The sequence below is a fragment of the Bombus vancouverensis genome, unplaced genomic scaffold (assembly GCF_051014615.1).
Source record: "Bombus vancouverensis nearcticus unplaced genomic scaffold, iyBomVanc1_principal scaffold0026, whole genome shotgun sequence".
Lineage (NCBI taxonomy): Eukaryota > Metazoa > Arthropoda > Insecta > Hymenoptera > Apidae > Bombus > Bombus vancouverensis.
Genome location: NW_027468917.1, coordinates 304,153 through 448,331, shown reverse-complemented (window position 1 = coordinate 448,331; position 144,179 = coordinate 304,153). Strand labels below are relative to the sequence as shown.

Below are 144,179 nucleotides of genomic sequence, written 5' to 3'. Positions count from 1 at the left end.
CTCAGCAGATCATCCCCGCTGAATTTCTCTAATGAGTCTTCCACGTCTTTAAGACTCAACATCGAACCGACGCATACCTTCTGGTGATACTCATCGCGGTCCTGATACACCGCTCGCGTGCCTCTCCTGTATTCTCGCGCGCCTTGTTTATCGTCCTCCCCTTCACTTTCGTCGGAGCTCTCTTCTTCCGACGATACATCGTCTCCTTCTAGGGCCGCCTGTAGCCGCGCGCGTAGTTCGGATTTTCTTCCCGTTACCTTCAACCCCAAGCTAACGAGACGCGCTCTCAGCTCTTTCGTCCTCAGCTTCTCAAGGTCTTCCTCTCCCTCTTGACTGCGTTCGGCTCTCTGCTTGCTTCTTAGATCTCGCTGGTTTGTTGGTTCTTCGCCACGCTTCGAATCCTTAGGAGTAGATCGACCAGGTTTGCACGCTCTGTTCAACCTGGCAACCAGCACTGATCTCGCACCGGATATAGGCAGATTCATCTGTGCGAGCTTACTCCTCAGCTCCTCCAGCGTCAAATTCTCTTCACCCGACAATCGTTCGTCTTCAACGTTTGCCATTTTATTCTATTCTTTTCTACTCCCGCACAAATAGCTCCGTTCAATCGTATCGTTTCTCTGTCTTATTCAATCCCGGACGAGCCCCCACTTGTAATATCGGAATATATTAATAATGGATTGAAAATACAGATATTAGTTAGACAGAGAAACGATGTTTGATTAACAGGAAAACTAAATGCAACGCTCGTATTTACAACAAATAACTTGACAACTATTTGGTAACTCTCTCTCTCTCTCTCTCTCTCTCTCTCTCACTAGCAACTCTAACACTCGACAACACTCGCAACTCAATTCTAACGACTCTATGCTTCGACGTCTCGATCAACTCTGATTCTCGCAACACGCACACTTTTCGATTCGCCTTGGATAGCGAAACCGTCCTTCTTCTAACGCGTTTTTAAAACGCGATGGCGCTATCACTTTCTAAAAGCGTCGTCTTTACATTTCCGATGGCCACGGGCACATCCGACTGCCAGATATACAATGTATTATAAGAGTATCATTACCATACTTTTCATGAAAAGAGCAATTTTTCTTGATAACTATACTCTGTAACATAGATTGAAGTCGCTGATTTGATCCCTCTGATATCGTTGTCTTATGAGAGTCTCGCCTGGTCTTGATTGGTTCTGTTGACTCTTATCGTTGTGAAAAATCGATTCGTTGTGTACCTTTTTTGTATAGAGAATTATTTTGTGGTAGAATATAATGTTGTAATATTTGTGGTCTTTACTTTACTAATTTTGTCACTGAGCCGCTCTTTGGTTCGTTGAGCGATTCATATTCCGCATATATTCCGTACTTGCTTCGCTTGGTACTTTTATAATTTTCGCACTTACAATAAAAAATTTAATTCTTAACAGATTAAAGATTTAACTTCTTGCTTTATAGTGTACCATAATTTTTTTTTTTCTTTTTTTTTGTATAGGTTATGTGATCCATAGTTTGAGTAAGTAGTACATATATATATATATATATATATATATATATATATATATATATATTTACGTGACAAGCTTTCATTTCAATCTATATTTAAGATTAATATTTTATCAGTTTCTGTTCGTAACAACATCGAAGTAGTCAATAAGTTTGAAGAGTATAATTAAGGAAGTTATGAAGCAAGAGGTTAAGAACAAATTCTTAAAGAGGTTATGTACAACTCAGTAGTACTGCTTTACATTACTTTGCGAATTACTTTTCAAGCATAAAAATAGTTTAACAGCCACTTATAGTTACTTCCTTACCATTACATTCATTAAATTCGTTTGATTTTGTAAACAAAATAACCACGCTGACCAGTCTCTTATTTAAAATAGAATTATTTTGTCATATATCCAACAGTTTACTTTCTCTTCGCTTTGTCTCGTATTACGACTTTATAACGGTGTTTCTTTAAACTTTAAACGATCGTAATAAATGTATTTACGGACGATGACTGATATCTGATCTGTGTTAAAGTTTCAACTAATTAGTGCCCCGTTACTTTGGACGTTATGAAATGTTGTATAACCAAAGACTTATCTTCTCTTTTGGTAGTTGCATAAGAGAAGACTGAGCCATTGAAACGCTCGAATAGATTAGCTGATTCGCTTAACGTATTTTTACTTCCGACGAGCTAAACACAAGCGCAGAAAGCACATAAGGAATAATACAGAAACGTCAAACGTATACAGAAATATATTTCGTAAAAGCATTAGTACGTAACATGTCTTTATAATTCTATTTATGTATAGTAAAATGGCTTGTGTCCATTTTCATGAATTATAACTGACATTTCAAAGCATTCATGTAGATATGTAATTCTCGTTAATTAATAATTTAACAATGCGTCATGAAACGTATCATTTTCGTTTCTTCCTTTGTTTCGTTATACACAGGAACGAATTTGTAAATAAAGATGTATAATCAACGATAACATATGACAGCGAGTATAATAACTGTCAGCAAAGGAAGAGGTCGGTAAAATGATTGTGGTTGATTTTAGTGTATCGGTAAATAAGCTTTGACAGACGTTGCCGGGGGACTCGGTGTCGGTGAAACCGCGTCGATGAAATGATTGTCAGTAATTTAAAGATAACCCAATTTATTGATCTGTCTCCCCTTCATGGCGTTGTACGTCTCTCTATAAAACATATTCTACCTCGGAGGGCTGAAAAATTTAACTTGGTCTCACTGGACTGTAAGTAAGAAAATTGAAATGCAAAATCCACGTGTGAGCGCAACGGTTTAGATGGAAAGTTCGATAGGACAATTATGTATATTAGCCTGAAAGAAAGCTCGTGGCTTCGCACGCAACACGTAATTTCCCTCGCTGAAATAATCCTATTACAACGATACGATTTAAAATTTTCCTTAACAGACCTCGCAATGCAATTCTTCATCTACAATTTTTTATTCGGCCTGAAACAAGAGACTTTCGAAGCCTTATAGAGTCTCGCGAATCTAAAAGTCAGGTTTCAACGTATTTTCGCGTCTTATTCTATAATACTGAAGACATTAAAGGTGTTAACGATTACTGTCTCGCTATGTACGTACATCAAACGAGTACTTACGTAAGAGACGAATGGAAATGGAAACAGCCGAGAATAATTGAAGATAATTTGAATACGTTCCAGGCTATAATACAATTTCTCGTGAACCGTAATTGATTCGCAGAAGGGAATTGCTGCTTCTCACGACTAGCAAAGTGTTTCGCGAAAAAAAAAAAAAAGAAAAATGGTATCGGAAGGATAGGAAAAAAGCGGTGGCCTACATCAAGCAATCTTCATGCCGATAATGCATTTATTATTCAGTTCGTTCATTTTCTATCGCGTAACAGACACTGGGATAACTGACAGAACGAGCGTATAAATCTTGCATCTCTCAACCTGACTTCTCCCAATTCGTATACTTCCATCCTTCGTATAAGTGACAATGAATCAGAAGAGTTTCATAGCAATATTGAACAACATACAGTCAACTACAACACCATTAGATACATCCACCATACAGTCAACTACAACACCATTAGATAACAGCAATACAATAGATTATAATTTTCTACGTGTCATTGATTCATCGTCATCATTTTCCATTTTTTTAGCATATGTAAAAACGTATCTGACGTAATCTTACCTCGCTCTTTGAGTACAAAAATCCATTCAAATGAAACAAAGGGAAAATAAATAAGAAAACAAACACTCACATACGAATCTTCATTACATAACTGTATGTACTCCTCGAGGTATAATTACTCAGACACGTTACAGCGTACCTTCTTCGTTCCCTGATGGCTGATGTTGATCGTTGACGTTTATAATGAAAGAATTTCGTCAACGGCGCCATCTGGATCCTTGTTGAAAAATTAAAATAGCCGCAACAGCACCATTAAGCTCATCACCCAGAGTAGCGTTTGTTCGTGAGTCGTGGAGGAATTATTATCATCAACGACATAAATTTTACCAGTTCCGGTAATGTTCTTTATATGGTCCAGGCACTCGAACTCGCAACATCGCTCTCCAACACGGAATTTCTTGCATGTCTGTAGTAAAAAGAAATCGATCAATTGTACAGATCAATCGTCACTCGACTGCTCGAGAATTCAGATCATCCAGAGAATAGAATAGAGACGTGGAAAAATGTAGTGCGATCATCGCAGTGGGAGGAAATAGGGGGATAGGGACCAAATGAATGAACGAGATGTTAAGGACAACTGACGATAAGTTCTTCTTTTGTCGAGAATTGCATGTTTGTGAATGGTTTGTGGGTGGTTAGGTGGAGAGAATTGAAGAGTTTGGAGGTGACTGGAAGAGTGTTTTGGGCAAGGTAGATTGCAGAATGGTTGCGGTAGCATTGTGTTAATTATGGGTTTGTACATGTAATCTTTGTATGTATCACTACATACAACCTAACGTATATTTTTAATAATACATCAGAGTTTTAGTTATTTCATAGCTATGAATTTTATACTCTATAATCTTGACGTTTTATTTCACAGAAGCGTTTGAATATCCATAAAAATTAAATGAACCAATGTATTCATTATCTTATAGAGAAGATATATTATTTTTAATTATGTTCCAATTATTTATCATGATCCTGATTTCCTTATTCTGAAAATTTGAAAGGAAGTTTTGTAGTTTGATACTTTCAGCGACAAAGGGTCAATATTGCTTTAGTATATTTCGTCACATATACATGTATATCTATATGTCGGAGATGAAAGGACACCGAAACCTTTGGATAGCCCCGCAACATTGCAATCTAAAGTCTACTATAACTGTAACTAAACTATTGTAGTTATTCAATCCGATTGTAATTGTTCGAGATTAGTGACGGTGAGCTTTGGCTCGAGGTGACAGTCTGTCGCCCAACGTAGCCGCGGTCAAGGGATGAACGCTTTGCCTAACAAAGGTATGGAGTAATTCTATAGCTCTCCTTAAAAGAAGTATTCGTGGCGACACGCGACAGTAAACATTCCAACGGTTTCTGTCCCGTGGCTCGCCACACGCAGACCCTATTCTTCGAGTAAGATGATTGCCAGATGTCGATGCGTCTCCGCAGTACATGTTCGGCTAGCCCGAGGGCCCGTTATAAATCTTAAGGTTTAGTTAACTAAAGTCCTTCAAACAGACAAACAGTCTTTGTCCCAACTACGGGAAGATAGGGGAGACATATTTTTCAACGAGCGGCGTCTCCCACTAGCAACTTTCCCTCGAGGGCGGCTAGCATCTTTTTCTAACCACCGATATGGAGATTGACCAATTAGCAGCAACGTCAATTTCCCTTACTTCCTAAACGAAGGCTTTCCTCGACGAATCCGATGATCTCGTGTCCTTAGACACACCCCATTATAGTTTTCCTCTGTGGCATCATCGGGACGGGACGGGCATTCTTTTACGCGCTCCCGTCGACCAAAGAGTAACGTCTTTGCGCTCAGCAATTATTTTTACGAGTCAGACTTAGATTCAGCGAGAACGCCCATCTGTCATCCCGTTGGCCGCGGATTCGTTATTGAACCGGAGACCACTGTCACTAGTGTCGCGGACGTCTCACCGCCGTGGTAGATTGTCAAACCTGTGTTATTCATACCTGTGTCAATAAATCGTATCTTCGTTACACCGCAACGATGGCTACCTTCAATGAAGACTCCTCAAACACCGACAACCCTATCCCCAATGTCATTCCGACATATATATCCACCGAAAATGCGCTCTTGTAGACAAACGCTCGATTCGCGTCATAGCTTTTAAAGCTTGTCGCATCTCAATCCGTTGGAAAAAGTTTTTCCTGTAGCATATTTTATTTTTACGAACCAACAAGGTCTTTGTTTATTTCCTTCTTTTTTTTGCTCCAATTCCCCCATTGTTTTTTCAAGGATAGTATTTCAGAGCCATTAGTCAAGTTCATTGTAACAATAAACGTACGTTTCGGAAACATTTTGTGCTGTGAAACAGAATACACTAAAGTTTGAAGGTCACATCGATTTTCGAAAGTTTATAAATGGAGGTGTATGACAGTATCACCAGCTGTTGCTGTCCAAGTAACTCCAACATCGAAATACTACAACGATTCCAATCGAAAACGCTAAGAGCCTTAATAGACGCACCTTGGTATGTTACCAACGAAACCATCCATCGCGACCTCAAGATATCTACAGTCAAAGAGGAAATAGCAAAATATAGCGACAGATATAGCAAAAGAGTCAAGAAACACCGAAACCCCCTAATCACTGGACTACTCGATACGACGGACCAGATTCGATTTCTTTTTACTACAGACATGCAAGAAATTCCGTCTTGGAAAGCGATGTTGCGATTTCGAATGCCTGGACCATATAAAGAACATTACCGGAACTGGTAAAATTTATGTCGTTGATGATAATAATTCCTCCACGACTCATGAACAAACGCTACTCTGGGCGATGAGCTTAATGGTGCTGTTGCGGCTATTTTAATTTTTCAACAGGGATCCAGATGGCGCCGTTGACGAAATTCTTTCATTATAAACGTCAACGATCAACATCAGCCATCAGGGAACGAAGAAGGTACGCTGTAACGTGTCTGAGTAATTATACCTCGAGGAGTACATACAGTTATGTAATGAAGATTCGTATGTGAGTGTTTGTTTTCTTATTTATTTTCCCTTTGTTTCATTTGAATGGATTTTTGTACTCAAAGAGCGAGGTAAGATTACGTCAGATACGTTTTTACATATGCTAAAAAAATGGAAAATGATGACGATGAATCAATGACACGTAGAAAATTATAATCTATTGTATTGCTGTTATCTAATGGTGTTGTAGTTGACTGTATGGTGGATGTATCTAATGGTGTTGTAGTTGACTGTATGTTGTTCAATATTGCTATGAAACTCTTGTGATTCATTGTCACTTATACGAAGGATGGAAGTATACGAAATTGATAAAATTATTAATAATATTTACGAAGAGAAAGTAAACTGTTGGATATATGACAAAATAATTCTATTTTAAATAAGAGACTGGTCAGCGTGGTTATTTTGTTTACAAAATCAAACGAATTTAATGAATATAATGGTAAGGAAGTAACTATAAGTGGCTGTTAAACTATTTTTATGCTTGAAAAGTAATTCGCAAAGTAATGTAAAGCAGTACTACTGAGTTGTACATAACCTCTTTAAGAATTTGTTCTTAACCTCTTGCTTCATAACTTCCTTAATTATACTCTTCAAACTTATTGACTACTTCGATGTTGTTACGAACAGAAACTGATAAAATATTAATCTTAAATATAGATTGAAATGAAAGCTTGTCACGTAATATATATATATATATATATATATATATATATATATATATATATATATATATATATGTACTACTTACTCAAACTATGGATCACATAACCTATACAAAAGAAAGAAAAAAAAAAATTATTGTACACTATAAAGCAAGAGGTTAAATCTTTAATCTGTTAAGAATTAAATTTTTTATTGTAATTGCGAAAATTATAAAAGTACCAAGCGAAGCAAGTACGGAATATAGGGATATAGGAAGCGATGGGGAACAGCAAGTAACTCCAACATCGAAATACTACAACGATTCCAATCGAAAACGCTAAGAGCCTTAATAGACGCACCTTGGTATGTTACCAACGAAACCATCCATCGCGACCTCAAGATACCTACAGTCAAAGAGGAAATAGCAAAATATAGCGGCAGATATAGCAAAAGAGTCAAGAAACACCGAAACCCCCTAATCACTGGACTACTCGATACGACGGACCAGATTCGCAGGCTGAAGAGGCACTACCCGCTAGACCTAAACGTTAGATTCATTTAATTATCCAAATTAAGTATATCCACTTACTTATAATACTTATAAATTATACCTATCTATAATAAGTATTAACTTATTGTAAATAAACAGCCATGTCACTGCGCCACGCCAGAAAAATTACTGAAAATTCTCAACGCGAGAATTGATTGTATTCCAACAAATAAATAAAAAAAAAAAGCTGTTGCTGTCCCCAAGCGCCAAAATACGTTCTGACTACTATTTTATGCATCTCACAGAAGTATGTCTTCATTCATCATCTCCCATGTCATCCACCAACGTGTTCTTAACATGTTATCTCCTAGTAAAATATTGATGTTGAGTCAGATATCCAATTGAATAATCTTTTCGGTGTCTACTATAAGACATTTAAAACCAAGGCTCGTACACACGTGTGCTTATACGTCAGATGTAATACTTAACACGAAACCTGCTTATATTAATATTAAATTTATGCATAGTAGGATGTTCGACCTTTGTAAAAATGAAATTATAATACATACAGTTTCACCGTGGAAAAGTGAATCTTTCTAGCATGTCCACGCAAATGCAGGGGAGGGGAGGACTGTGCATGCACCAAACAACTTTACGTTCGTAATTTTTCACACAAATGTACAACTGTAGGGAAATAATTATCTCTGATTTTTCGGATGTTAGGAATCGACAATATCGCATAACGGAATGCTGTGTTCTACGTATTCTATTTTTGTTACGAAAGTGGTACAAACGAAGTCCACATAAGAATAGTACAACAAAATCGGTTGAGGTTAGGTTATCGTGCAGATATCGCGGCTTTTGCATTGGAAATCACGCAACTGCCAGTCTCGTCGTTCCTTGTAAACGAAAGAAAGGTATTGTAATCGGTCGGAATTAACATAAAACTCGTCGCATGCGACCATATGGCCTGAATGTTGAATAAACGAGAGTAGAGCGCGAGCTATGTGATTCTAACCGTTTAGGCGGAAACTAATGATTGTAACCAGAACCGAGATATATGCCAATATTACTTTGCTCGACAAAGCGTATAAGATGAGGAGAGAATCGCGATAAGGTAGAACAAGAGACAGATATTCTCTACGTAAAGCAAGTCTGTCAACTAGATTGAAATCCTATAGCTATAACTACAGTGAATCCATATTCTGGTCAATTGTCTTTTCACAAATGAAGCTTCTGAAGAACGGAATTGATACAATAACTACTGTTCATTCATAACTACTGTTGTAAAAATCTATATATTTGTCTATCTATATCTATATATATCGATCTATATATATTTGTCAGAATGTCATTTTATCAAAAAACCCATCCTCTGTGTTACGCCGGGCCTCTCTGCCTGGCCCAGGTCACACACCGCGGGCCAGACGGACACCAGATGTCCGCCTTTCCGTACGGCGTACCCTCAATATCCTTAAGCACCCGTCATAAACCCGAGTCACTTGCCTGCTAAGGTCCTTCAAAACAAACAAACATCTGTGTCCGAAGAATTTCTAAAGACTATTGTCTACTACGGCGGGACAAGGGAAAGTTAGTTTTCTCACGTGCGCTGCAACTTTCCTCCCACTAACCACTTTCTCTCGAGGGCGGTTAAGACCCTTCGGTTAACCAATTAACAGCGAAACCTGTTTCCCTCACTCTCTTAACTAACATCGGCACCAACAAATCCGATGGTCCCGTGCGCTAGACACACCCATCCTTAGCTTTCCTCCGACACAGCATCGTCACTCAACTTCACTTCTTCTACATCGTTCAAAAGTCAACTACTAAGTATACGCTAATGCCCAGCGGGGCAGTCTAAGCATAACGCGAGAGTCGGTCTCGGTATTGTCGAGCATACATTTCCTCTCCTAAATATCTCATAGTGCTACGTCCACTAATACACTGAATCCACTTATAAGAGCCCTGCTCTAACGCACATATCTATCTTAGCTTCGTGCGACAAGTTGTTAATTACTTATTTCTCTCCGTCAGTGTAATCTAAGTGCTGGAAACATATAATTTATAATTCTGTGAATCACAGGGTTATACAACCTCAATCACCCTTATTATCTCAACGGAAATCAGGGGATCGATCAACTCGTGGTGTCGATTGTTATAATCGTAACGGGGATTTACGACCCCCGTTGACGTCTCTCCTTGCGATTACGTCTCCCCGCGATTGGTCGAAGAAACACTCTGTAATCATAGTTTAACGAAGCATAATTAATAGAAGAGGTAGAGCGTTAAGTGGAGATGATTTAATCACAGTTAAGTAGATAAATCTCTATATTAGTCTCTTTAATTAAAATGTCCTACGTTTTATTTGCGTCATTTTTTTTCTTCATCCAATTTAAAATGTTTAAATAACAATAGCCTATACAATATAATTTTATGTAAAAAAATTGATTATACCATGTTTATTACAGATATTTAACATTTTTGTGTACATACAAAATTTAAATTATACCTCGCTTGAGAACAAAAATTGTATTTGTTTTCCTAACATGTACTAATAATTATTGATCAAACTAGAAAAAGCTGGAGGAGATTACTTAGGAAGATTACTTAGCATCTTATATTCCTGGCAAGAGAAAATGAAAAATTCGTTTCTTCTCTTTGCTTCCCTGTTCCTTCTTTCCTCCTTTTTCCATTTTTACATCGCTTTGTTTTACATCGCAATTTACATTTATTTGTAAAGTTTGAATCTCCTCGATATTGAAGATGTTGAAGCTGCAAGTATGTATTTCATTTTAATCCATTCGAGACCGAGATTTAATTGTAAGACGATACCTAGGTGTCGGTACGATCTGAATGTTTAGTTGGAATGATTCTGTGTTTTACTCTCTCCAGGGTATCCTTTTCATACTTTGATTTTAAATCGATGACAATCTTAAATAGTATGCCTCATATTTTTAAAATATAAAATTATATACTATGTTATTCTATAATGTATTATGTACAGTTATATATATATATATATAATATATTGAAATATTCAATATTCTATATTGAAAAAAATATGAAATTAACATGATATATACATTACTACATAAGTTATATATAAAATATGTATATTATACCCTTGCCTACTGACTGATATGAATTTCTTTCGGTCTCGAATACGTTAAAAGAGAGCGCAAAGAAGTCGAAATTACTTATTGTAATTAGTAAAACGACCTGAGAGGCAGACAGATACAAGAAAGAAGGAATATTATATTAGCGGCATTATCATGTTTTTGCTCTCTTTAAGTCTTTCATCGAGACAGACAATCTACAGGTATTAATCGACCAATTTCTCCAAGCTGATAACTTCGAATTGATGTTTATATATAAGAAGTGTTATGTGTTAATCTGTCTAAATGTTTAAAAGGTGTTATAAATTAAATGTTGTTAAACGATACGTAATTGCCTTCTGATCGTAAATTTTACTATCAAGGGGTGTTTTATGTATGCGTAATCATTGTGAATTATAACAATTTATGTGATCGATATTAAAGGTGTTTAAAAGCATGTATTTTTTTCTATATTATTATTCTCCTATATTATTATCCTATATTATTATAGCATTCCTATATTATTATAATATCCAATTACATGTTGATACACAAGATATACAGATTATTATTTATAACGTTTTGGTTTTCTTAATTGAGTCATTCATTTAGTACAAATGATAAGAAATTAGTAATAATTCACAAAAAAAGGATATGGTAGTAGAAATATTATAAAAAAACATTTTCTCTTTTAGTGTAGAGTTACTCCTTCTTACAGACAGTGTCGTACAAATCTGTACGTCTCTGAGAAAATGTAGGTATCTGAGCCCTTACTTCCTCAACAACTTTTACATCTGATAGAAAAAAGAAACATACGAAGTAATAAGTAATGCTTACTAATAAATTCAACAAATACAGAGGAAGATGGCTAAATCGATAAATTAACGAGACTAAAAATTAATTACATCATGGATCTCTCGCTTTTAATTTTAAGCTGTAAATTACCGATATCGGTGACTGCCATATTCTCTTGAGTTTCCAAATCGTAAAGAATCTTTCCCCAGGGATTGGTCAACTGTGTATGTCCCCATGCGACGTAACTTGCTTAAGGAACACGAGCCGGTGATATGCAGGCAACGTATAATTGATTATCATTCGCTCTGGAACGCTGAAGTAAAGACCAGTGTAATGGTCCAGTGGTCATATTGAATGCCGCTGGATATATCAGCATTTGGCAACCTAACCCAGAGAAGCAGGAAATATGAAGCCACCGAATACCAATTAACTTCGTAGTTGCACGGTTCACATTCCATCATTTCTGAATATGCGAGGACAGTCCTCTTATTGTGCTTTTAATTCTTTTATTTGTTTCATTTTCAGCAAATATACTGGTTTTTTAAATTAAGCTTCTTTTTATACAGAGTTACAGATTATATTAATTTTATATAGAATATATTTAAGAAAGATATTTAATTTTTTGCTAGTTAAGTATTGATCGGTTAAGTTACTGTACCTTTGTTCCGATAAATGCGTGCCATTTCCTCGAATCTAATATCATAGCAAATGCCAATACCTATTTTGCAGCCCTTCACATCGAACGTCGTTAGGGAGTTACCAGGACTGAGTGAATCACTCTCTCGAAAAGTAATCTTATTAGGAATGTCGATGTCGAATAGATGTACCTAATAACATAAAAATGTGGTAGCTAATTCTATTGCTGCAACTTTTGTAATTTAATATCAAAGTTACCAACTCCTAAACTTTAATTATTTTTTATTTAATAACTGACAGCGTTTTTATCACTTTCTTTTATTAAAAAATCTTATCATTTAATAATGTTTAAAAAGGAGAAAAAATAAGTATTTTCGTATGTGAAAAATTTATACAACAACAAACACATTACAACAAAAATGGGCGTTTCCCGTATCATAACGTATTTTATAAACCGTAAATTATAGAATTGGTTATAGTATACGTATGTACATATGTATATTCCTAAATTATTCCTAGATAGAGTCACTTTCTTCACCCCAATATTTTCAACTTCAAAGCCATAAAGGAATATATTACTTACCTTTCGGTGTCTTGCTATCAAAGTTCCATCGGGACCCCAAATAGTACAGGTATTGTACAATTTATCGCCCTCTATTTCAGGCATCGTACCACCAACTACATAGATGTTGTTTTCTTTAGCTGCGTTCGATGAAGCAACGCTCGTTTCACCATCAGGAATACTCTCGGCGTATTTTGGAAAGTACTCTGCATTGCAATATTTCAATTAATGAAAAATAACTGTCTTTTGTTCCAACCATAAATTAAATTGAAATGTTTGTCAGTTTTTTATTTTCTAAATTATCAAAATAACTAAGTTTTATATTTCGACTTAATTAAATATGCAATTACTTAGCTAATAGTATATATAATAAATTGTTTCTACAGGTTCAAAATGAAAAATGAATATTTAGAAATACTTAATTACGACAATGCTATTTGTGTTAGCATCAGTGGCTTGTTACTCAACGACTTTGCTAGTACTTTTTGAAACATAAAGTTAGTTTTCAATTAACACTTATACTAGAGGCGGAATTATAAATGCAAAATAATTGATAATACTAATTTATAAGTACCTAATTATTAGTATCTTAAAAAATATATTTATACAAAAATCACGATAATCATGAAAATGGGGAAATCCTATATTCTCGACTCAATTCACAATTTATTTTGTATATTAATTAGATTCCGCGCTCATCAGTACGTACTCACTGGCGACATCGAGAAAATGTATCGGCAATTCCTCGTACGACCAGAGGATCGGAAATATCAAAGGATATTATGGCGCAGCGCGAGTGGAGAAACAGAAACATATGAGCTTAACACCGTAATACTCTTATCATAGAAATAGAAGCAGTCCTCAATTCCCGCCCGCTAACTTCTATCTCCACCGATCCAAATGATCTCCTAGCCCTCACTCCCGGACATTTCCTCATTGGCGATTCATTAATGTGCTTACGTGATCGAGATTTCAGGGACATTCCATCGAACCGACTCTCCAAATGGCAGCATATCCAACAGCTTAAACAACATTTTTGGAACCGCTGGCATAAGGAGTATTTGAACGAGCTAACCAACCGCAATAAATGGAGCAAGGGTGGACACAGCATCCAAAAGGGCACAATCGTCATCCTCAGAGAGGACAACGTTCCCTCCATGCATTGGCCTCTGGGCCGAGTTATCAAGGTTCATCCAGGCGCCGATGGTGTCATCCGGACAGCTACAGTTCAGACGGCAAAGAGCATTTTGGATCGGGGCGTCAAAAGGCTTGTCCCACTGCCAATTCAACCCGATCTCGAGAAACCCGAACAACTAGCCACCGAGACGAAATAAGATGGGAACTTCAACCACACCTCGCTAGTTTGATCGGTACCCTCTCAACGGGGGGAGAATGTTACGCCATGCGGCTTACCATAGGTCATATTCTTAACTATCGATCGCGGCACTATAATGTCGCAGACGGATCGTCGCGTCTGCCCGGCAAACAAACATTATAGTGGCAAGCGCATGGTTCATTAAGCAGGGCGACTTCCAGAAACGTCGACTCGTGGCCCGTATTTTACCTCGCGTAAAAGAATGTGGCGTGATCCGAACGTAGCGGGGGTCGCCTTCCAGAAAAAACGAAAAAAATCGAAAGGCGTTCAGAACTTTTCGAGAAGTCGAACCGTCAACACATGTGGTATGTCGCGCATTACTTATCAACCAAAACGCAGTTACATTTTTTTTGTTCCATTTATATCTTTCTAGTTAATAAGTTGTTGAAATAAACATTAATTTATTTGTGTTAATTCTGTGGAATTTCATTGAACTACCCTTATTATCATAATCGAAATAAGGGGATCGATCAGTTCGTGGTGTCGATTATTTAATCGTAACGGGAACTTACAACTCTCGTTGACGTGCTATCCCGCGATCGCGTCTCTCCGCGAACGGTCGAAACAAAATGATTCACTAAAAACTGTCCTGAATTCCTAAGAAGTTATTTACCGCAAAACTGACAAAGTGTTTATTTAAAAAATGAGGTTGAAGGTAGTCCTTTTCTTTCATTTCATTCATTTTCATTTTCTTTCTTAAGTATGGCTAACACAATATCTAATCAATTAAAATTTTATATTTTCACGTGAAAAGTTTCTTTAGATAATTATTATCAACATGATGACTAACTCTTACGGATTAATACGTGTCTGTAGGGCAATCCGGTGGACTTGATCGGCTTTTTACTTCGAAAGTTGAGTAATCGGTGTCGCTTTCTTACGCATCTTTGAACTGTATAAATGTTTTAAAATTGTTTGATCCAGAATGTACCACACCGAACAATCAAGAAGGCAGGTGCCTTGACTACAGAAAATGTAAACCTCTGCAAGAAATATGGCAGATACAGTACCGTACAGCCACCGATTTTTATAGACGATCAGTGTGCAGATACCAGGGCAATGTTACGATCGTTTGCTGTCCGGACGATCCAAACAAAGAGAAGAGAGAAATTTTAATAAAAACTGTGTATAAGTATAAGGCTTGGCGACCACCATACTGTAGTTTTAGCAACGTCTCTCATACCAGGGTGGTCGATGGTAAACCAGCTGAACTTGGTACGTTTTATGTCTTTCTTTCCGATTAATAATAAGCCATTTACTGCAAAGAATGAACTTTAAAGGCATTAAACAGCACATCAATGTACATTTCAATTAGACTAAATAATAATGCTATGATTTTATCGGTAGTAACTTTACTTATTAACTTGAATTATTTCTTTCTTCTACTCCATGTTAGGAAGAGTATCTTTTTGCTTGAAATAAAAAATTGATATAGGAGTAATAATATGGATAGAGATCAAAAACTGTTAGGGCAGAAATTACACGTTTGAACTTTATAGTTCAGTATAGTTCAAATAGAAATTATATAGAATTATTTAATAATTTCTATTCCAGTGGAATAAAAATTTAATTTCTGTCTTTATCAAATCTCTATTTCAGAGTATTTGTACGTATGTACTTATCGTCTGCTGTATGATCGAATATCGAATAGATAATAATCGTTGTTACTCATTATGTGAGAAAAAATTATGTATATTCACAACTATGACTATTGCATTTTAGGCGCTTGGCCATGGATCGCTGCATTAGGTTTTCGTAATCCCCGAAACCCAGACAAACCACTATGGAAGTGCGGAGGTTCCCTGATAACGGCTAGGCATGTTTTGACCGCAGCACATTGTGCACATATGGATGGAATAGAAAGCATACACAATCATAATATTGCCATTCTTAGATTGGTGGAGGAGGTGCCATTTTCGAGTAAGTCCTCAAATATATATATATATGCTATTGAGTATTACTGAAGTATCATATCCTGAAATTTCTTACTGTACACATATATTGTGTCATAAAGCGTGTACAATTCTTTCTCATACTTTTGGTCATTCGTTTCCTGCATTTTCATTTATTTTTTTATTTTTCAGGGTACGTATATCCCATTTGTACGAAAGAGCCCCTACGAAAGAGCAACTTTGTCAATATCAATTTTATAATAAAATTAAACAGTTCCAGTCTTAAATATCTTTCTTATTTTCTTCGTAGGACGACCACGACGTAATGCATTAATGGAAGTACAAATGCCAGTGATTAAGAACGCCGAATGCAAAATAGCTTATTCCAAATTTCCTAATGCACCTGATATCACTGATGGTATAATATGCGCCGAACATGCTCAGGGTGGAGAGGATTCTTGTACGGTAATTAAGTTACAGAGTTACTACAAACTATACGGTATCTGAAGACACGTCAATTCGAATTAACATCAAATCGACGTCTTAAACATTAGAAATAATAGATAAACACAATTCAATAGTTTTGCCCACTTCTCACACCTCATTATGGTATTTAATCTAATTTCCTTCTAATCTTAGTTTTGCTCAAAATACATATAACATGTACATTATAAATTGGAGCATTTCAATACACAAGTCAATAGAAGATTATTACTGTATATAAGTATAATTTCAATACAATTCGATCGATATATTTCAGTATCTTTGATTAAAAATTTAACGATCCTTTCAGGCTGACCGCGGCGGACCACTGCTGATACAACATGAATTAACCTCGTATTTAATAGGTATTGTGTCTTATGCTTATAAGTGCGGCACAGCTGGGTATCCCAGCGTTTACACTAGGGTCACATCGTACCTTGACTTCATTCTCCAAGCGATGCAATAATATGATATTACTGTTCCATAAATATCATTGTGTAAAAAACGTAAAGTTGGATTTTCTTATTGTGGAGATAAGAAACAGCTCAAATTTACATTGTTTTGTACGTTACAAATTATAGGCTTAAAATGTACGAAATGTAACTTTGAAACGACACTAATTTTTTACGCACGATAAACCTCCACAACTTAGGTATGTAAAGATGATAAACGTATATTAATTCTATTAATTTGGTAATAATAAACCAACTTTCTGAGAAGTTCTGTAAATTTCGTTTCTGTTGTATCAAGAGAATAATGGAATATTCCACTTAGATCGTATACTTCTTGTATGTACATACAAAATTTTCCGGCTAATCTAAAACACTTCATAAGATAGAGAGCTTCTGGAAATTCGGACACAGAGAGTGCATAAAATACAAGATAAGTCTCGTGTCTTTCAAAATTATTTTTTATTCGCTAAAAACGTCCTGTGTACTCATGCAATCACATGCAACCTCGAAACTTCACTTATTTTTTTATCACTTTCCAATTCAATACACTGTTTCTGCATTTTTGACTATATGTAAGAGAAATTTCCATTCAGCCAAAGGTGTACTTACAGATTATAGATTCCTATACGACTCTCGGTAAAAATTTATCCGCACTCCAGATAGTTAAAACTTCTGTCGACCGTATTGATCCATCTGCACTCTTCGTATGACGTCAATATCTGTTCAGTGCTGCTGCGTAGGTTACATTGTGTTACGTCAATTCGTTTGTGACCGTTGCGCGAGTAATGGCGCTTTGCAATGGTGATTTGCAGGAAAACAGTGCAGGATGCTGTGATTCGTTTCTTGTGGTCGGAGGTTATGTTTGATGCCTATATTTATCAAAGATTTAATGCACATTATGGAGAAAGTGTTTTGTCACGAAGTGTGTTTGAATGGGCACAAAAGTTCAAAGAAGATCGCACAAGTGTTATGAAAAAACAGCTGGACGCCCGTCCACATCCACGATGACAACATTGAACGTGCTCATGAACTTATGCTCTATGGAATAGACGAGTGACGCTGGATAATGTGGCAAATCATTTGCAAATCAGCCACGGCTCTGCTTATGCAATAGTGCACGACAGATTTGGGTGTTAAAAAGTTTGTGCGAGATGGATGCCGAAAAAGCTGATGAAAAGGTGAAGACGACGATGCATTCGTGGTTCGCAGCTCAGCCCAAAACATTTTTTAATGAGAAAATACGAAGGTCGTTCAGCAAATGGACAAAGTGTATACAGAAATTGAGTGATTATGTCAAAAAATGATGTATGTCTTTTTTGACAATTGCTTAAAATAAATTCTACACCGACAGAGCGGGTAACTTTTTACTCACCCTCGTAAGACACTTAAATTTCCAATCTATTATGATGAATAAAAGAGCTTATACTATTAAATCTAATTGTATTTTGTTGCATGAGAGTACACGTGTATGTGATGTACATTACCTTCATATCCCCTTGAACGCTTCAATATTGCGCATATATACTATATTTTGTACAGCTTCTATAAAATTTTGTATGTTTGTTTAGGCTGTTAATCTAGAGGCTGGAGTACAAAGAAGTGGCACAATGATGTGGGCTGATGACATTTATAATTATCAAGGAATCACCCCTACATTCGCTCAGGTATATATCGTTGACTATAATGTATTTAACATATATGATTGTTAGAATATTAATAATTAATTTTTAATTCTATCAGAATTTTAATGAAACTGTCCCTTGGGAAGGAAGAACTGATACCTTGATATCACGGTTTGTACATCCTATATGTACGACAAATTTTAGAACATTATATAACGAAGAACCAGATCGTCGTGGCCATGTGATGTGAATAAAAGGACTTGAATTTGATGATATTTTTATAATGTCAGATAACATAACTAAGTATCTTCACAGTAAGATAGGATGACATGGTTTACATGATCTTAATGTTGTTCACTTGAGTGATGATATTATAAGGAAAAGTGTAATATCACAGGTAGGATGATTCATAATTTAGAACTACTAACTTATGTATGTATTAAAAATTAAAGAAATATATTAAATTTTATAGGATATTTATGTTTAGTAACCAGTAATTCAGAGATTGGTATTCATGGTTACTATAACGAGGCTGTAGAAACGCACCCTTTCTTCTTTGCAAATGGTCCTGTATTTATGTCTAAGCCGAAACTGGAACCTCTGAATAATTTAGATTTATTCTTGTCATTTTCTAAAATACTTATCTACAGTATACCATAAGGAATGATACCGTATCACACCTAATCAAGTGCCTTAAGAAACATCAACAGGATATCACAGTAATCCCTTATCGACTGATATGTAAGTAAAAGTTATGTGTCATTGTTATACACAGTTATGTGTTAGTGTTATACACAGTTATTTATCATTTTCTATTAATTCAGTTGTAGCCACTACAATATCTATGACACCGGTAGTAATTATAAGAACAATAATGATGTTCTATAAGAGGAAATGATGATTAGGAACAAAAACTTACAGGTAAGTCAAAGTATATGTTATTTGCCATTTGAAAAGAAAGTTACTAACTTAGAATTTTTTGATAAATAATAATTGTGCAAAATATATTGGATTTCAAATTTGTCAAAAATTGAAATTTAAGAAGCATTGTAATAATATAACATTAATATTTTGATTTTTCAGGAGATATCATGCGGTGGATGGATAATATGTAAAAAATATTAAGCAGTATATGAATTTTCATATTGCGTAGAGATAACAAAATGAATTTTAAAAAATGTCGACATGGTAATAAGAAATAGCATCATGACAAAGAATATATAACCACAGTTTCATTTTTTATAAATAAAAATTTGTTGTTCCAGATTTTGAAATATAGTGAAACGTTTAATTAGTATCTTAATATCTTTAAATAATTATTATTTTAGAATCAATTGTAATTGTATCATACGTACTTTTGAATTCGTGCAAGAACATATGTAATTTTGAAGTAGTTATTATTAGGAAATTGTTAGACGCGAACAGTATGCGAAAAGTTAGTATGCAGCGTAATAATTATCAATCAAAACACAAGAATTAAATTCTTGAGGAAAAAATTTCCGGAATTTCTTATTTACACGATTATAAAGAAATCCATAATAAAAAGGAGCTGCTTTCTAATACTTCTCTTCCTTGTAATGCCTATGTTAATGATAACGAGGTTCGACTTTTTGTTTTTAGAGGGATACTGGAAAATTTGAAAGTACAGTACCATTGGGAAGAAAATCACGATATTGAAAACGATATTTGCAAGTAAATTTCCAAAACATCTGTTTTCAAATTTTCGCTTTCTATTTCACATTAAAAGAAAGGGCTGCCTTCTTTCTCTGCAAGACAAAACAAACATTCTGAATCTCGTATCAATGAATGATGTCAATAAGTTATTTTTCTTTTCAGATTGAACAATATTCCAGATTTATTCATAATTTCATACTACGCGAAGAATAGACTTTCATAGGTATATAAAGGAAATATTAAGTATAGGAAAACTCTTTTTCGTTGTAGGTGACATATGCTTCACGGTTGAACACGTGTATTTTTGAACACATATAAATGAAAAAGTACTCTTATGGAGAAAAAGAATTGATACCTTCGATTGACATTAGATAATGTATATAAACTTATGAACAATCACTATCAGTTTGTATTTTAGGTGCACACGCAGATTTGTTGGAGTTCTTATAAAATGTACATCCTGTACGAACGTTTTATTCTTCCAAATTTTACGATACTATGTCTCATATAATAACTATATGGATTAAACGTAATATAAATGATCCGAAAATAGACTCGAACGACATTAATTGTCTTTCTATTTATACCAATATCGAAAATACAAGTAAAGCTGGAGCAATAGTATGCAAGAATGGACTATTTATTATTTTAAAGCAAATCATAGCATATTCAGAATGCACAGTATTATCATGAAATGTAAATGAATCAGTTATAAACGAACGATTTTACTGTAAAATCATTGCCTCCTTTTTTTCATCTGAAATATAGCAGCAATGAGTACATTCTTTTAATATATAATAAAACGAGATATCTTTATAAAGTTACATATGTCATCACTGGTAACTGTTATCTCGTATGACACCAAATATACCGTTAGTATGGAATGATATTTTTATGAAGATATACTTTAATGATAGATTTTATGAATGAAACGTTATATAAGAAAAATTATCTCTTGTTATTCTATGAAGTGTAGTAGCTAATGAAGATTAATTTTACGAAGTATTAGAGCAAAAGAGAATTAAAAAATTAAAAAGATCTAAATAAGATTGTTCGTGTGGCTTAATTATCTCAATTCTGGTACACCACTTGTTACATTCTAACTAATTAGCGCTAAACAATAACTTGCAAATATTAAAGATATTAACACCTTAATATTAACACCTAAAGGTTTTCAGGAAATTTTATAATATTTGATTATTGTATATCTAGTCATTGATTGATAAAATTTCTTGTATAAGCATAGATCGAGGTTGACGTCATACGCAGATTGCATTACAGGTATCGTTTTAATTTATTTTATGGCTAGAATCATTTGAATATTATACGAATAATTATTTCCATTCGAACGATTAATAAATCACGTACCTATAAAAGATATATTATGAAAAAGACGTGACGAAACAAAAAAATATTGGAAATTCCGTTGTCATTAGATCAATTATTTTTGCAATGATTTTTATTTCCATGTAATTACATATGAAATGGGTAATTCATTAACATCTCCTCGAATCGAATATAATTCGTTACACTTCACAACGATTCAAATAATGGACGGGAAATATATAATAACTTTCCTGTCCTTGCGTTAAAATAGTACTGTACAAATCAGATGATACAGGAAATACCCAAAAAACCCAATTACATCCACATTGCATGACAGCACACTTGCAATGGATTTTTGTGATTTCAATGTCACAGACAATGACACAACTAATCAGAACACGTTCGAGGCTATAGACATTGAAATTACCGCGTGTTTAATACGTTTAAAGCATAAATCTAAATTTCACGCGATTATTTCTTTGTACATTGTGAAACTCTTAAATTATCTTAATCGAATAAATAATCCTAATGTAATAAAACATCTTGAAATAGACCTAGATATCTGAAACAGAAACTCGAAGGATAAGAAATCCTAAAAGGTACTAATCCTAAAATAACAAACTCCTAAATAATAAACAAGTGATAAAACCTGTTATAAATAATAAAGCTTACCTGGAATAATCAAATCCTAACTAATCGAAAATAAAATAAGGCAAGCAATTCTTAATCTTTCAAGTAATTTTTCCGAAAACACAGAAAGATAGAGAAATTAAAAAGACGCAGCACAAATTGCAGCACAATGAAAGTTTCAGAGCGATGAATACGATCGTATTAAACTAAATAATTTTCAAAAGTGAAATTACACTGAAACGTATATCGATGATATTTGTCATTTCTACGATCTGTTTCGCTTGATCGTGCTTCTTTTCTGATGTAAATTCAATTTATAATACGAACTAAGTTTCCTTTATTATTATTAGTCCTGCGTCTTTTTAATTCGTCACTTCTTTTATTTCAGAACAATGACGGGCTCCAAGATGCTGTTCGGATGTTTGGCGTTAATTGCTTTTCTGCATCCATTAGTTCACGTTTGTACTTCGAGTAGTACAGCTCAAGGTTTGTACTTCGAGTTGTCTTTTTCCATGCACTTCAAATTCCAATACGATCTGGTCACGTGGCCTTCGTACAATTTCGAAATTTTACCTGTTTGGTAATCGTCAATGAAAAAAGAAGTTATGCGTGACCTCAACACATTGAAACAATTTTTATGATTTTTTATTTGCCGGTTGGTCAGCAAGTTAATGGAAAAATTTCACTTAACTATTCGCGTTAATTTCTTCGGTTTAACTTTTGGGAAATGCTTCGTTAGCTTCGGGAATATTCCAACGATTCGTTTTACGTACAAAATAAGCATGATAAGTATTACATAACGGTAATGTAATATCGGAATATATTAAAGGTGTAATTTTGTCCGATTAATTATAATTTATTAATAATGGATTGAAAATACAGATATTAGTTAGACAGAGAAACGATGTTTGATTAACAGGAAAACTAAATGCAACGCTCGTATTTACAACAAATAACTTGACAACTATTTGGTAACTCTCTCTCTCTCTCTCTCTCTCTCTCACACTAGCAACTCTAACACTCGACAACGCTCGCAACTCAATTCTAACGACTCTATGCTTCGACGTCTCGATCAACTCTGATTCTCGCAACACGCACACTTTTCGATTCGCCTTGAATAGCGAAACCGTCCTTCTTCTAACGTTGTCTATTGTTTCCCTCATACCTATGTAAGAACTACCAACTACGTGCCTTTAGTCACGTAGGCACTTTTAAATGTAAACGAACCACAGAAACACGACGTACACGGTTTTTCTATTTTCAGCCGATCTCCAATCAAAGCTATTCTACGATATTACAATCGGCCTTTCCTGACAATCACATCTGCCCTCAGATGTGCTCATCATCGCCGCTCGCACTTACATCACTATCGTCAGCATTCCACCATTTCATGTGATCGAATGCCGTGGAAGTTGTACGTGGCCCTTCGTGCTCCCCCTCTCGCTGCACTATGTATCGGTCATTTCGCAGGACTTTTATCACCCGATACGGTCCAAGAAACTTCGGATGCAGCTTTAGCCCGGGACCCCTCTGCATCCTCTCGATTGCCACTAGATCTCCCGTCCTGTATGCTGTCGCCTTCTTGCGTCTCCTGTTATACGCCCGCTTGTTTCGGATTTGGATCTCCTCAATCCGTATCTTTGCGTCCGCACGCAGCTGATCTCGTTCCTCTTGAAACACCGCGGCCTATTCGTCCTCGATGCTACTGCTCCTCTTTCGCTCTTCCTCTATCTTCCTCTCCGTTCTTTGTTTACCCATTTCACTCTTGTCAGGGGCTTTGATCGTCGTGGCAGCATCGTGACATTTTCGTAGGCTCGGTTCGTACATGGAAGACGTTAACAACTTACCATCTACCGAGACTATGATCTCTTCTTTTTCGAAGGTCTTCACGTTCATCGTGTCCTCGACAATCCCATCGTCGTCCTCGTCATCCACATCCTCTGTATATCGAATCTTCGTATCGATATTATTGGAGGGATTCCGCACGTGCGACTTCCCTTGTCTTTTCGTTCGCCTTGCATTCACTCTCTTCGAGTCTATCCGAAAACTTGAAACAACCCTCACACCCGCAACGCTATCCTTCTCAGTAAATTCGCAAATATCATCAACAACATCCTGCTGCTGTTGAGCCAGATTCTTCCTCCTCGTGATGTTCGCTAAGTCCTCCTGCTGGCCGCAAGAATCCGACGAGGACACCATCTCGTGGTCCACTTTACCAATCACCACGTGTCTTGCCACTATTCTCCGTTCCTCCGACACTTGCTGCACAGCTGCCCGATACTTCTTCAAAACTTCTGCTAACTCTTCTTTATTTTCTTCCAATTGCGACAGTAGCTCAGTTCGTTCGCGACTAGCTACATTAACACGATCTTCTGCTTCGGAACGTTGCCGCAGTACTTCCTGCAACGAAGCCTGCGTCTCATTCGGTTCTTGCTCCAGTGCCTGTTTCGCTTTAACTGCAACTGCTCTAGCGCATTCTGCATCTTCTAACTGGTTCTTCAGCTGTCGTAAAGCTGCTTTACCCGTCGAGTCACCTTTCGATCTCTCCAGCATCGTTTGAGCGTCTCTTAGCAATGCTTTGGTTCTCTTCAAATCTCTTTTTAGCCTATGTTGCATGTCCTTAACGTGTGACAAATCTATCTCACTCGCCTGTGTCTCTACATCTATCTTGAGGACTTCCGGACACTCATCGGGATTTTCGTCCTTTATTCTACTAATAAAAGATTCTCCCCCTTTTATACTTATTTCAACAGTGTCCAAAAAGTCTGCGCCAATAATAAGCGAATGTTGCATCACTGTGTCTCGAACTACGTGTATGGTTATACAGTACGACTCATTGTCTATAATAATGTTCGTCGAAAATTTCCCGAGCGTAAAATTCCTTCCGGAACCGACACCGCCAAATCCAACGATTTCCCGACTTAATCTGGACGCTCCGATTTTCACATGCTGATCTGCTCGCATTAGAGTCAGCTCACTACCGGTGTCTATCAACGCGCTCAATTCGAAATTTTCCATCTTAACATCCTTACCACGCCTTGTTTGTAACGACCGAAACACGCTGTAAACTTTTTTTGAGGGCTCACCCAAATTGTCGCAACTTGATGCGATGTGTCCGTACTCCCTACATTTGAAGCATTTAGGTCCTCTCGACTTGCTCGGACACTCCGCACACACGTGCTCCGCATCACCGCAATTGTAGCATCGCGCCTTCCTCGCATCTCCAGATCGACCGGGTTCCTTGTTCCTCTCGGTTTCGGACAGCTTCGCCACCGGCTTTACCCTGCTACTCTTCGGCTCCTCAAATTTCGTCCTCATCTCCATATCTCTTTTTATCGCTTCGTAGCGCCTGAAACGCTCTTTTAATTGCTCGATATTCCTGGCTCCGTATAGCACAGTCTTGTTCGCGACCTCGTCGGGAATGCCTTGAATAATGTAGTCTATCAAGGATTGCGTATCAACCCTTCCTTGTTTTGCAATCCCGCACATGTGATACATATATTGTTGCAGACTCTCATCTGCTTTCTTCTTTCTATGGGATAACTCGCCATGTATCTGTTGGTCGCTTACTACATTTTCAAACTCATTCCTCAACGCCTCTTTTAGCTTTGCCCAGAACTTCGCGCATCGCTCTTGTCGTACGAAGGCCTGAGCGGAGCCTGCGAGTAATTTCTTAGCATAGGCCACCATGTGGGCGTCTGACCAACCCCACACTTCTACCATTTCCTCGAAGTCTTCCACCCACTGATTTACACTCAGCAGATCATCCCCGCTGAATTTCTCTAATGAGTCTTCCACGTCTTTAAGACTCAACATCGAACCGACGCATACCTTCTGGTGATACTCATCGCGGTCCTGATACACCGCTCGCGTGCCTCTCCTGTATTCTCGCGCGCCTTGTTTATCGTCCTCCCCTTCACTTTCGTCGGAGCTCTCTTCTTCCGACGATACATCGTCTCCTTCTAGGGCCGCCTGTAGCCGCGCGCGTAGTTCGGATTTTCTTCCCGTTACCTTCAACCCCAAGCTAACGAGACGCGCTCTCAGCTCTTTCGTCCTCAGCTTCTCAAGGTCTTCCTCTCCCTCTTGACTGCGTTCGGCTCTCTGCTTGCTTCTTAGATCTCGCTGGTTTGTTGGTTCTTCGCCACGCTTCGAATCCTTAGGAGTAGATCGACCAGGTTTGCACGCTCTGTTCAACCTGGCAACCAGCACTGATCTCGCACCGGATATAGGCAGATTCATCTGTGCGAGCTTACTCCTCAGCTCCTCCAGCGTCAAATTCTCTTCACCCGACAATCGTTCGTCTTCAACGTTTGCCATTTTATTCTATTCTTTTCTACTCCCGCACAAATAGCTCCGTTCAATCGTATCGTTTCTCTGTCTTATTCAATCCCGGACGAGCCCCCACTTGTAATATCGGAATATATTAATAATGGATTGAAAATACAGATATTAGTTAGACAGAGAAACGATGTTTGATTAACAGGAAAACTAAATGCAACGCTCGTATTTACAACAAATAACTTGACAACTATTTGGTAACTCTCTCTCTCTCTCTCTCTCTCTCTCTCTCACTAGCAACTCTAACACTCGACAACACTCGCAACTCAATTCTAACGACTCTATGCTTCGACGTCTCGATCAACTCTGATTCTCGCAACACGCACACTTTTCGATTCGCCTTGGATAGCGAAACCGTCCTTCTTCTAACGCGTTTTTAAAACGCGATGGCGCTATCACTTTCTAAAAGCGTCGTCTTTACATTTCCGATGGCCACGGGCACATCCGACTGCCAGATATACAATGTATTATAAGAGTATCATTACCATACTTTTCATGAAAAGAGCAATTTTTCTTGATAACTATACTCTGTAACATAGATTGAAGTCGCTGATTTGATCCCTCTGATATCGTTGTCTTATGAGAGTCTCGCCTGGTCTTGATTGGTTCTGTTGACTCTTATCGTTGTGAAAAATCGATTCGTTGTGTACCTTTTTTGTATAGAGAATTATTTTGTGGTAGAATATAATGTTGTAATATTTGTGGTCTTTACTTTACTAATTTTGTCACTGAGCCGCTCTTTGGTTCGTTGAGCGATTCATATTCCGCATATATTCCGTACTTGCTTCGCTTGGTACTTTTATAATTTTCGCACTTACAATAAAAAATTTAATTCTTAACAGATTAAAGATTTAACTTCTTGCTTTATAGTGTACCATAATTTTTTTTTTTCTTTTTTTTTGTATAGGTTATGTGATCCATAGTTTGAGTAAGTAGTACATATATATATATATATATATATATATATATATATATATATATATTCGTGACAAGCTTTCATTTCAATCTATATTTAAGATTAATATTTTATCAGTTTCTGTTCGTAACAACATCGAAGTAGTCAATAAGTTTGAAGAGTATAATTAAGGAAGTTATGAAGCAAGAGGTTAAGAACAAATTCTTAAAGAGGTTATGTACAACTCAGTAGTACTGCTTTACATTACTTTGCGAATTACTTTTCAAGCATAAAAATAGTTTAACAGCCACTTATAGTTACTTCCTTACCATTACATTCATTAAATTCGTTTGATTTTGTAAACAAAATAACCACGCTGACCAGTCTCTTATTTAAAATAGAATTATTTTGTCATATATCCAACAGTTTACTTTCTCTTCGCTTTGTCTCGTATTACGACTTTATAACGGTGTTTCTTTAAACTTTAAACGATCGTAATAAATGTATTTACGGACGATGACTGATATCTGATCTGTGTTAAAGTTTCAACTAATTAGTGCCCCGTTACTTTGGACGTTATGAAATGTTGTATAACCAAAGACTTATCTTCTCTTTTGGTAGTTGCATAAGAGAAGACTGAGCCATTGAAACGCTCGAATAGATTAGCTGATTCGCTTAACGTATTTTTACTTCCGACGAGCTAAACACAAGCGCAGAAAGCACATAAGGAATAATACAGAAACGTCAAACGTATACAGAAATATATTTCGTAAAAGCATTAGTACGTAACATGTCTTTATAATTCTATTTATGTATAGTAAAATGGCTTGTGTCCATTTTCATGAATTATAACTGACATTTCAAAGCATTCATGTAGATATGTAATTCTCGTTAATTAATAATTTAACAATGCGTCATGAAACGTATCATTTTCGTTTCTTCCTTTGTTTCGTTATACACAGGAACGAATTTGTAAATAAAGATGTATAATCAACGATAACATATGACAGCGAGTATAATAACTGTCAGCAAAGGAAGAGGTCGGTAAAATGATTGTGGTTGATTTTAGTGTATCGGTAAATAAGCTTTGACAGACGTTGCCGGGGGACTCGGTGTCGGTGAAACCGCGTCGATGAAATGATTGTCAGTAATTTAAAGATAACCCAATTTATTGATCTGTCTCCCCTTCATGGCGTTGTACGTCTCTCTATAAAACATATTCTACCTCGGAGGGCTGAAAAATTTAACTTGGTCTCACTGGACTGTAAGTAAGAAAATTGAAATGCAAAATCCACGTGTGAGCGCAACGGTTTAGATGGAAAGTTCGATAGGACAATTATGTATATTAGCCTGAAAGAAAGCTCGTGGCTTCGCACGCAACACGTAATTTCCCTCGCTGAAATAATCCTATTACAACGATACGATTTAAAATTTTCCTTAACAGACCTCGCAATGCAATTCTTCATCTACAATTTTTTATTCGGCCTGAAACAAGAGACTTTCGAAGCCTTATAGAGTCTCGCGAATCTAAAAGTCAGGTTTCAACGTATTTTCGCGTCTTATTCTATAATACTGAAGACATTAAAGGTGTTAACGATTACTGTCTCGCTATGTACGTACATCAAACGAGTACTTACGTAAGAGACGAATGGAAATGGAAACAGCCGAGAATAATTGAAGATAATTTGAATACGTTCCAGGCTATAATACAATTTCTCGTGAACCGTAATTGATTCGCAGAAGGGAATTGCTGCTTCTCACGACTAGCAAAGTGTTTCGCGAAAAAAAAAAAAAGAAAAATGGTATCGGAAGGATAGGAAAAAAGCGGTGGCCTACATCAAGCAATCTTCATGCCGATAATGCATTTATTATTCAGTTCGTTCATTTTCTATCGCGTAACAGACACTGGGATAACTGACAGAACGAGCGTATAAATCTTGCATCTCTCAACCTGACTTCTCCCAATTCGTATACTTCCATCCTTCGTATAAGTGACAATGAATCAGAAGAGTTTCATAGCAATATTGAACAACATACAGTCAACTACAACACCATTAGATACATCCACCATACAGTCAACTACAACACCATTAGATAACAGCAATACAATAGATTATAATTTTCTACGTGTCATTGATTCATCGTCATCATTTTCCATTTTTTTAGCATATGTAAAAACGTATCTGACGTAATCTTACCTCGCTCTTTGAGTACAAAAATCCATTCAAATGAAACAAAGGGAAAATAAATAAGAAAACAAACACTCACATACGAATCTTCATTACATAACTGTATGTACTCCTCGAGGTATAATTACTCAGACACGTTACAGCGTACCTTCTTCGTTCCCTGATGGCTGATGTTGATCGTTGACGTTTATAATGAAAGAATTTCGTCAACGGCGCCATCTGGATCCTTGTTGAAAAATTAAAATAGCCGCAACAGCACCATTAAGCTCATCACTCAGAGTAGCGTTTGTTCGTGAGTCGTGGAGGAATTATTATCATCAACGACATAAATTTTACCAGTTCCGGTAATGTTCTTTATATGGTCCAGGCACTCGAACTCGCAACATCGCTCTCCAACACGGAATTTCTTGCATGTCTGTAGTAAAAAGAAATCGATCAATTGTACAGATCAATCGTCACTCGACTGCTCGAGAATTCAGATCATCCAGAGAATAGAATAGAGACGTGGAAAAATGTAGTGCGATCATCGCAGTGGGAGGAAATAGGGGGATAGGGACCAAATGAATGAACGAGATGTTAAGGACAACTGACGATAAGTTCTTCTTTTGTCGAGAATTGCATGTTTGTGAATGGTTTGTGGGTGGTTAGGTGGAGAGAATTGAAGAGTTTGGAGGTGACTGGAAGAGTGTTTTGGGCAAGGTAGATTGCAGAATGGTTGCGGTAGCATTGTGTTAATTATGGGTTTGTACATGTAATCTTTGTATGTATCACTACATACAACCTAACGTATATTTTTAATAATACATCAGAGTTTTAGTTATTTCATAGCTATGAATTTTATACTCTATAATCTTGACGTTTTATTTCACAGAAGCGTTTGAATATCCATAAAAATTAAATGAACCAATGTATTCATTATCTTATAGAGAAGATAATGAGAATATATTATTTTTAATTATGTTCCAATTATTTATCATGATCCTGATTTCCTTATTCTGAAAATTTGAAAGGAAGTTTTGTAGTTTGATACTTTCAGCGACAAAGGGTCAATATTGCTTTAGTATATTTCGTCACATATACATGTATATCTATATGTCGGAGATGAAAGGACACCGAAACCTTTGGATAGCCCCGCAACATTGCAATCTAAAGTCTACTATAACTGTAACTAAACTATTGTAGTTATTCAATCCGATTGTAATTGTTCGAGATTAGTGACGGTGAGCTTTGGCTCGAGGTGACAGTCTGTCGCAACGTAGCCGCGGTCAAGGGATGAACGCTTTGCCTAACAAAGGTATGGAGTAATTCTATAGCTCTCCTTAAAAGAAGTATTCGTGGCGACACGCGACAGTAAACATTCCAACGGTTTCTGTCCCGTGGCTCGCCACACGCAGACCCTATTCTTCGAGTAAGATGATTGCCAGATGTCGATGCGTCTCCGCAGTACATGTTCGGCTAGCCCGAGGGCCCGTTATAAATCTTAAGGTTTAGTTAACTAAAGTCCTTCAAACAGACAAACAGTCTTTGTCCCAACTACGGGAAGATAGGGGAGACATATTTTTCAACGAGCGGCGTCTCCCACTAGCAACTTTCCCTCGAGGGCGGCTAGCATCTTTTTCTAACCACCGATATGGAGATTGACCAATTAGCAGCAACGTCAATTTCCCTTACTTCCTAAACGAAGGCTTTCCTCGACGAATCCGATGATCTCGTGTCCTTAGACACACCCCATTATAGTTTTCCTCTGTGGCATCATCGGGACGGGACGGGCATTCTTTTACGCGCTCCCGTCGACCAAAGAGTAACGTCTTTACGCTCAGCAATTATTTTTACGAGTCAGACTTAGATTCAGCGAGAACGCCCATCTGTCATCCCGTTGGCCGCGGATTCGTTATTGAACCGGAGACCACTGTCACTAGTGTCGCGGACGTCTCACCGCCGTGGTAGATTGTCAAACCTGTGTTATTCATACCTGTGTCAATAAATCGTATCTTCGTTACACCGCAACGATGGCTACCTTCAATGAAGACTCCTCAAACACCGACAACCCTATCCCCAATGTCATTCCGACATATATATCCACCGAAAATGCGCTCTTGTAGACAAACGCTCGATTCGCGTCATAGCTTTTAAAGCTTGTCGCATCTCAATCCGTTGGAAAAAGTTTTTCCTGTAGCATATTTTATTTTTACGAACCAACAAGGTCTTTGTTTATTTCCTTCTTTTTTTTGCTCCAATTCCCCCATTGTTTTTTCAAGGATAGTATTTCAGAGCCATTAGTCAAGTTCATTGTAACAATAAACGTACGTTTCGGAAACATTTTGTGCTGTGAAACAGAATACACTAAAGTTTGAAGGTCACATCGATTTTCGAAAGTTTATAAATGGAGGTGTATGACAGTATCACCAGCTGTTGCTGTCCAAGTAACTCCAACATCGAAATACTACAACGATTCCAATCGAAAACGCTAAGAGCCTTAATAGACGCACCTTGGTATGTTACCAACGAAACCATCCATCGCGACCTCAAGATATCTACAGTCAAAGAGGAAATAGCAAAATATAGCGACAGATATAGCAAAAGAGTCAAGAAACACCGAAACCCGCTAATCACTGGACTACTCGATACGACGGACCAGATTCGATTTCTTTTTACTACAGACATGCAAGAAATTCCGTCTTGGAAAGCGATGTTGCGATTTCGAATGCCTGGACCATATAAAGAACATTACCGGAACTGGTAAAATTTATGTCGTTGATGATAATAATTCCTCCACGACTCATGAACAAACGCTACTCTGGGCGATGAGCTTAATGGTGCTGTTGCGGCTATTTTAATTTTTCAACAGGGATCCAGATGGCGCCGTTGACGAAATTCTTTCATTATAAACGTCAACGATCAACATCAGCCATCAGGGAACGAAGAAGGTACGCTGTAACGTGTCTGAGTAATTATACCTCGAGGAGTACATACAGTTATGTAATGAAGATTCGTATGTGAGTGTTTGTTTTCTTATTTATTTTCCCTTTGTTTCATTTGAATGGATTTTTGTACTCAAAGAGCGAGGTAAGATTACGTCAGATACGTTTTTACATATGCTAAAAAAATGGAAAATGATGACGATGAATCAATGACACGTAGAAAATTATAATCTATTGTATTGCTGTTATCTAATGGTGTTGTAGTTGACTGTATGGTGGATGTATCTAATGGTGTTGTAGTTGACTGTATGTTGTTCAATATTGCTATGAAACTCTTCTGATTCATTGTCACTTATACGAAGGATGGAAGTATACGAAATTGATAAAATTATTAATAATATTTACGAAGAGAAAGTAAACTGTTGGATATATGACAAAATAATTCTATTTTAAATAAGAGACTGGTCAGCGTGGTTATTTTGTTTACAAAATCAAACGAATTTAATGAATGTAATGGTAAGGAAGTAACTATAAGTGGCTGTTAAACTATTTTTATGCTTGAAAAGTAATTCGCAAAGTAATGTAAAGCAGTACTACTGAGTTGTACATAACCTCTTTAAGAATTTGTTCTTAACCTCTTGCTTCATAACTTCCTTAATTATACTCTTCAAACTTATTGACTACTTCGATGTTGTTACGAACAGAAACTGATAAAATATTAATCTTAAATATAGATTGAAATGAAAGCTTGTCACGTATATATATATATATATATATATATATATATATATATATATATATATATATATATATATATGTACTACTTACTCAAACTATGGATCACATAACCTATACAAAAGAAAGAAAAAAAAAATTATTGTACACTATAAAGCAAGAGGTTAAATCTTTAATCTGTTAAGAATTAAATTTTTTATTGTAAGTGCGAAAATTATAAAAGTACCAAGCGAAGCAAGTACGGAATATAGGGATATAGGAAGCGATGGGGAACAGCAAGTAACTCCAACATCGAAATACTACAACGATTCCAATCGAAAACGCTAAGAGCCTTAATAGACGCACCTTGGTATGTTACCAACGAAACCATCCATCGCGACCTCAAGATACCTACAGTCAAAGAGGAAATAGCAAAATATAGCGGCAGATATAGCAAAAGATTCAAGAAACACCGAAACCCCCTAATCACTGGACTACTCGATACGACGGACCAGATTCGCAGGCTGAAGAGGCACTACCCGCTAGACCTAAACGTTAGATTCATTTAATTATCCAAATTAAGTATATCCACTTACTTATAATACTTATAAATTATACCTATCTATAATAAGTATTAACTTATTGTAAATAAACAGCCATGTCACTGCGCCACGCCAGAAAAATTACTGAAAATTCTCAACGCGAGAATTGATTGTATTCCAACAAATGAATAAAAAAAAAAAGCTGTTGCTGTCCCCAAGCGCCAAAATACGTTCTGACTACTATTTTATGCATCTCACAGAAGTATGTCTTCATTCATCATCTCCCATGTCATCCACCAACGTGTTCTTAACATGTTATCTCCTAGTAAAATATTGATGTTGAGTCAGATATCCAATTGAATAATCTTTTCGGTGTCTACTATAAGACATTTAAAACCAAGGCTCGTACACACGTGTGCTTATACGTCAGATGTAATACTTAACACGAAACCTGCTTATATTAATATTAAATTTATGCATAGTAGGATGTTCGACCTTTGTAAAAATGAAATTATAATACATACAGTTTCACCGTGGAAAAGTGAATCTTTCTAGCATGTCCACGCAAATGCAGGGGAGGGGAGGACTGTGCATGCACCAAACAACTTTACGTTCGTAATTTTTCACACAAATGTACAACTGTAGGGAAATAATTATCTCTGATTTTTCGGATGTTAGGAATCGACAATATCGCATAACGGAATGCTGTGTTCTACGTATTCTATTTTTGTTACGAAAGTGGTACAAACGAAGTCCACATAAGAATAGTACAACAAAATCGGTTGAGGTTAGGTTATCGTGCAGATATCGCGGCTTTTGCATTGGAAATCACGCAACTGCCAGTCTCGTCGTTCCTTGTAAACGAAAGAAAGGTATTGTAATCGGTCGGAATTAACATAAAACTCGTCGCATGCGACCATATGGCCTGAATGTTGAATAAACGAGAGTAGAGCGCGAGCTATGTGATTCTAACCGTTTAGGCGGAAACTAATGATTGTAACCAGAACCGAGATATATGCCAATATTACTTTGCTCGACAAAGCGTATAAGATGAGGAGAGAATCGCGATAAGGTAGAACAAGAGACAGATATTCTCTACGTAAAGCAAGTCTGTCAACTAGATTGAAATCCTATAGCTATAACTACAGTGAATCCATATTCTGGTCAATTGTCTTTTCACAAATGAAGCTTCTGAAGAACGGAATTGATACAATAACTACTGTTCATTCATAACTACTGTTGTAAAAATCTATATATTTGTCTATCTATATCTATATATATCGATCTATATATATTTGTCAGAATGTCATTTTATCAAAAAACCCATCCTCTGTGTTACGCCGGGCCTCTCTGCCTGGCCCAGGTCACACACCGCGGGCCAGACGGACACCAGATGTCCGCCTTTCCGTACGGCGTACCCTCAATATCCTTAAGCACCCGTCATAAACCCGAGTCACTTGCCTGCTAAGGTCCTTCAAAACAAACAAACATCTGTGTCCGAAGAATTTCTAAAGACTATTGTCTACTACGGCGGGACAAGGGAAAGTTAGTTTTCTCACGTGCGCTGCAACTTTCCTCCCACTAACCACTTTCTCTCGAGGGCGGTTAAGACCCTTCGGTTAACCAATTAACAGCGAAACCTGTTTCCCTCACTCTCTTAACTAACATCGGCACCAACAAATCCGATGGTCCCGTGCGCTAGACACACCCATCCTTAGCTTTCCTCCGACACAGCATCGTCACTCAACTTCACTTCTTCTACATCGTTCAAAAGTCAACTACTAAGTATACGCTAATGCCCAGCGGGGCAGTCTAAGCATAACGCGAGAGTCGGTCTCGGTATTGTCGAGCATACATTTCCTCTCCTAAATATCTCATAGTGCTACGTCCACTAATACACTGAATCCACTTATAAGAGCCCTGCTCTAACGCACATATCTATCTTAGCTTCGTGCGACAAGTTGTTAATTACTTATTTCTCTCCGTCAGTGTAATCTAAGTGCTGGAAACATATAATTTATAATTCTGTGAATCACAGGGTTATACAACCTCAATCACCCTTATTATCTCAACGGAAATCAGGGGATCGATCAACTCGTGGTGTCGATTGTTATAATCGTAACGGGGATTTACGACCCCCGTTGACGTCTCTCCTTGCGATTACGTCTCCCCGCGATTGGTCGAAGAAACACTCTGTAATCATAGTTTAACGAAGCATAATTAATAGAAGAGGTAGAGCGTTAAGTGGAGATGATTTAATCACAGTTAAGTAGATAAATCTCTATATTAGTCTCTTTAATTAAAATGTCCTACGTTTTATTTGCGTCATTTTTTTTCTTCATCCAATTTAAAATGTTTAAATAACAATAGCCTATACAATATAATTTTATGTAAAAAAATTGATTATACCATGTTTATTACAGATATTTAACATTTTTGTGTACATACAAAATTTAAATTATACCTCGCTTGAGAACAAAAATTGTATTTGTTTTCCTAACATGTACTAATAATTATTGATCAAACTAGAAAAAGCTGGAGGAGATTACTTAGGAAGATTACTTAGCATCTTATATTCCTGGCAAGAGAAAATGAAAAATTCGTTTCTTCTCTTTGCTTCCCTGTTCCTTCTTTCCTCCTTTTTCCATTTTTACATCGCTTTGTTTTACATCGCAATTTACATTTATTTGTAAAGTTTGAATCTCCTCGATATTGAAGATGTTGAAGCTGCAAGTATGTATTTCATTTTAATCCATTCGAGACCGAGATTTAATTGTAAGACGATACCTAGGTGTCGGTACGATCTGAATGTTTAGTTGGAATGATTCTGTGTTTTACTCTCTCCAGGGTATCCTTTTCATACTTTGATTTTAAATCGATGACAATCTTAAATAGTATGCCTCATATTTTTAAAATATAAAATTATATACTATGTTATTCTATAATGTATTATGTACAGTTATATATATATATATATATAATATATTGAAATATTCAATATTCTATATTGAAAAAAATATGAAATTAACATGATATATACATTACTACATAAGTTATATATAAAATATGTATATTATACCCTTGCCTACTGACTGATATGAATTTCTTTCGGTCTCGAATACGTTAAAAGAGAGCGCAAAGAAGTCGAAATTACTTATTGTAATTAGTAAAACGACCTGAGAGGCAGACAGATACAAGAAAGAAGGAATATTATATTAGCGGCATTATCATGTTTTTGCTCTCTTTAAGTCTTTCATCGAGACAGACAATCTACAGGTATTAATCGACCAATTTCTCCAAGCTGATAACTTCGAATTGATGTTTATATATAAGAAGTGTTATGTGTTAATCTGTCTAAATGTTTAAAAGGTGTTATAAATTAAATGTTGTTAAACGATACGTAATTGCCTTCTGATCGTAAATTTTACTATCAAGGGGTGTTTTATGTATGCGTAATCATTGTGAATTATAACAATTTATGTGATCGATATTAAAGGTGTTTAAAAGCATGTATTTTTTTCTATATTATTATTCTCCTATATTATTATCCTATATTATTATAGCATTCCTATATTATTATAATATCCAATTACATGTTGATACACAAGATATACAGATTATTATTTATAACGTTTTGGTTTTCTTAATTGAGTCATTCATTTAGTACAAATGATAAGAAATTAGTAATAATTCACAAAAAAAGGATATGGTAGTAGAAATATTATAAAAAAACATTTTCTCTTTTAGTGTAGAGTTACTCCTTCTTACAGACAGTGTCGTACAAATCTGTACGTCTCTGAGAAAATGTAGGTATCTGAGCCCTTACTTCCTCAACAACTTTTACATCTGATAGAAAAAAGAAACATACGAAGTAATAAGTAATGCTTACTAATAAATTCAACAAATACAGAGGAAGATGGCTAAATCGATAAATTAACGAGACTAAAAATTAATTACATCATGGATCTCTCGCTTTTAATTTTAAGCTGTAAATTACCGATATCGGTGACTGCCATATTCTCTTGAGTTTCCAAATCGTAAAGAATCTTTCCCCAGGGATTGGTCAACTGTGTATGTCCCCATGCGACGTAACTTGCTTAAGGAACACGAGCCGGTGATATGCAGGCAACGTATAATTGATTATCATTCGCTCTGGAACGCTGAAGTAAAGACCAGTGCAATGGTCCAGTGGTCATATTGAATGCCGCTGGATATATCAGCATTTGGCAACCTAACCCAGAGAAGCAGGAAATATGAAGCCACCGAATACCAATTATCTTCGTAGTTGCACGGTTCACATTCCATCATTTCTGAATATGCGGGGACAGTCCTCTTATTGTGCTTTTAATTCTTTTATTTGTTTCATTTTCAGCAAATATACTGGTTTTTTAAATTAAGCTTCTTTTTATACAGAGTTACAGATTATATTAATTTTATATAGAATATATTTAAGAAAGATATTTAATTTTTTGCTAGTTAAGTATTGATCGGTTAAGTTACTGTACCTTTGTTCCGATAAATGCGTGCCATTTCCTCGAATCTAATATCATAGCAAATGCCAATACCTATTTTGCAGCCCTTCACATCGAACGTCGTTAGGGAGTTACCAGGACTGAGTGAATCACTCTCTCGAAAAGTAATCTTATTAAGAATGTCGATGTCGAATAGATGTACCTAATAACATAAAAATGTGGTAGCTAATTCTATTGCTGCAACTTTTGTAATTTAATATCAAAGTTACCAACTCCTAAACTTTAATTATTTTTTATTTAATAACTGACAGCGTTTTTATCACTTTCTTTTATTAAAAAATCTTATCATTTAATAATGTTTAAAAAGGAGAAAAAATAAGTATTTTCGTATGTGAAAAATTTATACAACAACAAACACATTACAACAAAAATGGGCGTTTCCCGTATCATAACGTATTTTATAAACCGTAAATTATAGAATTGGTTATAGTATACGTATGTACATATGTATATTCCTAAATTATTCCTAGATAGAGTCACTTTCTTCACCCCAATATTTTCAACTTCAAAGCCATAAAGGAATATATTACTTACCTTTCGGTGTCTTGCTATCAAAGTTCCATCGGGACCCCAAATAGTACAGGTATTGTACAATTTATCGCCCTCTATTTCAGGCATCGTACCACCAACTACATAGATGTTGTTTTCTTTAGCTGCATTCGATGAAGCAACGCTCGTTTCACCATCAGGAATACTCTCGGCGTATTTTGGAAAGTACTCTGCATTGCAATATTTCAATTAATGAAAAATAACTGTCTTTTGTTCCAACCATAAATTAAATTGAAATGTTTGTCAGTTTTTTATTTTCTAAATTATCAAAATAACTAAGTTTTATATTTCGACTTAATTAAATATGCAATTACTTAGCTAATAGTATATATAATAAATTGTTTCTACAGGTTCAAAATGAAAAATGAATATTTAGAAATACTTAATTACGACAATGCTATTTGTGTTAGCATCAGTGGCTTGTTACTCAACGACTTTGCTAGTACTTTTTGAAACATAAAGTTAGTTTTCAATTAACACTTATACTAGAGGCGGAATTATAAATGCAAAATAATTGATAATACTAATTTATAAGTACCTAATTATTAGTATCTTAAAAAATATATTTATACAAAAATCACGATAATCATGAAAATGGGGAAATCCTATATTCTCGACTCAATTCACAATTTATTTTGTATATTAATTAGATTCCGCGCTCATCAGTACGTACTCACTGGCGACATCGAGAAAATGTATCGGCAATTCCTCGTACGACCAGAGGATCGGAAATATCAAAGGATATTATGGCGCAGCGCGAGTGGAGAAACAGAAACATATGAGCTTAACACCGTAATACTCTTATCATAGAAATAGAAGCAGTCCTCAATTCCCGCCCGCTAACTTCTATCTCCACCGATCCAAATGATCTCCTAGCCCTCACTCCCGGACATTTCCTCATTGGCGATTCATTAATGTGCTTACGTGATCGAGATTTCAGGGACATTCCATCGAACCGACTCTCCAAATGGCAGCATATCCAACAGCTTAAACAACATTTTTGGAACCGCTGGCATAAGGAGTATTTGAACGAGCTAACCAACCGCAATAAATGGAGCAAGGGTGGACACAGCATCCAAAAGGGCACAATCGTCATCCTCAGAGAGGACAACGTTCCCTCCATGCATTGGCCTCTGGGCCGAGTTATCAAGGTTCATCCAGGCGCCGATGGTGTCATCCGGACAGCTACAGTTCAGACGGCAAAGAGCATTTTGGATCGGGGCGTCAAAAGGCTTGTCCCACTGCCAATTCAACCCGATCTCGAGAAACCCGAACAACTAGCCACCGAGACGAAATAAGATGGGAACTTCAACCACACCTCGCTAGTTTGATCGGTACCCTCTCAACGGGGGGAGAATGTTACGCCATGCGGCTTACCATAGGTCATATTCTTAACTATCGATCGCGGCACTATAATGTCGCAGACGGATCGTCGCGTCTGCCCGGCAAACAAACATTATAGTGGCAAGCGCATGGTTCATTAAGCAGGGCGACTTCCAGAAACGTCGACTCGTGGCCCGTATTTTACCTCGCGTAAAAGAATGTGGCGTGATCCGAACGTAGCGGGGGTCGCCTTCCAGAAAAAACGAAAAAAATCGAAAGGCGTTCAGAACTTTTCGAGAAGTCGAACCGTCAACACATGTGGTATGTCGCGCATTACTTATCAACCAAAACGCAGTTACATTTTTTTTGTTCCATTTATATCTTTCTAGTTAATAAGTTGTTGAAATAAACATTAATTTATTTGTGTTAATTCTGTGGAATTTCATTGAACTACCCTTATTATCATAATCGAAATAAGGGGATCGATCAGTTCGTGGTGTCGATTATTTAATCGTAACGGGAACTTACAACTCTCGTTGACGTGCTATCCCGCGATCGCGTCTCTCCGCGAACGGTCGAAACAAAATGATTCACTAAAAACTGTCCTGAATTCCTAAGAAGTTATTTACCGCAAAACTGACAAAGTGTTTATTTAAAAAATGAGGTTGAAGGTAGTCCTTTTCTTTCATTTCATTCATTTTCATTTTCTTTCTTAAGTATGGCTAACACAATATCTAATCAATTAAAATTTTATATTTTCACGTGAAAAGTTTCTTTAGATAATTATTATCAACATGATGACTAACTCTTACGGATTAATACGTGTCTGTAGGGCAATCCGGTGGACTTGATCGGCTTTTTACTTCGAAAGTTGAGTAATCGGTGTCGCTTTCTTACGCATCTTTGAACTGTATAAATGTTTTAAAATTGTTTGATCCAGAATGTACCACACCGAACAATCAAGAAGGCAGGTGCCTTGACTACAGAAAATGTAAACCTCTGCAAGAAATATGGCAGATACAGTACCGTACAGCCACCGATTTTTATAGACGATCAGTGTGCAGATACCAGGGCAATGTTACGATCGTTTGCTGTCCGGACGATCCAAACAAAGAGAAGAGAGAAATTTTAATAAAAACTGTGTATAAGTATAAGGCTTGGCGACCACCATACTGTAGTTTTAGCAACGTCTCTCATACCAGGGTGGTCGATGGTAAACCAGCTGAACTTGGTACGTTTTATGTCTTTCTTTCCGATTAATAATAAGCCATTTACTGCAAAGAATGAACTTTAAAGGCATTAAACAGCACATCAATGTACATTTCAATTAGACTAAATAATAATGCTATGATTTTATCGGTAGTAACTTTACTTATTAACTTGAATTATTTCTTTCTTCTACTCCATGTTAGGAAGAGTATCTTTTTGCTTGAAATAAAAAATTGATATAGGAGTAATAATATGGATAGAGATCAAAAACTGTTAGGGCAGAAATTACACGTTTGAACTTTATAGTTCAGTATAGTTCAAATAGAAATTATATAGAATTATTTAATAATTTCTATTCCAGTGGAATAAAAATTTAATTTCTGTCTTTATCAAATCTCTATTTCAGAGTATTTGTACGTATGTACTTATCGTCTGCTGTATGATCGAATATCGAATAGATAATAATCGTTGTTACTCATTATGTGAGAAAAAATTATGTATATTCACAACTATGACTATTGCATTTTAGGCGCTTGGCCATGGATCGCTGCATTAGGTTTTCGTAATCCCCGAAACCCAGACAAACCACTATGGAAGTGCGGAGGTTCCCTGATAACGGCTAGGCATGTTTTGACCGCAGCACATTGTGCACATATGGATGGAATAGAAAGCATACACAATCATAATATTGCCATTCTTAGATTGGTGGAGGAGGTGCCATTTTCGAGTAAGTCCTCAAATATATATATATATGCTATTGAGTATTACTGAAGTATCATATCCTGAAATTTCTTACTGTACACATATATTGTGTCATAAAGCGTGTACAATTCTTTCTCATACTTTTGGTCATTCGTTTCCTGCATTTTCATTTATTTTTTTATTTTTCAGGGTACGTATATCCCATTTGTACGAAAGAGCCCCTACGAAAGAGCAACTTTGTCGGCTATAACCCCCTTGTTGCTGGATAGGGAGCATTAAGATATAGTAATTGATATCAATTTTATAATAAAATTAAACAGTTCCAGTCTTAAATATCTTTCTTATTTTCTTCGTAGGACGACCACGACGTAATGCATTAATGGAAGTACAAATGCCAGTGATTAAGAACGCCGAATGCAAAATAGCTTATTCCAAATTTCCTAATGCACCTGATATCACTGATGGTATAATATGCGCCGAACATGCTCAGGGTGGAGAGGATTCTTGTACGGTAATTAAGTTACAGAGTTACTACAAACTATACGGTATCTGAAGACACGTCAATTCGAATTAACATCAAATCGACGTCTTAAACATTAGAAATAATAGATAAACACAATTCAATAGTTTTGCCCACTTCTCACACCTCATTATGGTATTTAATCTAATTTCCTTCTAATCTTAGTTTTGCTCAAAATACATATAACATGTACATTATAAATTGGAGCATTTCAATACACAAGTCAATAGAAGATTATTACTGTATATAAGTATAATTTCAATACAATTCGATCGATATATTTCAGTATCTTTGATTAAAAATTTAACGATCCTTTCAGGCTGACCGCGGCGGACCACTGCTGATACAACATGAATTAACCTCGTATTTAATAGGTATTGTGTCTTATGCTTATAAGTGCGGCACAGCTGGGTATCCCAGCGTTTACACTAGGGTCACATCGTACCTTGACTTCATTCTCCAAGCGATGCAATAATATGATATTACTGTTCCATAAATATCATTGTGTAAAAAACGTAAAGTTGGATTTTCTTATTGTGGAGATAAGAAACAGCTCAAATTTACATTGTTTTGTACGTTACAAATTATAGGCTTAAAATGTACGAAATGTAACTTTGAAACGACACTAATTTTTTACGCACGATAAACCTCCACAACTTAGGTATGTAAAGATGATAAACGTATATTAATTCTATTAATTTGGTAATAATAAACCAACTTTCTGAGAAGTTCTGTAAATTTCGTTTCTGTTGTATCAAGAGAATAATGGAATATTCCACTTAGATCGTATACTTCTTGTATGTACATACAAAATTTTCCGGCTAATCTAAAACACTTCATAAGATAGAGAGCTTCTGGAAATTCGGACACAGAGAGTGCATAAAATACAAGATAAGTCTCGTGTCTTTCAAAATTATTTTTTATTCGCTAAAAACGTCCTGTGTACTCATGCAATCACATGCAACCTCGAAACTTCACTTATTTTTTATCACTTTCCAATTCAATACACTGTTTCTGCATTTTTGACTATATGTAAGAGAAATTTCCATTCAGCCAAAGGTGTACTTACAGATTATAGATTCCTATACGACTCTCGGTAAAAATTTATCCGCACTCCAGATAGTTAAAACTTCTGTCGACCGTATTGATCCATCTGCACTCTTCGTATGACGTCAATATCTGTTCAGTGCTGCTGCGTAGGTTACATTGTGTTACGTCAATTCGTTTGTGACCGTTGCGCGAGTAATGGCGCTTTGCAATGGTGATTTGCAGGAAAACAGTGCAGGATGCTGTGATTCGTTTCTTGTGGTCGGAGGTTATGTTTGATGCCTATATTTATCAAAGATTTAATGCACATTATGGAGAAAGTGTTTTGTCACGAAGTGTGTTTGAATGGGCACAAAAGTTCAAAGAAGATCGCACAAGTGTTATGAAAAAACAGCTGGACGCCCGTCCACATCCACGATGACAACATTGAACGTGCTCATGAACTTATGCTCTATGGAATAGACGAGTGACGCTGGATAATGTGGCAAATCATTTGCAAATCAGCCACGGCTCTGCTTATGCAATAGTGCACGACAGATTTGGGTGTTAAAAAGTTTGTGCGAGATGGATGCCGAAAAAGCTGATGAAAAGGTGAAGACGACGATGCATTCGTGGTTCGCAGCTCAGCCCAAAACATTTTTTAATGAGAAAATACGAAGGTCGTTCAGCAAATGGACAAAGTGTATACAGAAATTGAGTGATTATGTCAAAAAATGATGTATGTCTTTTTTGACAATTGCTTAAAATAAATTCTACACCGACAGAGCGGGTAACTTTTTACTCACCCTCGTAAGACACTTAAATTTCCAATCTATTATGATGAATAAAAGAGCTTATACTATTAAATCTAATTGTATTTTGTTGCATGAGAGTACACGTGTATGTGATGTACATTACCTTCATATCCCCTTGAACGCTTCAATATTGCGCATATATACTATATTTTGTACAGCTTCTATAAAATTTTGTATGTTTGTTTAGGCTGTTAATCTAGAGGCTGGAGTACAAAGAAGTGGCACCATGATGTGGGCTGATGACATTTATAATTATCAAGGAATCACCCCTACATTCGCTCAGGTATATATCGTTGACTATAATGTATTTAACATATATGATTGTTAGAATATTAATAATTAATTTTTAATTCTATCAGAATTTTAATGAAACTGTCCCTTGGGAAGGAAGAACTGATACCTTGATATCACGGTTTGTACATCCTATATGTACGACAAATTTTAGAACATTATATAACGAAGAACCAGATCGTCGTGGCCATGTGATGTGAATAAAAGGACTTGAATTTGATGATATTTTTATAATGTCAGATAACATAACTAAGTATCTTCACAGTAAGATAGGATGACATGGTTTACATGATCTTAATGTTGTTCACTTGAGTGATGATATTATAAGGAAAAGTGTAATATCACAGGTAGGATGATTCATAATTTAGAACTACTAACTCATGTATGTATTAAAAATTAAAGAAATATATTAAATTTTATAGGATATTTATGTTTAGTAACCAGTAATTCAGAGATTGGTATTCATGGTTACTATAACGAGGCTGTAGAAACGCACCCTTTCTTCTTTGCAAATGGTCCTGTATTTATGTCTAAGCCGAAACTGGAACCTCTGAATAATTTAGATTTATTCTTGTCATTTTCTAAAATACTTATCTACAGTATACCATAAGGAATGATACCGTATCACACCTAATCAAGTGCCTTAAGAAACATCAACAGGATATCACAGTAATCCCTTATCGACTGATATGTAAGTAAAAGTTATGTGTCATTGTTATACACAGTTATGTGTTAGTGTTATACACAGTTATTTATCATTTTCTATTAATTCAGTTGTAGCCACTACAATATCTATGACACCGGTAGTAATTATAAGAACAATAATGATGTTCTATAAGAGGAAATGATGATTAGGAACAAAAACTTACAGGTAAGTCAAAGTATATGTTATTTGCCATTTGAAAAGAAAGTTACTAACTTAGAATTTTTTGATAAATAATAATTGTGCAAAATATATTGGATTTCAAATTTGTCAAAAATTGAAATTTAAGAAGCATTGTAATAATATGTGCAAAATATATTGGATTTCAAATTTGTCAAAAATTGAAATTTAAGAAGCATTGTAATAATATAACATTAATATTTTGATTTTTCAGGAGATATCATGCGGTGGATGGATAATATGTAAAAAATATTAAGCAGTATATGAATTTTCATATTGCGTAGAGATAACAAAATGAATTTTAAAAAATGTCGACATGGTAATAAGAAATAGCATCATGACAAAGAATATATAACCACAGTTTCATTTTTTATAAATAAAAATTTGTTGTTCCAGATTTTGAAATATAGTGAAACGTTTAATTAGTATCTTAATATCTTTAAATAATTATTATTTTAGAATCAATTGTAATTGTATCATACGTACTTTTGAATTCGTGCAAGAACATATGTAATTTTGAAGTAGTTATTATTAGGAAATTGTTAGACGCGAACAGTATGCGAAAAGTTAGTATGCAGCGTAATAATTATCAATCAAAACACAAGAATTAAATTCTTGAGGAAAAAATTTCCGGAATTTCTTATTTACACGATTATAAAGAAATCCATAATAAAAAGGAGCTGCTTTCTAATACTTCTCTTCCTTGTAATGCCTATGTTAATGATAACGAGGTTCGACTTTTTGTTTTTAGAGGGATACTGGAAAATTTGAAAGTACAGTACCATTGGGAAGAAAATCACGATATTGAAAACGATATTTGCAAGTAAATTTCCAAAACATCTGTTTTCAAATTTTCGCTTTCTATTTCACATTAAAAGAAAGGGCTGCCTTCTTTCTCTGCAAGACAAAACAAACATTCTGAATCTCGTATCAATGAATGATGTCAATAAGTTATTTTTCTTTTCAGATTGAACAATATTCCAGATTTATTCATAATTTCATACTACGCGAAGAATAGACTTTCATAGGTATATAAAGGAAATATTAAGTATAGGAAAACTCTTTTTCGTTGTAGGTGACATATGCTTCACGGTTGAACACGTGTATTTTTGAACACATATAAATGAAAAAGTACTCTTATGGAGAAAAAGAATTGATACCTTCGATTGACATTAGATAATGTATATAAACTTATGAACAATCACTATCAGTTTGTATTTTAGGTGCACACGCAGATTTGTTGGAGTTCTTATAAAATGTACATCCTGTACGAACGTTTTATTCTTCCAAATTTTACGATACTATGTCTCATATAATAACTATATGGATTAAACGTAATATAAATGATCCGAAAATAGACTCGAACGACATTAATTGTCTTTCTATTTATACCAATATCGAAAATACAAGTAAAGCTGGAGCAATAGTATGCAAGAATGGACTATTTATTATTTTAAAGCAAATCATAGCATATTCAGAATGCACAGTATTATCATGAAATGTAAATGAATCAGTTATAAACGAACGATTTTACTGTAAAATCATTGCCTCCTTTTTTTCATCTGAAATATAGCAGCAATGAGTACATTCTTTTAATATATAATAAAACGAGATATCTTTATAAAGTTACATATGTCATCACTGGTAACTGTTATCTCGTATGACACCAAATATACCGTTAGTATGGAATGATATTTTTATGAAGATATACTTTAATGATAGATTTTATGAATGAAACGTTATATAAGAAAAATTATCTCTTGTTATTCTATGAAGTGTAGTAGCTAATGAAGATTAATTTTACGAAGTATTAGAGCAAAAGAGAATTAAAAAATTAAAAAGATCTAAATAAGATTGTTCGTGTGGCTTAATTATCTCAATTCTGGTACACCACTTGTTACATTCTAACTAATTAGCGCTAAACAATAACTTGCAAATATTAAAGATATTAACACCTTAATATTAACACCTAAAGGTTTTCAGGAAATTTTATAATATTTGATTATTGTATATCTAGTCATTGATTGATAAAATTTCTTGTATAAGCATAGATCGAGGTTGACGTCATACGCAGATTGCATTACAGGTATCGTTTTAATTTATTTTATGGCTAGAATCATTTGAATATTATACGAATAATTATTTCCATTCGAACGATTAATAAATCACGTACCTATAAAAGATATATTATGAAAAAGACGTGACGAAACAAAAAAATATTGGAAATTCCGTTGTCATTAGATCAATTATTTTTGCAATGATTTTTATTTCCATGTAATTACATATGAAATGGGTAATTCATTAACATCTCCTCGAATCGAATATAATTCGTTACACTTCACAACGATTCAAATAATGGACGGGAAATATATAATAACTTTCCTGTCCTTGCGTTAAAATAGTACTGTACAAATCAGATGATACAGGAAATACCCAAAAAACCCAATTACATCCACATTGCATGACAGCACACTTGCAATGGATTTTTGTGATTTCAATGTCACAGACAATGACACAACTAATCAGAACACGTTCGAGGCTATAGACATTGAAATTACCGCGTGTTTAATACGTTTAAAGCATAAATCTAAATTTCACGCGATTATTTCTTTGTACATTGTGAAACTCTTAAATTATCTTAATCGAATAAATAATCCTAATGTAATAAAACATCTTGAAATAGACCTAGATATCTGAAACAGAAACTCGAAGGATAAGAAATCCTAAAAGGTACTAATCCTAAAATAACAAACTCCTAAATAATAAACAAGTGATAAAACCTGTTATAAATAATAAAGCTTACCTGGAATAATCAAATCCTAACTAATCGAAAATAAAATAAGGCAAGCAATTCTTAATCTTTCAAGTAATTTTTCCGAAAACACAGAAAGATAGAGAAATTAAAAAGACGCAGCACAAATTGCAGCACAATGAAAGTTTCAGAGCGATGAATACGATCGTATTAAACTAAATAATTTTCAAAAGTGAAATTACACTGAAACGTATATCGATGATATTTGTCATTTCTACGATCTGTTTCGCTTGATCGTGCTTCTTTTCTGATGTAAATTCAATTTATAATACGAACTAAGTTTCCTTTATTATTATTAGTCCTGCGTCTTTTTAATTCGTCACTTCTTTTATTTCAGAACAATGACGGGCTCCAAGATGCTGTTCGGATGTTTGGCGTTAATTGCTTTTCTGCATCCATTAGTTCACGTTTGTACTTCGAGTAGTACAGCTCAAGGTTTGTACTTCGAGTTGTCTTTTTCCATGCACTTCAAATTCCAATACGATCTGGTCACGTGGCCTTCGTACAATTTCGAAATTTTACCTGTTTGGTAATCGTCAATGAAAAAAGAAGTTATGCGTGACCTCAACACATTGAAACAATTTTTATGATTTTTTATTTGCCGGTTGGTCAGCAAGTTAATGGAAAAATTTCACTTAACTATTCGCGTTAATTTCTTCGGTTTAACTTTTGGGAAATGCTTCGTTAGCTTCGGGAATATTCCAACGATTCGTTTTACGTACAAAATAAGCATGATAAGTATTACATAACGGTAATGTAATATCGGAATATATTAAAGGTGTAATTTTGTCCGATTAATTATAATTTATTAATAATGGATTGAAAATACAGATATTAGTTAGACAGAGAAACGATGTTTGATTAACAGGAAAACTAAATGCAACGCTCGTATTTACAACAAATAACTTGACAACTATTTGGTAACTCTCTCTCTCTCTCTCTCTCTCTCTCTCACACTAGCAACTCTAACACTCGACAACGCTCGCAACTCAATTCTAACGACTCTATGCTTCGACGTCTCGATCAACTCTGATTCTCGCAACACGCACACTTTTCGATTCGCCTTGAATAGCGAAACCGTCCTTCTTCTAACGTTGTCTATTGTTTCCCTCATACCTATGTAAGAACTACCAACTACGTGCCTTTAGTCACGTAGGCACTTTTAAATGTAAACGAACCACAGAAACACGACGTACACGGTTTTTCTATTTTCAGCCGATCTCCAATCAAAGCTATTCTACGATATTACAATCGGCCTTTCCTGACAATCACATCTGCCCTCAGATGTGCTCATCATCGCCGCTCGCACTTACATCACTATCGTCAGCATTCCACCATTTCATGTGATCGAATGCCGTGGAAGTTGTACGTGGCCCTTCGTGCTCCCCCTCTCGCTGCACTATGTATCGGTCATTTCGCAGGACTTTTATCACCCGATACGGTCCAAGAAACTTCGGATGCAGCTTTAGCCCGGGACCCCTCTGCATCCTCTCGATTGCCACTAGATCTCCCGTCCTGTATGCTGTCGCCTTCTTGCGTCTCCTGTTATACGCCCGCTTGTTTCGGATTTGGATCTCCTCAATCCGTATCTTTGCGTCCGCACGCAGCTGATCTCGTTCCTCTTGAAACACCGCGGCCTATTCGTCCTCGATGCTACTGCTCCTCTTTCGCTCTTCCTCTATCTTCCTCTCCGTTCTTTGTTTACCCATTTCACTCTTGTCAGGGGCTTTGATCGTCGTGGCAGCATCGTGACATTTTCGTAGGCTCGGTTCGTACATGGAAGACGTTAACAACTTACCATCTACCGAGACTATGATCTCTTCTTTTTCGAAGGTCTTCACGTTCATCGTGTCCTCGACAATCCCATCGTCGTCCTCGTCATCCACATCCTCTGTATATCGAATCTTCGTATCGATATTATTGGAGGGATTCCGCACGTGCGACTTCCCTTGTCTTTTCGTTCGCCTTGCATTCACTCTCTTCGAGTCTATCCGAAAACTTGAAACAACCCTCACACCCGCAACGCTATCCTTCTCAGTAAATTCGCAAATATCATCAACAACATCCTGCTGCTGTTGTTTAGCCAGATTCTTCCTCCTCGTGATGTTCGCTAAGTCCTCCTGCTGGCCGCAAGAATCCGACGAGGACACCATCTCGTGGTCCACTTTACCAATCACCACGTGTCTTGCCACTATTCTCCGTTCCTCCGACACTTGCTGCACAGCTGCCCGATACTTCTTCAAAACTTCTGCTAACTCTTCTTTATTTTCTTCCAATTGCGACAGTAGCTCAGTTCGTTCGCGACTAGCTACATTAACACGATCTTCTGCTTCGGAACGTTGCCGCAGTACTTCCTGCAACGAAGCCTGCGTCTCATTCGGTTCTTGCTCCAGTGCCTGTTTCGCTTTAACTGCAACTGCTCTAGCGCATTCTGCATCTTCTAACTGGTTCTTCAGCTGTCGTAAAGCTGCTTTACCCGTCGAGTCACCTTTCGATCTCTCCAGCATCGTTTGAGCGTCTCTTAGCAATGCTTTGGTTCTCTTCAAATCTCTTTTTAGCCTATGTTGCATGTCCTTAACGTGTGACAAATCTATCTCACTCGCCTGTGTCTCTACATCTATCTTGAGGACTTCCGGACACTCATCGGGATTTTCGTCCTTTATTCTACTAATAAAAGATTCTCCCCCTTTTATACTTATTTCAACAGTGTCCAAAAAGTCTGCGCCAATAATAAGCGAATGTTGCATCACTGTGTCTCGAACTACGTGTATGGTTATACAGTACGACTCATTGTCTATAATAATGTTCGTCGAAAATTTCCCGAGCGTAAAATTCCTTCCGGAACCGACACCGCCAAATCCAACGATTTCCCGACTTAATCTGGACGCTCCGATTTTCACATGCTGATCTGCTCGCATTAGAGTCAGCTCACTACCGGTGTCTATCAACGCGCTCAATTCGAAATTTTCCATCTTAACATCCTTACCACGCCTTGTTTGTAACGACCGAAACACGCTGTAAACTTTTTTTGAGGGCTCACCCAAATTGTCGCAACTTGATGCGATGTGTCCGTACTCCCTACATTTGAAGCATTTAGGTCCTCTCGACTTGCTCGGACACTCCGCACACACGTGCTCCGCATCACCGCAATTGTAGCATCGCGCCTTCCTCGCATCTCCAGATCGACCGGGTTCCTTGTTCCTCTCGGTTTCGGACAGCTTCGCCACCGGCTTTACCCTGCTACTCTTCGGCTCCTCAAATTTCGTCCTCATCTCCATATCTCTTTTTATCGCTTCGTAGCGCCTGAAACGCTCTTTTAATTGCTCGATATTCCTGGCTCCGTATAGCACAGTCTTGTTCGCGACCTCGTCGGGAATGCCTTGAATAATGTAGTCTATCAAGGATTGCGTATCAACCCTTCCTTGTTTTGCAATCCCGCACATGTGATACATATATTGTTGCAGACTCTCATCTGCTTTCTTCTTTCTATGGGATAACTCGCCATGTATCTGTTGGTCGCTTACTACATTTTCAAACTCATTCCTCAACGCCTCTTTTAGCTTTGCCCAGAACTTCGCGCATCGCTCTTGTCGTACGAAGGCCTGAGCGGAGCCTGCGAGTAATTTCTTAGCATAGGCCACCATGTGGGCGTCTGACCAACCCCACACTTCTACCATTTCCTCGAAGTCTTCCACCCACTGATTTACACTCAGCAGATCATCCCCGCTGAATTTCTCTAATGAGTCTTCCACGTCTTTAAGACTCAACATCGAACCGACGCATACCTTCTGGTGATACTCATCGCGGTCCTGATACACCGCTCGCGTGCCTCTCCTGTATTCTCGCGCGCCTTGTTTATCGTCCTCCCCTTCACTTTCGTCGGAGCTCTCTTCTTCCGACGATACATCGTCTCCTTCTAGGGCCGCCTGTAGCCGCGCGCGTAGTTCGGATTTTCTTCCCGTTACCTTCAACCCCAAGCTAACGAGACGCGCTCTCAGCTCTTTCGTCCTCAGCTTCTCAAGGTCTTCCTCTCCCTCTTGACTGCGTTCGGCTCTCTGCTTGCTTCTTAGATCTCGCTGGTTTGTTGGTTCTTCGCCACGCTTCGAATCCTTAGGAGTAGATCGACCAGGTTTGCACGCTCTGTTCAACCTGGCAACCAGCACTGATCTCGCACCGGATATAGGCAGATTCATCTGTGCGAGCTTACTCCTCAGCTCCTCCAGCGTCAAATTCTCTTCACCCGACAATCGTTCGTCTTCAACGTTTGCCATTTTATTCTATTCTTTTCTACTCCCGCACAAATAGCTCCGTTCAATCGTATCGTTTCTCTGTCTTATTCAATCCCGGACGAGCCCCCACTTGTAATATCGGAATATATTAATAATGGATTGAAAATACAGATATTAGTTAGACAGAGAAACGATGTTTGATTAACAGGAAAACTAAATGCAACGCTCGTATTTACAACAAATAACTTGACAACTATTTGGTAACTCTCTCTCTCTCTCTCTCTCTCTCTCTCTCACTAGCAACTCTAACACTCGACAACACTCGCAACTCAATTCTAACGACTCTATGCTTCGACGTCTCGATCAACTCTGATTCTCGCAACACGCACACTTTTCGATTCGCCTTGGATAGCGAAACCGTCCTTCTTCTAACGCGTTTTTAAAACGCGATGGCGCTATCACTTTCTAAAAGCGTCGTCTTTACATTTCCGATGGCCACGGGCACATCCGACTGCCAGATATACAATGTATTATAAGAGTATCATTACCATACTTTTCATGAAAAGAGCAATTTTTCTTGATAACTATACTCTGTAACATAGATTGAAGTCGCTGATTTGATCCCTCTGATATCGTTGTCTTATGAGAGTCTCGCCTGGTCTTGATTGGTTCTGTTGACTCTTATCGTTGTGAAAAATCGATTCGTTGTGTACCTTTTTTGTATAGAGAATTATTTTGTGGTAGAATATAATGTTGTAATATTTGTGGTCTTTACTTTACTAATTTTGTCACTGAGCCGCTCTTTGGTTCGTTGAGCGATTCATATTCCGCATATATTCCGTACTTGCTTCGCTTGGTACTTTTATAATTTTCGCACTTACAATAAAAAATTTAATTCTTAACAGATTAAAGATTTAACTTCTTGCTTTATAGTGTACCATAATTTTTTTTTTTCTTTTTTTTTGTATAGGTTATGTGATATAGTTTGAGTAAGTAGTACATATATATATATATATATACATATATATATATATATATATATATATATATATTTACGTGACAAGCTTTCATTTCAATCTATATTTAAGATTAATATTTTATCAGTTTCTGTTCGTAACAACATCGAAGTAGTCAATAAGTTTGAAGAGTATAATTAAGGAAGTTATGAAGCAAGAGGTTAAGAACAAATTCTTAAAGAGGTTATGTACAACTCAGTAGTACTGCTTTACATTACTTTGCGAATTACTTTTCAAGCATAAAAATAGTTTAACAGCCACTTATAGTTACTTCCTTACCATTACATTCATTAAATTCGTTTGATTTTGTAAACAAAATAACCACGCTGACCAGTCTCTTATTTAAAATAGAATTATTTTGTCATATATCCAACAGTTTACTTTCTCTTCGCTTTGTCTCGTATTACGACTTTATAACGGTGTTTCTTTAAACTTTAAACGATCGTAATAAATGTATTTACGGACGATGACTGATATCTGATCTGTGTTAAAGTTTCAACTAATTAGTGCCCCGTTACTTTGGACGTTATGAAATGTTGTATAACCAAAGACTTATCTTCTCTTTTGGTAGTTGCATAAGAGAAGACTGAGCCATTGAAACGCTCGAATAGATTAGCTGATTCGCTTAACGTATTTTTACTTCCGACGAGCTAAACACAAGCGCAGAAAGCACATAAGGAATAATACAGAAACGTCAAACGTATACAGAAATATATTTCGTAAAAGCATTAGTACGTAACATGTCTTTATAATTCTATTTATGTATAGTAAAATGGCTTGTGTCCATTTTCATGAATTATAACTGACATTTCAAAGCATTCATGTAGATATGTAATTCTCGTTAATTAATAATTTAACAATGCGTCATGAAACGTATCATTTTCGTTTCTTCCTTTGTTTCGTTATACACAGGAACGAATTTGTAAATAAAGATGTATAATCAACGATAACATATGACAGCGAGTATAATAACTGTCAGCAAAGGAAGAGGTCGGTAAAATGATTGTGGTTGATTTTAGTGTATCGGTAAATAAGCTTTGACAGACGTTGCCGGGGGACTCGGTGTCGGTGAAACCGCGTCGATGAAATGATTGTCAGTAATTTAAAGATAACCCAATTTATTGATCTGTCTCCCCTTCATGGCGTTGTACGTCTCTCTATAAAACATATTCTACCTCGGAGGGCTGAAAAATTTAACTTGGTCTCACTGGACTGTAAGTAAGAAAATTGAAATGCAAAATCCACGTGTGAGCGCAACGGTTTAGATGGAAAGTTCGATAGGACAATTATGTATATTAGCCTGAAAGAAAGCTCGCGGCTTCGCACGCAACACGTAATTTCCCTCGCTGAAATAATCCTATTACAACGATACGATTTAAAATTTTCCTTAACAGACCTCGCAATGCAATTCTTCATCTACAATTTTTTATTCGGCCTGAAACAAGAGACTTTCGAAGCCTTATAGAGTCTCGCGAATCTAAAAGTCAGGTTTCAACGTATTTTCGCGTCTTATTCTATAATACTGAAGACATTAAAGGTGTTAACGATTACTGTCTCGCTATGTACGTACATCAAACGAGTACTTACGTAAGAGACGAATGGAAATGGAAACAGCCGAGAATAATTGAAGATAATTTGAATACGTTCCAGGCTATAATACAATTTCTCGTGAACCGTAATTGATTCGCAGAAGGGAATTGCTGCTTCTCACGACTAGCAAAGTGTTTCGCGAAAAAAAAAAAAAAGAAAAATGGTATCGGAAGGATAGGAAAAAAGCGGTGGCCTACATCAAGCAATCTTCATGCCGATAATGCATTTATTATTCAGTTCGTTCATTTTCTATCGCGTAACAGACACTGGGGTAACTGACAGAACGAGCGTATAAATCTTGCATCTCTCAACCTGACTTCTCCCAATTCGTATACTTCCATCCTTCGTATAAGTGACAATGAATCAGAAGAGTTTCATAGCAATATTGAACAACATACAGTCAACTACAACACCATTAGATACATCCACCATACAGTCAACTACAACACCATTAGATAACAGCAATACAATAGATTATAATTTTCTACGTGTCATTGATTCATCGTCATCATTTTCCATTTTTTTAGCATATGTAAAAACGTATCTGACGTAATCTTACCTCGCTCTTTGAGTACAAAAATCCATTCAAATGAAACAAAGGGAAAATAAATAAGAAAACAAACACTCACATACGAATCTTCATTACATAACTGTATGTACTCCTCGAGGTATAATTACTCAGACACGTTACAGCGTACCTTCTTCGTTCCCTGATGGCTGATGTTGATCGTTGACGTTTATAATGAAAGAATTTCGTCAACGGCGCCATCTGGATCCTTGTTGAAAAATTAAAATAGCCGCAACAGCACCATTAAGCTCATCACTCAGAGTAGCGTTTGTTCGTGAGTCGTGGAGGAATTATTATCATCAACGACATAAATTTTACCAGTTCCGGTAATGTTCTTTATATGGTCCAGGCACTCGAACTCGCAACATCGCTCTCCAACACGGAATTTCTTGCATGTCTGTAGTAAAAAGAAATCGATCAATTGTACAGATCAATCGTCACTCGACTGCTCGAGAATTCAGATCATCCAGAGAATAGAATAGAGACGTGGAAAAATGTAGTGCGATCATCGCAGTGGGAGGAAATAGGGGGATAGGGACCAAATGAATGAACGAGATGTTAAGGACAACTGACGATAAGTTCTTCTTTTGTCGAGAATTGCATGTTTGTGAATGGTTTGTGGGTGGTTAGGTGGAGAGAATTGAAGAGTTTGGAGGTGACTGGAAGAGTGTTTTGGGCAAGGTAGATTGCAGAATGGTTGCGGTAGCATTGTGTTAATTATGGGTTTGTACATGTAATCTTTGTATGTATCACTACATACAACCTAACGTATATTTTTAATAATACATCAGAGTTTTAGTTATTTCATAGCTATGAATTTTATACTCTATAATCTTGACGTTTTATTTCACAGAAGCGTTTGAATATCCATAAAAATTAAATGAACCAATGTATTCATTATCTTATAGAGAAGATAATGAGAATATATTATTTTTAATTATGTTCCAATTATTTATCATGATCCTGATTTCCTTATTCTGAAAATTTGAAAGGAAGTTTTGTAGTTTGATACTTTCAGCGACAAAGGGTCAATATTGCTTTAGTATATTTCGTCACATATACATGTATATCTATATGTCGGAGATGAAAGGACACCGAAACCTTTGGATAGCCCCGCAACATTGCAATCTAAAGTCTACTATAACTGTAACTAAACTATTGTAGTTATTCAATCCGATTGTAATTGTTCGAGATTAGTGACGGTGAGCTTTGGCTCGAGGTGACAGTCTGTCGCCCAACGTAGCCGCGGTCAAGGGATGAACGCTTTGCCTAACAAAGGTATGGAGTAATTCTATAGCTCTCCTTAAAAGAAGTATTCGTGGCGACACGCGACAGTAAACATTCCAACGGTTTCTGTCCCGTGGCTCGCCACACGCAGACCCTATTCTTCGAGTAAGATGATTGCCAGATGTCGATGCGTCTCCGCAGTACATGTTCGGCTAGCCCGAGGGCCCGTTATAAATCTTAAGGTTTAGTTAACTAAAGTCCTTCAAACAGACAAACAGTCTTTGTCCCAACTACGGGAAGATAGGGGAGACATATTTTTCAACGAGCGGCGTCTCCCACTAGCAACTTTCCCTCGAGGGCGGCTAGCATCTTTTTCTAACCACCGATATGGAGATTGACCAATTAGCAGCAACGTCAATTTCTCTTACTTCCTAAACGAAGGCTTTCCTCGACGAATCCGATGATCTCGTGTCCTTAGACACACCCCATTATAGTTTTCCTCTGTGGCATCATCGGGACGGGACGGGCATTCTTTTACGCGCTCCCGTCGACCAAAGAGTAACGTCTTTACGCTCAGCAATTATTTTTACGAGTCAGACTTAGATTCAGCGAGAACGCCCATCTGTCATCCCGTTGGCCGCGGATTCGTTATTGAACCGGAGACCACTGTCACTAGTGTCGCGGACGTCTCACCGCCGTGGTAGATTGTCAAACCTGTGTTATTCATACCTGTGTCAATAAATCGTATCTTCGTTACACCGCAACGATGGCTACCTTCAATGAAGACTCCTCAAACACCGACAACCCTATCCCCAATGTCATTCCGACATATATATCCACCGAAAATGCGCTCTTGTAGACAAACGCTCGATTCGCGTCATAGCTTTTAAAGCTTGTCGCATCTCAATCCGTTGGAAAAAGTTTTTCCTGTAGCATATTTTATTTTTACGAACCAACAAGGTCTTTGTTTATTTCCTTCTTTTTTTTGCTCCAATTCCCCCATTGTTTTTTCAAGGATAGTATTTCAGAGCCATTAGTCAAGTTCATTGTAACAATAAACGTACGTTTCGGAAACATTTTGTGCTGTGAAACAGAATACACTAAAGTTTGAAGGTCACATCGATTTTCGAAAGTTTATAAATGGAGGTGTATGACAGTATCACCAGCTGTTGCTGTCCAAGTAACTCCAACATCGAAATACTACAACGATTCCAATCGAAAACGCTAAGAGCCTTAATAGACGCACCTTGGTATGTTACCAACGAAACCATCCATCGCGACCTCAAGATATCTACAGTCAAAGAGGAAATAGCAAAATATAGCGACAGATATAGCAAAAGAGTCAAGAAACACCGAAACCCGCTAATCACTGGACTACTCGATACGACGGACCAGATTCGATTTCTTTTTACTACAGACATGCAAGAAATTCCGTCTTGGAAAGCGATGTTGCGATTTCGAATGCCTGGACCATATAAAGAACATTACCGGAACTGGTAAAATTTATGTCGTTGATGATAATAATTCCTCCACGACTCATGAACAAACGCTACTCTGGGCGATGAGCTTAATGGTGCTGTTGCGGCTATTTTAATTTTTCAACAGGGATCCAGATGGCGCCGTTGACGAAATTCTTTCATTATAAACGTCAACGATCAACATCAGCCATCAGGGAACGAAGAAGGTACGCTGTAACGTGTCTGAGTAATTATACCTCGAGGAGTACATACAGTTATGTAATGAAGATTCGTATGTGAGTGTTTGTTTTCTTATTTATTTTCCCTTTGTTTCATTTGAATGGATTTTTGTACTCAAAGAGCGAGGTAAGATTACGTCAGATACGTTTTTACATATGCTAAAAAAATGGAAAATGATGACGATGAATCAATGACACGTAGAAAATTATAATCTATTGTATTGCTGTTATCTAATGGTGTTGTAGTTGACTGTATGGTGGATGTATCTAATGGTGTTGTAGTTGACTGTATGTTGTTCAATATTGCTATGAAACTCTTCTGATTCATTGTCACTTATACGAAGGATGGAAGTATACGAAATTGATAAAATTATTAATAATATTTACGAAGAGAAAGTAAACTGTTGGATATATGACAAAATAATTCTATTTTAAATAAGAGACTGGTCAGCGTGGTTATTTTGTTTACAAAATCAAACGAATTTAATGAATATAATGGTAAGGAAGTAACTATAAGTGGCTGTTAAACTATTTTTATGCTTGAAAAGTAATTCGCAAAGTAATGTAAAGCAGTACTACTGAGTTGTACATAACCTCTTTAAGAATTTGTTCTTAACCTCTTGCTTCATAACTTCCTTAATTATACTCTTCAAACTTATTGACTACTTCGATGTTGTTACGAACAGAAACTGATAAAATATTAATCTTAAATATAGATTGAAATGAAAGCTTGTCACGTAAATATATATATATATATATATATGTACTACTTACTCAAACTATGGATCACATAACCTATACAAAAGAAAGAAAAAAAAAATTATTGTACACTATAAAGCAAGAGGTTAAATCTTTAATCTGTTAAGAATTAAATTTTTTATTGTAATTGCGAAAATTATAAAAGTACCAAGCGAAGCAAGTACGGAATATAGGGATATAGGAAGCGATGGGGAACAGCAAGTAACTCCAACATCGAAATACTACAACGATTCCAATCGAAAACGCTAAGAGCCTTAATAGACGCACCTTGGTATGTTACCAACGAAACCATCCATCGCGACCTCAAGATACCTACAGTCAAAGAGGAAATAGCAAAATATAGCGGCAGATATAGCAAAAGAGTCAAGAAACACCGAAACCCCCTAATCACTGGACTACTCGATACGACGGACCAGATTCGCAGGCTGAAGAGGCACTACCCGCTAGACCTAAACGTTAGATTCATTTAATTATCCAAATTAAGTATATCCACTTACTTATAATACTTATAAATTATACCTATCTATAATAAGTATTAACTTATTGTAAATAAACAGCCATGTCACTGCGCCACGCCAGAAAAATTACTGAAAATTCTCAACGCGAGAATTGATTGTATTCCAACAAATGAATAAAAAAAAAAGCTGTTGCTGTCCCCAAGCGCCAAAATACGTTCTGACTACTATTTTATGCATCTCACAGAAGTATGTCTTCATTCATCATCTCCCATGTCATCCACCAACGTGTTCTTAACATGTTATCTCCTAGTAAAATATTGATGTTGAGTCAGATATCCAATTGAATAATCTTTTCGGTGTCTACTATAAGACATTTAAAACCAAGGCTCGTACACACGTGTGCTTATACGTCAGATGTAATACTTAACACGAAACCTGCTTATATTAATATTAAATTTATGCATAGTAGGATGTTCGACCTTTGTAAAAATGAAATTATAATACATACAGTTTCACCGTGGAAAAGTGAATCTTTCTAGCATGTCCACGCAAATGCAGGGGAGGGGAGGACTGTGCATGCACCAAACAACTTTACGTTCGTAATTTTTCACACAAATGTACAACTGTAGGGAAATAATTATCTCTGATTTTTCGGATGTTAGGAATCGACAATATCGCATAACGGAATGCTGTGTTCTACGTATTCTATTTTTGTTACGAAAGTGGTACAAACGAAGTCCACATAAGAATAGTACAACAAAATCGGTTGAGGTTAGGTTATCGTGCAGATATCGCGGCTTTTGCATTGGAAATCACGCAACTGCCAGTCTCGTCGTTCCTTGTAAACGAAAGAAAGGTATTGTAATCGGTCGGAATTAACATAAAACTCGTCGCATGCGACCATATGGCCTGAATGTTGAATAAACGAGAGTAGAGCGCGAGCTATGTGATTCTAACCGTTTAGGCGGAAACTAATGATTGTAACCAGAACCGAGATATATGCCAATATTACTTTGCTCGACAAAGCGTATAAGATGAGGAGAGAATCGCGATAAGGTAGAACAAGAGACAGATATTCTCTACGTAAAGCAAGTCTGTCAACTAGATTGAAATCCTATAGCTATAACTACAGTGAATCCATATTCTGGTCAATTGTCTTTTCACAAATGAAGCTTCTGAAGAACGGAATTGATACAATAACTACTGTTCATTCATAACTACTGTTGTAAAAATCTATATATTTGTCTATCTATATCTATATATATCGATCTATATATATTTGTCAGAATGTCATTTTATCAAAAAACCCATCCTCTGTGTTACGCCGGGCCTCTCTGCCTGGCCCAGGTCACACACCGCGGGCCAGACGGACACCAGATGTCCGCCTTTCCGTACGGCGTACCCTCAATATCCTTAAGCACCCGTCATAAACCCGAGTCACTTGCCTGCTAAGGTCCTTCAAAACAAACAAACATCTGTGTCCGAAGAATTTCTAAAGACTATTGTCTACTACGGCGGGACAAGGGAAAGTTAGTTTTCTCACGTGCGCTGCAACTTTTCTCCCACTAACCACTTTCTCTCGAGGGCGGTTAAGACCCTTCGGTTAACCAATTAACAGCGAAACCTGTTTCCCTCACTCTCTTAACTAACATCGGCACCAACAAATCCGATGGTCCCGTGCGCTAGACACACCCATCCTTAGCTTTCCTCCGACACAGCATCGTCACTCAACTTCACTTCTTCTACATCGTTCAAAAGTCAACTACTAAGTATACGCTAATGCCCAGCGGGGCAGTCTAAGCATAACGCGAGAGTCGGTCTCGGTATTGTCGAGCATACATTTCCTCTCCTAAATATCTCATAGTGCTACGTCCACTAATACACTGAATCCACTTATAAGAGCCCTGCTCTAACGCACATATCTATCTTAGCTTCGTGCGACAAGTTGTTAATTACTTATTTCTCTCCGTCAGTGTAATCTAAGTGCTGGAAACATATAATTTATAATTCTGTGAATCACAGGGTTATACAACCTCAATCACCCTTATTATCTCAACGGAAATCAGGGGATCGATCAACTCGTGGTGTCGATTGTTATAATCGTAACGGGGATTTACGACCCCCGTTGACGTCTCTCCTTGCGATTACGTCTCCCCGCGATTGGTCGAAGAAACACTCTGTAATCATAGTTTAACGAAGCATAATTAATAGAAGAGGTAGAGCGTTAAGTGGAGATGATTTAATCACAGTTAAGTAGATAAATCTCTATATTAGTCTCTTTAATTAAAATGTCCTACGTTTTATTTGCGTCATTTTTTTTCTTCATCCAATTTAAAATGTTTAAATAACAATAGCCTATACAATATAATTTTATGTAAAAAAATTGATTATACCATGTTTATTACAGATATTTAACATTTTTGTGTACATACAAAATTTAAATTATACCTCGCTTGAGAACAAAAATTGTATTTGTTTTCCTAACATGTACTAATAATTATTGATCAAACTAGAAAAAGCTGGAGGAGATTACTTAGGAAGATTACTTAGCATCTTATATTCCTGGCAAGAGAAAATGAAAAATTCGTTTCTTCTCTTTGCTTCCCTGTTCCTTCTTTCCTCCTTTTTCCATTTTTACATCGCTTTGTTTTACATCGCAATTTACATTTATTTGTAAAGTTTGAATCTCCTCGATATTGAAGATGTTGAAGCTGCAAGTATGTATTTCATTTTAATCCATTCGAGACCGAGATTTAATTGTAAGACGATACCTAGGTGTCGGTACGATCTGAATGTTTAGTTGGAATGATTCTGTGTTTTACTCTCTCCAGGGTATCCTTTTCATACTTTGATTTTAAATCGATGACAATCTTAAATAGTATGCCTCATATTTTTAAAATATAAAATTATATACTATGTTATTCTATAATGTATTATGTACAGTTATATATATATATATATATATAATATATTGAAATATTCAATATTCTATATTGAAAAAAATATGAAATTAACATGATATATACATTACTACATAAGTTATATATAAAATATGTATATTATACCCTTGCCTACTGACTGATATGAATTTCTTTCGGTCTCGAATGCGTTAAAAGAGAGCGCAAAGAAGTCGAAATTACTTATTGTAATTAGTAAAACGACCTGAGAGGCAGACAGATACAAGAAAGAAGGAATATTATATTAGCGGCATTATCATGTTTTTGCTCTCTTTAAGTCTTTCATCGAGACAGACAATCTACAGGTATTAATCGACCAATTTCTCCAAGCTGATAACTTCGAATTGATGTTTATATATAAGAAGTGTTATGTGTTAATCTGTCTAAATGTTTAAAAGGTGTTATAAATTAAATGTTGTTAAACGATACGTAATTGCCTTCTGATCGTAAATTTTACTATCAAGGGGTGTTTTATGTATGCGTAATCATTGTGAATTATAACAATTTATGTGATCGATATTAAAGGTGTTTAAAAGCATGTATTTTTTTCTATATTATTATTCTCCTATATTATTATCCTATATTATTATAGCATTCCTATATTATTATAATATCCAATTACATGTTGATACACAAGATATACAGATTATTATTTATAACGTTTTGGTTTTCTTAATTGAGTCATTCATTTAGTACAAATGATAAGAAATTAGTAATAATTCACAAAAAAAGGATATGGTAGTAGAAATATTATAAAAAAACATTTTCTCTTTTAGTGTAGAGTTACTCCTTCTTACAGACAGTGTCGTACAAATCTGTACGTCTCTGAGAAAATGTAGGTATCTGAGCCCTTACTTCCTCAACAACTTTTACATCTGATAGAAAAAAGAAACATACGAAGTAATAAGTAATGCTTACTAATAAATTCAACAAATACAGAGGAAGATGGCTAAATCGATAAATTAACGAGACTAAAAATTAATTACATCATGGATCTCTCGCTTTTAATTTTAAGCTGTAAATTACCGATATCGGTGACTGCCATATTCTCTTGAGTTTCCAAATCGTAAAGAATCTTTCCCCAGGGATTGGTCAACTGTGTATGTCCCCATGCGACGTAACTTGCTTAAGGAACACGAGCCGGTGATATGCAGGCAACGTATAATTGATTATCATTCGCTCTGGAACGCTGAAGTAAAGACCAGTGCAATGGTCCAGTGGTCATATTGAATGCCGCTGGATATATCAGCATTTGGCAACCTAACCCAGAGAAGCAGGAAATATGAAGCCACCGAATACCAATTATCTTCGTAGTTGCACGGTTCACATTCCATCATTTCTGAATATGCGGGGACAGTCCTCTTATTGTGCTTTTAATTCTTTTATTTGTTTCATTTTCAGCAAATATACTGGTTTTTTAAATTAAGCTTCTTTTTATACAGAGTTACAGATTATATTAATTTTATATAGAATATATTTAAGAAAGATATTTAATTTTTTGCTAGTTAAGTATTGATCGGTTAAGTTACTGTACCTTTGTTCCGATAAATGCGTGCCATTTCCTCGAATCTAATATCATAGCAAATGCCAATACCTATTTTGCAGCCCTTCACATCGAACGTCGTTAGGGAGTTACCAGGACTGAGTGAATCACTCTCTCGAAAAGTAATCTTATTAGGAATGTCGATGTCGAATAGATGTACCTAATAACATAAAAATGTGGTAGCTAATTCTATTGCTGCAACTTTTGTAATTTAATATCAAAGTTACCAACTCCTAAACTTTAATTATTTTTTATTTAATAACTGACAGCGTTTTTATCACTTTCTTTTATTAAAAAATCTTATCATTTAATAATGTTTAAAAAGGAGAAAAAATAAGTATTTTCGTATGTGAAAAATTTATACAACAACAAACACATTACAACAAAAATGGGCGTTTCCCGTATCATAACGTATTTTATAAACCGTAAATTATAGAATTGGTTATAGTATACGTATGTACATATGTATATTCCTAAATTATTCCTAGATAGAGTCACTTTCTTCACCCCAATATTTTCAACTTCAAAGCCATAAAGGAATATATTACTTACCTTTCGGTGTCTTGCTATCAAAGTTCCATCGGGACCCCAAATAGTACAGGTATTGTACAATTTATCGCCCTCTATTTCAGGCATCGTACCACCAACTACATAGATGTTGTTTTCTTTAGCTGCATTCGATGAAGCAACGCTCGTTTCACCATCAGGAATACTCTCGGCGTATTTTGGAAAGTACTCTGCATTGCAATATTTCAATTAATGAAAAATAACTGTCTTTTGTTCCAACCATAAATTAAATTGAAATGTTTGTCAGTTTTTTATTTTCTAAATTATCAAAATAACTAAGTTTTATATTTCGACTTAATTAAATATGCAATTACTTAGCTAATAGTATATATAATAAATTGTTTCTACAGGTTCAAAATGAAAAATGAATATTTAGAAATACTTAATTACGACAATGCTATTTGTGTTAGCATCAGTGGCTTGTTACTCAACGACTTTGCTAGTACTTTTTGAAACATAAAGTTAGTTTTCAATTAACACTTATACTAGAGGCGGAATTATAAATGCAAAATAATTGATAATACTAATTTATAAGTACCTAATTATTAGTATCTTAAAAAATATATTTATACAAAAATCACGATAATCATGAAAATGGGGAAATCCTATATTCTCGACTCAATTCACAATTTATTTTGTATATTAATTAGATTCCGCGCTCATCAGTACGTACTCACTGGCGACATCGAGAAAATGTATCGGCAATTCCTCGTACGACCAGAGGATCGGAAATATCAAAGGATATTATGGCGCAGCGCGAGTGGAGAAACAGAAACATATGAGCTTAACACCGTAATACTCTTATCATAGAAATAGAAGCAGTCCTCAATTCCCGCCCGCTAACTTCTATCTCCACCGATCCAAATGATCTCCTAGCCCTCACTCCCGGACATTTCCTCATTGGCGATTCATTAATGTGCTTACGTGATCGAGATTTCAGGGACATTCCATCGAACCGACTCTCCAAATGGCAGCATATCCAACAGCTTAAACAACATTTTTGGAACCGCTGGCATAAGGAGTATTTGAACGAGCTAACCAACCGCAATAAATGGAGCAAGGGTGGACACAGCATCCAAAAGGGCACAATCGTCATCCTCAGAGAGGACAACGTTCCCTCCATGCATTGGCCTCTGGGCCGAGTTATCAAGGTTCATCCAGGCGCCGATGGTGTCATCCGGACAGCTACAGTTCAGACGGCAAAGAGCATTTTGGATCGGGGCGTCAAAAGGCTTGTCCCACTGCCAATTCAACCCGATCTCGAGAAACCCGAACAACTAGCCACCGAGACGAAATAAGATGGGAACTTCAACCACACCTCGCTAGTTTGATCGGTACCCTCTCAACGGGGGGAGAATGTTACGCCATGCGGCTTACCATAGGTCATATTCTTAACTATCGATCGCGGCACTATAATGTCGCAGACGGATCGTCGCGTCTGCCCGGCAAACAAACATTATAGTGGCAAGCGCATGGTTCATTAAGCAGGGCGACTTCCAGAAACGTCGACTCGTGGCCCGTATTTTACCTCGCGTAAAAGAATGTGGCGTGATCCGAACGTAGCGGGGGTCGCCTTCCAGAAAAAACGAAAAAAATCGAAAGGCGTTCAGAACTTTTCGAGAAGTCGAACCGTCAACACATGTGGTATGTCGCGCATTACTTATCAACCAAAACGCAGTTACATTTTTTTTGTTCCATTTATATCTTTCTAGTTAATAAGTTGTTGAAATAAACATTAATTTATTTGTGTTAATTCTGTGGAATTTCATTGAACTACCCTTATTATCATAATCGAAATAAGGGGATCGATCAGTTCGTGGTGTCGATTATTTAATCGTAACGGGAACTTACAACTCTCGTTGACGTGCTATCCCGCGATCGCGTCTCTCCGCGAACGGTCGAAACAAAATGATTCACTAAAAACTGTCCTGAATTCCTAAGAAGTTATTTACCGCAAAACTGACAAAGTGTTTATTTAAAAAATGAGGTTGAAGGTAGTCCTTTTCTTTCATTTCATTCATTTTCATTTTCTTTCTTAAGTATGGCTAACACAATATCTAATCAATTAAAATTTTATATTTTCACGTGAAAAGTTTCTTTAGATAATTATTATCAACATGATGACTAACTCTTACGGATTAATACGTGTCTGTAGGGCAATCCGGTGGACTTGATCGGCTTTTTACTTCGAAAGTTGAGTAATCGGTGTCGCTTTCTTACGCATCTTTGAACTGTATAAATGTTTTAAAATTGTTTGATCCAGAATGTACCACACCGAACAATCAAGAAGGCAGGTGCCTTGACTACAGAAAATGTAAACCTCTGCAAGAAATATGGCAGATACAGTACCGTACAGCCACCGATTTTTATAGACGATCAGTGTGCAGATACCAGGGCAATGTTACGATCGTTTGCTGTCCGGACGATCCAAACAAAGAGAAGAGAGAAATTTTAATAAAAACTGTGTATAAGTATAAGGCTTGGCGACCACCATACTGTAGTTTTAGCAACGTCTCTCATACCAGGGTGGTCGATGGTAAACCAGCTGAACTTGGTACGTTTTATGTCTTTCTTTCCGATTAATAATAAGCCATTTACTGCAAAGAATGAACTTTAAAGGCATTAAACAGCACATCAATGTACATTTCAATTAGACTAAATAATAATGCTATGATTTTATCGGTAGTAACTTTACTTATTAACTTGAATTATTTCTTTCTTCTACTCCATGTTAGGAAGAGTATCTTTTTGCTTGAAATAAAAAATTGATATAGGAGTAATAATATGGATAGAGATCAAAAACTGTTAGGGCAGAAATTACACGTTTGAACTTTATAGTTCAGTATAGTTCAAATAGAAATTATATAGAATTATTTAATAATTTCTATTCCAGTGGAATAAAAATTTAATTTCTGTCTTTATCAAATCTCTATTTCAGAGTATTTGTACGTATGTACTTATCGTCTGCTGTATGATCGAATATCGAATAGATAATAATCGTTGTTACTCATTATGTGAGAAAAAATTATGTATATTCACAACTATGACTATTGCATTTTAGGCGCTTGGCCATGGATCGCTGCATTAGGTTTTCGTAATCCCCGAAACCCAGACAAACCACTATGGAAGTGCGGAGGTTCCCTGATAACGGCTAGGCATGTTTTGACCGCAGCACATTGTGCACATATGGATGGAATAGAAAGCATACACAATCATAATATTGCCATTCTTAGATTGGTGGAGGAGGTGCCATTTTCGAGTAAGTCCTCAAATATATATATATATGCTATTGAGTATTACTGAAGTATCATATCCTGAAATTTCTTACTGTACACATATATTGTGTCATAAAGCGTGTACAATTCTTTCTCATACTTTTGGTCATTCGTTTCCTGCATTTTCATTTATTTTTTTATTTTTCAGGGTACGTATATCCCATTTGTACGAAAGAGCCCCTACGAAAGAGCAACTTTGTCGGCTATAACCCCCTTGTTGCTGGATAGGGAGCATTAAGATATAGTAATTGATATCAATTTTATAATAAAATTAAACAGTTCCAGTCTTAAATATCTTTCTTATTTTCTTCGTAGGACGACCACGACGTAATGCATTAATGGAAGTACAAATGCCAGTGATTAAGAACGCCGAATGCAAAATAGCTTATTCCAAATTTCCTAATGCACCTGATATCACTGATGGTATAATATGCGCCGAACATGCTCAGGGTGGAGAGGATTCTTGTACGGTAATTAAGTTACAGAGTTACTACAAACTATACGGTATCTGAAGACACGTCAATTCGAATTAACATCAAATCGACGTCTTAAACATTAGAAATAATAGATAAACACAATTCAATAGTTTTGCCCACTTCTCACACCTCATTATGGTATTTAATCTAATTTCCTTCTAATCTTAGTTTTGCTCAAAATACATATAACATGTACATTATAAATTGGAGCATTTCAATACACAAGTCAATAGAAGATTATTACTGTATATAAGTATAATTTCAATACAATTCGATCGATATATTTCAGTATCTTTGATTAAAAATTTAACGATCCTTTCAGGCTGACCGCGGCGGACCACTGCTGATACAACATGAATTAACCTCGTATTTAATAGGTATTGTGTCTTATGCTTATAAGTGCGGCACAGCTGGGTATCCCAGCGTTTACACTAGGGTCACATCGTACCTTGACTTCATTCTCCAAGCGATGCAATAATATGATATTACTGTTCCATAAATATCATTGTGTAAAAAACGTAAAGTTGGATTTTCTTATTGTGGAGATAAGAAACAGCTCAAATTTACATTGTTTTGTACGTTACAAATTATAGGCTTAAAATGTACGAAATGTAACTTTGAAACGACACTAATTTTTTACGCACGATAAACCTCCACAACTTAGGTATGTAAAGATGATAAACGTATATTAATTCTATTAATTTGGTAATAATAAACCAACTTTCTGAGAAGTTCTGTAAATTTCGTTTCTGTTGTATCAAGAGAATAATGGAATATTCCACTTAGATCGTATACTTCTTGTATGTACATACAAAATTTTCCGGCTAATCTAAAACACTTCATAAGATAGAGAGCTTCTGGAAATTCGGACACAGAGAGTGCATAAAATACAAGATAAGTCTCGTGTCTTTCAAAATTATTTTTTATTCGCTAAAAACGTCCTGTGTACTCATGCAATCACATGCAACCTCGAAACTTCACTTATTTTTTATCACTTTCCAATTCAATACACTGTTTCTGCATTTTTGACTATATGTAAGAGAAATTTCCATTCAGCCAAAGGTGTACTTACAGATTATAGATTCCTATACGACTCTCGGTAAAAATTTATCCGCACTCCAGATAGTTAAAACTTCTGTCGACCGTATTGATCCATCTGCACTCTTCGTATGACGTCAATATCTGTTCAGTGCTGCTGCGTAGGTTACATTGTGTTACGTCAATTCGTTTGTGACCGTTGCGCGAGTAATGGCGCTTTGCAATGGTGATTTGCAGGAAAACAGTGCAGGATGCTGTGATTCGTTTCTTGTGGTCGGAGGTTATGTTTGATGCCTATATTTATCAAAGATTTAATGCACATTATGGAGAAAGTGTTTTGTCACGAAGTGTGTTTGAATGGGCACAAAAGTTCAAAGAAGATCGCACAAGTGTTATGAAAAAACAGCTGGACGCCCGTCCACATCCACGATGACAACATTGAACGTGCTCATGAACTTATGCTCTATGGAATAGACGAGTGACGCTGGATAATGTGGCAAATCATTTGCAAATCAGCCACGGCTCTGCTTATGCAATAGTGCACGACAGATTTGGGTGTTAAAAAGTTTGTGCGAGATGGATGCCGAAAAAGCTGATGAAAAGGTGAAGACGACGATGCATTCGTGGTTCGCAGCTCAGCCCAAAACATTTTTTAATGAGAAAATACGAAGGTCGTTCAGCAAATGGACAAAGTGTATACAGAAATTGAGTGATTATGTCAAAAAATGATGTATGTCTTTTTTGACAATTGCTTAAAATAAATTCTACACCGACAGAGCGGGTAACTTTTTACTCACCCTCGTAAGACACTTAAATTTCCAATCTATTATGATGAATAAAAGAGCTTATACTATTAAATCTAATTGTATTTTGTTGCATGAGAGTACACGTGTATGTGATGTACATTACCTTCATATCCCCTTGAACGCTTCAATATTGCGCATATATACTATATTTTGTACAGCTTCTATAAAATTTTGTATGTTTGTTTAGGCTGTTAATCTAGAGGCTGGAGTACAAAGAAGTGGCACAATGATGTGGGCTGATGACATTTATAATTATCAAGGAATCACCCCTACATTCGCTCAGGTATATATCGTTGACTATAATGTATTTAACATATATGATTGTTAGAATATTAATAATTAATTTTTAATTCTATCAGAATTTTAATGAAACTGTCCCTTGGGAAGGAAGAACTGATACCTTGATATCACGGTTTGTACATCCTATATGTACGACAAATTTTAGAACATTATATAACGAAGAACCAGATCGTCGTGGCCATGTGATGTGAATAAAAGGACTTGAATTTGATGATATTTTTATAATGTCAGATAACATAACTAAGTATCTTCACAGTAAGATAGGATGACATGGTTTACATGATCTTAATGTTGTTCACTTGAGTGATGATATTATAAGGAAAAGTGTAATATCACAGGTAGGATGATTCATAATTTAGAACTACTAACTCATGTATGTATTAAAAATTAAAGAAATATATTAAATTTTATAGGATATTTATGTTTAGTAACCAGTAATTCAGAGATTGGTATTCATGGTTACTATAACGAGGCTGTAGAAACGCACCCTTTCTTCTTTGCAAATGGTCCTGTATTTATGTCTAAGCCGAAACTGGAACCTCTGAATAATTTAGATTTATTCTTGTCATTTTCTAAAATACTTATCTACAGTATACCATAAGGAATGATACCGTATCACACCTAATCAAGTGCCTTAAGAAACATCAACAGGATATCACAGTAATCCCTTATCGACTGATATGTAAGTAAAAGTTATGTGTCATTGTTATACACAGTTATGTGTTAGTGTTATACACAGTTATTTATCATTTTCTATTAATTCAGTTGTAGCCACTACAATATCTATGACACCGGTAGTAATTATAAGAACAATAATGATGTTCTATAAGAGGAAATGATGATTAGGAACAAAAACTTACAGGTAAGTCAAAGTATATGTTATTTGCCATTTGAAAAGAAAGTTACTAACTTAGAATTTTTTGATAAATAATAATTGTGCAAAATATATTGGATTTCAAATTTGTCAAAAATTGAAATTTAAGAAGCATTGTAATAATATAACATTAATATTTTGATTTTTCAGGAGATATCATGCGGTGGATGGATAATATGTAAAAAATATTAAGCAGTATATGAATTTTCATATTGCGTAGAGATAACAAAATGAATTTTAAAAAATGTCGACATGGTAATAAGAAATAGCATCATGACAAAGAATATATAACCACAGTTTCATTTTTTATAAATAAAAATTTGTTGTTCCAGATTTTGAAATATAGTGAAACGTTTAATTAGTATCTTAATATCTTTAAATAATTATTATTTTAGAATCAATTGTAATTGTATCATACGTACTTTTGAATTCGTGCAAGAACATATGTAATTTTGAAGTAGTTATTATTAGGAAATTGTTAGACGCGAACAGTATGCGAAAAGTTAGTATGCAGCGTAATAATTATCAATCAAAACACAAGAATTAAATTCTTGAGGAAAAAATTTCCGGAATTTCTTATTTACACGATTATAAAGAAATCCATAATAAAAAGGAGCTGCTTTCTAATACTTCTCTTCCTTGTAATGCCTATGTTAATGATAACGAGGTTCGACTTTTTGTTTTTAGAGGGATACTGGAAAATTTGAAAGTACAGTACCATTGGGAAGAAAATCACGATATTGAAAACGATATTTGCAAGTAAATTTCCAAAACATCTGTTTTCAAATTTTCGCTTTCTATTTCACATTAAAAGAAAGGGCTGCCTTCTTTCTCTGCAAGACAAAACAAACATTCTGAATCTCGTATCAATGAATGATGTCAATAAGTTATTTTTCTTTTCAGATTGAACAATATTCCAGATTTATTCATAATTTCATACTACGCGAAGAATAGACTTTCATAGGTATATAAAGGAAATATTAAGTATAGGAAAACTCTTTTTCGTTGTAGGTGACATATGCTTCACGGTTGAACACGTGTATTTTTGAACACATATAAATGAAAAAGTACTCTTATGGAGAAAAAGAATTGATACCTTCGATTGACATTAGATAATGTATATAAACTTATGAACAATCACTATCAGTTTGTATTTTAGGTGCACACGCAGATTTGTTGGAGTTCTTATAAAATGTACATCCTGTACGAACGTTTTATTCTTCCAAATTTTACGATACTATGTCTCATATAATAACTATATGGATTAAACGTAATATAAATGATCCGAAAATAGACTCGAACGACATTAATTGTCTTTCTATTTATACCAATATCGAAAATACAAGTAAAGCTGGAGCAATAGTATGCAAGAATGGACTATTTATTATTTTAAAGCAAATCATAGCATATTCAGAATGCACAGTATTATCATGAAATGTAAATGAATCAGTTATAAACGAACGATTTTACTGTAAAATCATTGCCTCCTTTTTTTCATCTGAAATATAGCAGCAATGAGTACATTCTTTTAATATATAATAAAACGAGATATCTTTATAAAGTTACATATGTCATCACTGGTAACTGTTATCTCGTATGACACCAAATATACCGTTAGTATGGAATGATATTTTTATGAAGATATACTTTAATGATAGATTTTATGAATGAAACGTTATATAAGAAAAATTATCTCTTGTTATTCTATGAAGTGTAGTAGCTAATGAAGATTAATTTTACGAAGTATTAGAGCAAAAGAGAATTAAAAAATTAAAAAGATCTAAATAAGATTGTTCGTGTGGCTTAATTATCTCAATTCTGGTACACCACTTGTTACATTCTAACTAATTAGCGCTAAACAATAACTTGCAAATATTAAAGATATTAACACCTTAATATTAACACCTAAAGGTTTTCAGGAAATTTTATAATATTTGATTATTGTATATCTAGTCATTGATTGATAAAATTTCTTGTATAAGCATAGATCGAGGTTGACGTCATACGCAGATTGCATTACAGGTATCGTTTTAATTTATTTTATGGCTAGAATCATTTGAATATTATACGAATAATTATTTCCATTCGAACGATTAATAAATCACGTACCTATAAAAGATATATTATGAAAAAGACGTGACGAAACAAAAAAATATTGGAAATTCCGTTGTCATTAGATCAATTATTTTTGCAATGATTTTTATTTCCATGTAATTACATATGAAATGGGTAATTCATTAACATCTCCTCGAATCGAATATAATTCGTTACACTTCACAACGATTCAAATAATGGACGGGAAATATATAATAACTTTCCTGTCCTTGCGTTAAAATAGTACTGTACAAATCAGATGATACAGGAAATACCCAAAAAACCCAATTACATCCACATTGCATGACAGCACACTTGCAATGGATTTTTGTGATTTCAATGTCACAGACAATGACACAACTAATCAGAACACGTTCGAGGCTATAGACATTGAAATTACCGCGTGTTTAATACGTTTAAAGCATAAATCTAAATTTCACGCGATTATTTCTTTGTACATTGTGAAACTCTTAAATTATCTTAATCGAATAAATAATCCTAATGTAATAAAACATCTTGAAATAGACCTAGATATCTGAAACAGAAACTCGAAGGATAAGAAATCCTAAAAGGTACTAATCCTAAAATAACAAACTCCTAAATAATAAACAAGTGATAAAACCTGTTATAAATAATAAAGCTTACCTGGAATAATCAAATCCTAACTAATCGAAAATAAAATAAGGCAAGCAATTCTTAATCTTTCAAGTAATTTTTCCGAAAACACAGAAAGATAGAGAAATTAAAAAGACGCAGCACAAATTGCAGCACAATGAAAGTTTCAGAGCGATGAATACGATCGTATTAAACTAAATAATTTTCAAAAGTGAAATTACACTGAAACGTATATCGATGATATTTGTCATTTCTACGATCTGTTTCGCTTGATCGTGCTTCTTTTCTGATGTAAATTCAATTTATAATACGAACTAAGTTTCCTTTATTATTATTAGTCCTGCGTCTTTTTAATTCGTCACTTCTTTTATTTCAGAACAATGACGGGCTCCAAGATGCTGTTCGGATGTTTGGCGTTAATTGCTTTTCTGCATCCATTAGTTCACGTTTGTACTTCGAGTAGTACAGCTCAAGGTTTGTACTTCGAGTTGTCTTTTTCCATGCACTTCAAATTCCAATACGATCTGGTCACGTGGCCTTCGTACAATTTCGAAATTTTACCTGTTTGGTAATCGTCAATGAAAAAAGAAGTTATGCGTGACCTCAACACATTGAAACAATTTTTATGATTTTTTATTTGCCGGTTGGTCAGCAAGTTAATGGAAAAATTTCACTTAACTATTCGCGTTAATTTCTTCGGTTTAACTTTTGGGAAATGCTTCGTTAGCTTCGGGAATATTCCAACGATTCGTTTTACGTACAAAATAAGCATGATAAGTATTACATAACGGTAATGTAATATCGGAATATATTAAAGGTGTAATTTTGTCCGATTAATTATAATTTATTAATAATGGATTGAAAATACAGATATTAGTTAGACAGAGAAACGATGTTTGATTAACAGGAAAACTAAATGCAACGCTCGTATTTACAACAAATAACTTGACAACTATTTGGTAACTCTCTCTCTCTCTCTCTCTCTCTCTCTCACACTAGCAACTCTAACACTCGACAACGCTCGCAACTCAATTCTAACGACTCTATGCTTCGACGTCTCGATCAACTCTGATTCTCGCAACACGCACACTTTTCGATTCGCCTTGAATAGCGAAACCGTCCTTCTTCTAACGTTGTCTATTGTTTCCCTCATACCTATGTAAGAACTACCAACTACGTGCCTTTAGTCACGTAGGCACTTTTAAATGTAAACGAACCACAGAAACACGACGTACACGGTTTTTCTATTTTCAGCCGATCTCCAATCAAAGCTATTCTACGATATTACAATCGGCCTTTCCTGACAATCACATCTGCCCTCAGATGTGCTCATCATCGCCGCTCGCACTTACATCACTATCGTCAGCATTCCACCATTTCATGTGATCGAATGCCGTGGAAGTTGTACGTGGCCCTTCGTGCTCCCCCTCTCGCTGCACTATGTATCGGTCATTTCGCAGGACTTTTATCACCCGATACGGTCCAAGAAACTTCGGATGCAGCTTTAGCCCGGGACCCCTCTGCATCCTCTCGATTGCCACTAGATCTCCCGTCCTGTATGCTGTCGCCTTCTTGCGTCTCCTGTTATACGCCCGCTTGTTTCGGATTTGGATCTCCTCAATCCGTATCTTTGCGTCCGCACGCAGCTGATCTCGTTCCTCTTGAAACACCGCGGCCTATTCGTCCTCGATGCTACTGCTCCTCTTTCGCTCTTCCTCTATCTTCCTCTCCGTTCTTTGTTTACCCATTTCACTCTTGTCAGGGGCTTTGATCGTCGTGGCAGCATCGTGACATTTTCGTAGGCTCGGTTCGTACATGGAAGACGTTAACAACTTACCATCTACCGAGACTATGATCTCTTCTTTTTCGAAGGTCTTCACGTTCATCGTGTCCTCGACAATCCCATCGTCGTCCTCGTCATCCACATCCTCTGTATATCGAATCTTCGTATCGATATTATTGGAGGGATTCCGCACGTGCGACTTCCCTTGTCTTTTCGTTCGCCTTGCATTCACTCTCTTCGAGTCTATCCGAAAACTTGAAACAACCCTCACACCCGCAACGCTATCCTTCTCAGTAAATTCGCAAATATCATCAACAACATCCTGCTGCTGTTGTTTAGCCAGATTCTTCCTCCTCGTGATGTTCGCTAAGTCCTCCTGCTGGCCGCAAGAATCCGACGAGGACACCATCTCGTGGTCCACTTTACCAATCACCACGTGTCTTGCCACTATTCTCCGTTCCTCCGACACTTGCTGCACAGCTGCCCGATACTTCTTCAAAACTTCTGCTAACTCTTCTTTATTTTCTTCCAATTGCGACAGTAGCTCAGTTCGTTCGCGACTAGCTACATTAACACGATCTTCTGCTTCGGAACGTTGCCGCAGTACTTCCTGCAACGAAGCCTGCGTCTCATTCGGTTCTTGCTCCAGTGCCTGTTTCGCTTTAACTGCAACTGCTCTAGCGCATTCTGCATCTTCTAACTGGTTCTTCAGCTGTCGTAAAGCTGCTTTACCCGTCGAGTCACCTTTCGATCTCTCCAGCATCGTTTGAGCGTCTCTTAGCAATGCTTTGGTTCTCTTCAAATCTCTTTTTAGCCTATGTTGCATGTCCTTAACGTGTGACAAATCTATCTCACTCGCCTGTGTCTCTACATCTATCTTGAGGACTTCCGGACACTCATCGGGATTTTCGTCCTTTATTCTACTAATAAAAGATTCTCCCCCTTTTATACTTATTTCAACAGTGTCCAAAAAGTCTGCGCCAATAATAAGCGAATGTTGCATCACTGTGTCTCGAACTACGTGTATGGTTATACAGTACGACTCATTGTCTATAATAATGTTCGTCGAAAATTTCCCGAGCGTAAAATTCCTTCCGGAACCGACACCGCCAAATCCAACGATTTCCCGACTTAATCTGGACGCTCCGATTTTCACATGCTGATCTGCTCGCATTAGAGTCAGCTCACTACCGGTGTCTATCAACGCGCTCAATTCGAAATTTTCCATCTTAACATCCTTACCACGCCTTGTTTGTAACGACCGAAACACGCTGTAAACTTTTTTTGAGGGCTCACCCAAATTGTCGCAACTTGATGCGATGTGTCCGTACTCCCTACATTTGAAGCATTTAGGTCCTCTCGACTTGCTCGGACACTCCGCACACACGTGCTCCGCATCACCGCAATTGTAGCATCGCGCCTTCCTCGCATCTCCAGATCGACCGGGTTCCTTGTTTCTCGGTTTCGGACAGCTTCGCCACCGGCTTTACCCTGCTACTCTTCGGCTCCTCAAATTTCGTCCTCATCTCCATATCTCTTTTTATCGCTTCGTAGCGCCTGAAACGCTCTTTTAATTGCTCGATATTCCTGGCTCCGTATAGCACAGTCTTGTTCGCGACCTCGTCGGGAATGCCTTGAATAATGTAGTCTATCAAGGATTGCGTATCAACCCTTCCTTGTTTTGCAATCCCGCACATGTGATACATATATTGTTGCAGACTCTCATCTGCTTTCTTCTTTCTATGGGATAACTCGCCATGTATCTGTTGGTCGCTTACTACATTTTCAAACTCATTCCTCAACGCCTCTTTTAGCTTTGCCCAGAACTTCGCGCATCGCTCTTGTCGTACGAAGGCCTGAGCGGAGCCTGCGAGTAATTTCTTAGCATAGGCCACCATGTGGGCGTCTGACCAACCCCACACTTCTACCATTTCCTCGAAGTCTTCCACCCACTGATTTACACTCAGCAGATCATCCCCGCTGAATTTCTCTAATGAGTCTTCCACGTCTTTAAGACTCAACATCGAACCGACGCATACCTTCTGGTGATACTCATCGCGGTCCTGATACACCGCTCGCGTGCCTCTCCTGTATTCTCGCGCGCCTTGTTTATCGTCCTCCCCTTCACTTTCGTCGGAGCTCTCTTCTTCCGACGATACATCGTCTCCTTCTAGGGCCGCCTGTAGCCGCGCGCGTAGTTCGGATTTTCTTCCCGTTACCTTCAACCCCAAGCTAACGAGACGCGCTCTCAGCTCTTTCGTCCTCAGCTTCTCAAGGTCTTCCTCTCCCTCTTGACTGCGTTCGGCTCTCTGCTTGCTTCTTAGATCTCGCTGGTTTGTTGGTTCTTCGCCACGCTTCGAATCCTTAGGAGTAGATCGACCAGGTTTGCACGCTCTGTTCAACCTGGCAACCAGCACTGATCTCGCACCGGATATAGGCAGATTCATCTGTGCGAGCTTACTCCTCAGCTCCTCCAGCGTCAAATTCTCTTCACCCGACAATCGTTCGTCTTCAACGTTTGCCATTTTATTCTATTCTTTTCTACTCCCGCACAAATAGCTCCGTTCAATCGTATCGTTTCTCTGTCTTATTCAATCCCGGACGAGCCCCCACTTGTAATATCGGAATATATTAATAATGGATTGAAAATACAGATATTAGTTAGACAGAGAAACGATGTTTGATTAACAGGAAAACTAAATGCAACGCTCGTATTTACAACAAATAACTTGACAACTATTTGGTAACTCTCTCTCTCTCTCTCTCTCTCTCTCTCTCACTAGCAACTCTAACACTCGACAACACTCGCAACTCAATTCTAACGACTCTATGCTTCGACGTCTCGATCAACTCTGATTCTCGCAACACGCACACTTTTCGATTCGCCTTGGATAGCGAAACCGTCCTTCTTCTAACGCGTTTTTAAAACGCGATGGCGCTATCACTTTCTAAAAGCGTCGTCTTTACATTTCCGATGGCCACGGGCACATCCGACTGCCAGATATACAATGTATTATAAGAGTATCATTACCATACTTTTCATGAAAAGAGCAATTTTTCTTGATAACTATACTCTGTAACATAGATTGAAGTCGCTGATTTGATCCCTCTGATATCGTTGTCTTATGAGAGTCTCGCCTGGTCTTGATTGGTTCTGTTGACTCTTATCGTTGTGAAAAATCGATTCGTTGTGTACCTTTTTTGTATAGAGAATTATTTTGTGGTAGAATATAATGTTGTAATATTTGTGGTCTTTACTTTACTAATTTTGTCACTGAGCCGCTCTTTGGTTCGTTGAGCGATTCATATTCCGCATATATTCCGTACTTGCTTCGCTTGGTACTTTTATAATTTTCGCACTTACAATAAAAAATTTAATTCTTAACAGATTAAAGATTTAACTTCTTGCTTTATAGTGTACCATAATTTTTTTTTTTCTTTTTTTTTGTATAGGTTATGTGATCCATAGTTTGAGTAAGTAGTACATATATATATATATATATACATATATATATATATATATATATATATATATATATATATATTACGTGACAAGCTTTCATTTCAATCTATATTTAAGATTAATATTTTATCAGTTTCTGTTCGTAACAACATCGAAGTAGTCAATAAGTTTGAAGAGTATAATTAAGGAAGTTATGAAGCAAGAGGTTAAGAACAAATTCTTAAAGAGGTTATGTACAACTCAGTAGTACTGCTTTACATTACTTTGCGAATTACTTTTCAAGCATAAAAATAGTTTAACAGCCACTTATAGTTACTTCCTTACCATTACATTCATTAAATTCGTTTGATTTTGTAAACAAAATAACCACGCTGACCAGTCTCTTATTTAAAATAGAATTATTTTGTCATATATCCAACAGTTTACTTTCTCTTCGCTTTGTCTCGTATTACGACTTTATAACGGTGTTTCTTTAAACTTTAAACGATCGTAATAAATGTATTTACGGACGATGACTGATATCTGATCTGTGTTAAAGTTTCAACTAATTAGTGCCCCGTTACTTTGGACGTTATGAAATGTTGTATAACCAAAGACTTATCTTCTCTTTTGGTAGTTGCATAAGAGAAGACTGAGCCATTGAAACGCTCGAATAGATTAGCTGATTCGCTTAACGTATTTTTACTTCCGACGAGCTAAACACAAGCGCAGAAAGCACATAAGGAATAATACAGAAACGTCAAACGTATACAGAAATATATTTCGTAAAAGCATTAGTACGTAACATGTCTTTATAATTCTATTTATGTATAGTAAAATGGCTTGTGTCCATTTTCATGAATTATAACTGACATTTCAAAGCATTCATGTAGATATGTAATTCTCGTTAATTAATAATTTAACAATGCGTCATGAAACGTATCATTTTCGTTTCTTCCTTTGTTTCGTTATACACAGGAACGAATTTGTAAATAAAGATGTATAATCAACGATAACATATGACAGCGAGTATAATAACTGTCAGCAAAGGAAGAGGTCGGTAAAATGATTGTGGTTGATTTTAGTGTATCGGTAAATAAGCTTTGACAGACGTTGCCGGGGGACTCGGTGTCGGTGAAACCGCGTCGATGAAATGATTGTCAGTAATTTAAAGATAACCCAATTTATTGATCTGTCTCCCCTTCATGGCGTTGTACGTCTCTCTATAAAACATATTCTACCTCGGAGGGCTGAAAAATTTAACTTGGTCTCACTGGACTGGACTGTAAGTAAGAAAATTGAAATGCAAAATCCACGTGTGAGCGCAACGGTTTAGATGGAAAGTTCGATAGGACAATTATGTATATTAGCCTGAAAGAAAGCTCGCGGCTTCGCACGCAACACGTAATTTCCCTCGCTGAAATAATCCTATTACAACGATACGATTTAAAATTTTCCTTAACAGACCTCGCAATGCAATTCTTCATCTACAATTTTTTATTCGGCCTGAAACAAGAGACTTTCGAAGCCTTATAGAGTCTCGCGAATCTAAAAGTCAGGTTTCAACGTATTTTCGCGTCTTATTCTATAATACTGAAGACATTAAAGGTGTTAACGATTACTGTCTCGCTATGTACGTACATCAAACGAGTACTTACGTAAGAGACGAATGGAAATGGAAACAGCCGAGAATAATTGAAGATAATTTGAATACGTTCCAGGCTATAATACAATTTCTCGTGAACCGTAATTGATTCGCAGAAGGGAATTGCTGCTTCTCACGACTAGCAAAGTGTTTCGCGAAAAAAAAAAAAAAAGAAAAATGGTATCGGAAGGATAGGAAAAAAGCGGTGGCCTACATCAAGCAATCTTCATGCCGATAATGCATTTATTATTCAGTTCGTTCATTTTCTATCGCGTAACAGACACTGGGGTAACTGACAGAACGAGCGTATAAATCTTGCATCTCTCAACCTGACTTCTCCCAATTCGTATACTTCCATCCTTCGTATAAGTGACAATGAATCAGAAGAGTTTCATAGCAATATTGAACAACATACAGTCAACTACAACACCATTAGATACATCCACCATACAGTCAACTACAACACCATTAGATAACAGCAATACAATAGATTATAATTTTCTACGTGTCATTGATTCATCGTCATCACTTTCCATTTTTTTAGCATATGTAAAAACGTATCTGACGTAATCTTACCTCGCTCTTTGAGTACAAAAATCCATTCAAATGAAACAAAGGGAAAATAAATAAGAAAACAAACACTCACATACGAATCTTCATTACATAACTGTATGTACTCCTCGAGGTATAATTACTCAGACACGTTACAGCGTACCTTCTTCGTTCCCTGATGGCTGATGTTGATCGTTGACGTTTATAATGAAAGAATTTCGTCAACGGCGCCATCTGGATCCTTGTTGAAAAATTAAAATAGCCGCAACAGCACCATTAAGCTCATCACCCAGAGTAGCGTTTGTTCGTGAGTCGTGGAGGAATTATTATCATCAACGACATAAATTTTACCAGTTCCGGTAATGTTCTTTATATGGTCCAGGCACTCGAACTCGCAACATCGCTCTCCAACACGGAATTTCTTGCATGTCTGTAGTAAAAAGAAATCGATCAATTGTACAGATCAATCGTCACTCGACTGCTCGAGAATTCAGATCATCCAGAGAATAGAATAGAGACGTGGAAAAATGTAGTGCGATCATCGCAGTGGGAGGAAATAGGGGGATAGGGACCAAATGAATGAACGAGATGTTAAGGACAACTGACGATAAGTTCTTCTTTTGTCGAGAATTGCATGTTTGTGAATGGTTTGTGGGTGGTTAGGTGGAGAGAATTGAAGAGTTTGGAGGTGACTGGAAGAGTGTTTTGGGCAAGGTAGATTGCAGAATGGTTGCGGTAGCATTGTGTTAATTATGGGTTTGTACATGTAATCTTTGTATGTATCACTACATACAACCTAACGTATATTTTTAATAATACATCAGAGTTTTAGTTATTTCATAGCTATGAATTTTATACTCTATAATCTTGACGTTTTATTTCACAGAAGCGTTTGAATATCCATAAAAATTAAATGAACCAATGTATTCATTATCTTATAGAGAAGATATATTATTTTTAATTATGTTCCAATTATTTATCATGATCCTGATTTCCTTATTCTGAAAATTTGAAAGGAAGTTTTGTAGTTTGATACTTTCAGCGACAGAGGGTCAATATTGCTTTAGTATATTTCGTCACATATACATGTATATCTATATGTCGGAGATGAAAGGACACCGAAACCTTTGGATAGCCCCGCAACATTGCAATCTAAAGTCTACTATAACTGTAACTAAACTATTGTAGTTATTCAATCCGATTGTAATTGTTCGAGATTAGTGACGGTGAGCTTTGGCTCGAGGTGACAGTCTGTCGCCCAACGTAGCCGCGGTCAAGGGATGAACGCTTTGCCTAACAAAGGTATGGAGTAATTCTATAGCTCTCCTTAAAAGAAGTATTCGTGGCGACACGCGACAGTAAACATTCCAACGGTTTCTGTCCCGTGGCTCGCCACACGCAGACCCTATTCTTCGAGTAAGATGATTGCCAGATGTCGATGCGTCTCCGCAGTACATGTTCGGCTAGCCCGAGGGCCCGTTATAAATCTTAAGGTTTAGTTAACTAAAGTCCTTCAAACAGACAAACAGTCTTTGTCCCAACTACGGGAAGATAGGGGAGACATATTTTTCAACGAGCGGCGTCTCCCACTAGCAACTTTCCCTCGAGGGCGGCTAGCATCTTTTTCTAACCACCGATATGGAGATTGACCAATTAGCAGCAACGTCAATTTCCCTTACTTCCTAAACGAAGGCTTTCCTCGACGAATCCGATGATCTCGTGTCCTTAGACACACCCCATTATAGTTTTCCTCTGTGGCATCATCGGGACGGGACGGGCATTCTTTTACGCGCTCCCGTCGACCAAAGAGTAACGTCTTTACGCTCAGCAATTATTTTTACGAGTCAGACTTAGATTCAGCGAGAACGCCCATCTGTCATCCCGTTGGCCGCGGATTCGTTATTGAACCGGAGACCACTGTCACTAGTGTCGCGGACGTCTCACCGCCGTGGTAGATTGTCAAACCTGTGTTATTCATACCTGTGTCAATAAATCGTATCTTCGTTACACCGCAACGATGGCTACCTTCAATGAAGACTCCTCAAACACCGACAACCCTATCCCCAATGTCATTCCGACATATATATCCACCGAAAATGCGCTCTTGTAGACAAACGCTCGATTCGCGTCATAGCTTTTAAAGCTTGTCGCATCTCAATCCGTTGGAAAAAGTTTTTCCTGTAGCATATTTTATTTTTACGAACCAACAAGGTCTTTGTTTATTTCCTTCTTTTTTTTGCTCCAATTCCCCCATTGTTTTTTCAAGGATAGTATTTCAGAGCCATTAGTCAAGTTCATTGTAACAATAAACGTACGTTTCGGAAACATTTTGTGCTGTGAAACAGAATACACTAAAGTTTGAAGGTCACATCGATTTTCGAAAGTTTATAAATGGAGGTGTATGACAGTATCACCAGCTGTTGCTGTCCAAGTAACTCCAACATCGAAATACTACAACGATTCCAATCGAAAACGCTAAGAGCCTTAATAGACGCACCTTGGTATGTTACCAACGAAACCATCCATCGCGACCTCAAGATATCTACAGTCAAAGAGGAAATAGCAAAATATAGCGACAGATATAGCAAAAGAGTCAAGAAACACCGAAACCCGCTAATCACTGGACTACTCGATACGACGGACCAGATTCGATTTCTTTTTACTACAGACATGCAAGAAATTCCGTCTTGGAAAGCGATGTTGCGATTTCGAATGCCTGGACCATATAAAGAACATTACCGGAACTGGTAAAATTTATGTCGTTGATGATAATAATTCCTCCACGACTCATGAACAAACGCTACTCTGGGCGATGAGCTTAATGGTGCTGTTGCGGCTATTTTAATTTTTCAACAGGGATCCAGATGGCGCCGTTGACGAAATTCTTTCATTATAAACGTCAACGATCAACATCAGCCATCAGGGAACGAAGAAGGTACGCTGTAACGTGTCTGAGTAATTATACCTCGAGGAGTACATACAGTTATGTAATGAAGATTCGTATGTGAGTGTTTGTTTTCTTATTTATTTTCCCTTTGTTTCATTTGAATGGATTTTTGTACTCAAAGAGCGAGGTAAGATTACGTCAGATACGTTTTTACATATGCTAAAAAAATGGAAAATGATGACGATGAATCAATGACACGTAGAAAATTATAATCTATTGTATTGCTGTTATCTAATGGTGTTGTAGTTGACTGTATGGTGGATGTATCTAATGGTGTTGTAGTTGACTGTATGTTGTTCAATATTGCTATGAAACTCTTCTGATTCATTGTCACTTATACGAAGGATGGAAGTATACGAAATTGATAAAATTATTAATAATATTTACGAAGAGAAAGTAAACTGTTGGATATATGACAAAATAATTCTATTTTAAATAAGAGACTGGTCAGCGTGGTTATTTTGTTTACAAAATCAAACGAATTTAATGAATATAATGGTAAGGAAGTAACTATAAGTGGCTGTTAAACTATTTTTATGCTTGAAAAGTAATTCGCAAAGTAATGTAAAGCAGTACTACTGAGTTGTACATAACCTCTTTAAGAATTTGTTCTTAACCTCTTGCTTCATAACTTCCTTAATTATACTCTTCAAACTTATTGACTACTTCGATGTTGTTACGAACAGAAACTGATAAAATATTAATCTTAAATATAGATTGAAATGAAAGCTTGTCACGTATATATATATATATATATATATATATATATATATATATATATATATATATATATATATATATATATGTACTACTTACTCAAACTATGGATCACATAACCTATACAAAAGAAAGAAAAAAAAAAATTATTGTACACTATAAAGCAGGAGGTTAAATCTTTAATCTGTTAAGAATTAAATTTTTTATTGTAATTGCGAAAATTATAAAAGTACCAAGCGAAGCAAGTACGGAATATAGGGATATAGGAAGCGATGGGGAACAGCAAGTAACTCCAACATCGAAATACTACAACGATTCCAATCGAAAACGCTAAGAGCCTTAATAGACGCACCTTGGTATGTTACCAACGAAACCATCCATCGCGACCTCAAGATACCTACAGTCAAAGAGGAAATAGCAAAATATAGCGGCAGATATAGCAAAAGAGTCAAGAAACACCGAAACCCCCTAATCACTGGACTACTCGATACGACGGACCAGATTCGCAGGCTGAAGAGGCACTACCCGCTAGACCTAAACGTTAGATTCATTTAATTATCCAAATTAAGTATATCCACTTACTTATAATACTTATAAATTATACCTATCTATAATAAGTATTAACTTATTGTAAATAAACAGCCATGTCACTGCGCCACGCCGGAAAAATTACTGAAAATTCTCAACGCGAGAATTGATTGTATTCCAACAAATAAATAAAAAAAAAAAGCTGTTGCTGTCCCCAAGCGCCAAAATACGTTCTGACTACTATTTTATGCATCTCACAGAAGTATGTCTTCATTCATCATCTCCCATGTCATCCACCAACGTGTTCTTAACATGTTATCTCCTAGTAAAATATTGATGTTGAGTCAGATATCCAATTGAATAATCTTTTCGGTGTCTACTATAAGACATTTAAAACCAAGGCTCGTACACACGTGTGCTTATACGTCAGATGTAATACTTAACACGAAACCTGCTTATATTAATATTAAATTTATGCATAGTAGGATGTTCGACCTTTGTAAAAATGAAATTATAATACATACAGTTTCACCGTGGAAAAGTGAATCTTTCTAGCATGTCCACGCAAATGCAGGGGAGGGGAGGACTGTGCATGCACCAAACAACTTTACGTTCGTAATTTTTCACACAAATGTACAACTGTAGGGAAATAATTATCTCTGATTTTTCGGATGTTAGGAATCGACAATATCGCATAACGGAATGCTGTGTTCTACGTATTCTATTTTTGTTACGAAAGTGGTACAAACGAAGTCCACATAAGAATAGTACAACAAAATCGGTTGAGGTTAGGTTATCGTGCAGATATCGCGGCTTTTGCATTGGAAATCACGCAACTGCCAGTCTCGTCGTTCCTTGTAAACGAAAGAAAGGTATTGTAATCGGTCGGAATTAACATAAAACTCGTCGCATGCGACCATATGGCCTGAATGTTGAATAAACGAGAGTAGAGCGCGAGCTATGTGATTCTAACCGTTTAGGCGGAAACTAATGATTGTAACCAGAACCGAGATATATGCCAATATTACTTTGCTCGACAAAGCGTATAAGATGAGGAGAGAATCGCGATAAGGTAGAACAAGAGACAGATATTCTCTACGTAAAGCAAGTCTGTCAACTAGATTGAAATCCTATAGCTATAACTACAGTGAATCCATATTCTGGTCAATTGTCTTTTCACAAATGAAGCTTCTGAAGAACGGAATTGATACAATAACTACTGTTCATTCATAACTACTGTTGTAAAAATCTATATATTTGTCTATCTATATCTATATATATCGATCTATATATATTTGTCAGAATGTCATTTTATCAAAAAACCCATCCTCTGTGTTACGCCGGGCCTCTCTGCCTGGCCCAGGTCACACACCGCGGGCCAGACGGACACCAGATGTCCGCCTTTCCGTACGGCGTACCCTCAATATCCTTAAGCACCCGTCATAAACCCGAGTCACTTGCCTGCTAAGGTCCTTCAAAACAAACAAACATCTGTGTCCGAAGAATTTCTAAAGACTATTGTCTACTACGGCGGGACAAGGGAAAGTTAGTTTTCTCACGTGCGCTGCAACTTTCCTCCCACTAACCACTTTCTCTCGAGGGCGGTTAAGACCCTTCGGTTAACCAATTAACAGCGAAACCTGTTTCCCTCACTCTCTTAACTAACATCGGCACCAACAAATCCGATGGTCCCGTGCGCTAGACACACCCATCCTTAGCTTTCCTCCGACACAGCATCGTCACTCAACTTCACTTCTTCTACATCGTTCAAAAGTCAACTACTAAGTATACGCTAATGCCCAGCGGGGCAGTCTAAGCATAACGCGAGAGTCGGTCTCGGTATTGTCGAGCATACATTTCCTCTCCTAAATATCTCATAGTGCTACGTCCACTAATACACTGAATCCACTTATAAGAGCCCTGCTCTAACGCACATATCTATCTTAGCTTCGTGCGACAAGTTGTTAATTACTTATTTCTCTCCGTCAGTGTAATCTAAGTGCTGGAAACATATAATTTATAATTCTGTGAATCACAGGGTTATACAACCTCAATCACCCTTATTATCTCAACGGAAATCAGGGGATCGATCAACTCGTGGTGTCGATTGTTATAATCGTAACGGGGATTTACGACCCCCGTTGACGTCTCTCCTTGCGATTACGTCTCCCCGCGATTGGTCGAAGAAACACTCTGTAATCATAGTTTAACGAAGCATAATTAATAGAAGAGGTAGAGCGTTAAGTGGAGATGATTTAATCACAGTTAAGTAGATAAATCTCTATATTAGTCTCTTTAATTAAAATGTCCTACGTTTTATTTGCGTCATTTTTTTTCTTCATCCAATTTAAAATGTTTAAATAACAATAGCCTATACAATATAATTTTATGTAAAAAAATTGATTATACCATGTTTATTACAGATATTTAACATTTTTGTGTACATACAAAATTTAAATTATACCTCGCTTGAGAACAAAAATTGTATTTGTTTTCCTAACATGTACTAATAATTATTGATCAAACTAGAAAAAGCTGGAGGAGATTACTTAGGAAGATTACTTAGCATCTTATATTCCTGGCAAGAGAAAATGAAAAATTCGTTTCTTCTCTTTGCTTCCCTGTTCCTTCTTTCCTCCTTTTTCCATTTTTACATCGCTTTGTTTTACATCGCAATTTACATTTATTTGTAAAGTTTGAATCTCCTCGATATTGAAGATGTTGAAGCTGCAAGTATGTATTTCATTTTAATCCATTCGAGACCGAGATTTAATTGTAAGACGATACCTAGGTGTCGGTACGATCTGAATGTTTAGTTGGAATGATTCTGTGTTTTACTCTCTCCAGGGTATCCTTTTCATACTTTGATTTTAAATCGATGACAATCTTAAATAGTATGCCTCATATTTTTAAAATATAAAATTATATACTATGTTATTCTATAATGTATTATGTACAGTTATATATATATATATATATAATATATTGAAATATTCAATATTCTATATTGAAAAAAATATGAAATTAACATGATATATACATTACTACATAAGTTATATATAAAATATGTATATTATACCCTTGCCTACTGACTGATATGAATTTCTTTCGGTCTCGAATACGTTAAAAGAGAGCGCAAAGAAGTCGAAATTACTTATTGTAATTAGTAAAACGACCTGAGAGGCAGACAGATACAAGAAAGAAGGAATATTATATTAGCGGCATTATCATGTTTTTGCTCTCTTTAAGTCTTTCATCGAGACAGACAATCTACAGGTATTAATCGACCAATTTCTCCAAGCTGATAACTTCGAATTGATGTTTATATATAAGAAGTGTTATGTGTTAATCTGTCTAAATGTTTAAAAGGTGTTATAAATTAAATGTTGTTAAACGATACGTAATTGCCTTCTGATCGTAAATTTTACTATCAAGGGGTGTTTTATGTATGCGTAATCATTGTGAATTATAACAATTTATGTGATCGATATTAAAGGTGTTTAAAAGCATGTATTTTTTTCTATATTATTATTCTCCTATATTATTATCCTATATTATTATAGCATTCCTATATTATTATAATATCCAATTACATGTTGATACACAAGATATACAGATTATTATTTATAACGTTTTGGTTTTCTTAATTGAGTCATTCATTTAGTACAAATGATAAGAAATTAGTAATAATTCACAAAAAAAGGATATGGTAGTAGAAATATTATAAAAAAACATTTTCTCTTTTAGTGTAGAGTTACTCCTTCTTACAGACAGTGTCGTACAAATCTGTACGTCTCTGAGAAAATGTAGGTATCTGAGCCCTTACTTCCTCAACAACTTTTACATCTGATAGAAAAAAGAAACATACGAAGTAATAAGTAATGCTTACTAATAAATTCAACAAATACAGAGGAAGATGGCTAAATCGATAAATTAACGAGACTAAAAATTAATTACATCATGGATCTCTCGCTTTTAATTTTAAGCTGTAAATTACCGATATCGGTGACTGCCATATTCTCTTGAGTTTCCAAATCGTAAAGAATCTTTCCCCAGGGATTGGTCAACTGTGTATGTCCCCATGCGACGTAACTTGCTTAAGGAACACGAGCCGGTGATATGCAGGCAACGTATAATTGATTATCATTCGCTCTGGAACGCTGAAGTAAAGACCAGTGCAATGGTCCAGTGGTCATATTGAATGCCGCTGGATATATCAGCATTTGGCAACCTAACCCAGAGAAGCAGGAAATATGAAGCCACCGAATACCAATTAACTTCGTAGTTGCACGGTTCACATTCCATCATTTCTGAATATGCGGGGACAGTCCTCTTATTGTGCTTTTAATTCTTTTATTTGTTTCATTTTCAGCAAATATACTGGTTTTTTAAATTAAGCTTCTTTTTATACAGAGTTACAGATTATATTAATTTTATATAGAATATATTTAAGAAAGATATTTAATTTTTTGCTAGTTAAGTATTGATCGGTTAAGTTACTGTACCTTTGTTCCGATAAATGCGTGCCATTTCCTCGAATCTAATATCATAGCAAATGCCAATACCTATTTTGCAGCCCTTCACATCGAACGTCGTTAGGGAGTTACCAGGACTGAGTGAATCACTCTCTCGAAAAGTAATCTTATTAGGAATGTCGATGTCGAATAGATGTACCTAATAACATAAAAATGTGGTAGCTAATTCTATTGCTGCAACTTTTGTAATTTAATATCAAAGTTACCAACTCCTAAACTTTAATTATTTTTTATTTAATAACTGACAGCGTTTTTATCACTTTCTTTTATTAAAAAATCTTATCATTTAATAATGTTTAAAAAGGAGAAAAAATAAGTATTTTCGTATGTGAAAAATTTATACAACAACAAACACATTACAACAAAAATGGGCGTTTCCCGTATCATAACGTATTTTATAAACCGTAAATTATAGAATTGGTTATAGTATACGTATGTACATATGTATATTCCTAAATTATTCCTAGATAGAGTCACTTTCTTCACCCCAATATTTTCAACTTCAAAGCCATAAAGGAATATATTACTTACCTTTCGGTGTCTTGCTATCAAAGTTCCATCGGGACCCCAAATAGTACAGGTATTGTACAATTTATCGCCCTCTATTTCAGGCATCGTACCACCAACTACATAGATGTTGTTTTCTTTAGCTGCATTCGATGAAGCAACGCTCGTTTCACCATCAGGAATACTCTCGGCGTATTTTGGAAAGTACTCTGCATTGCAATATTTCAATTAATGAAAAATAACTGTCTTTTGTTCCAACCATAAATTAAATTGAAATGTTTGTCAGTTTTTTATTTTCTAAATTATCAAAATAACTAAGTTTTATATTTCGACTTAATTAAATATGCAATTACTTAGCTAATAGTATATATAATAAATTGTTTCTACAGGTTCAAAATGAAAAATGAATATTTAGAAATACTTAATTACGACAATGCTATTTGTGTTAGCATCAGTGGCTTGTTACTCAACGACTTTGCTAGTACTTTTTGAAACATAAAGTTAGTTTTCAATTAACACTTATACTAGAGGCGGAATTATAAATGCAAAATAATTGATAATACTAATTTATAAGTACCTAATTATTAGTATCTTAAAAAATATATTTATACAAAAATCACGATAATCATGAAAATGGGGAAATCCTATATTCTCGACTCAATTCACAATTTATTTTGTATATTAATTAGATTCCGCGCTCATCAGTACGTACTCACTGGCGACATCGAGAAAATGTATCGGCAATTCCTCGTACGACCAGAGGATCGGAAATATCAAAGGATATTATGGCGCAGCGCGAGTGGAGAAACAGAAACATATGAGCTTAACACCGTAATACTCTTATCATAGAAATAGAAGCAGTCCTCAATTCCCGCCCGCTAACTTCTATCTCCACCGATCCAAATGATCTCCTAGCCCTCACTCCCGGACATTTCCTCATTGGCGATTCATTAATGTGCTTACGTGATCGAGATTTCAGGGACATTCCATCGAACCGACTCTCCAAATGGCAGCATATCCAACAGCTTAAACAACATTTTTGGAACCGCTGGCATAAGGAGTATTTGAACGAGCTAACCAACCGCAATAAATGGAGCAAGGGTGGACACAGCATCCAAAAGGGCACAATCGTCATCCTCAGAGAGGACAACGTTCCCTCCATGCATTGGCCTCTGGGCCGAGTTATCAAGGTTCATCCAGGCGCCGATGGTGTCATCCGGACAGCTACAGTTCAGACGGCAAAGAGCATTTTGGATCGGGGCGTCAAAAGGCTTGTCCCACTGCCAATTCAACCCGATCTCGAGAAACCCGAACAACTAGCCACCGAGACGAAATAAGATGGGAACTTCAACCACACCTCGCTAGTTTGATCGGTACCCTCTCAACGGGGGGAGAATGTTACGCCATGCGGCTTACCATAGGTCATATTCTTAACTATCGATCGCGGCACTATAATGTCGCAGACGGATCGTCGCGTCTGCCCGGCAAACAAACATTATAGTGGCAAGCGCATGGTTCATTAAGCAGGGCGACTTCCAGAAACGTCGACTCGTGGCCCGTATTTTACCTCGCGTAAAAGAATGTGGCGTGATCCGAACGTAGCGGGGGTCGCCTTCCAGAAAAAACGAAAAAAATCGAAAGGCGTTCAGAACTTTTCGAGAAGTCGAACCGTCAACACATGTGGTATGTCGCGCATTACTTATCAACCAAAACGCAGTTACATTTTTTTTGTTCCATTTATATCTTTCTAGTTAATAAGTTGTTGAAATAAACATTAATTTATTTGTGTTAATTCTGTGGAATTTCATTGAACTACCCTTATTATCATAATCGAAATAAGGGGATCGATCAGTTCGTGGTGTCGATTATTTAATCGTAACGGGAACTTACAACTCTCGTTGACGTGCTATCCCGCGATCGCGTCTCTCCGCGAACGGTCGAAACAAAATGATTCACTAAAAACTGTCCTGAATTCCTAAGAAGTTATTTACCGCAAAACTGACAAAGTGTTTATTTAAAAAATGAGGTTGAAGGTAGTCCTTTTCTTTCATTTCATTCATTTTCATTTTCTTTCTTAAGTATGGCTAACACAATATCTAATCAATTAAAATTTTATATTTTCACGTGAAAAGTTTCTTTAGATAATTATTATCAACATGATGACTAACTCTTACGGATTAATACGTGTCTGTAGGGCAATCCGGTGGACTTGATCGGCTTTTTACTTCGAAAGTTGAGTAATCGGTGTCGCTTTCTTACGCATCTTTGAACTGTATAAATGTTTTAAAATTGTTTGATCCAGAATGTACCACACCGAACAATCAAGAAGGCAGGTGCCTTGACTACAGAAAATGTAAACCTCTGCAAGAAATATGGCAGATACAGTACCGTACAGCCACCGATTTTTATAGACGATCAGTGTGCAGATACCAGGGCAATGTTACGATCGTTTGCTGTCCGGACGATCCAAACAAAGAGAAGAGAGAAATTTTAATAAAAACTGTGTATAAGTATAAGGCTTGGCGACCACCATACTGTAGTTTTAGCAACGTCTCTCATACCAGGGTGGTCGATGGTAAACCAGCTGAACTTGGTACGTTTTATGTCTTTCTTTCCGATTAATAATAAGCCATTTACTGCAAAGAATGAACTTTAAAGGCATTAAACAGCACATCAATGTACATTTCAATTAGACTAAATAATAATGCTATGATTTTATCGGTAGTAACTTTACTTATTAACTTGAATTATTTCTTTCTTCTACTCCATGTTAGGAAGAGTATCTTTTTGCTTGAAATAAAAAATTGATATAGGAGTAATAATATGGATAGAGATCAAAAACTGTTAGGGCAGAAATTACACGTTTGAACTTTATAGTTCAGTATAGTTCAAATAGAAATTATATAGAATTATTTAATAATTTCTATTCCAGTGGAATAAAAATTTAATTTCTGTCTTTATCAAATCTCTATTTCAGAGTATTTGTACGTATGTACTTATCGTCTGCTGTATGATCGAATATCGAATAGATAATAATCGTTGTTACTCATTATGTGAGAAAAAATTATGTATATTCACAACTATGACTATTGCATTTTAGGCGCTTGGCCATGGATCGCTGCATTAGGTTTTCGTAATCCCCGAAACCCAGACAAACCACTATGGAAGTGCGGAGGTTCCCTGATAACGGCTAGGCATGTTTTGACCGCAGCACATTGTGCACATATGGATGGAATAGAAAGCATACACAATCATAATATTGCCATTCTTAGATTGGTGGAGGAGGTGCCATTTTCGAGTAAGTCCTCAAATATATATATATATGCTATTGAGTATTACTGAAGTATCATATCCTGAAATTTCTTACTGTACACATATATTGTGTCATAAAGCGTGTACAATTCTTTCTCATACTTTTGGTCATTCGTTTCCTGCATTTTCATTTATTTTTTTATTTTTCAGGGTACGTATATCCCATTTGTACGAAAGAGCCCCTACGAAAGAGCAACTTTGTCGGCTATAACCCCCTTGTTGCTGGATAGGGAGCATTAAGATATAGTAATTGATATCAATTTTATAATAAAATTAAACAGTTCCAGTCTTAAATATCTTTCTTATTTTCTTCGTAGGACGACCACGACGTAATGCATTAATGGAAGTACAAATGCCAGTGATTAAGAACGCCGAATGCAAAATAGCTTATTCCAAATTTCCTAATGCACCTGATATCACTGATGGTATAATATGCGCCGAACATGCTCAGGGTGGAGAGGATTCTTGTACGGTAATTAAGTTACAGAGTTACTACAAACTATACGGTATCTGAAGACACGTCAATTCGAATTAACATCAAATCGACGTCTTAAACATTAGAAATAATAGATAAACACAATTCAATAGTTTTGCCCACTTCTCACACCTCATTATGGTATTTAATCTAATTTCCTTCTAATCTTAGTTTTGCTCAAAATACATATAACATGTACATTATAAATTGGAGCATTTCAATACACAAGTCAATAGAAGATTATTACTGTATATAAGTATAATTTCAATACAATTCGATCGATATATTTCAGTATCTTTGATTAAAAATTTAACGATCCTTTCAGGCTGACCGCGGCGGACCACTGCTGATACAACATGAATTAACCTCGTATTTAATAGGTATTGTGTCTTATGCTTATAAGTGCGGCACAGCTGGGTATCCCAGCGTTTACACTAGGGTCACATCGTACCTTGACTTCATTCTCCAAGCGATGCAATAATATGATATTACTGTTCCATAAATATCATTGTGTAAAAAACGTAAAGTTGGATTTTCTTATTGTGGAGATAAGAAACAGCTCAAATTTACATTGTTTTGTACGTTACAAATTATAGGCTTAAAATGTACGAAATGTAACTTTGAAACGACACTAATTTTTTACGCACGATAAACCTCCACAACTTAGGTATGTAAAGATGATAAACGTATATTAATTCTATTAATTTGGTAATAATAAACCAACTTTCTGAGAAGTTCTGTAAATTTCGTTTCTGTTGTATCAAGAGAATAATGGAATATTCCACTTAGATCGTATACTTCTTGTATGTACATACAAAATTTTCCGGCTAATCTAAAACACTTCATAAGATAGAGAGCTTCTGGAAATTCGGACACAGAGAGTGCATAAAATACAAGATAAGTCTCGTGTCTTTCAAAATTATTTTTTATTCGCTAAAAACGTCCTGTGTACTCATGCAATCACATGCAACCTCGAAACTTCACTTATTTTTTATCACTTTCCAATTCAATACACTGTTTCTGCATTTTTGACTATATGTAAGAGAAATTTCCATTCAGCCAAAGGTGTACTTACAGATTATAGATTCCTATACGACTCTCGGTAAAAATTTATCCGCACTCCAGATAGTTAAAACTTCTGTCGACCGTATTGATCCATCTGCACTCTTCGTATGACGTCAATATCTGTTCAGTGCTGCTGCGTAGGTTACATTGTGTTACGTCAATTCGTTTGTGACCGTTGCGCGAGTAATGGCGCTTTGCAATGGTGATTTGCAGGAAAACAGTGCAGGATGCTGTGATTCGTTTCTTGTGGTCGGAGGTTATGTTTGATGCCTATATTTATCAAAGATTTAATGCACATTATGGAGAAAGTGTTTTGTCACGAAGTGTGTTTGAATGGGCACAAAAGTTCAAAGAAGATCGCACAAGTGTTATGAAAAAACAGCTGGACGCCCGTCCACATCCACGATGACAACATTGAACGTGCTCATGAACTTATGCTCTATGGAATAGACGAGTGACGCTGGATAATGTGGCAAATCATTTGCAAATCAGCCACGGCTCTGCTTATGCAATAGTGCACGACAGATTTGGGTGTTAAAAAGTTTGTGCGAGATGGATGCCGAAAAAGCTGATGAAAAGGTGAAGACGACGATGCATTCGTGGTTCGCAGCTCAGCCCAAAACATTTTTTAATGAGAAAATACGAAGGTCGTTCAGCAAATGGACAAAGTGTATACAGAAATTGAGTGATTATGTCAAAAAATGATGTATGTCTTTTTTGACAATTGCTTAAAATAAATTCTACACCGACAGAGCGGGTAACTTTTTACTCACCCTCGTAAGACACTTAAATTTCCAATCTATTATGATGAATAAAAGAGCTTATACTATTAAATCTAATTGTATTTTGTTGCATGAGAGTACACGTGTATGTGATGTACATTACCTTCATATCCCCTTGAACGCTTCAATATTGCGCATATATACTATATTTTGTACAGCTTCTATAAAATTTTGTATGTTTGTTTAGGCTGTTAATCTAGAGGCTGGAGTACAAAGAAGTGGCACAATGATGTGGGCTGATGACATTTATAATTATCAAGGAATCACCCCTACATTCGCTCAGGTATATATCGTTGACTATAATGTATTTAACATATATGATTGTTAGAATATTAATAATTAATTTTTAATTCTATCAGAATTTTAATGAAACTGTCCCTTGGGAAGGAAGAACTGATACCTTGATATCACGGTTTGTACATCCTATATGTACGACAAATTTTAGAACATTATATAACGAAGAACCAGATCGTCGTGGCCATGTGATGTGAATAAAAGGACTTGAATTTGATGATATTTTTATAATGTCAGATAACATAACTAAGTATCTTCACAGTAAGATAGGATGACATGGTTTACATGATCTTAATGTTGTTCACTTGAGTGATGATATTATAAGGAAAAGTGTAATATCACAGGTAGGATGATTCATAATTTAGAACTACTAACTCATGTATGTATTAAAAATTAAAGAAATATATTAAATTTTATAGGATATTTATGTTTAGTAACCAGTAATTCAGAGATTGGTATTCATGGTTACTATAACGAGGCTGTAGAAACGCACCCTTTCTTCTTTGCAAATGGTCCTGTATTTATGTCTAAGCCGAAACTGGAACCTCTGAATAATTTAGATTTATTCTTGTCATTTTCTAAAATACTTATCTACAGTATACCATAAGGAATGATACCGTATCACACCTAATCAAGTGCCTTAAGAAACATCAACAGGATATCACAGTAATCCCTTATCGACTGATATGTAAGTAAAAGTTATGTGTCATTGTTATACACAGTTATGTGTTAGTGTTATACACAGTTATTTATCATTTTCTATTAATTCAGTTGTAGCCACTACAATATCTATGACACCGGTAGTAATTATAAGAACAATAATGATGTTCTATAAGAGGAAATGATGATTAGGAACAAAAACTTACAGGTAAGTCAAAGTATATGTTATTTGCCATTTGAAAAGAAAGTTACTAACTTAGAATTTTTTGATAAATAATAATTGTGCAAAATATATTGGATTTCAAATTTGTCAAAAATTGAAATTTAAGAAGCATTGTAATAATATAACATTAATATTTTGATTTTTCAGGAGATATCATGCGGTGGATGGATAATATGTAAAAAATATTAAGCAGTATATGAATTTTCATATTGCGTAGAGATAACAAAATGAATTTTAAAAAATGTCGACATGGTAATAAGAAATAGCATCATGACAAAGAATATATAACCACAGTTTCATTTTTTATAAATAAAAATTTGTTGTTCCAGATTTTGAAATATAGTGAAACGTTTAATTAGTATCTTAATATCTTTAAATAATTATTATTTTAGAATCAATTGTAATTGTATCATACGTACTTTTGAATTCGTGCAAGAACATATGTAATTTTGAAGTAGTTATTATTAGGAAATTGTTAGACGCGAACAGTATGCGAAAAGTTAGTATGCAGCGTAATAATTATCAATCAAAACACAAGAATTAAATTCTTGAGGAAAAAATTTCCGGAATTTCTTATTTACACGATTATAAAGAAATCCATAATAAAAAGGAGCTGCTTTCTAATACTTCTCTTCCTTGTAATGCCTATGTTAATGATAACGAGGTTCGACTTTTTGTTTTTAGAGGGATACTGGAAAATTTGAAAGTACAGTACCATTGGGAAGAAAATCACGATATTGAAAACGATATTTGCAAGTAAATTTCCAAAACATCTGTTTTCAAATTTTCGCTTTCTATTTCACATTAAAAGAAAGGGCTGCCTTCTTTCTCTGCAAGACAAAACAAACATTCTGAATCTCGTATCAATGAATGATGTCAATAAGTTATTTTTCTTTTCAGATTGAACAATATTCCAGATTTATTCATAATTTCATACTACGCGAAGAATAGACTTTCATAGGTATATAAAGGAAATATTAAGTATAGGAAAACTCTTTTTCGTTGTAGGTGACATATGCTTCACGGTTGAACACGTGTATTTTTGAACACATATAAATGAAAAAGTACTCTTATGGAGAAAAAGAATTGATACCTTCGATTGACATTAGATAATGTATATAAACTTATGAACAATCACTATCAGTTTGTATTTTAGGTGCACACGCAGATTTGTTGGAGTTCTTATAAAATGTACATCCTGTACGAACGTTTTATTCTTCCAAATTTTACGATACTATGTCTCATATAATAACTATATGGATTAAACGTAATATAAATGATCCGAAAATAGACTCGAACGACATTAATTGTCTTTCTATTTATACCAATATCGAAAATACAAGTAAAGCTGGAGCAATAGTATGCAAGAATGGACTATTTATTATTTTAAAGCAAATCATAGCATATTCAGAATGCACAGTATTATCATGAAATGTAAATGAATCAGTTATAAACGAACGATTTTACTGTAAAATCATTGCCTCCTTTTTTTCATCTGAAATATAGCAGCAATGAGTACATTCTTTTAATATATAATAAAACGAGATATCTTTATAAAGTTACATATGTCATCACTGGTAACTGTTATCTCGTATGACACCAAATATACCGTTAGTATGGAATGATATTTTTATGAAGATATACTTTAATGATAGATTTTATGAATGAAACGTTATATAAGAAAAATTATCTCTTGTTATTCTATGAAGTGTAGTAGCTAATGAAGATTAATTTTACGAAGTATTAGAGCAAAAGAGAATTAAAAAATTAAAAAGATCTAAATAAGATTGTTCGTGTGGCTTAATTATCTCAATTCTGGTACACCACTTGTTACATTCTAACTAATTAGCGCTAAACAATAACTTGCAAATATTAAAGATATTAACACCTTAATATTAACACCTAAAGGTTTTCAGGAAATTTTATAATATTTGATTATTGTATATCTAGTCATTGATTGATAAAATTTCTTGTATAAGCATAGATCGAGGTTGACGTCATACGCAGATTGCATTACAGGTATCGTTTTAATTTATTTTATGGCTAGAATCATTTGAATATTATACGAATAATTATTTCCATTCGAACGATTAATAAATCACGTACCTATAAAAGATATATTATGAAAAAGACGTGACGAAACAAAAAAATATTGGAAATTCCGTTGTCATTAGATCAATTATTTTTGCAATGATTTTTATTTCCATGTAATTACATATGAAATGGGTAATTCATTAACATCTCCTCGAATCGAATATAATTCGTTACACTTCACAACGATTCAAATAATGGACGGGAAATATATAATAACTTTCCTGTCCTTGCGTTAAAATAGTACTGTACAAATCAGATGATACAGGAAATACCCAAAAAACCCAATTACATCCACATTGCATGACAGCACACTTGCAATGGATTTTTGTGATTTCAATGTCACAGACAATGACACAACTAATCAGAACACGTTCGAGGCTATAGACATTGAAATTACCGCGTGTTTAATACGTTTAAAGCATAAATCTAAATTTCACGCGATTATTTCTTTGTACATTGTGAAACTCTTAAATTATCTTAATCGAATAAATAATCCTAATGTAATAAAACATCTTGAAATAGACCTAGATATCTGAAACAGAAACTCGAAGGATAAGAAATCCTAAAAGGTACTAATCCTAAAATAACAAACTCCTAAATAATAAACAAGTGATAAAACCTGTTATAAATAATAAAGCTTACCTGGAATAATCAAATCCTAACTAATCGAAAATAAAATAAGGCAAGCAATTCTTAATCTTTCAAGTAATTTTTCCGAAAACACAGAAAGATAGAGAAATTAAAAAGACGCAGCACAAATTGCAGCACAATGAAAGTTTCAGAGCGATGAATACGATCGTATTAAACTAAATAATTTTCAAAAGTGAAATTACACTGAAACGTATATCGATGATATTTGTCATTTCTACGATCTGTTTCGCTTGATCGTGCTTCTTTTCTGATGTAAATTCAATTTATAATACGAACTAAGTTTCCTTTATTATTATTAGTCCTGCGTCTTTTTAATTCGTCACTTCTTTTATTTCAGAACAATGACGGGCTCCAAGATGCTGTTCGGATGTTTGGCGTTAATTGCTTTTCTGCATCCATTAGTTCACGTTTGTACTTCGAGTAGTACAGCTCAAGGTTTGTACTTCGAGTTGTCTTTTTCCATGCACTTCAAATTCCAATACGATCTGGTCACGTGGCCTTCGTACAATTTCGAAATTTTACCTGTTTGGTAATCGTCAATGAAAAAAGAAGTTATGCGTGACCTCAACACATTGAAACAATTTTTATGATTTTTTATTTGCCGGTTGGTCAGCAAGTTAATGGAAAAATTTCACTTAACTATTCGCGTTAATTTCTTCGGTTTAACTTTTGGGAAATGCTTCGTTAGCTTCGGGAATATTCCAACGATTCGTTTTACGTACAAAATAAGCATGATAAGTATTACATAACGGTAATGTAATATCGGAATATATTAAAGGTGTAATTTTGTCCGATTAATTATAATTTATTAATAATGGATTGAAAATACAGATATTAGTTAGACAGAGAAACGATGTTTGATTAACAGGAAAACTAAATGCAACGCTCGTATTTACAACAAATAACTTGACAACTATTTGGTAACTCTCTCTCTCTCTCTCTCTCTCTCTCTCACACTAGCAACTCTAACACTCGACAACGCTCGCAACTCAATTCTAACGACTCTATGCTTCGACGTCTCGATCAACTCTGATTCTCGCAACACGCACACTTTTCGATTCGCCTTGAATAGCGAAACCGTCCTTCTTCTAACGTTGTCTATTGTTTCCCTCATACCTATGTAAGAACTACCAACTACGTGCCTTTAGTCACGTAGGCACTTTTAAATGTAAACGAACCACAGAAACACGACGTACACGGTTTTTCTATTTTCAGCCGATCTCCAATCAAAGCTATTCTACGATATTACAATCGGCCTTTCCTGACAATCACATCTGCCCTCAGATGTGCTCATCATCGCCGCTCGCACTTACATCACTATCGTCAGCATTCCACCATTTCATGTGATCGAATGCCGTGGAAGTTGTACGTGGCCCTTCGTGCTCCCCCTCTCGCTGCACTATGTATCGGTCATTTCGCAGGACTTTTATCACCCGATACGGTCCAAGAAACTTCGGATGCAGCTTTAGCCCGGGACCCCTCTGCATCCTCTCGATTGCCACTAGATCTCCCGTCCTGTATGCTGTCGCCTTCTTGCGTCTCCTGTTATACGCCCGCTTGTTTCGGATTTGGATCTCCTCAATCCGTATCTTTGCGTCCGCACGCAGCTGATCTCGTTCCTCTTGAAACACCGCGGCCTATTCGTCCTCGATGCTACTGCTCCTCTTTCGCTCTTCCTCTATCTTCCTCTCCGTTCTTTGTTTACCCATTTCACTCTTGTCAGGGGCTTTGATCGTCGTGGCAGCATCGTGACATTTTCGTAGGCTCGGTTCGTACATGGAAGACGTTAACAACTTACCATCTACCGAGACTATGATCTCTTCTTTTTCGAAGGTCTTCACGTTCATCGTGTCCTCGACAATCCCATCGTCGTCCTCGTCATCCACATCCTCTGTATATCGAATCTTCGTATCGATATTATTGGAGGGATTCCGCACGTGCGACTTCCCTTGTCTTTTCGTTCGCCTTGCATTCACTCTCTTCGAGTCTATCCGAAAACTTGAAACAACCCTCACACCCGCAACGCTATCCTTCTCAGTAAATTCGCAAATATCATCAACAACATCCTGCTGCTGTTGTTTAGCCAGATTCTTCCTCCTCGTGATGTTCGCTAAGTCCTCCTGCTGGCCGCAAGAATCCGACGAGGACACCATCTCGTGGTCCACTTTACCAATCACCACGTGTCTTGCCACTATTCTCCGTTCCTCCGACACTTGCTGCACAGCTGCCCGATACTTCTTCAAAACTTCTGCTAACTCTTCTTTATTTTCTTCCAATTGCGACAGTAGCTCAGTTCGTTCGCGACTAGCTACATTAACACGATCTTCTGCTTCGGAACGTTGCCGCAGTACTTCCTGCAACGAAGCCTGCGTCTCATTCGGTTCTTGCTCCAGTGCCTGTTTCGCTTTAACTGCAACTGCTCTAGCGCATTCTGCATCTTCTAACTGGTTCTTCAGCTGTCGTAAAGCTGCTTTACCCGTCGAGTCACCTTTCGATCTCTCCAGCATCGTTTGAGCGTCTCTTAGCAATGCTTTGGTTCTCTTCAAATCTCTTTTTAGCCTATGTTGCATGTCCTTAACGTGTGACAAATCTATCTCACTCGCCTGTGTCTCTACATCTATCTTGAGGACTTCCGGACACTCATCGGGATTTTCGTCCTTTATTCTACTAATAAAAGATTCTCCCCCTTTTATACTTATTTCAACAGTGTCCAAAAAGTCTGCGCCAATAATAAGCGAATGTTGCATCACTGTGTCTCGAACTACGTGTATGGTTATACAGTACGACTCATTGTCTATAATAATGTTCGTCGAAAATTTCCCGAGCGTAAAATTCCTTCCGGAACCGACACCGCCAAATCCAACGATTTCCCGACTTAATCTGGACGCTCCGATTTTCACATGCTGATCTGCTCGCATTAGAGTCAGCTCACTACCGGTGTCTATCAACGCGCTCAATTCGAAATTTTCCATCTTAACATCCTTACCACGCCTTGTTTGTAACGACCGAAACACGCTGTAAACTTTTTTTGAGGGCTCACCCAAATTGTCGCAACTTGATGCGATGTGTCCGTACTCCCTACATTTGAAGCATTTAGGTCCTCTCGACTTGCTCGGACACTCCGCACACACGTGCTCCGCATCACCGCAATTGTAGCATCGCGCCTTCCTCGCATCTCCAGATCGACCGGGTTCCTTGTTCCTCTCGGTTTCGGACAGCTTCGCCACCGGCTTTACCCTGCTACTCTTCGGCTCCTCAAATTTCGTCCTCATCTCCATATCTCTTTTTATCGCTTCGTAGCGCCTGAAACGCTCTTTTAATTGCTCGATATTCCTGGCTCCGTATAGCACAGTCTTGTTCGCGACCTCGTCGGGAATGCCTTGAATAATGTAGTCTATCAAGGATTGCGTATCAACCCTTCCTTGTTTTGCAATCCCGCACATGTGATACATATATTGTTGCAGACTCTCATCTGCTTTCTTCTTTCTATGGGATAACTCGCCATGTATCTGTTGGTCGCTTACTACATTTTCAAACTCATTCCTCAACGCCTCTTTTAGCTTTGCCCAGAACTTCGCGCATCGCTCTTGTCGTACGAAGGCCTGAGCGGAGCCTGCGAGTAATTTCTTAGCATAGGCCACCATGTGGGCGTCTGACCAACCCCACACTTCTACCATTTCCTCGAAGTCTTCCACCCACTGATTTACACTCAGCAGATCATCCCCGCTGAATTTCTCTAATGAGTCTTCCACGTCTTTAAGACTCAACATCGAACCGACGCATACCTTCTGGTGATACTCATCGCGGTCCTGATACACCGCTCGCGTGCCTCTCCTGTATTCTCGCGCGCCTTGTTTATCGTCCTCCCCTTCACTTTCGTCGGAGCTCTCTTCTTCCGACGATACATCGTCTCCTTCTAGGGCCGCCTGTAGCCGCGCGCGTAGTTCGGATTTTCTTCCCGTTACCTTCAACCCCAAGCTAACGAGACGCGCTCTCAGCTCTTTCGTCCTCAGCTTCTCAAGGTCTTCCTCTCCCTCTTGACTGCGTTCGGCTCTCTGCTTGCTTCTTAGATCTCGCTGGTTTGTTGGTTCTTCGCCACGCTTCGAATCCTTAGGAGTAGATCGACCAGGTTTGCACGCTCTGTTCAACCTGGCAACCAGCACTGATCTCGCACCGGATATAGGCAGATTCATCTGTGCGAGCTTACTCCTCAGCTCCTCCAGCGTCAAATTCTCTTCACCCGACAATCGTTCGTCTTCAACGTTTGCCATTTTATTCTATTCTTTTCTACTCCCGCACAAATAGCTCCGTTCAATCGTATCGTTTCTCTGTCTTATTCAATCCCGGACGAGCCCCCACTTGTAATATCGGAATATATTAATAATGGATTGAAAATACAGATATTAGTTAGACAGAGAAACGATGTTTGATTAACAGGAAAACTAAATGCAACGCTCGTATTTACAACAAATAACTTGACAACTATTTGGTAACTCTCTCTCTCTCTCTCTCTCTCTCTCTCTCACTAGCAACTCTAACACTCGACAACACTCGCAACTCAATTCTAACGACTCTATGCTTCGACGTCTCGATCAACTCTGATTCTCGCAACACGCACACTTTTCGATTCGCCTTGGATAGCGAAACCGTCCTTCTTCTAACGCGTTTTTAAAACGCGATGGCGCTATCACTTTCTAAAAGCGTCGTCTTTACATTTCCGATGGCCACGGGCACATCCGACTGCCAGATATACAATGTATTATAAGAGTATCATTACCATACTTTTCATGAAAAGAGCAATTTTTCTTGATAACTATACTGTGTAACATAGATTGAAGTCGCTGATTTGATCCCTCTGATATCGTTGTCTTATGAGAGTCTCGCCTGGTCTTGATTGGTTCTGTTGACTCTTATCGTTGTGAAAAATCGATTCGTTGTGTACCTTTTTTGTATAGAGAATTATTTTGTGGTAGAATATAATGTTGTAATATTTGTGGTCTTTACTTTACTAATTTTGTCACTGAGCCGCTCTTTGGTTCGTTGAGCGATTCATATTCCGCATATATTCCGTACTTGCTTCGCTTGGTACTTTTATAATTTTCGCACTTACAATAAAAAATTTAATTCTTAACAGATTAAAGATTTAACTTCTTGCTTTATAGTGTACCATAATTTTTTTTTTCTTTTTTTTTGTATAGGTTATGTGATCCATAGTTTGAGTAAGTAGTACATATATATATATATATATATATATATATATATATATATATATATATATATATTTACGTGACAAGCTTTCATTTCAATCTATATTTAAGATTAATATTTTATCAGTTTCTGTTCGTAACAACATCGAAGTAGTCAATAAGTTTGAAGAGTATAATTAAGGAAGTTATGAAGCAAGAGGTTAAGAACAAATTCTTAAAGAGGTTATGTACAACTCAGTAGTACTGCTTTACATTACTTTGCGAATTACTTTTCAAGCATAAAAATAGTTTAACAGCCACTTATAGTTACTTCCTTACCATTACATTCATTAAATTCGTTTGATTTTGTAAACAAAATAACCACGCTGACCAGTCTCTTATTTAAAATAGAATTATTTTGTCATATATCCAACAGTTTACTTTCTCTTCGCTTTGTCTCGTATTACGACTTTATAACGGTGTTTCTTTAAACTTTAAACGATCGTAATAAATGTATTTACGGACGATGACTGATATCTGATCTGTGTTAAAGTTTCAACTAATTAGTGCCCCGTTACTTTGGACGTTATGAAATGTTGTATAACCAAAGACTTATCTTCTCTTTTGGTAGTTGCATAAGAGAAGACTGAGCCATTGAAACGCTCGAATAGATTAGCTGATTCGCTTAACGTATTTTTACTTCCGACGAGCTAAACACAAGCGCAGAAAGCACATAAGGAATAATACAGAAACGTCAAACGTATACAGAAATATATTTCGTAAAAGCATTAGTACGTAACATGTCTTTATAATTCTATTTATGTATAGTAAAATGGCTTGTGTCCATTTTCATGAATTATAACTGACATTTCAAAGCATTCATGTAGATATGTAATTCTCGTTAATTAATAATTTAACAATGCGTCATGAAACGTATCATTTTCGTTTCTTCCTTTGTTTCGTTATACACAGGAACGAATTTGTAAATAAAGATGTATAATCAACGATAACATATGACAGCGAGTATAATAACTGTCAGCAAAGGAAGAGGTCGGTAAAATGATTGTGGTTGATTTTAGTGTATCGGTAAATAAGCTTTGACAGACGTTGCCGGGGGACTCGGTGTCGGTGAAACCGCGTCGATGAAATGATTGTCAGTAATTTAAAGATAACCCAATTTATTGATCTGTCTCCCCTTCATGGCGTTGTACGTCTCTCTATAAAACATATTCTACCTCGGAGGGCTGAAAAATTTAACTTGGTCTCACTGGACTGGACTGTAAGTAAGAAAATTGAAATGCAAAATCCACGTGTGAGCGCAACGGTTTAGATGGAAAGTTCGATAGGACAATTATGTATATTAGCCTGAAAGAAAGCTCGCGGCTTCGCACGCAACACGTAATTTCCCTCGCTGAAATAATCCTATTACAACGATACGATTTAAAATTTTCCTTAACAGACCTCGCAATGCAATTCTTCATCTACAATTTTTTATTCGGCCTGAAACAAGAGACTTTCGAAGCCTTATAGAGTCTCGCGAATCTAAAAGTCAGGTTTCAACGTATTTTCGCGTCTTATTCTATAATACTGAAGACATTAAAGGTGTTAACGATTACTGTCTCGCTATGTACGTACATCAAACGAGTACTTACGTAAGAGACGAATGGAAATGGAAACAGCCGAGAATAATTGAAGATAATTTGAATACGTTCCAGGCTATAATACAATTTCTCGTGAACCGTAATTGATTCGCAGAAGGGAATTGCTGCTTCTCACGACTAGCAAAGTGTTTCGCGAAAAAAAAAAAAAAAGAAAAATGGTATCGGAAGGATAGGAAAAAAGCGGTGGCCTACATCAAGCAATCTTCATGCCGATAATGCATTTATTATTCAGTTCGTTCATTTTCTATCGCGTAACAGACACTGGGGTAACTGACAGAACGAGCGTATAAATCTTGCATCTCTCAACCTGACTTCTCCCAATTCGTATACTTCCATCCTTCGTATAAGTGACAATGAATCAGAAGAGTTTCATAGCAATATTGAACAACATACAGTCAACTACAACACCATTAGATACATCCACCATACAGTCAACTACAACACCATTAGATAACAGCAATACAATAGATTATAATTTTCTACGTGTCATTGATTCATCGTCATCACTTTCCATTTTTTTAGCATATGTAAAAACGTATCTGACGTAATCTTACCTCGCTCTTTGAGTACAAAAATCCATTCAAATGAAACAAAGGGAAAATAAATAAGAAAACAAACACTCACATACGAATCTTCATTACATAACTGTATGTACTCCTCGAGGTATAATTACTCAGACACGTTACAGCGTACCTTCTTCGTTCCCTGATGGCTGATGTTGATCGTTGACGTTTATAATGAAAGAATTTCGTCAACGGCGCCATCTGGATCCTTGTTGAAAAATTAAAATAGCCGCAACAGCACCATTAAGCTCATCACCCAGAGTAGCGTTTGTTCGTGAGTCGTGGAGGAATTATTATCATCAACGACATAAATTTTACCAGTTCCGGTAATGTTCTTTATATGGTCCAGGCACTCGAACTCGCAACATCGCTCTCCAACACGGAATTTCTTGCATGTCTGTAGTAAAAAGAAATCGATCAATTGTACAGATCAATCGTCACTCGACTGCTCGAGAATTCAGATCATCCAGAGAATAGAATAGAGACGTGGAAAAATGTAGTGCGATCATCGCAGTGGGAGGAAATAGGGGGATAGGGACCAAATGAATGAACGAGATGTTAAGGACAACTGACGATAAGTTCTTCTTTTGTCGAGAATTGCATGTTTGTGAATGGTTTGTGGGTGGTTAGGTGGAGAGAATTGAAGAGTTTGGAGGTGACTGGAAGAGTGTTTTGGGCAAGGTAGATTGCAGAATGGTTGCGGTAGCATTGTGTTAATTATGGGTTTGTACATGTAATCTTTGTATGTATCACTACATACAACCTAACGTATATTTTTAATAATACATCAGAGTTTTAGTTATTTCATAGCTATGAATTTTATACTCTATAATCTTGACGTTTTATTTCACAGAAGCGTTTGAATATCCATAAAAATTAAATGAACCAATGTATTCATTATCTTATAGAGAAGATATATTATTTTTAATTATGTTCCAATTATTTATCATGATCCTGATTTCCTTATTCTGAAAATTTGAAAGGAAGTTTTGTAGTTTGATACTTTCAGCGACAGAGGGTCAATATTGCTTTAGTATATTTCGTCACATATACATGTATATCTATATGTCGGAGATGAAAGGACACCGAAACCTTTGGATAGCCCCGCAACATTGCAATCTAAAGTCTACTATAACTGTAACTAAACTATTGTAGTTATTCAATCCGATTGTAATTGTTCGAGATTAGTGACGGTGAGCTTTGGCTCGAGGTGACAGTCTGTCGCCCAACGTAGCCGCGGTCAAGGGATGAACGCTTTGCCTAACAAAGGTATGGAGTAATTCTATAGCTCTCCTTAAAAGAAGTATTCGTGGCGACACGCGACAGTAAACATTCCAACGGTTTCTGTCCCGTGGCTCGCCACACGCAGACCCTATTCTTCGAGTAAGATGATTGCCAGATGTCGATGCGTCTCCGCAGTACATGTTCGGCTAGCCCGAGGGCCCGTTATAAATCTTAAGGTTTAGTTAACTAAAGTCCTTCAAACAGACAAACAGTCTTTGTCCCAACTACGGGAAGATAGGGGAGACATATTTTTCAACGAGCGGCGTCTCCCACTAGCAACTTTCCCTCGAGGGCGGCTAGCATCTTTTTCTAACCACCGATATGGAGATTGACCAATTAGCAGCAACGTCAATTTCCCTTACTTCCTAAACGAAGGCTTTCCTCGACGAATCCGATGATCTCGTGTCCTTAGACACACCCCATTATAGTTTTCCTCTGTGGCATCATCGGGACGGGACGGGCATTCTTTTACGCGCTCCCGTCGACCAAAGAGTAACGTCTTTACGCTCAGCAATTATTTTTACGAGTCAGACTTAGATTCAGCGAGAACGCCCATCTGTCATCCCGTTGGCCGCGGATTCGTTATTGAACCGGAGACCACTGTCACTAGTGTCGCGGACGTCTCACCGCCGTGGTAGATTGTCAAACCTGTGTTATTCATACCTGTGTCAATAAATCGTATCTTCGTTACACCGCAACGATGGCTACCTTCAATGAAGACTCCTCAAACACCGACAACCCTATCCCCAATGTCATTCCGACATATATATCCACCGAAAATGCGCTCTTGTAGACAAACGCTCGATTCGCGTCATAGCTTTTAAAGCTTGTCGCATCTCAATCCGTTGGAAAAAGTTTTTCCTGTAGCATATTTTATTTTTACGAACCAACAAGGTCTTTGTTTATTTCCTTCTTTTTTTTGCTCCAATTCCCCCATTGTTTTTTCAAGGATAGTATTTCAGAGCCATTAGTCAAGTTCATTGTAACAATAAACGTACGTTTCGGAAACATTTTGTGCTGTGAAACAGAATACACTAAAGTTTGAAGGTCACATCGATTTTCGAAAGTTTATAAATGGAGGTGTATGACAGTATCACCAGCTGTTGCTGTCCAAGTAACTCCAACATCGAAATACTACAACGATTCCAATCGAAAACGCTAAGAGCCTTAATAGACGCACCTTGGTATGTTACCAACGAAACCATCCATCGCGACCTCAAGATATCTACAGTCAAAGAGGAAATAGCAAAATATAGCGACAGATATAGCAAAAGAGTCAAGAAACACCGAAACCCGCTAATCACTGGACTACTCGATACGACGGACCAGATTCGATTTCTTTTTACTACAGACATGCAAGAAATTCCGTCTTGGAAAGCGATGTTGCGATTTCGAATGCCTGGACCATATAAAGAACATTACCGGAACTGGTAAAATTTATGTCGTTGATGATAATAATTCCTCCACGACTCATGAACAAACGCTACTCTGGGCGATGAGCTTAATGGTGCTGTTGCGGCTATTTTAATTTTTCAACAGGGATCCAGATGGCGCCGTTGACGAAATTCTTTCATTATAAACGTCAACGATCAACATCAGCCATCAGGGAACGAAGAAGGTACGCTGTAACGTGTCTGAGTAATTATACCTCGAGGAGTACATACAGTTATGTAATGAAGATTCGTATGTGAGTGTTTGTTTTCTTATTTATTTTCCCTTTGTTTCATTTGAATGGATTTTTGTACTCAAAGAGCGAGGTAAGATTACGTCAGATACGTTTTTACATATGCTAAAAAAATGGAAAATGATGACGATGAATCAATGACACGTAGAAAATTATAATCTATTGTATTGCTGTTATCTAATGGTGTTGTAGTTGACTGTATGGTGGATGTATCTAATGGTGTTGTAGTTGACTGTATGTTGTTCAATATTGCTATGAAACTCTTCTGATTCATTGTCACTTATACGAAGGATGGAAGTATACGAAATTGATAAAATTATTAATAATATTTACGAAGAGAAAGTAAACTGTTGGATATATGACAAAATAATTCTATTTTAAATAAGAGACTGGTCAGCGTGGTTATTTTGTTTACAAAATCAAACGAATTTAATGAATATAATGGTAAGGAAGTAACTATAAGTGGCTGTTAAACTATTTTTATGCTTGAAAAGTAATTCGCAAAGTAATGTAAAGCAGTACTACTGAGTTGTACATAACCTCTTTAAGAATTTGTTCTTAACCTCTTGCTTCATAACTTCCTTAATTATACTCTTCAAACTTATTGACTACTTCGATGTTGTTACGAACAGAAACTGATAAAATATTAATCTTAAATATAGATTGAAATGAAAGCTTGTCACGTAAATATATATATATATATATATATATATATATATATATATATATATATATATATATATATATATGTACTACTTACTCAAACTATGGATCACATAACCTATACAAAAGAAAGAAAAAAAAAAATTATTGTACACTATAAAGCAGGAGGTTAAATCTTTAATCTGTTAAGAATTAAATTTTTTATTGTAATTGCGAAAATTATAAAAGTACCAAGCGAAGCAAGTACGGAATATAGGGATATAGGAAGCGATGGGGAACAGCAAGTAACTCCAACATCGAAATACTACAACGATTCCAATCGAAAACGCTAAGAGCCTTAATAGACGCACCTTGGTATGTTACCAACGAAACCATCCATCGCGACCTCAAGATACCTACAGTCAAAGAGGAAATAGCAAAATATAGCGGCAGATATAGCAAAAGAGTCAAGAAACACCGAAACCCCCTAATCACTGGACTACTCGATACGACGGACCAGATTCGCAGGCTGAAGAGGCACTACCCGCTAGACCTAAACGTTAGATTCATTTAATTATCCAAATTAAGTATATCCACTTACTTATAATACTTATAAATTATACCTATCTATAATAAGTATTAACTTATTGTAAATAAACAGCCATGTCACTGCGCCACGCCGGAAAAATTACTGAAAATTCTCAACGCGAGAATTGATTGTATTCCAACAAATAAATAAAAAAAAAAAGCTGTTGCTGTCCCCAAGCGCCAAAATACGTTCTGACTACTATTTTATGCATCTCACAGAAGTATGTCTTCATTCATCATCTCCCATGTCATCCACCAACGTGTTCTTAACATGTTATCTCCTAGTAAAATATTGATGTTGAGTCAGATATCCAATTGAATAATCTTTTCGGTGTCTACTATAAGACATTTAAAACCAAGGCTCGTACACACGTGTGCTTATACGTCAGATGTAATACTTAACACGAAACCTGCTTATATTAATATTAAATTTATGCATAGTAGGATGTTCGACCTTTGTAAAAATGAAATTATAATACATACAGTTTCACCGTGGAAAAGTGAATCTTTCTAGCATGTCCACGCAAATGCAGGGGAGGGGAGGACTGTGCATGCACCAAACAACTTTACGTTCGTAATTTTTCACACAAATGTACAACTGTAGGGAAATAATTATCTCTGATTTTTCGGATGTTAGGAATCGACAATATCGCATAACGGAATGCTGTGTTCTACGTATTCTATTTTTGTTACGAAAGTGGTACAAACGAAGTCCACATAAGAATAGTACAACAAAATCGGTTGAGGTTAGGTTATCGTGCAGATATCGCGGCTTTTGCATTGGAAATCACGCAACTGCCAGTCTCGTCGTTCCTTGTAAACGAAAGAAAGGTATTGTAATCGGTCGGAATTAACATAAAACTCGTCGCATGCGACCATATGGCCTGAATGTTGAATAAACGAGAGTAGAGCGCGAGCTATGTGATTCTAACCGTTTAGGCGGAAACTAATGATTGTAACCAGAACCGAGATATATGCCAATATTACTTTGCTCGACAAAGCGTATAAGATGAGGAGAGAATCGCGATAAGGTAGAACAAGAGACAGATATTCTCTACGTAAAGCAAGTCTGTCAACTAGATTGAAATCCTATAGCTATAACTACAGTGAATCCATATTCTGGTCAATTGTCTTTTCACAAATGAAGCTTCTGAAGAACGGAATTGATACAATAACTACTGTTCATTCATAACTACTGTTGTAAAAATCTATATATTTGTCTATCTATATCTATATATATCGATCTATATATATTTGTCAGAATGTCATTTTATCAAAAAACCCATCCTCTGTGTTACGCCGGGCCTCTCTGCCTGGCCCAGGTCACACACCGCGGGCCAGACGGACACCAGATGTCCGCCTTTCCGTACGGCGTACCCTCAATATCCTTAAGCACCCGTCATAAACCCGAGTCACTTGCCTGCTAAGGTCCTTCAAAACAAACAAACATCTGTGTCCGAAGAATTTCTAAAGACTATTGTCTACTACGGCGGGACAAGGGAAAGTTAGTTTTCTCACGTGCGCTGCAACTTTCCTCCCACTAACCACTTTCTCTCGAGGGCGGTTAAGACCCTTCGGTTAACCAATTAACAGCGAAACCTGTTTCCCTCACTCTCTTAACTAACATCGGCACCAACAAATCCGATGGTCCCGTGCGCTAGACACACCCATCCTTAGCTTTCCTCCGACACAGCATCGTCACTCAACTTCACTTCTTCTACATCGTTCAAAAGTCAACTACTAAGTATACGCTAATGCCCAGCGGGGCAGTCTAAGCATAACGCGAGAGTCGGTCTCGGTATTGTCGAGCATACATTTCCTCTCCTAAATATCTCATAGTGCTACGTCCACTAATACACTGAATCCACTTATAAGAGCCCTGCTCTAACGCACATATCTATCTTAGCTTCGTGCGACAAGTTGTTAATTACTTATTTCTCTCCGTCAGTGTAATCTAAGTGCTGGAAACATATAATTTATAATTCTGTGAATCACAGGGTTATACAACCTCAATCACCCTTATTATCTCAACGGAAATCAGGGGATCGATCAACTCGTGGTGTCGATTGTTATAATCGTAACGGGGATTTACGACCCCCGTTGACGTCTCTCCTTGCGATTACGTCTCCCCGCGATTGGTCGAAGAAACACTCTGTAATCATAGTTTAACGAAGCATAATTAATAGAAGAGGTAGAGCGTTAAGTGGAGATGATTTAATCACAGTTAAGTAGATAAATCTCTATATTAGTCTCTTTAATTAAAATGTCCTACGTTTTATTTGCGTCATTTTTTTTCTTCATCCAATTTAAAATGTTTAAATAACAATAGCCTATACAATATAATTTTATGTAAAAAAATTGATTATACCATGTTTATTACAGATATTTAACATTTTTGTGTACATACAAAATTTAAATTATACCTCGCTTGAGAACAAAAATTGTATTTGTTTTCCTAACATGTACTAATAATTATTGATCAAACTAGAAAAAGCTGGAGGAGATTACTTAGGAAGATTACTTAGCATCTTATATTCCTGGCAAGAGAAAATGAAAAATTCGTTTCTTCTCTTTGCTTCCCTGTTCCTTCTTTCCTCCTTTTTCCATTTTTACATCGCTTTGTTTTACATCGCAATTTACATTTATTTGTAAAGTTTGAATCTCCTCGATATTGAAGATGTTGAAGCTGCAAGTATGTATTTCATTTTAATCCATTCGAGACCGAGATTTAATTGTAAGACGATACCTAGGTGTCGGTACGATCTGAATGTTTAGTTGGAATGATTCTGTGTTTTACTCTCTCCAGGGTATCCTTTTCATACTTTGATTTTAAATCGATGACAATCTTAAATAGTATGCCTCATATTTTTAAAATATAAAATTATATACTATGTTATTCTATAATGTATTATGTACAGTTATATATATATATATATATAATATATTGAAATATTCAATATTCTATATTGAAAAAAATATGAAATTAACATGATATATACATTACTACATAAGTTATATATAAAATATGTATATTATACCCTTGCCTACTGACTGATATGAATTTCTTTCGGTCTCGAATACGTTAAAAGAGAGCGCAAAGAAGTCGAAATTACTTATTGTAATTAGTAAAACGACCTGAGAGGCAGACAGATACAAGAAAGAAGGAATATTATATTAGCGGCATTATCATGTTTTTGCTCTCTTTAAGTCTTTCATCGAGACAGACAATCTACAGGTATTAATCGACCAATTTCTCCAAGCTGATAACTTCGAATTGATGTTTATATATAAGAAGTGTTATGTGTTAATCTGTCTAAATGTTTAAAAGGTGTTATAAATTAAATGTTGTTAAACGATACGTAATTGCCTTCTGATCGTAAATTTTACTATCAAGGGGTGTTTTATGTATGCGTAATCATTGTGAATTATAACAATTTATGTGATCGATATTAAAGGTGTTTAAAAGCATGTATTTTTTTCTATATTATTATTCTCCTATATTATTATCCTATATTATTATAGCATTCCTATATTATTATAATATCCAATTACATGTTGATACACAAGATATACAGATTATTATTTATAACGTTTTGGTTTTCTTAATTGAGTCATTCATTTAGTACAAATGATAAGAAATTAGTAATAATTCACAAAAAAAGGATATGGTAGTAGAAATATTATAAAAAAACATTTTCTCTTTTAGTGTAGAGTTACTCCTTCTTACAGACAGTGTCGTACAAATCTGTACGTCTCTGAGAAAATGTAGGTATCTGAGCCCTTACTTCCTCAACAACTTTTACATCTGATAGAAAAAAGAAACATACGAAGTAATAAGTAATGCTTACTAATAAATTCAACAAATACAGAGGAAGATGGCTAAATCGATAAATTAACGAGACTAAAAATTAATTACATCATGGATCTCTCGCTTTTAATTTTAAGCTGTAAATTACCGATATCGGTGACTGCCATATTCTCTTGAGTTTCCAAATCGTAAAGAATCTTTCCCCAGGGATTGGTCAACTGTGTATGTCCCCATGCGACGTAACTTGCTTAAGGAACACGAGCCGGTGATATGCAGGCAACGTATAATTGATTATCATTCGCTCTGGAACGCTGAAGTAAAGACCAGTGCAATGGTCCAGTGGTCATATTGAATGCCGCTGGATATATCAGCATTTGGCAACCTAACCCAGAGAAGCAGGAAATATGAAGCCACCGAATACCAATTAACTTCGTAGTTGCACGGTTCACATTCCATCATTTCTGAATATGCGGGGACAGTCCTCTTATTGTGCTTTTAATTCTTTTATTTGTTTCATTTTCAGCAAATATACTGGTTTTTTAAATTAAGCTTCTTTTTATACAGAGTTACAGATTATATTAATTTTATATAGAATATATTTAAGAAAGATATTTAATTTTTTGCTAGTTAAGTATTGATCGGTTAAGTTACTGTACCTTTGTTCCGATAAATGCGTGCCATTTCCTCGAATCTAATATCATAGCAAATGCCAATACCTATTTTGCAGCCCTTCACATCGAACGTCGTTAGGGAGTTACCAGGACTGAGTGAATCACTCTCTCGAAAAGTAATCTTATTAGGAATGTCGATGTCGAATAGATGTACCTAATAACATAAAAATGTGGTAGCTAATTCTATTGCTGCAACTTTTGTAATTTAATATCAAAGTTACCAACTCCTAAACTTTAATTATTTTTTATTTAATAACTGACAGCGTTTTTATCACTTTCTTTTATTAAAAAATCTTATCATTTAATAATGTTTAAAAAGGAGAAAAAATAAGTATTTTCGTATGTGAAAAATTTATACAACAACAAACACATTACAACAAAAATGGGCGTTTCCCGTATCATAACGTATTTTATAAACCGTAAATTATAGAATTGGTTATAGTATACGTATGTACATATGTATATTCCTAAATTATTCCTAGATAGAGTCACTTTCTTCACCCCAATATTTTCAACTTCAAAGCCATAAAGGAATATATTACTTACCTTTCGGTGTCTTGCTATCAAAGTTCCATCGGGACCCCAAATAGTACAGGTATTGTACAATTTATCGCCCTCTATTTCAGGCATCGTACCACCAACTACATAGATGTTGTTTTCTTTAGCTGCATTCGATGAAGCAACGCTCGTTTCACCATCAGGAATACTCTCGGCGTATTTTGGAAAGTACTCTGCATTGCAATATTTCAATTAATGAAAAATAACTGTCTTTTGTTCCAACCATAAATTAAATTGAAATGTTTGTCAGTTTTTTATTTTCTAAATTATCAAAATAACTAAGTTTTATATTTCGACTTAATTAAATATGCAATTACTTAGCTAATAGTATATATAATAAATTGTTTCTACAGGTTCAAAATGAAAAATGAATATTTAGAAATACTTAATTACGACAATGCTATTTGTGTTAGCATCAGTGGCTTGTTACTCAACGACTTTGCTAGTACTTTTTGAAACATAAAGTTAGTTTTCAATTAACACTTATACTAGAGGCGGAATTATAAATGCAAAATAATTGATAATACTAATTTATAAGTACCTAATTATTAGTATCTTAAAAAATATATTTATACAAAAATCACGATAATCATGAAAATGGGGAAATCCTATATTCTCGACTCAATTCACAATTTATTTTGTATATTAATTAGATTCCGCGCTCATCAGTACGTACTCACTGGCGACATCGAGAAAATGTATCGGCAATTCCTCGTACGACCAGAGGATCGGAAATATCAAAGGATATTATGGCGCAGCGCGAGTGGAGAAACAGAAACATATGAGCTTAACACCGTAATACTCTTATCATAGAAATAGAAGCAGTCCTCAATTCCCGCCCGCTAACTTCTATCTCCACCGATCCAAATGATCTCCTAGCCCTCACTCCCGGACATTTCCTCATTGGCGATTCATTAATGTGCTTACGTGATCGAGATTTCAGGGACATTCCATCGAACCGACTCTCCAAATGGCAGCATATCCAACAGCTTAAACAACATTTTTGGAACCGCTGGCATAAGGAGTATTTGAACGAGCTAACCAACCGCAATAAATGGAGCAAGGGTGGACACAGCATCCAAAAGGGCACAATCGTCATCCTCAGAGAGGACAACGTTCCCTCCATGCATTGGCCTCTGGGCCGAGTTATCAAGGTTCATCCAGGCGCCGATGGTGTCATCCGGACAGCTACAGTTCAGACGGCAAAGAGCATTTTGGATCGGGGCGTCAAAAGGCTTGTCCCACTGCCAATTCAACCCGATCTCGAGAAACCCGAACAACTAGCCACCGAGACGAAATAAGATGGGAACTTCAACCACACCTCGCTAGTTTGATCGGTACCCTCTCAACGGGGGGAGAATGTTACGCCATGCGGCTTACCATAGGTCATATTCTTAACTATCGATCGCGGCACTATAATGTCGCAGACGGATCGTCGCGTCTGCCCGGCAAACAAACATTATAGTGGCAAGCGCATGGTTCATTAAGCAGGGCGACTTCCAGAAACGTCGACTCGTGGCCCGTATTTTACCTCGCGTAAAAGAATGTGGCGTGATCCGAACGTAGCGGGGGTCGCCTTCCAGAAAAAACGAAAAAAATCGAAAGGCGTTCAGAACTTTTCGAGAAGTCGAACCGTCAACACATGTGGTATGTCGCGCATTACTTATCAACCAAAACGCAGTTACATTTTTTTTGTTCCATTTATATCTTTCTAGTTAATAAGTTGTTGAAATAAACATTAATTTATTTGTGTTAATTCTGTGGAATTTCATTGAACTACCCTTATTATCATAATCGAAATAAGGGGATCGATCAGTTCGTGGTGTCGATTATTTAATCGTAACGGGAACTTACAACTCTCGTTGACGTGCTATCCCGCGATCGCGTCTCTCCGCGAACGGTCGAAACAAAATGATTCACTAAAAACTGTCCTGAATTCCTAAGAAGTTATTTACCGCAAAACTGACAAAGTGTTTATTTAAAAAATGAGGTTGAAGGTAGTCCTTTTCTTTCATTTCATTCATTTTCATTTTCTTTCTTAAGTATGGCTAACACAATATCTAATCAATTAAAATTTTATATTTTCACGTGAAAAGTTTCTTTAGATAATTATTATCAACATGATGACTAACTCTTACGGATTAATACGTGTCTGTAGGGCAATCCGGTGGACTTGATCGGCTTTTTACTTCGAAAGTTGAGTAATCGGTGTCGCTTTCTTACGCATCTTTGAACTGTATAAATGTTTTAAAATTGTTTGATCCAGAATGTACCACACCGAACAATCAAGAAGGCAGGTGCCTTGACTACAGAAAATGTAAACCTCTGCAAGAAATATGGCAGATACAGTACCGTACAGCCACCGATTTTTATAGACGATCAGTGTGCAGATACCAGGGCAATGTTACGATCGTTTGCTGTCCGGACGATCCAAACAAAGAGAAGAGAGAAATTTTAATAAAAACTGTGTATAAGTATAAGGCTTGGCGACCACCATACTGTAGTTTTAGCAACGTCTCTCATACCAGGGTGGTCGATGGTAAACCAGCTGAACTTGGTACGTTTTATGTCTTTCTTTCCGATTAATAATAAGCCATTTACTGCAAAGAATGAACTTTAAAGGCATTAAACAGCACATCAATGTACATTTCAATTAGACTAAATAATAATGCTATGATTTTATCGGTAGTAACTTTACTTATTAACTTGAATTATTTCTTTCTTCTACTCCATGTTAGGAAGAGTATCTTTTTGCTTGAAATAAAAAATTGATATAGGAGTAATAATATGGATAGAGATCAAAAACTGTTAGGGCAGAAATTACACGTTTGAACTTTATAGTTCAGTATAGTTCAAATAGAAATTATATAGAATTATTTAATAATTTCTATTCCAGTGGAATAAAAATTTAATTTCTGTCTTTATCAAATCTCTATTTCAGAGTATTTGTACGTATGTACTTATCGTCTGCTGTATGATCGAATATCGAATAGATAATAATCGTTGTTACTCATTATGTGAGAAAAAATTATGTATATTCACAACTATGACTATTGCATTTTAGGCGCTTGGCCATGGATCGCTGCATTAGGTTTTCGTAATCCCCGAAACCCAGACAAACCACTATGGAAGTGCGGAGGTTCCCTGATAACGGCTAGGCATGTTTTGACCGCAGCACATTGTGCACATATGGATGGAATAGAAAGCATACACAATCATAATATTGCCATTCTTAGATTGGTGGAGGAGGTGCCATTTTCGAGTAAGTCCTCAAATATATATATATATGCTATTGAGTATTACTGAAGTATCATATCCTGAAATTTCTTACTGTACACATATATTGTGTCATAAAGCGTGTACAATTCTTTCTCATACTTTTGGTCATTCGTTTCCTGCATTTTCATTTATTTTTTTATTTTTCAGGGTACGTATATCCCATTTGTACGAAAGAGCCCCTACGAAAGAGCAACTTTGTCGGCTATAACCCCCTTGTTGCTGGATAGGGAGCATTAAGATATAGTAATTGATATCAATTTTATAATAAAATTAAACAGTTCCAGTCTTAAATATCTTTCTTATTTTCTTCGTAGGACGACCACGACGTAATGCATTAATGGAAGTACAAATGCCAGTGATTAAGAACGCCGAATGCAAAATAGCTTATTCCAAATTTCCTAATGCACCTGATATCACTGATGGTATAATATGCGCCGAACATGCTCAGGGTGGAGAGGATTCTTGTACGGTAATTAAGTTACAGAGTTACTACAAACTATACGGTATCTGAAGACACGTCAATTCGAATTAACATCAAATCGACGTCTTAAACATTAGAAATAATAGATAAACACAATTCAATAGTTTTGCCCACTTCTCACACCTCATTATGGTATTTAATCTAATTTCCTTCTAATCTTAGTTTTGCTCAAAATACATATAACATGTACATTATAAATTGGAGCATTTCAATACACAAGTCAATAGAAGATTATTACTGTATATAAGTATAATTTCAATACAATTCGATCGATATATTTCAGTATCTTTGATTAAAAATTTAACGATCCTTTCAGGCTGACCGCGGCGGACCACTGCTGATACAACATGAATTAACCTCGTATTTAATAGGTATTGTGTCTTATGCTTATAAGTGCGGCACAGCTGGGTATCCCAGCGTTTACACTAGGGTCACATCGTACCTTGACTTCATTCTCCAAGCGATGCAATAATATGATATTACTGTTCCATAAATATCATTGTGTAAAAAACGTAAAGTTGGATTTTCTTATTGTGGAGATAAGAAACAGCTCAAATTTACATTGTTTTGTACGTTACAAATTATAGGCTTAAAATGTACGAAATGTAACTTTGAAACGACACTAATTTTTTACGCACGATAAACCTCCACAACTTAGGTATGTAAAGATGATAAACGTATATTAATTCTATTAATTTGGTAATAATAAACCAACTTTCTGAGAAGTTCTGTAAATTTCGTTTCTGTTGTATCAAGAGAATAATGGAATATTCCACTTAGATCGTATACTTCTTGTATGTACATACAAAATTTTCCGGCTAATCTAAAACACTTCATAAGATAGAGAGCTTCTGGAAATTCGGACACAGAGAGTGCATAAAATACAAGATAAGTCTCGTGTCTTTCAAAATTATTTTTTATTCGCTAAAAACGTCCTGTGTACTCATGCAATCACATGCAACCTCGAAACTTCACTTATTTTTTATCACTTTCCAATTCAATACACTGTTTCTGCATTTTTGACTATATGTAAGAGAAATTTCCATTCAGCCAAAGGTGTACTTACAGATTATAGATTCCTATACGACTCTCGGTAAAAATTTATCCGCACTCCAGATAGTTAAAACTTCTGTCGACCGTATTGATCCATCTGCACTCTTCGTATGACGTCAATATCTGTTCAGTGCTGCTGCGTAGGTTACATTGTGTTACGTCAATTCGTTTGTGACCGTTGCGCGAGTAATGGCGCTTTGCAATGGTGATTTGCAGGAAAACAGTGCAGGATGCTGTGATTCGTTTCTTGTGGTCGGAGGTTATGTTTGATGCCTATATTTATCAAAGATTTAATGCACATTATGGAGAAAGTGTTTTGTCACGAAGTGTGTTTGAATGGGCACAAAAGTTCAAAGAAGATCGCACAAGTGTTATGAAAAAACAGCTGGACGCCCGTCCACATCCACGATGACAACATTGAACGTGCTCATGAACTTATGCTCTATGGAATAGACGAGTGACGCTGGATAATGTGGCAAATCATTTGCAAATCAGCCACGGCTCTGCTTATGCAATAGTGCACGACAGATTTGGGTGTTAAAAAGTTTGTGCGAGATGGATGCCGAAAAAGCTGATGAAAAGGTGAAGACGACGATGCATTCGTGGTTCGCAGCTCAGCCCAAAACATTTTTTAATGAGAAAATACGAAGGTCGTTCAGCAAATGGACAAAGTGTATACAGAAATTGAGTGATTATGTCAAAAAATGATGTATGTCTTTTTTGACAATTGCTTAAAATAAATTCTACACCGACAGAGCGGGTAACTTTTTACTCACCCTCGTAAGACACTTAAATTTCCAATCTATTATGATGAATAAAAGAGCTTATACTATTAAATCTAATTGTATTTTGTTGCATGAGAGTACACGTGTATGTGATGTACATTACCTTCATATCCCCTTGAACGCTTCAATATTGCGCATATATACTATATTTTGTACAGCTTCTATAAAATTTTGTATGTTTGTTTAGGCTGTTAATCTAGAGGCTGGAGTACAAAGAAGTGGCACAATGATGTGGGCTGATGACATTTATAATTATCAAGGAATCACCCCTACATTCGCTCAGGTATATATCGTTGACTATAATGTATTTAACATATATGATTGTTAGAATATTAATAATTAATTTTTAATTCTATCAGAATTTTAATGAAACTGTCCCTTGGGAAGGAAGAACTGATACCTTGATATCACGGTTTGTACATCCTATATGTACGACAAATTTTAGAACATTATATAACGAAGAACCAGATCGTCGTGGCCATGTGATGTGAATAAAAGGACTTGAATTTGATGATATTTTTATAATGTCAGATAACATAACTAAGTATCTTCACAGTAAGATAGGATGACATGGTTTACATGATCTTAATGTTGTTCACTTGAGTGATGATATTATAAGGAAAAGTGTAATATCACAGGTAGGATGATTCATAATTTAGAACTACTAACTCATGTATGTATTAAAAATTAAAGAAATATATTAAATTTTATAGGATATTTATGTTTAGTAACCAGTAATTCAGAGATTGGTATTCATGGTTACTATAACGAGGCTGTAGAAACGCACCCTTTCTTCTTTGCAAATGGTCCTGTATTTATGTCTAAGCCGAAACTGGAACCTCTGAATAATTTAGATTTATTCTTGTCATTTTCTAAAATACTTATCTACAGTATACCATAAGGAATGATACCGTATCACACCTAATCAAGTGCCTTAAGAAACATCAACAGGATATCACAGTAATCCCTTATCGACTGATATGTAAGTAAAAGTTATGTGTCATTGTTATACACAGTTATGTGTTAGTGTTATACACAGTTATTTATCATTTTCTATTAATTCAGTTGTAGCCACTACAATATCTATGACACCGGTAGTAATTATAAGAACAATAATGATGTTCTATAAGAGGAAATGATGATTAGGAACAAAAACTTACAGGTAAGTCAAAGTATATGTTATTTGCCATTTGAAAAGAAAGTTACTAACTTAGAATTTTTTGATAAATAATAATTGTGCAAAATATATTGGATTTCAAATTTGTCAAAAATTGAAATTTAAGAAGCATTGTAATAATATAACATTAATATTTTGATTTTTCAGGAGATATCATGCGGTGGATGGATAATATGTAAAAAATATTAAGCAGTATATGAATTTTCATATTGCGTAGAGATAACAAAATGAATTTTAAAAAATGTCGACATGGTAATAAGAAATAGCATCATGACAAAGAATATATAACCACAGTTTCATTTTTTATAAATAAAAATTTGTTGTTCCAGATTTTGAAATATAGTGAAACGTTTAATTAGTATCTTAATATCTTTAAATAATTATTATTTTAGAATCAATTGTAATTGTATCATACGTACTTTTGAATTCGTGCAAGAACATATGTAATTTTGAAGTAGTTATTATTAGGAAATTGTTAGACGCGAACAGTATGCGAAAAGTTAGTATGCAGCGTAATAATTATCAATCAAAACACAAGAATTAAATTCTTGAGGAAAAAATTTCCGGAATTTCTTATTTACACGATTATAAAGAAATCCATAATAAAAAGGAGCTGCTTTCTAATACTTCTCTTCCTTGTAATGCCTATGTTAATGATAACGAGGTTCGACTTTTTGTTTTTAGAGGGATACTGGAAAATTTGAAAGTACAGTACCATTGGGAAGAAAATCACGATATTGAAAACGATATTTGCAAGTAAATTTCCAAAACATCTGTTTTCAAATTTTCGCTTTCTATTTCACATTAAAAGAAAGGGCTGCCTTCTTTCTCTGCAAGACAAAACAAACATTCTGAATCTCGTATCAATGAATGATGTCAATAAGTTATTTTTCTTTTCAGATTGAACAATATTCCAGATTTATTCATAATTTCATACTACGCGAAGAATAGACTTTCATAGGTATATAAAGGAAATATTAAGTATAGGAAAACTCTTTTTCGTTGTAGGTGACATATGCTTCACGGTTGAACACGTGTATTTTTGAACACATATAAATGAAAAAGTACTCTTATGGAGAAAAAGAATTGATACCTTCGATTGACATTAGATAATGTATATAAACTTATGAACAATCACTATCAGTTTGTATTTTAGGTGCACACGCAGATTTGTTGGAGTTCTTATAAAATGTACATCCTGTACGAACGTTTTATTCTTCCAAATTTTACGATACTATGTCTCATATAATAACTATATGGATTAAACGTAATATAAATGATCCGAAAATAGACTCGAACGACATTAATTGTCTTTCTATTTATACCAATATCGAAAATACAAGTAAAGCTGGAGCAATAGTATGCAAGAATGGACTATTTATTATTTTAAAGCAAATCATAGCATATTCAGAATGCACAGTATTATCATGAAATGTAAATGAATCAGTTATAAACGAACGATTTTACTGTAAAATCATTGCCTCCTTTTTTTCATCTGAAATATAGCAGCAATGAGTACATTCTTTTAATATATAATAAAACGAGATATCTTTATAAAGTTACATATGTCATCACTGGTAACTGTTATCTCGTATGACACCAAATATACCGTTAGTATGGAATGATATTTTTATGAAGATATACTTTAATGATAGATTTTATGAATGAAACGTTATATAAGAAAAATTATCTCTTGTTATTCTATGAAGTGTAGTAGCTAATGAAGATTAATTTTACGAAGTATTAGAGCAAAAGAGAATTAAAAAATTAAAAAGATCTAAATAAGATTGTTCGTGTGGCTTAATTATCTCAATTCTGGTACACCACTTGTTACATTCTAACTAATTAGCGCTAAACAATAACTTGCAAATATTAAAGATATTAACACCTTAATATTAACACCTAAAGGTTTTCAGGAAATTTTATAATATTTGATTATTGTATATCTAGTCATTGATTGATAAAATTTCTTGTATAAGCATAGATCGAGGTTGACGTCATACGCAGATTGCATTACAGGTATCGTTTTAATTTATTTTATGGCTAGAATCATTTGAATATTATACGAATAATTATTTCCATTCGAACGATTAATAAATCACGTACCTATAAAAGATATATTATGAAAAAGACGTGACGAAACAAAAAAATATTGGAAATTCCGTTGTCATTAGATCAATTATTTTTGCAATGATTTTTATTTCCATGTAATTACATATGAAATGGGTAATTCATTAACATCTCCTCGAATCGAATATAATTCGTTACACTTCACAACGATTCAAATAATGGACGGGAAATATATAATAACTTTCCTGTCCTTGCGTTAAAATAGTACTGTACAAATCAGATGATACAGGAAATACCCAAAAAACCCAATTACATCCACATTGCATGACAGCACACTTGCAATGGATTTTTGTGATTTCAATGTCACAGACAATGACACAACTAATCAGAACACGTTCGAGGCTATAGACATTGAAATTACCGCGTGTTTAATACGTTTAAAGCATAAATCTAAATTTCACGCGATTATTTCTTTGTACATTGTGAAACTCTTAAATTATCTTAATCGAATAAATAATCCTAATGTAATAAAACATCTTGAAATAGACCTAGATATCTGAAACAGAAACTCGAAGGATAAGAAATCCTAAAAGGTACTAATCCTAAAATAACAAACTCCTAAATAATAAACAAGTGATAAAACCTGTTATAAATAATAAAGCTTACCTGGAATAATCAAATCCTAACTAATCGAAAATAAAATAAGGCAAGCAATTCTTAATCTTTCAAGTAATTTTTCCGAAAACACAGAAAGATAGAGAAATTAAAAAGACGCAGCACAAATTGCAGCACAATGAAAGTTTCAGAGCGATGAATACGATCGTATTAAACTAAATAATTTTCAAAAGTGAAATTACACTGAAACGTATATCGATGATATTTGTCATTTCTACGATCTGTTTCGCTTGATCGTGCTTCTTTTCTGATGTAAATTCAATTTATAATACGAACTAAGTTTCCTTTATTATTATTAGTCCTGCGTCTTTTTAATTCGTCACTTCTTTTATTTCAGAACAATGACGGGCTCCAAGATGCTGTTCGGATGTTTGGCGTTAATTGCTTTTCTGCATCCATTAGTTCACGTTTGTACTTCGAGTAGTACAGCTCAAGGTTTGTACTTCGAGTTGTCTTTTTCCATGCACTTCAAATTCCAATACGATCTGGTCACGTGGCCTTCGTACAATTTCGAAATTTTACCTGTTTGGTAATCGTCAATGAAAAAAGAAGTTATGCGTGACCTCAACACATTGAAACAATTTTTATGATTTTTTATTTGCCGGTTGGTCAGCAAGTTAATGGAAAAATTTCACTTAACTATTCGCGTTAATTTCTTCGGTTTAACTTTTGGGAAATGCTTCGTTAGCTTCGGGAATATTCCAACGATTCGTTTTACGTACAAAATAAGCATGATAAGTATTACATAACGGTAATGTAATATCGGAATATATTAAAGGTGTAATTTTGTCCGATTAATTATAATTTATTAATAATGGATTGAAAATACAGATATTAGTTAGACAGAGAAACGATGTTTGATTAACAGGAAAACTAAATGCAACGCTCGTATTTACAACAAATAACTTGACAACTATTTGGTAACTCTCTCTCTCTCTCTCTCTCTCTCTCTCACACTAGCAACTCTAACACTCGACAACGCTCGCAACTCAATTCTAACGACTCTATGCTTCGACGTCTCGATCAACTCTGATTCTCGCAACACGCACACTTTTCGATTCGCCTTGAATAGCGAAACCGTCCTTCTTCTAACGTTGTCTATTGTTTCCCTCATACCTATGTAAGAACTACCAACTACGTGCCTTTAGTCACGTAGGCACTTTTAAATGTAAACGAACCACAGAAACACGACGTACACGGTTTTTCTATTTTCAGCCGATCTCCAATCAAAGCTATTCTACGATATTACAATCGGCCTTTCCTGACAATCACATCTGCCCTCAGATGTGCTCATCATCGCCGCTCGCACTTACATCACTATCGTCAGCATTCCACCATTTCATGTGATCGAATGCCGTGGAAGTTGTACGTGGCCCTTCGTGCTCCCCCTCTCGCTGCACTATGTATCGGTCATTTCGCAGGACTTTTATCACCCGATACGGTCCAAGAAACTTCGGATGCAGCTTTAGCCCGGGACCCCTCTGCATCCTCTCGATTGCCACTAGATCTCCCGTCCTGTATGCTGTCGCCTTCTTGCGTCTCCTGTTATACGCCCGCTTGTTTCGGATTTGGATCTCCTCAATCCGTATCTTTGCGTCCGCACGCAGCTGATCTCGTTCCTCTTGAAACACCGCGGCCTATTCGTCCTCGATGCTACTGCTCCTCTTTCGCTCTTCCTCTATCTTCCTCTCCGTTCTTTGTTTACCCATTTCACTCTTGTCAGGGGCTTTGATCGTCGTGGCAGCATCGTGACATTTTCGTAGGCTCGGTTCGTACATGGAAGACGTTAACAACTTACCATCTACCGAGACTATGATCTCTTCTTTTTCGAAGGTCTTCACGTTCATCGTGTCCTCGACAATCCCATCGTCGTCCTCGTCATCCACATCCTCTGTATATCGAATCTTCGTATCGATATTATTGGAGGGATTCCGCACGTGCGACTTCCCTTGTCTTTTCGTTCGCCTTGCATTCACTCTCTTCGAGTCTATCCGAAAACTTGAAACAACCCTCACACCCGCAACGCTATCCTTCTCAGTAAATTCGCAAATATCATCAACAACATCCTGCTGCTGTTGTTTAGCCAGATTCTTCCTCCTCGTGATGTTCGCTAAGTCCTCCTGCTGGCCGCAAGAATCCGACGAGGACACCATCTCGTGGTCCACTTTACCAATCACCACGTGTCTTGCCACTATTCTCCGTTCCTCCGACACTTGCTGCACAGCTGCCCGATACTTCTTCAAAACTTCTGCTAACTCTTCTTTATTTTCTTCCAATTGCGACAGTAGCTCAGTTCGTTCGCGACTAGCTACATTAACACGATCTTCTGCTTCGGAACGTTGCCGCAGTACTTCCTGCAACGAAGCCTGCGTCTCATTCGGTTCTTGCTCCAGTGCCTGTTTCGCTTTAACTGCAACTGCTCTAGCGCATTCTGCATCTTCTAACTGGTTCTTCAGCTGTCGTAAAGCTGCTTTACCCGTCGAGTCACCTTTCGATCTCTCCAGCATCGTTTGAGCGTCTCTTAGCAATGCTTTGGTTCTCTTCAAATCTCTTTTTAGCCTATGTTGCATGTCCTTAACGTGTGACAAATCTATCTCACTCGCCTGTGTCTCTACATCTATCTTGAGGACTTCCGGACACTCATCGGGATTTTCGTCCTTTATTCTACTAATAAAAGATTCTCCCCCTTTTATACTTATTTCAACAGTGTCCAAAAAGTCTGCGCCAATAATAAGCGAATGTTGCATCACTGTGTCTCGAACTACGTGTATGGTTATACAGTACGACTCATTGTCTATAATAATGTTCGTCGAAAATTTCCCGAGCGTAAAATTCCTTCCGGAACCGACACCGCCAAATCCAACGATTTCCCGACTTAATCTGGACGCTCCGATTTTCACATGCTGATCTGCTCGCATTAGAGTTAGCTCACTACCGGTGTCTATCAACGCGCTCAATTCGAAATTTTCCATCTTAACATCCTTACCACGCCTTGTTTGTAACGACCGAAACACGCTGTAAACTTTTTTTGAGGGCTCACCCAAATTGTCGCAACTTGATGCGATGTGTCCGTACTCCCTACATTTGAAGCATTTAGGTCCTCTCGACTTGCTCGGACACTCCGCACACACGTGCTCCGCATCACCGCAATTGTAGCATCGCGCCTTCCTCGCATCTCCAGATCGACCGGGTTCCTTGTTCCTCTCGGTTTCGGACAGCTTCGCCACCGGCTTTACCCTGCTACTCTTCGGCTCCTCAAATTTCGTCCTCATCTCCATATCTCTTTTTATCGCTTCGTAGCGCCTGAAACGCTCTTTTAATTGCTCGATATTCCTGGCTCCGTATAGCACAGTCTTGTTCGCGACCTCGTCGGGAATGCCTTGAATAATGTAGTCTATCAAGGATTGCGTATCAACCCTTCCTTGTTTTGCAATCCCGCACATGTGATACATATATTGTTGCAGACTCTCATCTGCTTTCTTCTTTCTATGGGATAACTCGCCATGTATCTGTTGGTCGCTTACTACATTTTCAAACTCATTCCTCAACGCCTCTTTTAGCTTTGCCCAGAACTTCGCGCATCGCTCTTGTCGTACGAAGGCCTGAGCGGAGCCTGCGAGTAATTTCTTAGCATAGGCCACCATGTGGGCGTCTGACCAACCCCACACTTCTACCATTTCCTCGAAGTCTTCCACCCACTGATTTACACTCAGCAGATCATCCCCGCTGAATTTCTCTAATGAGTCTTCCACGTCTTTAAGACTCAACATCGAACCGACGCATACCTTCTGGTGATACTCATCGCGGTCCTGATACACCGCTCGCGTGCCTCTCCTGTATTCTCGCGCGCCTTGTTTATCGTCCTCCCCTTCACTTTCGTCGGAGCTCTCTTCTTCCGACGATACATCGTCTCCTTCTAGGGCCGCCTGTAGCCGCGCGCGTAGTTCGGATTTTCTTCCCGTTACCTTCAACCCCAAGCTAACGAGACGCGCTCTCAGCTCTTTCGTCCTCAGCTTCTCAAGGTCTTCCTCTCCCTCTTGACTGCGTTCGGCTCTCTGCTTGCTTCTTAGATCTCGCTGGTTTGTTGGTTCTTCGCCACGCTTCGAATCCTTAGGAGTAGATCGACCAGGTTTGCACGCTCTGTTCAACCTGGCAACCAGCACTGATCTCGCACCGGATATAGGCAGATTCATCTGTGCGAGCTTACTCCTCAGCTCCTCCAGCGTCAAATTCTCTTCACCCGACAATCGTTCGTCTTCAACGTTTGCCATTTTATTCTATTCTTTTCTACTCCCGCACAAATAGCTCCGTTCAATCGTATCGTTTCTCTGTCTTATTCAATCCCGGACGAGCCCCCACTTGTAATATCGGAATATATTAATAATGGATTGAAAATACAGATATTAGTTAGACAGAGAAACGATGTTTGATTAACAGGAAAACTAAATGCAACGCTCGTATTTACAACAAATAACTTGACAACTATTTGGTAACTCTCTCTCTCTCTCTCTCTCTCTCACTAGCAACTCTAACACTCGACAACACTCGCAACTCAATTCTAACGACTCTATGCTTCGACGTCTCGATCAACTCTGATTCTCGCAACACGCACACTTTTCGATTCGCCTTGGATAGCGAAACCGTCCTTCTTCTAACGCGTTTTTAAAACGCGATGGCGCTATCACTTTCTAAAAGCGTCGTCTTTACATTTCCGATGGCCACGGGCACATCCGACTGCCAGATATACAATGTATTATAAGAGTATCATTACCATACTTTTCATGAAAAGAGCAATTTTTCTTGATAACTATACTCTGTAACATAGATTGAAGTCGCTGATTTGATCCCTCTGATATCGTTGTCTTATGAGAGTCTCGCCTGGTCTTGATTGGTTCTGTTGACTCTTATCGTTGTGAAAAATCGATTCGTTGTGTACCTTTTTTGTATAGAGAATTATTTTGTGGTAGAATATAATGTTGTAATATTTGTGGTCTTTACTTTACTAATTTTGTCACTGAGCCGCTCTTTGGTTCGTTGAGCGATTCATATTCCGCATATATTCCGTACTTGCTTCGCTTGGTACTTTTATAATTTTCGCACTTACAATAAAAAATTTAATTCTTAACAGATTAAAGATTTAACTTCTTGCTTTATAGTGTACCATAATTTTTTTTTCTTTTTTTTTTGTATAGGTTATGTGATCCATAGTTTGAGTAAGTAGTACATATATATATATATATATATATATTTACGTGACAAGCTTTCATTTCAATCTATATTTAAGATTAATATTTTATCAGTTTCTGTTCGTAACAACATCGAAGTAGTCAATAAGTTTGAAGAGTATAATTAAGGAAGTTATGAAGCAAGAGGTTAAGAACAAATTCTTAAAGAGGTTATGTACAACTCAGTAGTACTGCTTTACATTACTTTGCGAATTACTTTTCAAGCATAAAAATAGTTTAACAGCCACTTATAGTTACTTCCTTACCATTACATTCATTAAATTCGTTTGATTTTGTAAACAAAATAACCACGCTGACCAGTCTCTTATTTAAAATAGAATTATTTTGTCATATATCCAACAGTTTACTTTCTCTTCGCTTTGTCTCGTATTACGACTTTATAACGGTGTTTCTTTAAACTTTAAACGATCGTAATAAATGTATTTACGGACGATGACTGATATCTGATCTGTGTTAAAGTTTCAACTAATTAGTGCCCCGTTACTTTGGACGTTATGAAATGTTGTATAACCAAAGACTTATCTTCTCTTTTGGTAGTTGCATAAGAGAAGACTGAGCCATTGAAACGCTCGAATAGATTAGCTGATTCGCTTAACGTATTTTTACTTCCGACGAGCTAAACACAAGCGCAGAAAGCACATAAGGAATAATACAGAAACGTCAAACGTATACAGAAATATATTTCGTAAAAGCATTAGTACGTAACATGTCTTTATAATTCTATTTATGTATAGTAAAATGGCTTGTGTCCATTTTCATGAATTATAACTGACATTTCAAAGCATTCATGTAGATATGTAATTCTCGTTAATTAATAATTTAACAATGCGTCATGAAACGTATCATTTTCGTTTCTTCCTTTGTTTCGTTATACACAGGAACGAATTTGTAAATAAAGATGTATAATCAACGATAACATATGACAGCGAGTATAATAACTGTCAGCAAAGGAAGAGGTCGGTAAAATGATTGTGGTTGATTTTAGTGTATCGGTAAATAAGCTTTGACAGACGTTGCCGGGGGACTCGGTGTCGGTGAAACCGCGTCGATGAAATGATTGTCAGTAATTTAAAGATAACCCAATTTATTGATCTGTCTCCCCTTCATGGCGTTGTACGTCTCTCTATAAAACATATTCTACCTCGGAGGGCTGAAAAATTTAACTTGGTCTCACTGGACTGGACTGTAAGTAAGAAAATTGAAATGCAAAATCCACGTGTGAGCGCAACGGTTTAGATGGAAAGTTCGATAGGACAATTATGTATATTAGCCTGAAAGAAAGCTCGTGGCTTCGCACGCAACACGTAATTTCCCTCGCTGAAATAATCCTATTACAACGATACGATTTAAAATTTTCCTTAACAGACCTCGCAATGCAATTCTTCATCTACAATTTTTTATTCGGCCTGAAACAAGAGACTTTCGAAGCCTTATAGAGTCTCGCGAATCTAAAAGTCAGGTTTCAACGTATTTTCGCGTCTTATTCTATAATACTGAAGACATTAAAGGTGTTAACGATTACTGTCTCGCTATGTACGTACATCAAACGAGTACTTACGTAAGAGACGAATGGAAATGGAAACAGCCGAGAATAATTGAAGATAATTTGAATACGTTCCAGGCTATAATACAATTTCTCGTGAACCGTAATTGATTCGCAGAAGGGAATTGCTGCTTCTCACGACTAGCAAAGTGTTTCGCGAAAAAAAAAAAAAAGAAAAATGGTATCGGAAGGATAGGAAAAAAGCGGTGGCCTACATCAAGCAATCTTCATGCCGATAATGCATTTATTATTCAGTTCGTTCATTTTCTATCGCGTAACAGACACTGGGATAACTGACAGAACGAGCGTATAAATCTTGCATCTCTCAACCTGACTTCTCCCAATTCGTATACTTCCATCCTTCGTATAAGTGACAATGAATCAGAAGAGTTTCATAGCAATATTGAACAACATACAGTCAACTACAACACCATTAGATACATCCACCATACAGTCAACTACAACACCATTAGATAACAGCAATACAATAGATTATAATTTTCTACGTGTCATTGATTCATCGTCATCATTTTCCATTTTTTTAGCATATGTAAAAACGTATCTGACGTAATCTTACCTCGCTCTTTGAGTACAAAAATCCATTCAAATGAAACAAAGGGAAAATAAATAAGAAAACAAACACTCACATACGAATCTTCATTACATAACTGTATGTACTCCTCGAGGTATAATTACGCAGACACGTTACAGCGTACCTTCTTCGTTCCCTGATGGCTGATGTTGATCGTTGACGTTTATAATGAAAGAATTTCGTCAACGGCGCCATCTGGATCCTTGTTGAAAAATTAAAATAGCCGCAACAGCACCATTAAGCTCATCACCCAGAGTAGCGTTTGTTCGTGAGTCGTGGAGGAATTATTATCATCAACGACATAAATTTTACCAGTTCCGGTAATGTTCTTTATATGGTCCAGGCACTCGAACTCGCAACATCGCTCTCCAACACGGAATTTCTTGCATGTCTGTAGTAAAAAGAAATCGATCAATTGTACAGATCAATCGTCACTCGACTGCTCGAGAATTCAGATCATCCAGAGAATAGAATAGAGACGTGGAAAAATGTAGTGCGATCATCGCAGTGGGAGGAAATAGGGGGATAGGGACCAAATGAATGAACGAGATGTTAAGGACAACTGACGATAAGTTCTTCTTTTGTCGAGAATTGCATGTTTGTGAATGGTTTGTGGGTGGTTAGGTGGAGAGAATTGAAGAGTTTGGAGGTGACTGGAAGAGTGTTTTGGGCAAGGTAGATTGCAGAATGGTTGCGGTAGCATTGTGTTAATTATGGGTTTGTACATGTAATCTTTGTATGTATCACTACATACAACCTAACGTATATTTTTAATAATACATCAGAGTTTTAGTTATTTCATAGCTATGAATTTTATACTCTATAATCTTGACGTTTTATTTCACAGAAGCGTTTGAATATCCATAAAAATTAAATGAACCAATGTATTCATTATCTTATAGAGAAGATATATTATTTTTAATTATGTTCCAATTATTTATCATGATCCTGATTTCCTTATTCTGAAAATTTGAAAGGAAGTTTTGTAGTTTGATACTTTCAGCGACAAAGGGTCGATATTGCTTTAGTATATTTCGTCACATATACATGTATATCTATATGTCGGAGATGAAAGGACACCGAAACCTTTGGATAGCCCCGCAACATTGCAATCTAAAGTCTACTATAACTGTAACTAAACTATTGTAGTTATTCAATCCGATTGTAATTGTTCGAGATTAGTGACGGTGAGCTTTGGCTCGAGGTGACAGTCTGTCGCCCAACGTAGCCGCGGTCAAGGGATGAACGCTTTGCCTAACAAAGGTATGGAGTAATTCTATAGCTCTCCTTAAAAGAAGTATTCGTGGCGACACGCGACAGTAAACATTCCAACGGTTTCTGTCCCGTGGCTCGCCACACGCAGACCCTATTCTTCGAGTAAGATGATTGCCAGATGTCGATGCGTCTCCGCAGTACATGTTCGGCTAGCCCGAGGGCCCGTTATAAATCTTAAGGTTTAGTTAACTAAAGTCCTTCAAACAGACAAACAGTCTTTGTCCCAACTACGGGAAGATAGGGGAGACATATTTTTCAACGAGCGGCGTCTCCCACTAGCAACTTTCCCTCGAGGGCGGCTAGCATCTTTTTCTAACCACCGATATGGAGATTGACCAATTAGCAGCAACGTCAATTTCCCTTACTTCCTAAACGAAGGCTTTCCTCGACGAATCCGATGATCTCGTGTCCTTAGACACACCCCATTATAGTTTTCCTCTGTGGCATCATCGGGACGGGACGGGCATTCTTTTACGCGCTCCCGTCGACCAAAGAGTAACGTCTTTACGCTCAGCAATTATTTTTACGAGTCAGACTTAGATTCAGCGAGAACGCCCATCTGTCATCCCGTTGGCCGCGGATTCGTTATTGAACCGGAGACCACTGTCACTAGTGTCGCGGACGTCTCACCGCCGTGGTAGATTGTCAAACCTGTGTTATTCATACCTGTGTCAATAAATCGTATCTTCGTTACACCGCAACGATGGCTACCTTCAATGAAGACTCCTCAAACACCGACAACCCTATCCCCAATGTCATTCCGACATATATATCCACCGAAAATGCGCTCTTGTAGACAAACGCTCGATTCGCGTCATAGCTTTTAAAGCTTGTCGCATCTCAATCCGTTGGAAAAAGTTTTTCCTGTAGCATATTTTATTTTTACGAACCAACAAGGTCTTTGTTTATTTCCTTCTTTTTTTTGCTCCAATTCCCCCATTGTTTTTTCAAGGATAGTATTTCAGAGCCATTAGTCAAGTTCATTGTAACAATAAACGTACGTTTCGGAAACATTTTGTGCTGTGAAACAGAATACACTAAAGTTTGAAGGTCACATCGATTTTCGAAAGTTTATAAATGGAGGTGTATGACAGTATCACCAGCTGTTGCTGTCCAAGTAACTCCAACATCGAAATACTACAACGATTCCAATCGAAAACGCTAAGAGCCTTAATAGACGCACCTTGGTATGTTACCAACGAAACCATCCATCGCGACCTCAAGATATCTACAGTCAAAGAGGAAATAGCAAAATATAGCGACAGATATAGCAAAAGAGTCAAGAAACACCGAAACCCGCTAATCACTGGACTACTCGATACGACGGACCAGATTCGATTTCTTTTTACTACAGACATGCAAGAAATTCCGTCTTGGAAAGCGATGTTGCGAGTTCGAGTGCCTGGACCATATAAAGAACATTACCGGAACTGGTAAAATTTATGTCGTTGATGATAATAATTCCTCCACGACTCACGAACAAACGCTACTCTGGGTGATGAGCTTAATGGTGCTGTTGCGGCTATTTTAATTTTTCAACAAGGATCCAGATGGCGCCGTTGACGAAATTCTTTCATTATAAACGTCAACGATCAACATCAGCCATCAGGGAACGAAGAAGGTACGCTGTAACGTGTCTGAGTAATTATACCTCGAGGAGTACATACAGTTATGTAATGAAGATTCGTATGTGAGTGTTTGTTTTCTTATTTATTTTCCCTTTGTTTCATTTGAATGGATTTTTGTACTCAAAGAGCGAGGTAAGATTACGTCAGATACGTTTTTACATATGCTAAAAAAATGGAAAATGATGACGATGAATCAATGACACGTAGAAAATTATAATCTATTGTATTGCTGTTATCTAATGGTGTTGTAGTTGACTGTATGGTGGATGTATCTAATGGTGTTGTAGTTGACTGTATGTTGTTCAATATTGCTATGAAACTCTTGTGATTCATTGTCACTTATACGAAGGATGGAAGTATACGAAATTGATAAAATTATTAATAATATTTACGAGGAGAAAGTAAACTGTTGGATATATGACAAAATAATTCTATTTTAAATAAGAGACTGGTCAGCGTGGTTATTTTGTTTACAAAATCAAACGAATTTAATGAATGTAATGGTAAGGAAGTAACTATAAGTGGCTGTTAAACTATTTTGATGCTTGAAAAGTAATTCGCAAAGTAATGTAAAGCAGTACTACTGAGTTGTACATAACCTCTTTAAGAATTTGTTCTTAACCTCTTGCTTCATAACTTCCTTAATTATACTCTTCAAACTTATTGACTACTTCGATGTTGTTACGAACAGAAACTGATAAAATATTAATCTTAAATATAGATTGAAATGAAAGCTTGTCACGTAAATATATATATATATATATATATATATATATATATATATATATGTACTACTTACTCAAACTATGGATCACATAACCTATACAAAAGAAAGAAAAAAAAAATTATTGTACACTATAAAGCAAGAGGTTAAATCTTTAATCTGTTAAGAATTAAATTTTTTATTGTAATTGCGAAAATTATAAAAGTACCAAGCGAAGCAGGTACGGAATATAGGGATATAGGAAGCGATGGGGAACAGCAAGTAACTCCAACATCGAAATACTACAACGATTCCAATCGAAAACGCTAAGAGCCTTAATAGACGCACCTTGGTATGTTACCAACGAAACCATCCATCGCGACCTCAAGATACCTACAGTCAAAGAGGAAATAGCAAAATATAGCGGCAGATATAGCAAAAGAGTCAAGAAACACCGAAACCCCCTAATCACTGGACTACTCGATACGACGGACCAGATTCGCAGGCTGAAGAGGCACTACCCGCTAGACCTAAACGTTAGATTCATTTAATTATCCAAATTAAGTATATCCACTTACTTATAATACTTATAAATTATACCTATCTATAATAAGTATTAACTTATTGTAAATAAACAGCCATGTCACTGCGCCACGCCAGAAAAATTACTGAAAATTCTCAACGCGAGAATTGATTGTATTCCAACAAATAAATAAAAAAAAAAAGCTGTTGCTGTCCCCAAGCGCCAAAATACGTTCTGACTACTATTTTATGCATCTCACAGAAGTATGTCTTCATTCATCATCTCCCATGTCATCCACCAACGTGTTCTTAACATGTTATCTCCTAGTAAAATATTGATGTTGAGTCAGATATCCAATTGAATAATCTTTTCGGTGTCTACTATAAGACATTTAAAACCAAGGCTCGTACACACGTGTGCTTATACGTCAGATGTAATACTTAACACGAAACCTGCTTATATTAATATTAAATTTATGCATAGTAGGATGTTCGACCTTTGTAAAAATGAAATTATAATACATACAGTTTCACCGTGGAAAAGTGAATCTTTCTAGCATGTCCACGCAAATGCAGGGGAGGGGAGGACTGTGCATGCACCAAACAACTTTACGTTCGTAATTTTTCACACAAATGTACAACTGTAGGGAAATAATTATCTCTGATTTTTCGGATGTTAGGAATCGACAATATCGCATAACGGAATGCTGTGTTCTACGTATTCTATTTTTGTTACGAAAGTGGTACAAACGAAGTCCACATAAGAATAGTACAACAAAATCGGTTGAGGTTAGGTTATCGTGCAGATATCGCGGCTTTTGCATTGGAAATCACGCAACTGCCAGTCTCGTCGTTCCTTGTAAACGAAAGAAAGGTATTGTAATCGGTCGGAATTAACATAAAACTCGTCGCATGCGACCATATGGCCTGAATGTTGAATAAACGAGAGTAGAGCGCGAGCTATGTGATTCTAACCGTTTAGGCGGAAACTAATGATTGTAACCAGAACCGAGATATATGCCAATATTACTTTGCTCGACAAAGCGTATAAGATGAGGAGAGAATCGCGATAAGGTAGAACAAGAGACAGATATTCTCTACGTAAAGCAAGTCTGTCAACTAGATTGAAATCCTATAGCTATAACTACAGTGAATCCATATTCTGGTCAATTGTCTTTTCACAAATGAAGCTTCTGAAGAACGGAATTGATACAATAACTACTGTTCATTCATAACTACTGTTGTAAAAATCTATATATTTGTCTATCTATATCTATATATATCGATCTATATATATTTGTCAGAATGTCATTTTATCAAAAAACCCATCCTCTGTGTTACGCCGGGCCTCTCTGCCTGGCCCAGGTCACACACCGCGGGCCAGACGGACACCAGATGTCCGCCTTTCCGTACGGCGTACCCTCAATATCCTTAAGCACCCGTCATAAACCCGAGTCACTTGCCTGCTAAGGTCCTTCAAAACAAACAAACATCTGTGTCCGAAGAATTTCTAAAGACTATTGTCTACTACGGCGGGACAAGGGAAAGTTAGTTTTCTCACGTGCGCTGCAACTTTCCTCCCACTAACCACTTTCTCTCGAGGGCGGTTAAGACCCTTCGGTTAACCAATTAACAGCGAAACCTGTTTCCCTCACTCTCTTAACTAACATCGGCACCAACAAATCCGATGGTCCCGTGCGCTAGACACACCCATCCTTAGCTTTCCTCCGACACAGCATCGTCACTCAACTTCACTTCTTCTACATCGTTCAAAAGTCAACTACTAAGTATACGCTAATGCCCAGCGGGGCAGTCTAAGCATAACGCGAGAGTCGGTCTCGGTATTGTCGAGCATACATTTCCTCTCCTAAATATCTCATAGTGCTACGTCCACTAATACACTGAATCCACTTATAAGAGCCCTGCTCTAACGCACATATCTATCTTAGCTTCGTGCGACAAGTTGTTAATTACTTATTTCTCTCCGTCAGTGTAATCTAAGTGCTGGAAACATATAATTTATAATTCTGTGAATCACAGGGTTATACAACCTCAATCACCCTTATTATCTCAACGGAAATCAGGGGATCGATCAACTCGTGGTGTCGATTGTTATAATCGTAACGGGGATTTACGACCCCCGTTGACGTCTCTCCTTGCGATTACGTCTCCCCGCGATTGGTCGAAGAAACACTCTGTAATCATAGTTTAACGAAGCATAATTAATAGAAGAGGTAGAGCGTTAAGTGGAGATGATTTAATCACAGTTAAGTAGATAAATCTCTATATTAGTCTCTTTAATTAAAATGTCCTACGTTTTATTTGCGTCATTTTTTTTCTTCATCCAATTTAAAATGTTTAAATAACAATAGCCTATACAATATAATTTTATGTAAAAAAATTGATTATACCATGTTTATTACAGATATTTAACATTTTTGTGTACATACAAAATTTAAATTATACCTCGCTTGAGAACAAAAATTGTATTTGTTTTCCTAACATGTACTAATAATTATTGATCAAACTAGAAAAAGCTGGAGGAGATTACTTAGGAAGATTACTTAGCATCTTATATTCCTGGCAAGAGAAAATGAAAAATTCGTTTCTTCTCTTTGCTTCCCTGTTCCTTCTTTCCTCCTTTTTCCATTTTTACATCGCTTTGTTTTACATCGCAATTTACATTTATTTGTAAAGTTTGAATCTCCTCGATATTGAAGATGTTGAAGCTGCAAGTATGTATTTCATTTTAATCCATTCGAGACCGAGATTTAATTGTAAGACGATACCTAGGTGTCGGTACGATCTGAATGTTTAGTTGGAATGATTCTGTGTTTTACTCTCTCCAGGGTATCCTTTTCATACTTTGATTTTAAATCGATGACAATCTTAAATAGTATGCCTCATATTTTTAAAATATAAAATTATATACTATGTTATTCTATAATGTATTATGTACAGTTATATATATATATATATATAATATATTGAAATATTCAATATTCTATATTGAAAAAAATATGAAATTAACATGATATATACATTACTACATAAGTTATATATAAAATATGTATATTATACCCTTGCCTACTGACTGATATGAATTTCTTTCGGTCTCGAATACGTTAAAAGAGAGCGCAAAGAAGTCGAAATTACTTATTGTAATTAGTAAAACGACCTGAGAGGCAGACAGATACAAGAAAGAAGGAATATTATATTAGCGGCATTATCATGTTTTTGCTCTCTTTAAGTCTTTCATCGAGACAGACAATCTACAGGTATTAATCGACCAATTTCTCCAAGCTGATAACTTCGAATTGATGTTTATATATAAGAAGTGTTATGTGTTAATCTGTCTAAATGTTTAAAAGGTGTTATAAATTAAATGTTGTTAAACGATACGTAATTGCCTTCTGATCGTAAATTTTACTATCAAGGGGTGTTTTATGTATGCGTAATCATTGTGAATTATAACAATTTATGTGATCGATATTAAAGGTGTTTAAAAGCATGTATTTTTTTCTATATTATTATTCTCCTATATTATTATCCTATATTATTATAGCATTCCTATATTATTATAATATCCAATTACATGTTGATACACAAGATATACAGATTATTATTTATAACGTTTTGGTTTTCTTAATTGAGTCATTCATTTAGTACAAATGATAAGAAATTAGTAATAATTCACAAAAAAAGGATATGGTAGTAGAAATATTATAAAAAAACATTTTCTCTTTTAGTGTAGAGTTACTCCTTCTTACAGACAGTGTCGTACAAATCTGTACGTCTCTGAGAAAATGTAGGTATCTGAGCCCTTACTTCCTCAACAACTTTTACATCTGATAGAAAAAAGAAACATACGAAGTAATAAGTAATGCTTACTAATAAATTCAACAAATACAGAGGAAGATGGCTAAATCGATAAATTAACGAGACTAAAAATTAATTACATCATGGATCTCTCGCTTTTAATTTTAAGCTGTAAATTACCGATATCGGTGACTGCCATATTCTCTTGAGTTTCCAAATCGTAAAGAATCTTTCCCCAGGGATTGGTCAACTGTGTATGTCCCCATGCGACGTAACTTGCTTAAGGAACACGAGCCGGTGATATGCAGGCAACGTATAATTGATTATCATTCGCTCTGGAACGCTGAAGTAAAGACCAGTGCAATGGTCCAGTGGTCATATTGAATGCCGCTGGATATATCAGCATTTGGCAACCTAACCCAGAGAAGCAGGAAATATGAAGCCACCGAATACCAATTAACTTCGTAGTTGCACGGTTCACATTCCATCATTTCTGAATATGCGGGGACAGTCCTCTTATTGTGCTTTTAATTCTTTTATTTGTTTCATTTTCAGCAAATATACTGGTTTTTTAAATTAAGCTTCTTTTTATACAGAGTTACAGATTATATTAATTTTATATAGAATATATTTAAGAAAGATATTTAATTTTTTGCTAGTTAAGTATTGATCGGTTAAGTTACTGTACCTTTGTTCCGATAAATGCGTGCCATTTCCTCGAATCTAATATCATAGCAAATGCCAATACCTATTTTGCAGCCCTTCACATCGAACGTCGTTAGGGAGTTACCAGGACTGAGTGAATCACTCTCTCGAAAAGTAATCTTATTAGGAATGTCGATGTCGAATAGATGTACCTAATAACATAAAAATGTGGTAGCTAATTCTATTGCTGCAACTTTTGTAATTTAATATCAAAGTTACCAACTCCTAAACTTTAATTATTTTTTATTTAATAACTGACAGCGTTTTTATCACTTTCTTTTATTAAAAAATCTTATCATTTAATAATGTTTAAAAAGGAGAAAAAATAAGTACTTTCGTATGTGAAAAATTTATACAACAACAAACACATTACAACAAAAATGGGCGTTTCCCGTATCATAACGTATTTTATAAACCGTAAATTATAGAATTGGTTATAGTATACGTATGTACATATGTATATTCCTAAATTATTCCTAGATAGAGTCACTTTCTTCACCCCAATATTTTCAACTTCAAAGCCATAAAGGAATATATTACTTACCTTTCGGTGTCTTGCTATCAAAGTTCCATCGGGACCCCAAATAGTACAGGTATTGTACAATTTATCGCCCTCTATTTCAGGCATCGTACCACCAACTACATAGATGTTGTTTTCTTTAGCTGCGTTCGATGAAGCAACGCTCGTTTCACCATCAGGAATACTCTCGGCGTATTTTGGAAAGTACTCTGCATTGCAATATTTCAATTAATGAAAAATAACTGTCTTTTGTTCCAACCATAAATTAAATTGAAATGTTTGTCAGTTTTTTATTTTCTAAATTATCAAAATAACTAAGTTTTATATTTCGACTTAATTAAATATGCAATTACTTAGCTAATAGTATATATAATAAATTGTTTCTACAGGTTCAAAATGAAAAATGAATATTTAGAAATACTTAATTACGACAATGCTATTTGTGTTAGCATCAGTGGCTTGTTACTCAACGACTTTGCTAGTACTTTTTGAAACATAAAGTTAGTTTTCAATTAACACTTATACTAGAGGCGGAATTATAAATGCAAAATAATTGATAATACT

General features: G+C 36.3%; 6 protein-coding genes, 1 long non-coding RNA gene and 1 pseudogene across 15 annotated transcripts; 1 reads left to right on the top strand and 7 right to left on the bottom strand.

Annotated features, from left to right (window-relative positions):
* Positions 1 to 8,545: 8,545 nt before the first annotated feature.
* LOC143304186 (uncharacterized) lies at positions 8,546 to 12,024 on the bottom strand. Its single transcript, XR_013060885.1, has 2 exons — positions 11,835 to 12,024; positions 8,546 to 10,032 (listed from the first exon to the last, which is right to left on the bottom strand). It is a non-coding gene; the product is annotated as an uncharacterized LOC143304186 (long non-coding RNA).
* A 146-nt stretch (positions 12,025 to 12,170) lies between these two features.
* On the bottom strand, positions 12,171 to 17,831 carry LOC143304185 (omega-amidase NIT2-A-like). The gene is made up of 3 exons (XM_076626559.1): positions 17,694 to 17,831; positions 12,904 to 13,088; positions 12,171 to 12,511 (listed from the first exon to the last, which is right to left on the bottom strand). Exons 2-3 carry the CDS (start codon positions 12,985 to 12,987, stop codon positions 12,329 to 12,331), a joined length of 267 nt encoding a protein of 88 aa, XP_076482674.1. The 5' UTR covers positions 12,988 to 13,088; positions 17,694 to 17,831; the 3' UTR covers positions 12,171 to 12,328.
* On the top strand, positions 16,419 to 20,266 carry LOC143304184 (venom serine protease Bi-VSP-like). 5 transcript variants are annotated; one of them, XM_076626554.1, is made up of 7 exons: positions 16,419 to 16,614; positions 16,943 to 17,284; positions 17,407 to 18,440; positions 18,653 to 18,748; positions 18,825 to 19,103; positions 19,179 to 19,627; positions 19,790 to 20,266. In XM_076626554.1, the coding sequence occupies exons 1-2, from the start codon at positions 16,483 to 16,485 to the stop codon at positions 17,096 to 17,098; spliced, it is 288 nt and encodes a 95-aa protein (XP_076482669.1). In that variant the 5' UTR covers positions 16,419 to 16,482; the 3' UTR covers positions 17,099 to 17,284; positions 17,407 to 18,440; positions 18,653 to 18,748; positions 18,825 to 19,103; positions 19,179 to 19,627; positions 19,790 to 20,266. The 5 variants fall into 5 exon arrangements, with proteins under 5 accessions (XP_076482669.1, XP_076482670.1, XP_076482673.1 ...); XM_076626555.1 differs by having other exon boundaries at positions 16,943 to 18,440; positions 19,179 to 19,447; positions 19,531 to 19,627; XM_076626558.1 differs by having other exon boundaries at positions 16,943 to 18,440; positions 19,790 to 19,894; positions 19,972 to 20,266.
* Positions 20,267 to 34,641: 14,375 nt separating this feature from the next.
* LOC143304192 (omega-amidase NIT2-A-like) lies at positions 34,642 to 43,977 on the bottom strand. Of its 2 annotated transcripts, XR_013060889.1 has the most exons (5): positions 43,840 to 43,977; positions 39,002 to 39,186; positions 38,441 to 38,609; positions 37,933 to 38,166; positions 34,642 to 36,128 (listed from the first exon to the last, which is right to left on the bottom strand). XR_013060889.1 is itself a non-coding variant. In XM_076626572.1 (4 exons), the coding sequence occupies exons 2-4, from the start codon at positions 39,083 to 39,085 to the stop codon at positions 38,033 to 38,035; spliced, it is 387 nt and encodes a 128-aa protein (XP_076482687.1). In that variant the 5' UTR covers positions 39,086 to 39,186; positions 43,840 to 43,977; the 3' UTR covers positions 36,317 to 38,032. The 2 variants fall into 2 exon arrangements, 1 of the variants encoding a protein (XP_076482687.1); XM_076626572.1 differs by lacking the exon at positions 34,642 to 36,128 and having other exon boundaries at positions 36,317 to 38,166.
* Positions 43,978 to 55,640: 11,663 nt separating this feature from the next.
* Positions 55,641 to 70,168, bottom strand: LOC143304198 (omega-amidase NIT2-A-like). Of its 2 annotated transcripts, XR_013060893.1 has the most exons (5): positions 70,031 to 70,168; positions 65,193 to 65,377; positions 64,632 to 64,800; positions 64,124 to 64,357; positions 55,641 to 62,317 (listed from the first exon to the last, which is right to left on the bottom strand). XR_013060893.1 is itself a non-coding variant. In XM_076626582.1 (4 exons), the coding sequence occupies exons 2-4, from the start codon at positions 65,274 to 65,276 to the stop codon at positions 64,224 to 64,226; spliced, it is 387 nt and encodes a 128-aa protein (XP_076482697.1). In that variant the 5' UTR covers positions 65,277 to 65,377; positions 70,031 to 70,168; the 3' UTR covers positions 62,506 to 64,223. The 2 variants fall into 2 exon arrangements, 1 of the variants encoding a protein (XP_076482697.1); XM_076626582.1 differs by lacking the exon at positions 55,641 to 62,317 and having other exon boundaries at positions 62,506 to 64,357.
* Positions 70,169 to 87,005: 16,837 nt separating this feature from the next.
* LOC143304197 (omega-amidase NIT2-A-like) lies at positions 87,006 to 96,341 on the bottom strand. 2 transcript variants are annotated; one of them, XR_013060892.1, is made up of 5 exons: positions 96,204 to 96,341; positions 91,366 to 91,550; positions 90,805 to 90,973; positions 90,297 to 90,530; positions 87,006 to 88,492 (listed from the first exon to the last, which is right to left on the bottom strand). XR_013060892.1 is itself a non-coding variant. In XM_076626581.1 (4 exons), exons 2-4 carry the CDS (start codon positions 91,447 to 91,449, stop codon positions 90,397 to 90,399), a joined length of 387 nt encoding a protein of 128 aa, XP_076482696.1. In that variant the 5' UTR covers positions 91,450 to 91,550; positions 96,204 to 96,341; the 3' UTR covers positions 88,681 to 90,396. The 2 variants fall into 2 exon arrangements, 1 of the variants encoding a protein (XP_076482696.1); XM_076626581.1 differs by lacking the exon at positions 87,006 to 88,492 and having other exon boundaries at positions 88,681 to 90,530.
* A 16,829-nt stretch (positions 96,342 to 113,170) lies between these two features.
* On the bottom strand, positions 113,171 to 122,506 carry LOC143304187 (omega-amidase NIT2-A-like). 2 transcript variants are annotated; one of them, XR_013060886.1, is made up of 5 exons: positions 122,369 to 122,506; positions 117,531 to 117,715; positions 116,970 to 117,138; positions 116,462 to 116,695; positions 113,171 to 114,657 (listed from the first exon to the last, which is right to left on the bottom strand). XR_013060886.1 is itself a non-coding variant. In XM_076626560.1 (4 exons), exons 2-4 carry the CDS (start codon positions 117,612 to 117,614, stop codon positions 116,562 to 116,564), a joined length of 387 nt encoding a protein of 128 aa, XP_076482675.1. In that variant the 5' UTR covers positions 117,615 to 117,715; positions 122,369 to 122,506; the 3' UTR covers positions 114,846 to 116,561. The 2 variants fall into 2 exon arrangements, 1 of the variants encoding a protein (XP_076482675.1); XM_076626560.1 differs by lacking the exon at positions 113,171 to 114,657 and having other exon boundaries at positions 114,846 to 116,695.
* An 18,448-nt stretch (positions 122,507 to 140,954) lies between these two features.
* On the bottom strand, positions 140,955 to 143,837 carry LOC143304181 (omega-amidase NIT2-like; annotated as a pseudogene).
* Positions 143,838 to 144,179: the final 342 nt, after the last annotated feature.

Excerpts from the sequence above, each read along its gene's own strand:
- LOC143304198 (XM_076626582.1), bottom strand. The coding sequence starts at position 65,276 with ATGCCTGAAATAGAGGGCGATAAATTGTACAATACCTGTACTATTTGG. Across the intron at positions 64,801-65,192 it reads TGATAGCAAGACACCGAAAG|GTACATCTATTCGACATCGA; the intron begins GTAAGTAATATA and ends TTATGTTATTAG. Across the intron at positions 64,358-64,631 it reads ACGCATTTATCGGAACAAAG|GTTGCCAAATGCTGATATAT; the intron begins GTACAGTAACTT and ends TCTCTGGGTTAG.
- LOC143304185 (XM_076626559.1), bottom strand. The coding sequence starts at position 12,987 with ATGCCTGAAATAGAGGGCGATAAATTGTACAATACCTGTACTATTTGG. Across the intron at positions 12,512-12,903 it reads TGATAGCAAGACACCGAAAG|GTACATCTATTCGACATCGA; the intron begins GTAAGTAATATA and ends TTATGTTATTAG.
- LOC143304192 (XM_076626572.1), bottom strand. The coding sequence starts at position 39,085 with ATGCCTGAAATAGAGGGCGATAAATTGTACAATACCTGTACTATTTGG. Across the intron at positions 38,610-39,001 it reads TGATAGCAAGACACCGAAAG|GTACATCTATTCGACATCGA; the intron begins GTAAGTAATATA and ends TTATGTTATTAG. Across the intron at positions 38,167-38,440 it reads ACGCATTTATCGGAACAAAG|GTTGCCAAATGCTGATATAT; the intron begins GTACAGTAACTT and ends TCTCTGGGTTAG.
- LOC143304197 (XM_076626581.1), bottom strand. The coding sequence starts at position 91,449 with ATGCCTGAAATAGAGGGCGATAAATTGTACAATACCTGTACTATTTGG. Across the intron at positions 90,974-91,365 it reads TGATAGCAAGACACCGAAAG|GTACATCTATTCGACATCGA; the intron begins GTAAGTAATATA and ends TTATGTTATTAG. Across the intron at positions 90,531-90,804 it reads ACGCATTTATCGGAACAAAG|GTTGCCAAATGCTGATATAT; the intron begins GTACAGTAACTT and ends TCTCTGGGTTAG.
- LOC143304187 (XM_076626560.1), bottom strand. The coding sequence starts at position 117,614 with ATGCCTGAAATAGAGGGCGATAAATTGTACAATACCTGTACTATTTGG. Across the intron at positions 117,139-117,530 it reads TGATAGCAAGACACCGAAAG|GTACATCTATTCGACATCGA; the intron begins GTAAGTAATATA and ends TTATGTTATTAG. Across the intron at positions 116,696-116,969 it reads ACGCATTTATCGGAACAAAG|GTTGCCAAATGCTGATATAT; the intron begins GTACAGTAACTT and ends TCTCTGGGTTAG.
- LOC143304184 (XM_076626554.1), top strand. The coding sequence starts at position 16,483 with ATGGAAGTACAAATGCCAGTGATTAAGAACGCCGAATGCAAAATAGCT. Across the intron at positions 16,615-16,942 it reads GTGGAGAGGATTCTTGTACG|GCTGACCGCGGCGGACCACT; the intron begins GTAATTAAGTTA and ends CGATCCTTTCAG.